The sequence below is a fragment of the Colletotrichum abscissum genome (genome assembly GCF_030869225.1).
Source record: "Colletotrichum abscissum strain IMI 504890 chromosome Unknown Scaffold_69.1, whole genome shotgun sequence".
In the NCBI taxonomy this organism is placed as follows: Eukaryota; Fungi; Ascomycota; class Sordariomycetes; order Glomerellales; family Glomerellaceae; genus Colletotrichum; species Colletotrichum abscissum.
This window is the reverse complement of record NW_026850513.1, coordinates 10810-149194: the sequence shown is the minus strand read 5'-3', so window position 1 is coordinate 149194 and position 138385 is coordinate 10810. Positions and strand designations below refer to the sequence as shown.

At 45.9% G+C, this 138385-nt stretch overlaps 35 protein-coding genes across 35 annotated transcripts in view, besides 1 other annotated feature; 18 read left to right on the top strand and 17 right to left on the bottom strand.

Moving 5' to 3' along the window:
- Window positions 1–694: 694 nt before the first annotated feature.
- Window positions 695–2079, bottom strand: CABS01_15577 (WD domain-containing protein; the record flags this gene model as incomplete). Its single annotated transcript, XM_060548911.1, has 2 exons — window positions 695–1681; window positions 1744–2079. The coding sequence occupies 2 exons, from the start codon at window positions 2077–2079 to the stop codon at window positions 695–697; spliced, it is 1323 nt and encodes a 440-aa protein (XP_060391703.1).
- A 3782-nt stretch (window positions 2080–5861) lies between these two features.
- On the bottom strand, window positions 5862–6101 carry CABS01_15576 (uncharacterized protein; the record flags this gene model as incomplete). Its single annotated transcript, XM_060548910.1, has 1 exon — window positions 5862–6101. One exon carries the CDS (start codon window positions 6099–6101, stop codon window positions 5862–5864), a length of 240 nt encoding a protein of 79 aa, XP_060391702.1.
- An 888-nt stretch (window positions 6102–6989) lies between these two features.
- On the top strand, window positions 6990–9614 carry CABS01_15575 (uncharacterized protein; the record flags this gene model as incomplete). The annotated part of the gene is made up of 1 exon (XM_060548909.1): window positions 6990–9614. One exon carries the CDS (start codon window positions 6990–6992, stop codon window positions 9612–9614), a length of 2625 nt encoding a protein of 874 aa, XP_060391701.1.
- Window positions 9615–10786: 1172 nt separating this feature from the next.
- CABS01_15574 (uncharacterized protein) lies at window positions 10787–11818 on the top strand (the record flags this gene model as incomplete). The annotated part of the gene is made up of 1 exon (XM_060548908.1): window positions 10787–11818. The coding sequence occupies one exon, from the start codon at window positions 10787–10789 to the stop codon at window positions 11816–11818; it is 1032 nt and encodes a 343-aa protein (XP_060391700.1).
- Window positions 11819–12222: 404 nt separating this feature from the next.
- On the bottom strand, window positions 12223–13967 carry CABS01_15573 (uncharacterized protein; the record flags this gene model as incomplete). The annotated part of the gene is made up of 2 exons (XM_060548907.1): window positions 12223–12908; window positions 13106–13967. Coding segments are annotated over 2 exons (1548 nt in total), but the record flags the coding sequence as incomplete, so codon positions are not given.
- Window positions 13968–15613: 1646 nt separating this feature from the next.
- On the bottom strand, window positions 15614–16778 carry CABS01_15572 (uncharacterized protein; the record flags this gene model as incomplete). The annotated part of the gene is made up of 2 exons (XM_060548906.1): window positions 15614–16326; window positions 16418–16778. The coding sequence occupies 2 exons, from the start codon at window positions 16776–16778 to the stop codon at window positions 15614–15616; spliced, it is 1074 nt and encodes a 357-aa protein (XP_060391698.1).
- Window positions 16779–19014: 2236 nt separating this feature from the next.
- On the bottom strand, window positions 19015–20767 carry CABS01_15571 (uncharacterized protein; the record flags this gene model as incomplete). The annotated part of the gene is made up of 3 exons (XM_060548905.1): window positions 19015–19481; window positions 19706–19998; window positions 20688–20767. 3 exons carry the CDS (start codon window positions 20765–20767, stop codon window positions 19015–19017), a joined length of 840 nt encoding a protein of 279 aa, XP_060391697.1.
- A 1177-nt stretch (window positions 20768–21944) lies between these two features.
- Window positions 21945–22028: a sequence feature (Short protein (CABS01_15570, KAK1475864.1) was converted to a misc_feature.).
- An 881-nt stretch (window positions 22029–22909) lies between these two features.
- CABS01_15569 (tat pathway signal sequence) lies at window positions 22910–24169 on the top strand (the record flags this gene model as incomplete). Its single annotated transcript, XM_060548904.1, has 3 exons — window positions 22910–23053; window positions 23112–23797; window positions 23851–24169. 3 exons carry the CDS (start codon window positions 22910–22912, stop codon window positions 24167–24169), a joined length of 1149 nt encoding a protein of 382 aa, XP_060391696.1.
- Window positions 24170–26674: 2505 nt separating this feature from the next.
- CABS01_15568 (uncharacterized protein) lies at window positions 26675–27874 on the top strand (the record flags this gene model as incomplete). Its single annotated transcript, XM_060548903.1, has 1 exon — window positions 26675–27874. The coding sequence occupies one exon, from the start codon at window positions 26675–26677 to the stop codon at window positions 27872–27874; it is 1200 nt and encodes a 399-aa protein (XP_060391695.1).
- Window positions 27875–28113: 239 nt separating this feature from the next.
- On the bottom strand, window positions 28114–29180 carry CABS01_15567 (uncharacterized protein; the record flags this gene model as incomplete). Its single annotated transcript, XM_060548902.1, has 3 exons — window positions 28114–28134; window positions 28215–28770; window positions 28834–29180. The coding sequence occupies 3 exons, from the start codon at window positions 29178–29180 to the stop codon at window positions 28114–28116; spliced, it is 924 nt and encodes a 307-aa protein (XP_060391694.1).
- Window positions 29181–30527: 1347 nt separating this feature from the next.
- On the top strand, window positions 30528–32221 carry CABS01_15566 (glycosyl hydrolase family 47; the record flags this gene model as incomplete). Its single annotated transcript, XM_060548901.1, has 5 exons — window positions 30528–31128; window positions 31179–31390; window positions 31459–31678; window positions 31743–31996; window positions 32072–32221. The coding sequence occupies 5 exons, from the start codon at window positions 30528–30530 to the stop codon at window positions 32219–32221; spliced, it is 1437 nt and encodes a 478-aa protein (XP_060391693.1).
- A 1468-nt stretch (window positions 32222–33689) lies between these two features.
- CABS01_15565 (uncharacterized protein) lies at window positions 33690–33986 on the top strand (the record flags this gene model as incomplete). The annotated part of the gene is made up of 1 exon (XM_060548900.1): window positions 33690–33986. One exon carries the CDS (start codon window positions 33690–33692, stop codon window positions 33984–33986), a length of 297 nt encoding a protein of 98 aa, XP_060391692.1.
- A 213-nt stretch (window positions 33987–34199) lies between these two features.
- On the top strand, window positions 34200–35144 carry CABS01_15564 (D-isomer specific 2-hydroxyacid dehydrogenase; the record flags this gene model as incomplete). Its single annotated transcript, XM_060548899.1, has 1 exon — window positions 34200–35144. The coding sequence occupies one exon, from the start codon at window positions 34200–34202 to the stop codon at window positions 35142–35144; it is 945 nt and encodes a 314-aa protein (XP_060391691.1).
- A 231-nt stretch (window positions 35145–35375) lies between these two features.
- Window positions 35376–36662, bottom strand: CABS01_15563 (uncharacterized protein; the record flags this gene model as incomplete). Its single annotated transcript, XM_060548898.1, has 1 exon — window positions 35376–36662. One exon carries the CDS (start codon window positions 36660–36662, stop codon window positions 35376–35378), a length of 1287 nt encoding a protein of 428 aa, XP_060391690.1.
- A 5475-nt stretch (window positions 36663–42137) lies between these two features.
- CABS01_15562 (uncharacterized protein) lies at window positions 42138–42305 on the top strand (the record flags this gene model as incomplete). Its single annotated transcript, XM_060548897.1, has 1 exon — window positions 42138–42305. A coding segment is annotated over one exon (168 nt), but the record flags the coding sequence as incomplete, so codon positions are not given.
- Window positions 42306–59100: 16795 nt separating this feature from the next.
- CABS01_15561 (uncharacterized protein) lies at window positions 59101–61512 on the bottom strand (the record flags this gene model as incomplete). Its single annotated transcript, XM_060548896.1, has 3 exons — window positions 59101–60256; window positions 60325–61239; window positions 61295–61512. 3 exons carry the CDS (start codon window positions 61510–61512, stop codon window positions 59101–59103), a joined length of 2289 nt encoding a protein of 762 aa, XP_060391688.1.
- A 394-nt stretch (window positions 61513–61906) lies between these two features.
- On the top strand, window positions 61907–62520 carry CABS01_15560 (uncharacterized protein; the record flags this gene model as incomplete). Its single annotated transcript, XM_060548895.1, has 2 exons — window positions 61907–62062; window positions 62230–62520. The coding sequence occupies 2 exons, from the start codon at window positions 61907–61909 to the stop codon at window positions 62518–62520; spliced, it is 447 nt and encodes a 148-aa protein (XP_060391687.1).
- An 8629-nt stretch (window positions 62521–71149) lies between these two features.
- On the top strand, window positions 71150–72049 carry CABS01_15559 (uncharacterized protein; the record flags this gene model as incomplete). The annotated part of the gene is made up of 3 exons (XM_060548894.1): window positions 71150–71268; window positions 71513–71576; window positions 71723–72049. Coding segments are annotated over 3 exons (510 nt in total), but the record flags the coding sequence as incomplete, so codon positions are not given.
- Window positions 72050–77768: 5719 nt separating this feature from the next.
- On the bottom strand, window positions 77769–77921 carry CABS01_15558 (uncharacterized protein; the record flags this gene model as incomplete). Its single annotated transcript, XM_060548893.1, has 1 exon — window positions 77769–77921. A coding segment is annotated over one exon (153 nt), but the record flags the coding sequence as incomplete, so codon positions are not given.
- A 396-nt stretch (window positions 77922–78317) lies between these two features.
- On the bottom strand, window positions 78318–78461 carry CABS01_15557 (uncharacterized protein; the record flags this gene model as incomplete). Its single annotated transcript, XM_060548892.1, has 1 exon — window positions 78318–78461. A coding segment is annotated over one exon (144 nt), but the record flags the coding sequence as incomplete, so codon positions are not given.
- Window positions 78462–79913: 1452 nt separating this feature from the next.
- CABS01_15556 (uncharacterized protein) lies at window positions 79914–80072 on the bottom strand (the record flags this gene model as incomplete). The annotated part of the gene is made up of 1 exon (XM_060548891.1): window positions 79914–80072. A coding segment is annotated over one exon (159 nt), but the record flags the coding sequence as incomplete, so codon positions are not given.
- A 10732-nt stretch (window positions 80073–90804) lies between these two features.
- CABS01_15555 (uncharacterized protein) lies at window positions 90805–93774 on the bottom strand (the record flags this gene model as incomplete). The annotated part of the gene is made up of 2 exons (XM_060548890.1): window positions 90805–90840; window positions 90898–93774. 2 exons carry the CDS (start codon window positions 93772–93774, stop codon window positions 90805–90807), a joined length of 2913 nt encoding a protein of 970 aa, XP_060391682.1.
- Window positions 93775–94116: 342 nt separating this feature from the next.
- CABS01_15554 (pre-mRNA-splicing factor ISY1) lies at window positions 94117–94902 on the top strand (the record flags this gene model as incomplete). Its single annotated transcript, XM_060548889.1, has 2 exons — window positions 94117–94119; window positions 94165–94902. The coding sequence occupies 2 exons, from the start codon at window positions 94117–94119 to the stop codon at window positions 94900–94902; spliced, it is 741 nt and encodes a 246-aa protein (XP_060391681.1).
- A 445-nt stretch (window positions 94903–95347) lies between these two features.
- On the top strand, window positions 95348–97789 carry CABS01_15553 (Arb2 domain-containing protein; the record flags this gene model as incomplete). The annotated part of the gene is made up of 5 exons (XM_060548888.1): window positions 95348–95454; window positions 95538–95709; window positions 96337–96461; window positions 96511–96626; window positions 96681–97789. The coding sequence occupies 5 exons, from the start codon at window positions 95348–95350 to the stop codon at window positions 97787–97789; spliced, it is 1629 nt and encodes a 542-aa protein (XP_060391680.1).
- A 393-nt stretch (window positions 97790–98182) lies between these two features.
- On the bottom strand, window positions 98183–99862 carry CABS01_15552 (uncharacterized protein; the record flags this gene model as incomplete). Its single annotated transcript, XM_060548887.1, has 1 exon — window positions 98183–99862. One exon carries the CDS (start codon window positions 99860–99862, stop codon window positions 98183–98185), a length of 1680 nt encoding a protein of 559 aa, XP_060391679.1.
- Window positions 99863–100383: 521 nt separating this feature from the next.
- On the top strand, window positions 100384–102023 carry CABS01_15551 (ThiF family protein; the record flags this gene model as incomplete). The annotated part of the gene is made up of 3 exons (XM_060548886.1): window positions 100384–100560; window positions 100619–101495; window positions 101554–102023. 3 exons carry the CDS (start codon window positions 100384–100386, stop codon window positions 102021–102023), a joined length of 1524 nt encoding a protein of 507 aa, XP_060391678.1.
- Window positions 102024–103979: 1956 nt separating this feature from the next.
- Window positions 103980–104579, bottom strand: CABS01_15550 (uncharacterized protein; the record flags this gene model as incomplete). The annotated part of the gene is made up of 2 exons (XM_060548885.1): window positions 103980–104403; window positions 104545–104579. The coding sequence occupies 2 exons, from the start codon at window positions 104577–104579 to the stop codon at window positions 103980–103982; spliced, it is 459 nt and encodes a 152-aa protein (XP_060391677.1).
- A 793-nt stretch (window positions 104580–105372) lies between these two features.
- On the top strand, window positions 105373–110570 carry CABS01_15549 (uncharacterized protein; the record flags this gene model as incomplete). Its single annotated transcript, XM_060548884.1, has 12 exons — window positions 105373–105561; window positions 105622–106150; window positions 106229–106455; window positions 106522–106801; window positions 106887–107120; window positions 107188–108014; window positions 108090–108252; window positions 108312–108668; window positions 108743–108857; window positions 108912–108983; window positions 109068–109808; window positions 109862–110570. The coding sequence occupies 12 exons, from the start codon at window positions 105373–105375 to the stop codon at window positions 110568–110570; spliced, it is 4443 nt and encodes a 1480-aa protein (XP_060391676.1).
- Window positions 110571–112843: 2273 nt separating this feature from the next.
- On the bottom strand, window positions 112844–113650 carry CABS01_15548 (uncharacterized protein; the record flags this gene model as incomplete). The annotated part of the gene is made up of 2 exons (XM_060548883.1): window positions 112844–113430; window positions 113593–113650. 2 exons carry the CDS (start codon window positions 113648–113650, stop codon window positions 112844–112846), a joined length of 645 nt encoding a protein of 214 aa, XP_060391675.1.
- A 3674-nt stretch (window positions 113651–117324) lies between these two features.
- Window positions 117325–118954, top strand: CABS01_15547 (GDSL-like Lipase/Acylhydrolase; the record flags this gene model as incomplete). Its single annotated transcript, XM_060548882.1, has 5 exons — window positions 117325–117530; window positions 117672–118114; window positions 118227–118405; window positions 118457–118785; window positions 118909–118954. The coding sequence occupies 5 exons, from the start codon at window positions 117325–117327 to the stop codon at window positions 118952–118954; spliced, it is 1203 nt and encodes a 400-aa protein (XP_060391674.1).
- Window positions 118955–127108: 8154 nt separating this feature from the next.
- On the top strand, window positions 127109–127363 carry CABS01_15546 (uncharacterized protein; the record flags this gene model as incomplete). The annotated part of the gene is made up of 1 exon (XM_060548881.1): window positions 127109–127363. One exon carries the CDS (start codon window positions 127109–127111, stop codon window positions 127361–127363), a length of 255 nt encoding a protein of 84 aa, XP_060391673.1.
- Window positions 127364–128718: 1355 nt separating this feature from the next.
- On the top strand, window positions 128719–129009 carry CABS01_15545 (uncharacterized protein; the record flags this gene model as incomplete). Its single annotated transcript, XM_060548880.1, has 1 exon — window positions 128719–129009. The coding sequence occupies one exon, from the start codon at window positions 128719–128721 to the stop codon at window positions 129007–129009; it is 291 nt and encodes a 96-aa protein (XP_060391672.1).
- Window positions 129010–130034: 1025 nt separating this feature from the next.
- On the bottom strand, window positions 130035–131000 carry CABS01_15544 (uncharacterized protein; the record flags this gene model as incomplete). The annotated part of the gene is made up of 1 exon (XM_060548879.1): window positions 130035–131000. One exon carries the CDS (start codon window positions 130998–131000, stop codon window positions 130035–130037), a length of 966 nt encoding a protein of 321 aa, XP_060391671.1.
- A 2900-nt stretch (window positions 131001–133900) lies between these two features.
- CABS01_15543 (uncharacterized protein) lies at window positions 133901–134254 on the bottom strand (the record flags this gene model as incomplete). Its single annotated transcript, XM_060548878.1, has 1 exon — window positions 133901–134254. One exon carries the CDS (start codon window positions 134252–134254, stop codon window positions 133901–133903), a length of 354 nt encoding a protein of 117 aa, XP_060391670.1.
- Window positions 134255–138292: 4038 nt separating this feature from the next.
- The window catches only part of CABS01_15542 (uncharacterized protein), a gene marked incomplete at both ends in the record, with an annotated part of 7688 nt that continues 7595 nt past the window's right edge, over window positions 138293–138385 (top strand). Inside the window, one exon of the mRNA XM_060548877.1 lies at window positions 138293–138350. Coding sequence (XP_060391669.1) covers window positions 138293–138350 — 58 coding nt within the window. The remainder of the gene's footprint in view (window positions 138351–138385) is intronic.

Genomic DNA, 138385 nt, shown 5'->3' with positions numbered 1-138385 from the left:
TCTCTCACTTCACACAACGAATCGAACCTAAGTCAGAAGAACCGAGCGACAAGGCTGGCTATTTGTTGATATTTTAGTAGCTGTCGTCCAGTCATGACGAACCCCACTGACGCAAGGTAGCAGCTCTAGACCTGACGAATGCGAAACCGGTTTCAATAGGATCCTGTGGGCTGTTTGTCTGGTGGTGACAACCCAAAACGAACACTTGGGTGAACGGCAGCCTGAGCGCATGGGATCCTGTGGCAAAGACGGGAACACCTCTGACAAGTGCAGTTTCTTACCCCCCCGGACCCCGGTTCGAGGAATCTCTTCGCGGCTCGCCAGGCTGGCCTCATATCGGGAAGTTGTATGAAAGATTGATCAACAACAAGCCGATAGCCGAAGGTTAAGCTTTGAGGCGCGAGGTACCCCAAACAATCGTCTCATATAGGTCCGGACCACCCCATCAGGACGGGTTCTAGTCGTTTGCTAAACAAAGATGATTCGTGGCCGATTCGTGCTGGTCATGCGAGACGAATCATCAAGCTTTCACGGATTCTTCTGCTCAAGATGGATTTGGTTCCGATGCAATTCCTCAAATGACTCGAGAGGCGAAGACAAGGAGAATTGGAAGGAGGAAAACAAAAGTTTGGATAAGGTCAATTGAAGGCTCGAGCCGCCGTCTGGTTTTGGGTGAAGGAAAGATGAAACGCTCTCAGGTATGAGATGATTTGGCTTCGTGATACGGCTGCATAGCCAGCTTGTGTAGCGCCCGTTGCTCGTTAATAATATCCCACAACTCTTCAGTCTCTTGCTGAGCCTCTTCATCCGTGGCACATTGTTGTGCATGAGACTCCTGGAACGAAAGAATGGCGGCCTCGAGCGCATCATCAGGCAAGCCAAAGCCATTGAGCATCTTGCCGAATCTCGTCTCTTGTTCGAGACTTGTGTTTAGTTGAGATGTAAAGGTGAATTGCCGCTCGGTCTGAGTGGGCTTGACAACTGCAACAGCTTTTGTGGGTCGAGGTGTTTTCAGCAATGGCGGAAACACCAAGTTCGTCACAGAGGCATTGAGGTCTGTCAACTCTGTGGGGTGACCGTTTTCGGCCAGCTGCCATTGCAAGATTTTGCCTTTTGCATGACCGGATAAGATTGTTGTGCCATCATGGTTTGGTGCCAAGCACAAAGCCGAACCAGCATCTTCATCAGCAACTCCAATCGGTGAATTGACTTGAACGACAGTCGACGATGATTCAGTGCTATTCGGACCAATGAGCGGCTTCTCACCGAAGAGCTCTACGAGGTAGAGAGCCCTGTCCTCAGATGAAACGAAGACGGCACGACCGCAGGGATCCATGGAAACGCACAGCGGAGCCGTGGAGAACAATAGTGTACGTAGAACATCGCCCGTTTGATAATTCCAGATGATGCAAGTCTTGTCTTTGCTGGACGAGACGCAAATGTTGGTTTCCGGGTTGACACTGCCACTGACAGCGAGCGATGTGATGGCAGCCCTGTGGTTGGCGAGCGTACGGTCCGGCTCGCTCTCCACAGAAGCATCTAGCTCTAGCAGACGGGAGATTGTCCAAACATGAATGTTGGAATCTTCGGAGCCTGTAAGGATGTGATAGGGCGTGACGGCCAGACACGAAACGGCTTGGACGTGGCAAGGTGGTGTGACCAGCTGGCGACCAGTGCATGTCTGTTGTTTCGTTAGCCACAACAAGACGTTTGGAATTGCATCCGGGAATAGGAAATGTTTACCTCCCACAGGATCAACCTGCCCTCGGAGGTGCCTAACGCCAAGACATCGTCAATCAACGCCAAGCTCCGAATGCGTTCTGGAAAGGTAACGACTGTTTCTTGGATGCCCCGCGATCTTGAGTAGACGTGAACCTGGGACTTTTCGTGCTGGGCGGCAAAGACATGCGAGTCACTGATAGCTAAGCAGTGGGCCGGGGTAGCACTTCTCTTGAGAGTTGACTTGACGGTGTAGCTGGGGCTAAGAGTATGGGCGTAGATGCCGATATCTTTGGATACGGCCGTGTTTGCCGCGATAGGCGGGCCGCAGATACAGGAGTAGAGTTCTTCCGATAACATGGTGGAGGGGTGAGTGACAGAGAGGCGGTATAGGGAAGAGGTGGTAAAGGCCGAATAGGCCGCGGGCTCGTCGGAATCCGAGACTGTAGAGATTATCCGAGAGCGGCTGTGACTCCGGATGCTCGGCTGAGAGAACGCAAGGGGTGAAAGAGACCAGGCGAATCGACGGCAGGGTTCGAAAATGGAAGCCGACGATGCCTAGAGCCACGAGGTGAACAAGACTTTGTCCTCGTGCTCGGGAAGTGAATCAGTGCCACGAGGTTGCGAGATGGGCGTGGCGTCGATCCGTCGAGGCGAAGTAGGGTATCGAGTCTTGGAAAGCACGTTGAAGGGCTTGATACTAGACTCAGATCTCTCCAGGTTTTCAAAGTGCGAACGCGAGAGGCAGAGCAAGAGCCAGGGCGGGAGCGAAAGTACAGGACCAATGCCTGGCGTTAGTACCAAGCAACGTTTCCTTCTTCGAGTCGTCTATGACACACTGGTGTGCTTGTGGCGTTGAGACTGGAAAAGCCAAATATCAGACTTAAGAAAGTTGATAATGAGAAGTTGAGCTTGAGATGTGATGAGGCTGAAGACCCGGCTGCACGTCGCATTGAGAAGAACGATGAAAAAATTCGAATCCACTTTTCCCGAGGTGCGTTATCGATAGCAATCGAGAAACGGCCCCACCACGGAAGCGGCCCCCTGGGTTCAGGTCGCCAAGGGCCTATTGGCAGTCATGCAGTGCAGTTGATAGTGCGAATAGAGCAGCTAGAAGATACGCTAACAACCGATGGCCACTAGACGTTGTCTCGCGCAGGCGCCACGGAGGGGGTTGACCTGTAGCTTGCCTATAATTCAGCCACTAACTCACCCTTACAGCAGAGAAGGAGCTCTCAGAACGCCAACTGCTCTCCCTAGAGACACTAACAACGGTCTCCACGCGGTCTGGCTTATGGGAGGGAAGGAGCGCACAGGGCAGCAGCTTCAACTTGGCAGGTGCAGCTAAGCTGGAGCTCCCTTACTTCCTGCACGCCGTGAATTTGCAACATCATCGCCAACCATCAAACGACACCACTTCAACTTCATCTGTCCATGCCATGTTTTTTTCACAAGACATGTCTCTCCTTTCGCCCCTCTACTGCGTAGCAGACGCCACGAAGCCTGTCTCAGACTCCACACTCTGTTGTCTTGATTCGCCAATCTCTTCCAGTTCCACCCTTCAACCTTGGTTTCTAGCGGGGAATCTACTACCTATAGACAATCCTTCGCTTTCACAAGCCACCAACGAAGCAAGACTCTGAAGTTTGAGCTTCCTGTTGTCTTACATGCTTGATACCGCCTCAACCGCCTCCTGTTCGTATCACTCACCGCCATGCGCCAGTCCTTTCTTTTTCATCAAAAGATCGCCGGCTATCTAGTCAGCTCTGTGCTTTGGGTCTCGGGCATCCGTCTGACGTGACGCCCCGGCTGCATCTGACATCTGCATCCATGATACAATCACAATTCATCTGCATCTCGCCAACAGGAGGCCTGCAGGTTACTGCCGCTTGATTCTTGACAGTTGGGGATCGAAGCATCCCGCAATCTGCTACGGATACCCAAGCTTTCAGCCGTTGCCTTGCACGTACGAATACCTGTGCTCGGTCCTGATTCACTGATTCAATATGCCGGTAATCTGCAGAGTACCTCACATGCCTCGCTTGATAGGGCAACGACATCAGCAATGGCGCCCCTTCTGGAATTTGAGACGAGACGAGGGCAAGGGAGCCTGCGGACCCATTGCGTCCCTCACGATCCTCTTGTTTGGTAGATGACGATTGTCCAAAGCAGGTCATCAACCCGTCACAAGATTGCCAGCCGCCCTCCGACTCTTCGACTGCTCCATCCAGAAACGCGTACGTAGTCGCGATCTCTCAAGTTGGTTGGCTCTGGGCTGTCAATTTCAAATTTGTCCAGGGACAGCTTGCTGGGCTTACATGCCCTGGTCCATGCAGACTCTGACCCTTGCTCACTGCCCTGAACAGCCGGGGGAGGGTACGAATCGACGTTGCATTTTAATCCAATGATGACCTGCTGGGGCCCTGTCTTCTCAACAGCCGGAGGAGCAGCAAACATAGGATGCGTCGACACATTGCAACATTGTGCAGAGTGCGCGACGCATGCGACCTGCGAAGACGGCAGATGGCATGCGATGCAACCTTTCAATTTCACATCATCAATGACGAGGAAACAAGACATACGTACTTCGTACAGATTGTCAGTCTGTCAGACTGGACGACGGCAGAAGGCGTTCTGCTGATAATCCTTGGAAACAATGAATTGAGCAAAGGTCGACACTACGATGTTCATTTACCCCAACTCTCAGACATCCGAGCGCGCGGCGAGGGAACCAGATCGCCGGTCTACCTGGTTTATACAGCACGATGCCAGGGACTTGACCCTCTCGCTATCCTATCACGGTTGAACTCTCTGCTGGTCTGCTGCGCCGTCCCTCAATCTCCTGTTGATCTCGCCAGGGCCAGTCAATCCGGAAGGGGACAACAAAAAAGGGAGGGCCGAGAGACGACCCTCGCACAAATCGATCCAAGTTGCCACACACACACAACGTACTGTACGGAGTACGGATACACAACCCACATATCGAGCCTGCATACAAAAACATGAGCACGCCAAAGACACACACATGGGACAAACTCAGGCAGGCAGTGCCGAGACAGAAAGCTGCCATCTGCCGCAGAAATCACTTACTGAGACTTGGTGGTCACCGATACTGTCATTAGAGGAAATGACAATAGCAGGAGAAACAGAACTGCAAGCCTTTCAGGCAGATGTCAGGACCCTCTGTGCTACAGTTTGCATTGCAAGCTGCTGTATTTGCAACGATCGTGTGCGTGCCGCCGCACAAGGCCTGCCAACACATGCGGATATGGAGTACTGCGTACGGATACAAGATGCAGGCTGCAGACGCAGCAACACAGACGCCTCGGCCGCCCTGGGCCGATGGCACTAACATGGAATACGCGATGGGGCTTCGTTGAGGCCTGCCAGGGGTCTGATCCGCCGCGTTGGTCGTTGGTCGCGGGTTGTTGGACGGTTTTTTGGAGTCCAGTCTGTTCTTTTGGGGACCCTTCGCTTCGATCCCTCGGAACTCGATTTTGTGATCGATTCTTCTGTGTCATGCTTCACCAACATTTGATTGCGGAAACCCCAGTGCAACGTGGTGGATATTATTCGCGGAGGTGACAACTCGTTCGAGGAGAAAACTCTTTCAACCTCCATCTCGCAGCCGTTTAAGCCTCCATCGTACAGGTCACGGTGGACACGGCCATGTGTCATGAACACGCACTCGGGTCGGGACAATTAATGACAGTTCACAGGCGAAGAGCATGCTTCAGACAGAATCAGACGCCAGCCCACCTTCCAAGCTTCGACGCCAAATAAGACCAATATTGCTTCTGCAACCGTGTGGCAGCGAACTGCCGTATGCAGCGCAGATATGCACAGAGAGCCCACTACCAGCGTAGCATTATTGAAGGCGCAAGAGGTCCTCGCCCACATCCACCTACGTTGCTTTTTCTTCTTTTTCTTCCACTGTTCGACAGACTACAGTCCGACGATACGGGTACGGAGCATATCTAGGCTACGGATACCGGTTACTCTATGTATACATACTTCGTCCGGACACCCAAGCTGTAATTGTTCTTTCGGTGGACCGAAAATCGGGGACGCGATGCTTGCCGTTTGTTACTCGCTTCGCAATAGGCAACGCTAAGAGGCATGCTGCCCCTGACCCGGCCATTCTAGGCGTCTCCATCCCGTGAGCTCCGGAGTCCCGCTGGACTGGTTCCCTCACTGGTTCGCAAATCGCAATGGCCTTGCGGCAAGAGTAAAGTATCATGCGGTATCCGGAACGCAAAGTGGACGGCACGGGTGGTACCTATGCTGTGGTTCGCGCAGACTCTGCACGCCCCGGAAGTGAAAAGAAAAGAACACCAAAGCCAAGGGACGGCCTTGGCTGCCACTCTGTACAAACTACACATGCACAGTAGGGGTGCGGACGACGCAAGGGCGAAAAGCACCATGCCTGGCGAATTTTTGTCTCACTCTCACGACTAACAATGGCCGTCAGCATTCTGGTCGTCCTACGGACCTACGGTCTACAGAATACTTATAGTCTCCCTCCGTGTCGGTTGTCTGAGATGGTGCAGCAAGCCCGACAACGTGTATCGCACTTACATTGATTAATTATTGTTGCTGTGGCCCTCGAGGTGTCACGGCATACGCAGCTTTCCCCTCCGGCAATCTCTGGGAAGCAATCTTTCTCATTCTCGATCCCTTGCCGTCACCCTCGAGGTATTCGGAGACGGAGCTCTCTCCCGCCACACCCCCCTTCTCATCTCATCTCATCTCCCTCGTCACGTCGTGGGCCCTTTCTCAGTCTTCCACTACGGATACTCTCCAACGGTCACAGAGTGCCTGCCCTCTTTGGGAATCCCGGATCCGACCATACAATCGTCCTTTCGGCTTTTGTATATGGAGTAGTGAGATATACTACATCGTACCGTACGGATACCCCCCCCCTTGATTCCCTTCTCGTAGAAGCAGGATAGAAGCAGTGGAAATCGAACAACAAGGTCCTCCCTCGGATCCCTACTAGCGACATTCCCTTCTTCTGCCCTACTGCTCCGTCGTCTCTGCCCATTGCCCACAGACGTGAGCAGTCGGGTGTCCATCGTCGCTGGAGCATTGTGGTACACAGACACGGCTACACGCCCGTCGCCCGTGGCCCATTCCCATCCTCTTCCCTGTCGTCAGCCCTGGCAGCTTAAAGGCTGAGCAGCTCCCAAGCGGCCAGCATCCTCGTGAGCAACGACCACCCCTGGCTCTTGGAGGTTCTCCCCTTTTCTCTCAGAGACTCGCCCAATGGCATGAGCATCAACCCATGTGGCATGCACCCCATGTTCGCGTTAGACGTTCCAGCTCCCTTCCCTGCCCCACACGCGACCGAGGCCCTCCCTGCAAGGAACATCTCTCCAACAACCTTTAAAACATCCCGTCCGCCGGTCCTGGGGCGAAGACGCTCCGTCCGGAGCATGAAAAACCTCTTGCCACTGACCCTGCCCTCCAGCTCCAGCAACAGCTCCAACGCCAGCTCCTCCAACTGCAGTTCAAGTTCCAGATCTAGCTCTAGCTCTAGCTCCATCTTCAGCCCGCAGCCGATCATCTGTCGTCCTGTCTCGTCGCCGCTGCTAACCCAGTTTCAACCACACCACCATCACCACAGTCATCACACGCGTTCGCAGCCGCATACCGACCTCTCCTACGGATACCAACCCGAGAGTTTATGCATCCGAGCCGGCGTCATGGCCGAAGCCGCGGAACCTACCATGGACTGCAACCTGCCGGAGCTGCTGGCCCAGGACCTTGAGTTCTCTGCCCTCATCTTCGCCGCCAAGAACATGACTGCCGGCGCGCCCTCGCCTGCTCTCGCCTCGGACGAAGACGACTGGCACGACACTGCTGAACCTCCTTCCGTCCTCGGCGCACCATGTCATCCCAACGGAGTGGCTCAATTCCAGCCTCTAGGTGCTATCGACGAGAAAAGCTCGGCCAGCGATGCGAGCCACCATGACATTTCAGACGCCGCTTCAAGCTCGAGCGGTGACTCCTTTAGCATGGCCGGGGGTGACCTCGACGGCGAAGACGACGCCGCCGAATCACCGCACATTCGCCAACATTCTGTTCTCACTGCAGACACCACCATTTCCGCCTCAAGCCAACCCGTGATCGCGTCATCTTCGTCGCAAAAACGAGTCGTCTCCTTTGGAGGTGAAGCAGACGGAAGCTTGGAGAGCTGGATGGACTTTGAGCCAGACGCGCCGGCGGATCATCCCGAGCTCGGCAAGAGCCTAGTCCAATCGCCCGTCTTGACACCCATCAAGCCGGTGCGGCCGCTATCCCGACTAGGCGACCGGTCCATCAACGAATCACCGCCCCGGGCCAAGAGCGCCAATGCCGCAGCCACTACGCGCCGGCTGTCCAACCCGTTTGAGGGTTACACCCGGCCCACCAGCCGGGCCCGGAGTCTGCATCTAGACCCTACTGCGGCGGCCGTTGCTGCTGCCGCCAAGGAGCAGAACCGCCATTCAATGCACTCGATTCACTCACTTCACTCCGTCGACATCGCCGTGCCCACGCGTTGCTCATCGCTAAAGCACCGCGTCTCATTCACCGATGACGCCCGTAAGGCTATCTCTACTCGGTCTCGTTCGCGTTCGCATGCGTCTTCGCGGCATAGGCAACCCGATCACATCGTCGCGCCGGGGACGGATCGTAGCTCTATTATCTCCGACCTCAAGGAGGAACTGGAGCCATGGTTCCGCTACCTCGATGCGCATGACACGCCGACTTCAACTCCCCGCCAGGGCCTGGCTCCTCCTCTACTTGTGACACCGCGCCCGACCTCCCGCTCCGGCGCCGCTGGCCCTTCAAGAGCATACACCACACCGACTCCTCGTCCCCGATCTCAGGCTCAAACAAGGTCTCGGCCTACATCGTCTCTTAGCACATCATACACTTGGCTCGAGGACCCGATCGACATTCCGCCTCCTCCCTCGGACGACCAAAGCCGCCGTATTCCTCTTCCTCCCAATGTGATGGAATCTCTCCGCGTCTCCGTGACATGCTTCCCCGAGACAACGCTTCTCTGCTCCAGCCTCTCCATCGAGACGATCCGTAGCTATTCCCGCAAGGTCAGACAACCAGCCGCTCCGGAGGCTCTTCGCCCAGACACACCGCCCGCGTCTCCGAAACGCTGGCGCTGGCTCAGCTCCCGCCGCACTACCAATCTCAACCGTCGCTGCTGCTCCCGCGGCGCATCCTCCTCCAACCTCGATCTCCCCTCCTCTGCCTCCCTATCGCCGTCAACAGCTACCCTCGTTGCTCCACCCCAGTGGTCCCGTATTCGCAGCGTCTTCCCCCAGGGGTCAGATTGGCTCTGCGACGCCCTCTACGCCCACATCGTCGCGTACAACTACCTCGCGCCCATGGTTCAGAACAGTACGACACAGTCGCAGCCGAGACCTCCCACACCTGCTAGCCCCAGCAGCAGCAGCGTCATCACGGATGACTCCATCCCCAAGAAGGCCGCCACATTACTCGGCCTTCAGGGCATGCAAGGGATGCAGGACATGACGACATCGCCACCGCCGCCAAAGTCGTTGCGGAAGCGATCCAGCATGTTTCTCGGCCTCCGGACCTGTTCAGCATCACGACAGAGTCAGATTCCAACGCCGGCTCCTCCTGCTGTGCCAACAATGACGCCGGCAGCACACTCGGCTGCGGTCTCCGATGTCCCCCTTCGGGAGCTGCAGCAGGGGTTGTCGCGGTGTATCGCGCACCTCGTGACGACGTTGCGTGCCGGGGGGTCCGGCAGGTCTATGGCCGGAGGCGACCTGATCAACGAGGTTGATCCGCTCGTCATGCGATCTCTGTGCGAGATTGTCAAGTGCTGCGAGGAATCGCCGAGCACGACAAATGATCGGTCTTTGTAACAATATTTTTACCATCTTCGTTATACCACTAGAGTTTTGTTTTGTTTGTGTCTTTTTTTCTCTATCAGCGGACTTGAGATACACTCGGTCCTCATGAGGCGCTCAGGGATTGGGTGGTCAGGGAAGAGCGCGCGAGTCTTGTTATGGAATTCGGTATATATACCCTGATTTCTTGTCTTTCAAGCGTGGAGTAGAAAAGGGGGTTGGTCAGTCATAAAAGACAAAATAGCCTACTGGGGGGAGTTTAGCATGGGGTTTTTACCGGGTAATAGGCAGAAGGGAATCAAATGGCCACACGCCTCTTTCACACTTGTCTCGATGTGCATTAGTTGATGTTCAAGATGAAGTGACGTCGGTGACGAAGAGTTGGGAAGATGCCACGAGTGAGTTTTTGGTCCACAAGATATTCCGAAGAACTTTATTCGTAGGACACGCTTTAGGATGTCTGTACTGTTTGCATAGTTCTCATACTATCTGATAGTCTGCGATGGACTAAATCATGCTTTCATAATTCAGAGTTGTAACAGAAGGGTTAACTGGGAGCAAAAGAGGTGTTTGCAAAGGTAGGTCTGGTATTGAACAGAAGCTGAATCTTGCCTGCTTCTCGTCAGCGTTCCGTGCATTTCGTTGCAATATCTACATTCCGCAACTACGAGTCTCACAACGACTTTGGCGGATTTTCCCTCATCGAGGACGAATACGAGGGTAACAGTTCGCCCCCTCCAGGAATGACTACTTGCCCGACTATGCGGAGCTACCTTCGAGTACAACCGCTATGAGTCTCACGACGAGCCTCTAGACCAAACCGACGAGAGTGGTGAAGACTTCGAGCAGTCGAGCGCTATTGATCACGAGGATGACTACCTTGTGCCTTCAAGTACTGTTCAAGAGTGTGAATCAGCCAGGACCTCAAGGTACTATACCTACTTTAACTTGCTGGACAAATCAGCCACCAAGCTTACCGTCTCCGAAAGATTTGACATTTTACCCATCTTCGTTGTTTTTCAATACCCATCTCCCAAAAAGGGATATTTATTACAAAGTAAGTCTCGAATAATTCAATACAGCAGTCAACTAATTCTTCCACCACAACCACCGCATTCACATCACAGACTTTCCCTTTACCTTTCTCTCCACTATCTCGCAAGTACGCAAGATAGGATAGAACCGAAATGACGAATACACAAGAGCAGCAACAAACTTGCCAACCTCTCCATCGCCCAACATGGCGATCATCAAACGGACTCGGCCGTCTGCGCAACCGCTTCCAGAACCTGCCAACGGAGGTCCTGCTCGTCATCATAGAGCACGTCCTCCAGCCCGAGGCTCAAAAGCCGAAAATGCAAGCCCTCGCGGAGCATCTCTACCTCGGCCTCCTCAACGACAGATTCCGGGAGTTGATCACACCCATCCTCGAGTCCCACGTGCGCAGCAACTTCTCCCGTAACACAAACGCAAGCATGGGCACGACCTCACAGACAGATCCGGGCGGGTTATACTCGTACATCCTCATCCTCTCCACAATAAGAGGGTTCCCCGAAGGAGTCAACGCAGCCCTGGACCTCGGCGCGGATATCAACGCCAACGACGGCATCGACAAGTCCCTCGCAGCCAACGAGATTCTCCACGGCAAGCCAGAACCTAAGGGGTCATGCTTGACCTCCCTCCACTGGGCGGCCTTTAATCGTGATACTGCGATGCTCCGCCTCTTACTAGACCGAGGCGCCGACGTCCAACGCACGACGCACAGCTCCATCGACCGCAACCTGATCCGGCCGCCGCCCCCGGATTCGCCCCCGAAGCCAAACAATCGCTGCAAAATCAATATGACGACGCGGGTGAATGCTCTGGGTTTCGCGCTGCAGGCGAATTACAGCCTCTTGCCTGGCGGCATGACGGAGCAGCAGCGGCAGGCGTTTGTGGTTGATCGCGATACGCGCGATGAGGAGGCTGTGAGGATACTCATCGAGGCGGGGTGTCCTGCTTCCGTTATGGTGCATCGGGAGCGGGAGTTCAAGGACGCCTGTGAGCTGGGGCGGTGGGGCGTTGCGCGGGATATCTTGGCGAATATGGAATGGAGGAGAAGGTGCGCTGAGAGGGATGAGTATAATTTGCGACCGTCTGCGCCATGGTCTCTTAAGCGTGTTGCTGGGAGAAGGAATTCTAGTCGGCGGGTGGTGAGCTATCATGTGAATGAGTGGTGATGCTGTTAAAGGATGCTTCCGAGGATAATGAGGTAATGGGAGAGAGGGAAGGGGCGAAATGTCTGCTCTTTTGTTGTTGATTTCCCCTGGAGGAGATTCTACTTCTGGGTTCACGATGGCGGCTGGTAGAGTTTGAGGAGTGTCTATCTGGAAGTCGTGATACGCAAATGCATACAGTCTCTGTACTAGCAGTAGCCGAGATTCTGTTCTGGCCTTAAGCGATCCAGCCTTACTTCTCCGATATAGGAGAGATGTTCATATAGTAGAAGTATCTTAATATACACCTTCATAGACATCACCTCAAGTCTGAAGTCCAACTCCATGACACTTTGCAACGTCTGACAGGCATCGTTTACATTTACTCACGGTTCAAATCAACCTCAGCTTCACCACATCCCTCTATACTATGAATACTCAACACTCCCTTCAAAAGGATAGGAATCCCTCACAACCCTACCGACCTGTGAATCCCAATCCGGATCGCCAATCCCATCCCCCTCCTCCTTATCTCCCTTCCACCCGCCGCGTGGCCTGGTCGTCCTCCCCATCTCCCCCCTCCCAGCCCGCCCCCCACTTCCCGCTCCATCACCACGTCCACCGCCAGGCCCGTCACCATCATCACCATGCCACACCCTCGCCACGCGCCCCTTTCCCCTCACCCCCTTCATACACCCGTTACTCAGCCCCAACAAGCCCGCGCTCCCCAGCAAGAGCACAAGCAGCACCAAATTCCCCGCCTGCGAGACGTTGCCGCTGAAGATGGCGACGACGTACACGGCCAGCTTGGCCGTCGCCTCGAGGTAGCCCTGCACGGCCGTCTTTGCGAGGAGCCAGGCGTCTGTCGTCAGGGCGGCGAGGTCGTCTGCTGGGCCGCGCATGCGAATTTTGAGGGAGGGGGTTAGGGGGATGAGGTACTCTGTGAGTTTTGGTGGTAAAGACGATATGGCTATGCCGCCGTTGCCGTTGCCATTGCTAGCGAGGAACGCAGTGGCCGGCGGCGGAGGAGGAGGGGAAGGGGTGCGTTGTTTGATAATGTAGATGTTTAAGAGGCGGGATGTGATGAGTGCTAGGATCGATGCGAGACCCCACCCTTTGTGGGCGTTAGTTCGGCTTGTAAAGGATACTCCACCACCGAGATCTAGTTTGAGGTTGATTGTGGGAGAAGAGATCGCGATCAAGGGGGTTTGGTGGAAATCGAACGATCAAGGTGGGCTACCATGCAGAAGGGGGGAGCCAAAGACCCAGGAGGAAATGGGAGATGTTGGAAAATTTGGAACAAAGACTTACAGTCTGCTAGTAAAATCATGATAGTCAGCGCAGCAAACGTAAGAACCGGACTCGCGAGGTACAGCAAGTGACTCCCCCGCTCAAACTCCCACTCCGAACCGTGCTCAAAAGCTCGACCGCGTCGGTTCCGGCCCCGGCTCCGTTTCCGGCCGGTGGAGAGGGTGCCGACGTCGAGTGTGATGATCTTTTCCCCGCTGCCTCCTCCGCCTCCTACTACTCCGGTCCCGTAAGCCTCGATCCCACCGCCGCCGGCCAGCTTCTTCCTCTTGAGATCCTTCTCCCGCGCCCGTTCCTCCTGGACCCCAAGTCGGGAAAGAAACAACAGCATTCCCGGATTCGTCACCTTAACATCCTTCTTCCGCCCGCCGGGCAGTGCCTGCGTACCGAAGATGCCGGCACCGCCGTTTCCTCCGCCTCCTCCCGCGGCGGCACCCCCGTAGCCGAGTGCAGCGGACGTCTGGGCCGTGACTGCACCGCTGGTCCCCGCGACGCTGTCGGCCGCTTGCTGATAATGCAACCCCGGCGCGAGGACCAGTGCGTCGAACCAGGACGACGTGCCCGTCAGCGCGGTACGGTTGGCGATGGTCTGTAGGTCCGCGAGGGCGACGAGCCCCGCTGCTGAGAGGGACAGGCCCGGGATGGGTTCTTTGGAGAGGACTGGGAAGGGCATGATGTCGGGTGCGGGTTTGCTCGCCCAGCCTTGTTCTCTACAAGGCTCGACGAGGAAAATGCTTTTGAGGGTGGGAGCTGGCGTAGATCTCTTTTCTTGACTGGGTTTGATCGGCTTGAGCCTCACGCTGATGACGTGGTCGAGATCCCCGGCGGCGATTTTGTCACGAGGACGAGGAGGGCATGGTGTTGGCTTTCTCCGTTAGCGACGACGATGACAGAAATTATACACGATGAACCCGGGATGTTGTCTCGATGAGCAGGCCGATATGCAAACAACGAAAGAAGGTTCCGTCCGAATGACCTTGGGTTGCAGGGTTGCATCCTGCTGCGGGCTGACCCTTTCGCCCCTCCATCCCACCCTCCATCTTGGCCCTCCTCTATCCGAACTGCCTGGCATGTCTAGCTCTCCGAATCTCCAAAGCCTCCCAGCCTCTCTCTGCTACCCCGACGCTATTACGTGCATGTGAAGTCGCAGCCAGGCTTGGAGCCGTTGCGAACGATGGCGCTGACGTTGGGTCCCCCACCTACCAACGCTAAGGTGTAGGTAGCTCGCGCCGGCGTTGATTGCTACTCCGCATCTAAAGAGTTCCGATTTCCTACCCGACCTACCATGTCAGACGCCGACCGGCCGACCGGCGCCGGATAGGCCCGTTTTGTCTCAGACAGAGCGAGTTTGCAAATAAGCTCAAGTCGAGAGAAACGACGCATGATTGGGTTGTGGACGTGAGACTTACTTAACGCTACAGCAACCTTTCAAGGGCTCTTCCAAGGGCTGAAGAAGAGCTAGGTTCTGGGAATAGCTCCGAGTCAGATGTGCTTCAAGTTGATCGATCTGCTTCAGTGCTGCGAAGTTGAGAGATTGGTCAGTGTTCAAGGCATCGCCTTCGGCTTTGATTTGAAGCCCGTTGTCCTCGGACGAGACTCTATGATGTGTCTAGTGATCATACCTATAAAATGAGCAGATGGTACAATGAAATAAACCGGAGTGTGCCTCAAGTACTCCATGATGAGTATGAGTTGAGCTGGATGCGCCTCTTTATCCTACCTTATCTGAAAGCGTCCAAAATGCCCTGTCAGATGGCCCTCAGCTTGTGGGATACATTTAGACCTTGCCTTTTGTCGTTATAGTGAATAGAGACTCGAGCTCTGGCATTCAGTGGCTGCCTCGTGAAAGAGCCACCTGATAAGCTGATTTCACTATGCCACTTGTATCTCGCAAGTAGGAAAACCAATTGATTCAGGTGTATAAACCGGTAACTTGGGAAGTAGACTTCATAGACCAAGGAAGTGAGGCCCCTACCTAGATAATCTGTCATCGACAGTAGGTCGTTCATCTTTTAATCGTCGTACCTTTTTCCCAATCAGAGCTCGGTGGTTTTTGAATGGTCAGCCACATCCATGGAAACTCAGCAAGTCAGAACTTGATGAAGGACCCTTGCTCTGTGAAGTATATAGCTAGCGAAGCTTTCGAAGACCCTGATTGAAGCAAGTCCTGACTTTCGTGGCCTTTTGGATGGCCCTAGGCAATACCACTCTCACGGGAACTTCTATGGAGAGACTCCATCCAGCTTATGGACAGAACGATAGCCAAATAATGTCCCATCAAGTTGTGTCGTCCTCGAACACATCCTTTTCAAAAAACTCAAAACCCAGTTGAAGTTCATCCATATCAACACGTTAGGATCCGTTATGGATGCATCAGTAGAAGATAGTTCATCCGCGCCAACGATCCCAGCCGCAACAGCAGAAGCACCACATCAACCTTCCATTAATGCCTAAAAACCAAACCGAAAACACCTCATGATATCCTCCCTCAAAATCATCGCCCACAACCCCTCACAAATACGGCCCCAAGATCTCCATCGTCAAATCCCACACCTTCCCCTGCACATCCCCCCTCAACTCCACCAAAGCACTCTCGCTATACGAAACCTCCCCCTTATGATTCACCAAAAACAACCCGTTCCTCCCCTCCTCCCCCCTCGTGTTCTTACATCCCTTCTCCTTCCCGTCCCCCTCCTCTTCCCCTTTCGGTTTCCCACCAAACCGCCCACACGTCGCCAAATAAACATGCCTCTCCCCCGCCTCCCTCTCCTCAAACCCCATCACCAAAAACAACGGCCTCAGCAAGTTCGTCAGCGGGAACGGACTCCACCACGTCGGCGCGTGATACCGCGCCATGTTCCCCGTGTCCACGGCGCCAGGCCAATTATGGACAAAAGACACCCCCGCGTTGGCCGGGTCGGAGGCGAGCCTGTCCAGGAAGAGGGTGTTCATGATCGACATGTGCGTCTGCGTCTTGAAGCCGAAGAGTCTGCTGCTGCTGGTGTTGCTGGGGGACGAGCGGGTGAGGTTGAGGTCTGTTGCGTCGATGCGGGTGGAGAGCATGCTTCCCGCCAGGACGGTGAGGACGCGCGGGGAGGGGCTTGGGCCGGGGGAGGATAAGGACGCGGAGGCGGAGGCGCGGAGGAGGGGGAGGAGGTGGAGGGTTGCGAGCATGCGGGAGTAGTACTCCAGGGAATGGCAGACATCTATCCCATCCGCAGTATCTAAACCGAAATCAGCATCTTCACTCTACTCATCCATATACCCCCTCTCATCTTGCACAGAAACAAGCGAAACCTCTCATCAAAAACTCACCATTCCGCCCCCCAAAAGGCGCATACCCAGCCGTCAAACACAGAAAATCGAGACTCGTCTCTTTCGCTTTCACAACCTCACACACCCTTCTCGTCTCCGCCAGCAACGAGACCTCGGCCTCGACCCAAACCAGCTCGGCCCGCGGGTTCTTCTGCCGCAGGTCCTCGAGCACGGGTCTCATCGCCGGCTCCGTGGCTTTGCGGCCGGCGATGTAGACCCGTATGGGAAAGCCGAGGGATACCAGCTCGATGAGGGTGAGCTTGCCGAGGCCTGACGTGCCGCCTAGGAAGACGGCCGTTCGGGGCGCGGTTCGGGATGTGAGGGCCGCGTTGGAGTGTTGGACCTGGGCGCGGGTGACCATTTTGTGTATCTTTTTTTGGTTTGTATGTTTCTTGTATGACTGGTTTTCTTACAAAAAAGTTTGATTCAAGAAGAGGAAAGATGTAACAGCTGACTTGTGTCGTAAGAGAGCGCGCGACCAAATCTACTGAAATTCATCGCCTTTCCATCATCTTTATACATCATTCGCAGGAGGTTCGCATAGCTTCGCATTCCTCACCGGGTTAGCACCACCGGGATAGCAGAAAGCGGAGTTTGCTGACGCGCTAGTGGGAAGGAACTAACACCACATGCAAGCCCATCGGAGCATCAATCTGTAGTGTTGCCTAAGGTACCTTACCTTAAGGTGACTTATGGATGGGCGTATTATCATTGCGCATTCCACCAATGACTTGACCAATCATATCAAAGTCTCAACACTTGCGTCGGCGAGACCACTTCTTTCAGAGGGGGAACTCGTGTGTTCCAACTTCCAGCTATGAACGCCGAACATCCGGGCGCGGGCGTGGAAAGTGGAGTTGGAGTTTTGCGCCCCTTCGCATTCCCGATCCGGTAAGCGAAGATACTCCACTTCTCCGCGGCCGTCGGCCGGTGGCTAGTGGGCCTCCCTCCGGTCATGCGAGTTAGTGGAAGCCAGTGTCTCTCTTGCAGTTCTCAAAATCTCTCCTCGACATAAGGTACCTCATCTCAGGGGCGAAGGATGCAATGAATGTCAACTTCCTCTCACCCCTTGTTATCAGAAAAATTCCAACATGATGAATGATTACTTCTAAAAAAGGGTTGTCTTGACGAAAGGGCATGTGACGAAGTCCGGATTAAGGTCTGGTTTGGCCAGCGGTTCGGGGTGTAGTCTATCCCGTCGGAGAAATAAAGAGTTGGGAGATTGTTAGTGCAAAATGTGCTTACACGCTGACCTGGAGCCTGGAGGACACCCAAAGATGACGCAGAATCATTACGGTGAGGGAGCGACGGCCAAGTCATCTGCATAGAACCTCTTTAGACAGTAGCTCGCCATAACATTCTGCGTCATCTTTTCTCCGAATCCGCGTCAATGACTCTTGTACGATCCACGAGACCATGAGTAAGCGGGACAAGAGCAGACCCAACCCTAAACGATCCGTCAGGAGATGATTCGGAAGGTCTTGAAGTTTTCGCAAAGCCTCCTCGCCTCCTGTGTCCACCAATAAGCAAGTTTGGCGAGAATGAACCAATGTTTCGTGATACGCGGCTGGGGTCTCGCGCGCGCTCTCCATCATCAAGGGGGTCTCCACGTTTCGAGTCGTCGATCATGGGCTGAGCATTCGTACACGACATGATCAGAATCTGAAAGGTCCTGAAAGGAAAGGAAAAAAAAAACAATCATTTGGCGGCATATCACTTGCCTTAAATACGATTGCTGGCTATGGAAAGATGCATCGCCACGTTTAGACGCCAGGCTTTCGATACTCTTTCGCTTGTTGTTGTTCACTTATGGTAACCGTCGACACTTCATTGCGATTAGGGCCTGGGCAGTAGAAGCTTATTTTGCTGGTGTCTCTCGGCGGACAATAGAGGCCTGCACTAGCGAGCGGAGAGGCACGGCGGGACAAGCAGCCAAGTGCCAAGTGCTGCAGGGCACAATGGAACGTCGAGACGCCGAGAAGTGCGACTAGGACAGGACCAATCGCCAATTTCCAGCCCTGGAAGAATTAAGGATGTCTCACAACAAGGGGCAGAAGCAAGCTTGCCTAGGTTGCAACATGCGGAGAAGAGTTCTAGTACGACGTCGACTGCTCTCAACGCAACGGTAAGTGCTTGGCGACATCGGTATCCGCAGTGTGAAAGGTGCGTGTTCCGGACCACCTCTACCGGAGCAGAGAGCTGGCATCCGAATTGGGGCGAGTGGTCTGCTTCGGGATGCGAGGGACGCGAGGGATACGCATGTCTAGCTCAACTTCTCCTTTGCGATGAAAAGTATGACTCTAATGCCTAGGGGCACTTCACTGTCCTCGCTACAAGCCAAGCCAACTTACTCCGGAAAGACTCCGTCACGAGTGCCGTCGCCACAGCTTCATCATGCTTATAGAATCATTGTTCTGAAGGAGCGGCGATTGTCCGTTCGCTTACCGCCTTTTGGCGCATTGCTTTCTCTTCAGGCATGTGCTCAGAGCCAAAGAATCGATACACGAGTTCCATGTAGACAGAATCTTAAGTGGCGAGAGAACCAACGCCAGTGTTTCTCGCTGAGACGTCCCAGCCGCGGTGCGGTTCATCCTGGGTCAAGTGACAGCGACAGCGTAGACACTGCAGATCTTGCGGATGTTGGATGAACCGACTGACAGTGACAACTTGACAAGCCGAATGTTACGGGCGGTGCTGACGAAATATGAGGAGAAGTCGTCTTGGCTCACGCTCGCCGATGACCAGACACCAGCTGCGTGGTTTATGCGTCGCAGAAAAACTGGCTGGAAACCCTTGGTGATGATGGAGATGACGACGTCCTTGGCCACCAAGACGGCATTCGGGATTCGCCAAGCCGACTCTGCTGAAGACTGTCGTTGGACCTTATGGGCGACGTCGCATTCAGATTGAGTTCTCTTGATGATGATGGAGACGAAAACGCTGGGCGACTTGGCACGTCGTCGGCAGAGATGGGGTCCCAAACAAATAGCGAAAGCGAAGACCAGCGCCAATGTCGAGTTGAGCGAGTTGCGCGCCGGACACCAAGGACGGACCGTCGAGTGGTCTAGGCAGAGGGAAAGAGGGACAGAGCGTCAGGCCTTCCCAGCTGAAGGGTAACTCTTTCTGCTCTCTGTGGGGATCGAGAACCAGGTCGTTCAGTTAGGACCACAGCCAAAAGGCTGGCCGGCAGGCAGATACTGGGGTGAAGCCGTGAGCGGTGAGCCTGAAAGGACTCGAGGAGATGGGGATAGCTTCTCAAGTTCCCATGTCGTCGCTAAAACATCAGACGCGGTTCCGGTAGACGCTGGGACTTGGCGCCAAAGGAGGGGCCGTCTGACGTTTGGAGCGCGCCAAGAAGCTTCAGATGAAGGCAGGCGGTGCCGACGGGGAGGTCGAGACGGTCGGCGGGAACGCGGAGAGGGATGGCATGGCTGGCAAATGGGGCGCGGCGAGGCGTGGTATTGGTGATGGACAGTTGCGTGGGTGGTAGAAGTCCGAACTTTGAGGACGTACTCCCGTGACTCCGTAGAGCGTAGACGGTAGGCAAGTAACAAGGTGGGTTGAGTCGTAGGCTGGCGTAGCTGGTAGAGAAGGGAAGGGACCGGGGCTGGAGAGCAGACGAATACTACCGCGCAGGCGACCTCGTTGAAGACAATTGGTGAAGTTGAGATGCGGAGGTGGAGGTTTGTCGCAGGCCCCAGCAGTTTGGAAAGGGCGTGAGACGCGCCCAGAAGAAATCAGGAGGTGCAAGACTTGGCGAGAGGCGCGGCCGGCGAACGCAAACGCAGCCCAGTCCTCAAGCGGTCCATTGGTACCTCAGGCGGCCTACTCCCTACCTTACAGCAGGTAGAGGCGCTGTAGTGAGGATTAAGCGAGGGGACTAGCGGACACCGTGGGTAACCTAACCTGGTTCAAGGCAAGTTATCCGTTGCAGGGAAGATGTTTCCAGTGGGTGTACCGCCTGGATGGAACGCTAGGGTGCACAGCGGCCAGGCGCTCTCCCACATCACGACGCTTCCTCATTGGCAGTTTCCCATCGCTTAGCTTAGTCAGTCCTGGACTTTGAGTCGTACTTGAGGTTAACCTCCCCGTCTGCTGTCAAGGACACATGGTGGCGGCTCACATATCGCAAGCCATCACCAAGTTGACCCCTTCCACTTCCGCCCCCAGTTTGACTTGGCAGCCATTTAAGCTCTTGGCCCTGCAAAAATCAGCTGTTTTCTTCCTCCCTACCCCTTCTTCCTGTCATCCCTTCTCACAAGCCTCTCACCTCTCGACAGGATCCAACGTCTTTTCAGTCTTAGCGTGTCTGTCAGACAAGTTGTCGGGCTCTCTTCCGTCGTCATCCATGGACCGTAGCTTGGCTGCAACGCAAGAAAGAAGGAACCTAAGTGACCTGGAGTGCAATATGCGTAAGGCAGGAACGTGCTTCATCTGAGGTGCTTCAGCTTCGCACCGGGTCTTGCCATGCAGTCAACTTAACTTGCTCTTTCCTGCCGCGGTCTGGGACTGGCTGCTGTGTGTCCCGTGCGTCGTCTCACCACGCGGTGACGGTTGGGAAAAGTGGGTCCGAATACCCCTGTGTCGTCCGAACAGACTCAGCGTGACAGAGACAGAGACAGGCAAGAGCAGGAGGTCGTGCATGGCTTAAAGGCTGTTAAGGTTTAGAGCGCTACCAAAGGTGAACAAGGTTTTTCTGACGGCTGCCTCATCCCTGGTTGCTTCCTGCCATTACACAGCACCTTACCTTACTCTTGCCATATCTGCCACGCGTACGAGTAAGAGCAAGACGATGGTTCTTTAGAGCTTGCATCTACCAGGCTACCTTACCTACTTTTTGCCCTCACCTTACTTGGAAGGAAAGAGCAAGCTTGGGCCTACCTCACCTTACCGCAACCTGAAGTTGCTGCCCAGGCCATACCTTACGCAGGCATCGCACCTACCAGCTTTTCTTTACGTCTCTAACGCCCTCACTCAGCCGAGGAAGGAGACACCTTCGGATACCTTCTTGAGTAAGGTAGTAGGCAAGCACGGATAACGCAGCACAGCGTACTCCGTACTCCGTACTTTCCTTCCTTTCCTACCTTACTCAGCCAGCCCGTAACACGTGGTTGAGGGAAAATCCGGGAGATATGTACCCAAAGCCCCCCTTGCCATTGCACCTTTGCACCTTCCATCCATACCTGAAGGTACTGCGTACCTACCCAGGCAGGCCGTGTCTGAGTCTCGTGCTCCAGTGGCAGGTGCTGCTACTCCCCGCCTACCAAGCTCTTGGTATCCTCTTGGATGCCTTGGACAAAGAGCCTCAATTCTTGACTCCCGTCTTCCCCTAGACGTCACTCCCGCATATGATATTCCTCCGGCTTCGACTTGGCCAACACCGCTCTTGTCGTCGATCCTTCCAAATGCTTATTTTTAGCCACCCTCCCGCTTCTTGGGAATCACTTGGGTAAATGCAGTCATTCAGCATCACCTAACATGATGGTGTTGATATCCAGCCCGTCGTCTCAACAAGATCATCGCTAAGATGATCTTTGGGAAGGGGGCTTCGTCTCCGTCCGAACCAGCGCTTCTCTCCCACACCCGTCACTTCAATCAACTCCCACGTTGAGACTCGTGGAACGCGCATCGCAGGGGTCTTCTCTCCAGCTGTTGACTTGGCCAAGCACCAGACTCATAAAGTGGCCATATTCCCCACAACCCCATCCAACCCTCCGGAGCCTGGCAGTTTCACCCTGGCGACGTACTCCCATCCTGTCAACTCGACCAGGGTCGCAAGGCCCCCTGGCTTCCGCTCTCTTGTCCAAACGGCCCTCCTTCTAGCCTCCTCCTCCGTCTCAATAGCCTCGCCCGGCCTTGGCCGCCTGCTCTCAATCATTGATCCTGGTCCATAGTCCAGATGACATGCAGTCGCATTGGATGGAGAAGCTTGAAAGCCCCCCTCCCATTCTGCGCCAGAAACATGCCCGCGATACCATGGGAAACGGAGGCGCTCATCCCCAAACACAGGGAATCCTAAACCTCATTCATCAACCCGTTCTCTTTTTCCTTCTGAGCCTCTCACTGCTCCTCAACACCCTGGATGAAGCACATGCCAAGATCCTCACCATGATTCCGTCCCTCGCTGCTTATCCGCCCCGGCCATCTTCGCATGGGTTCTTGCCTATTGATACTATTCTTGGACCTGTGAGGTAGATCATCAAGATAACCAGCCCTCGACTACAGTCTTACAGATCATAAGTATATAGACATCATGCCATCTTGATGCAAACATACTCCTTCTCTCGGCTCATCTCGTTCTTCATCTCCATCATCTGTCTTTTCTTTCACCTTCAACTTCTCTTCTCGTTCGTTTCGTTTCTTCCCCTAGAGGGCTGGTCATACGTTTTTCTTCAATAATCTACTTTTTTGTAACTCGCTTCTATTCTTCCCTTCCTTCGATCCTTTGTAGGCCCCCCACGCGCTGGTCCCGTATCCTACCTTTAGCTCAATATGTCTTCCCGTCTCATCACCTTCGGCTTCTTCGCCGCCTCTATCTCCCAGGTTCTGGCCTCGTGCGCCTATGGAACTCACTTGGATCCTCGCGCTGAGGAGGGAAAGGTCAAGGTCAACAACTTTGCTTACACCGGCAGCAATGTGAGTGCTCTCTTCTCTCTTTGAAGCCGCACACCTCAATACTAACAATATCGTCAAGGGCCCCTTGAACTGGGTCGCTCTGGATACTACTGCCAACCAGCTGTGCGCCACGGGAACCACCCAGTCCCCCATCGACATGGTGGCCGGCTCCTTCAACGTTCTCCCCGGAAGCTCCATCAACCTCCAGATCCCCGACATGGCCGATGGCACCGAGTTCGAGAACCTAGGAACCACCGTTGAGGTTATCGCCAAGGGCGGATCGATGCAAGTTGGAGGCAGCAACTTCACCCTGCAGCAGTTCCACTTCCACTTGCCCAGTGAGCATCTCGACGCCGGAAAGAGCATGGCTATGGAGATGCACATGGTCTTCGAGGGTGCCAACCAGGAGATTGCCGTCATTGGTACCTACATCGACCTGGAGCAGGGCGCTGCCGCTGCTGCCCCCGCCGCCCCTGTCGCCGAGGCTGCTCCTGTTGCTGAAGCTGCTCCCGCTGGAGGAAACGCAACTGCTGAGCGCCGCACCAAGCTGGCCCGCCGCGCTGCTACTGGAGCCGCGGCCGAAGCCCCGAAGGCTATCCCCGCGATGGGAACCAACCCGATCAAGGCCGAGGCTGCTTCTTCTAGCCTTCTCGAGACCGTCTTCTCTTCCCTCGGTGCCATCAAGGAGCCCGGTACTGTCACCAAGACTGGCGCGCTGAACATGCAGGAGGTCGTCACTCTTCTCTCCGCCGGCAGCTTCCAAAGGTACGATCCACGTCTGACAGTCCTCTGATTTCCAATGTCTAATTCTTTTGCAGCTACATGGGTTCCCTCACTACTCCTCCCTGCTCTGAGGGTGTTCAGTGGCTCGTCTCAACTCAGCGCCTGATGGTCCAGCCCCAAACCTTTACTGCCGTCCGTGATGTCATTGGCTTCAACGCCCGGTTCCCCCAGAACACCCTCGGCCAGGCCAACATCATCCAGGTCGCCCAGCAGAGTCTCACTAGCGCCAACATTGCCAACCCCGTTGCTGCTGCTCCCGCTGTCGCTGCTCCTGTTGCCGCTGCGCCCGCCGCTCCTGCTGCTGAGGCTGCCAAGGAAGCCGCTCCCGCCGCCGCCCCGGCCGCTCACGCCTAAACGATCAATAATGGTCAGCCGGCGAGGACAGCGAAAGAATCAGCGTCGCGAAGTATCATTGCGACTCAGCTGACGCAGTAGGCTGGGACAGGATGTGCAAGGATGCTCGATGCCTGTTTTGAGTTCAAGTGTATCCTGGTCTCATGCCGATGGATGGAGGAAGGCCGACGGAAAAGCAGTCCCCCGGGCGCTGCGTTTACAGCTGGGACAAGATAACCATAACACCAGCCAGCTGCGCGCATTTGTACAGACATGACTAATTGACGGAAACTTACACCTGGGCAGTGATCTTTGGACTTTCACTTGTGTATATGGTACGTGGGTTGATCTGTAATTACCGATGCCTCTCCGATGAAGCCCAGTCCCAACGAGTTCAAGTGCAGAGAACAATACCGAGAAAGCGGACAGGGGGGGGAATACCACGGGGCTCTGGAGTCCCAATGCATAGCAGTTTGCTGAGTCAAGAAGCATAATGGTGAAATAATGATAAGATGGGCATAGATAGTTAGACAGAGACAAAAGTAACACGAGTCAACTGCAGTATATCTTACCTTTCGAAGTGACCACGTACCCCAGCCCCAGCGCGCAAGTCCGGATAGAGGTCGTTGTCGGAAATCCTGGGTGAACGAGAACGAGTTTATCAGAGATCACGGGCAGAGACATAATTCCAAAAGAACGCTCTTGGTGTTTGGCCAAGATCCCAAGACAAGTGAAAATAGAAGCGGCATTTTCTCAAGTTTCTGAACCTGATCAATCTGGAAGAAGATCCAGGACACCTCAAGAGCCGCAGCGACTTTTTAAAGAGAGCGTTTCGTGTATCTTGTTTAAACGCTCATGGTGGCCGGCTTGGCGGCTACCGATTGATTGGGCGGCTCTTTTTTCTTGAGATTCAGTGTATATCTGCCCGTTTTCGGGTTTGCCTCGCAAGGATCTGCTGGGTTTGAGGGGATCTGTGCTTGGTGTTTGAGGGGCGCGACTCGTGGTGGCTGGACACGGGATGTAGGGAAGTAGGGAGTTGCTGGAGCGCTAATGCGCCGGTCCGGGTCGGTCGGTTCGGCAACTTTTGCGTAGGGGGCGAGGGTGAGAGGGAAGAGGGAATGGCCGAGAATAAGGTGCCGGCCGGTGACGATATTTTCCCACGTGGTGTTTTGGGGACGTGCTGCATTTAGAGAGTCGGTATTTTGGGGGCCAAGGGCCAAGGCGTCGGGTGTTTTTGCTTGGGGTGTGTTGTCTTTGTAGCATTTATATTAAATGTTCCTGGACATCTAGAAGCATAGCTTACCGGACTCGTGTAGCTTAGACGGTACTTTTCATGAGGGAAATGCGGGGGTTTATCCTTCTGACATGCTATTCAAGAGGATTTCTCAGCTTTGCTTCCCTCGGATACCCAAGACAGACGAAGCCGCTAAGGGTGAATTGTGAGGGGTCGACTTGAAGTGATCCATGAACGGGCTGACATGATGTTGATGAATGAATATCTGAGGTACTCTAGGGTGTACATCAGGTTGATAGTTTGGGTATGTATCATCGGGCTCCGTCTTTGGAATAGAGGGGAGGTATATACATGTGCTGGACGGTAGCCACGGAGGCCTACGGTTTGTGATTTTGGGCAATGCGCCCTTCCATCTATCGTGAAGGTGGTCCGAGTAGGTCGGACTCGTAGCGCCCGATCAAGCGTCAGAAGCTAGATGACTTCTTCATTGCGCTCGAGAAAGCGCGAGATAGCACAATCAAGCTATTGAATCCGAAACCCCCATCTGTGTCCAAGCGGAAGACCCGTATTCAATCCACACAAAGATCTTCCGGAAGAAGTCATACAGGTTGCCGATAAACAAACCACAATGTCAAGTCCTCCTCTTAACATAGGTACCTTGGATACGTTTATGAGTGTTGCCTCTTGCAGTATATGTTCATGAATCACAGTTTTTCAGGGAAGATAGGTGCCCAAGTAAACTCTACGAAGCCTAACCTACCTTATCTGAGCCGGTGGTGCTGGGGCCAGTGAGAGCAGGCTGGGTTACGACGCGCAGAGCGGTCGTCTTTCTTGCCTTGCTGATACAGTTATGCGGCGATTCGTATAGGAGAACGAAGCGTCACTAGCCCATTTCCCATCTTCCGATTCTTATTTCACTATGAATGAGGTATATGTCGATTACATCTTAAGATCCTGTAGCGAGTTCCCCAAAGCGTTGCCGGTGGGCGGATGATACGCGATGGCTCATCCGGGTTAAGTGGATCTGCTCTTCGGCGCCGGGCCCGATACTGGTTAGGTAGACCGTAGGCGTGTGGGGCCGGGACGGTAGCGCTTACTTTGCATCAACATCGCCTTCCCTTGCGAGTTGGAAGGATCAGTAGATCTACGGATTTCAGCAAAGTCCAAGAACAGCATCGATTAGAAGGAAACATATAAAGACAAGACGCCGAACCCGTGCTTTTCCTTAACCATATCCATTCCGTGTCCACAGTAAAATCACAAGAACCCAGCCCTCCACGAAAAGTCTCAAAATGGCCGGCCCCGCGGCGAACCTCCCACCCCTCCTCACACCAACCGACCTCCTCGCCTTCACAACATCCCTCAACCTCCCACCGCCAACCCACACAGAACCTCTCACAGTAACAGCAGCCTTCCACAGCATCTACCTCCTCCACTTTCCCCCTCCAGATGCCACGCACCTCGCACCGGCACGTCCCAACGCAAACGGCACCATAACGCTCGTCCTCCGCGTCGCAGGCCGCCACTTACCGCGCATCAAAACAGAAAACGAAGTCGCCATGATGCGCTGGGTCCGACAACACACTTCGGTCCCCGTGCCTGCCGTGCTGCGCTGGGATTCTTCTTGTGAGAACGTGCTGGGGTACGAGTTTACGCTGTTGGAGAGGGTTGACGGTGCGAGTGCGGATAAGGTGTTTTGGGAGCTGGGGGAGGTTGCGCGGAAGAGGCTTGCCGAGCAGCTTGTGGGCTTTCTCGCGGAGCTGTGGGAAAGTTCGAAGGGTGGTGCGTGGGAGCATGTTGGCGGGTTGAGGGTCGATGACGAGGGGGAGGTGGTGCCGGGCCCGGTTGTGGATGAGTGGTTCTGGATGGAGCCTGAGATTTCGCGGTGCTGGGAGGGGGAGACTATCGAGACGTTGAATCCTGTTGGGGGCGCGTTCTCCGGGTGGGCGGAGCTTCTGGATAAGAGCGTCGAGAAGTATATCTACGCTATTGGGAGGCACGCTTCGCTCGGGTGGATGAGGGATCTCGTGCCGCGTTTGGAGGAGTATAGAGAGTATGTTAGGGTTCACGCGGACGAGGTGGATGATACGCGGTATGTACTCTCGCACAGGGACCTGCACCTCGCGAACGTCATGGTGGACGGGGAGGGAAACGTGACTGGGATTTTGGACTGGGAGTTTGGTGGGGTGGTGCCTGGGCCGAGGTGGGATCCGCCGAATGCGTTTTTGTATCCTTGGGGTGGAGGAGATGATGAGATGGTGGCCAAGGCGGAGAGGGAGAGGCTGAGGGGGTGGGCGAGGGAGGTTTGTCTAGAGAAGGGGATCGAAGGGGAGGTTGTGGCTGGATGGCCTTACAAGGGCGTTCAGGAGACGGTGCAGAAGGTCGTGAACTTTACGAGGGCGATATGTGAGGTTTGTCCTAGAGGGAAGGGGGAGAAGGCGAAGGCGTGGAGAGTGAGTCTGGAGAGCGAGTTGACGAAGCTGGGGTTATGATCGTTAGCATGTTGGATGTTTAGAAGGAGAAGTCGCATTTCAACTATTACAATAGATTCAAGGTGTTTCTAGCGCCATATAGACATCAGAATAACTCCTAATAGGCAAAATCATCCGCAACGCCGCAGGTATCTCGAAAGAACAGGGCCGTACCCCCCCCCCCCCCCACCCCCCCTCCCCACTAAACTCCTCATGCTCTTGTTCAAGCATCGCATGCTCACCTTGTAGCCCGACCTAAACTATCTGACCTTGATGCCGGCCTACTTCCATCCAGCTCAGCATAGTACTGTGGAACAGGCAGCTCTGTCACTTCTTGCCGATTCCTACCATGCTGGTGTACGTAAAGCTCGTGATATCGCGGCGCGGGAGACGTGATTTTATTCGTCTCAAGAGGCCTCGCATGATATTCTTCGACGACTGGCACAGTTTCTCCTGCCCTTCGCTGCTGCTTGCGCTTCCTACGCCAAAAGAAGAACCCGAGGATGGCCAGCGCGATGACCCCTACCACAGCACCTACGCCGATTCCAATGGCGGTCGTCAACGGGAGGGCTGCGGGCTCGGGCGTCGATATCGCTCCTGAGGGCGAAAGTGTCGTGGTTGATGCAGTCTCTCGAGGCAGAGCGGGGGTATTGACATTGACTGCGTTTGTGGGTGTTGGAGTTGCGTCAGTGACAGTGACTCTTGCTATTGGAGTGGCTGCTGTCTCTTCGATATTCCATCCCAGCACTGCGATGGCACCAACGAAACCTGGTTGGGTGAGGGTTGACGTCACCATTGTCCAGCTTGAAGTATCTGGAGCGGATGTTGATGCATAGGTGATCACTGCTCCGGACAGGAGATCTGAACGGCAGTCTCCTTCAACCGAACCGGCAATACCTCTGATCAGAGTGTAGTCTCTACAACGACTAATCAGCAACAATCCGTATACTGAGAAAGTCTCGATCACCAGCGACACTCACTGCGGGCAGCACATGGCAAGTGTACTGCTCGTATCGTTTTTGACCGACGTCGCAACCGTCACCCAGCGCTCAGGACATACTAGAGGCCCGATACTAACGGCAGTATGGCCCTCGCCGTCGTTGAGGCCGAGGCGTCCTTGCTCCCACCACGTTGTGACTGCTGGCGGCGCGCATCGTACTCTGGTGTCAATGTCGATGCCGTAACCTGGGTCATACGCTGCGAGAGAGAAGCCGTTGAGGCGATAGATGGTCGAACAGCTCGTCGGTGGTGTGAAGGCGGTCGGAAGCGCTATGAAAGACGTGACGGTGCCGTTCTCGTCGGTCACAGCGGGATATGCTGTCGCCATTGTCACCGAAGCCTACAACCTGCGATAGCCATGTAATAAGATAGTGATGGCAAGGAAGAAAAGCCGATCAAGCTGCTGAGGCCTTTGGCTTAGGGAACTCGACAAAGGCGAAGTTGATCTATCTGTTGCCAATGCTGTAGGTCGAATGCCCACAGGTTGCCTTTCAAATGGGTGGAACCGACATGCTAGTATTCTCGCATCGGTCTTACATAATGAGTCCCTGCAATATCGTGCTGTCTTCCTTTGTTGGTTCTGAATTCAATTGCCATGTTTAGACAGCGAGGGCTCTTTTTTGGCCTGTATCGTGGATGTGAGCCATGCGTTGGCCAGGCCTGAGGTGCGATCTGGAGAAATTGTCCAGCGCTTGCGTATCTCGAGAAAACAGGCCCCAACAACATGCCATGTGAAGGCAAGGTAGGCAGGGTAGTCTTACGGCCGCAGTTTCCCAGGCGTAGCGCGCGGCATAAGATGGAAAGAACCCCCCCCCCGAGTAACGAGCTCCAACATCGTGCAGTTTTGTGGAACCTGGGCGAATGGCATCTTGAGATCTTGGGCTGCCAAGATTCAATCAGGCCGTTACCAACTCTTTGGTATCCAATTGAAAGGGAAGACGCTTGTTCGTGCCTTCTCAAATGCGCGAGCGAAAACTTGAGGGAACTACGTCTTTCGTCCTTGGAACATAGTTACATTTACCGCCCGTTGGTTGTTCTTGCCCTTGCATGATGGCTCATCGGGTACCTCTTCCTTAGACTGCAGGCAAGGCCCAAGGGCGCTAAGCGCTGGCGCTTCTAATTGTTGGTTTTGAATGGAGGATCGTACTTATCCATTCCTCTGTTTCTTTTGCATTGAGACTATTTCCTCTTAGTTGCGTCCTAGAAGACACGATCGAATCTAGTTCTGGATCATTCACACTCATTTTCGGCAGCAAGAACACCACGATGGGCACCTCACCGAACCGACGAAGTCGGCACTCACCCACACGACCCAAGGCTGCTGGTTCGGCCGGTCGTGATTCTCGGATTTCTTTGCACTTGTCCAGTGAGAGAAAGAATTCATTGAGACGGAGGATACGTAATGTCCTCATTGGCATATTTGTCTCCGCAGTTCTTGTCGCATGCTTTAGAGGATATTTCTCTGGTGATGCTCTGGGACACGTGCAGTACAGCCCACAAGCCCAATTCGTCGACTGGTATGACAGAAGAGAGGAAGTAAGAGATGCGTTTCTGACGAGCTGGAATGCTTACAAGAAACACGCATGGGGTAAGATGTCCTACATAACAAGTCGTCCCGTTCTTCGAATTCAACTAATACGCCGACTCTTCTCAAGGTAACGATGTCTTTCATCCTATGTCCAAGAGAGGAGAAAACATGTCTCCCAAGGGCCTAGGCTGGATCGTCGTCGACAGCTTGGACACAATGATGCTCATGAATTTGACCCAGCCCCTCGCTGACGCCAGGAGATGGCTGCACCGCAGCCTCACTTGGGACCAAGACCAAGACGTAAACACCTTTGAGACCACGATCCGTATGCTGGGCGGCCTTCTATCGGCACACTATCTCTCAACCCAGCTGTCGCATGTCGCATCCAAAAGAGACTCTGTTTATCTCTCGAAGGCGATCGACCTGGCGGACCGGCTCCTGGTGGCGTTTGACTCTAACTCTGGGATCCCGTATGCGAGCGTCAACATCGGCAAGAGGGAGGGCATCGCCTCGCATGCGGATGGTGGGGCTTCGTCCACGGCTGAGGCTGCGACTGTACAGCTTGAGATGAAGTATCTTTCCCACTTGACTGGAAATGACGTTTACTGGAAAAAAGCAGAGCGCGTCATGAAGGTGCTGGATGACCAGAAGATGGAGGGTGGACTACTTCCCATCTTTGTGCATCCGAGCCACGGACAGTTCACGACGAGGGAGATTCGGCTCGGAAGTCGAGGTGACTCGTACTATGGTGGGATCAAGCCCACTTTGTGAGATAGCTCCGAGACTGACGCCTCATAGAGTATCTTGCGAAGCAGTACCTCCAAACAGGCGAATCCATCTACCGCGACATGTGGGATGACGCCTTGGGCGGCATCGCGAGACACCTCGTCACGACAACGCGGAACGCAGCACTGAAGTTCGTTGCAGAGCTTCCGACCGGCGTGGGAGGACCGCTATCTCCCAAGATGGACCATCTCGTCTGCTTTCTTCCGGGCACAATCGCCATGGCTGTGAGTTTCTCAAGTCTCTCATTCTGTCATTTCCTAAGGATACAACCGGCTGAACCCCACCATAACAGGCAACAGAAGGGCGGCCTCTTGCGGAAGCCCGTCGTGACCCGGGCTGGACAGCTCAGCACGAAGACGACATTGAACTCTCGATCGAGATCATGAACACCTGCTGGGGCATGTATGCCGTCACTGACACTGGTCTCGCCCCCGAGATTACGTGGTTCAACGCCACAGAAGCAGACTTACAGCCCGGACCTGGCGACAGGTGGTTACGTAAAGAAAGCAGTGGTACGTTGACGACTTTCTTCCAACCTTTCCAAGCAAAGGAGCCTTGCGCTAATACAATGGTTAGTACTGTCGAAGTGGAAAAAGGACTTCATCATCAAGCCCCTCGACGCTCACAACCTGCAAAGACCCGAGACGGTAGAGAGTCTGTTCATGATGTACCGCATCACTGGCAATGCCATGTACCGAGAATGGGGCTGGAAGATTTTCCAATCGTTCCAGAAGCATACTTTGGTGCCCGACGGAGAGGGGTATACTAGTATGAATGATGTACGGACGGTGCCCGCTTCGACGAGGGATAATATGGAGAGTTTCTGGCTGGTAAGTTATATATTAAGTGGTCGACAAACAAAGTTACATACAGAGCAGACTTCGAGCTGACGTTGCCGACTGCAGGCTGAGACTCTGAAGTATTTATACTTGCTATTCTCGCCGACGGACTACATGCCAGTAACAGAGGTCGTCTTCAACACAGAGGCTCATCCTTTTCCAAGGTTTACGCCAAGGAGTTCTTTAAAGACTGGCTGGGAAAGGCTGCCGCGATGACAGCCATTCAAACAATCTTTGGAGCTAGGGTTGGTATAATTACGTGTAGGCGTAAAAGCTTGACGGAAAGTGGTTGGGTTTACTCTTCACTTTCATCTTGGCTGGAAAGGATGACCCTTGCCAAAAGAATGCAAGCTCCGCCACCGAGGGGAAAGATAGTAACCAGAAGATCTATAGAACCTACGAGCAAAAAGTCTCGTTTTGAATAATCAGTCTGAACGGATGCTCCACCTTCTTGAACTTGCAACATTCTCACATCTATCATGCTAATTTGCCCAATTACAGACTCATAGGAATAGACATTTGTGCGAGGATTGGGAAGACTTTTACTAGACCAAGAGTATGATTGCCCGTTGTGCTGGTGATAGACGTCTGTGATCACAAGATTACCTGAGCTACTCTAAGAGTTTCGGCGAGTTGCAGAAATCAGGTCATCTAGATTTTGCTGATAACCTCAACGACACGAGGTAGGTTCATTAGGAGAGGAATCGCTGTGACAACCGCCTAGGTCTGGAGTTTCACGCCGTTCCCTTGTATGAGTGGCTACGAGCACCAACTTAAAATGAACCTCAGAGTCTCGGAGACTCTCGCACTCGTTTTCAAAACGAGATTCACAAGGCCGACTTAAAAGTGTTCAATTTTAGGTAATTGCTCGCCCGCGATTGAGTTTCCTGTTCATATGGAGAAGGCGATGGATGGAGGCAATACCCCACCTGATTCCGCGGAGCTAAGGAAGCTAGGGCGACATTAGACCTGACTGAATGTAGTGCATCATTGCGCATGTCGGATTTCGGCAATCAACCCAGGCTATTTAAACCAGGAAACGTGTTCAAGCTTTCGAGGCCGAACCGAAAGCCATTGACAAACCCTCTGTCCAAGTTTGGGGTATTGCAGAAAGTTCTCCGAAACTCGTTGGAGACGTCGAGACGTCACAAAAGAGTGACGGCAATCAGAAATTCGATCAAAAGCCGTAAGGGAATCTAGAGTTGACTTTTCGATAGCCAGAATTAGATTCAGAGCACTCACAAATCACACGACCAAACAATGTCATCCCAAAAAGAAGAAGAACAAAACCGAAAAAAAAAACAGCCAGCTTCCCTGATTACCCCCCAAGAGGCGTTTCGCCAGGCGGATATGGAACGGTAAAGTATCCGGTGAGTTGCCGCAACTATCGGTGTTTATGCCGCTCAATAGCCGCTGAAACCCGGGCGCGTTGGTCCAAAGTGACAAAAAATGGTCACGCTTTCGTCCAATAGTAGCAAATTTCTCCGAACTCAACTCCACGTCTACACGTGTTGCCACGCAGAAAGTTGCGGGTTCATGAGACGAGTCAGTACTGTGTACATGCAATGCGCTACTTTAGTCTGGATCTTGGACCATCTGGGTAAATTTGGGGGGCCTCTGGGGAGTCTTTGCTCTCTAGTAGAGGGGCTATCATTGTGAGCTTGCGGTGCTTGCCATCACGCAAATGGCTGCTGGGATCATGTCAGCAAGCCAAGTTCGGGGTTCTTTCCCCTCCCCCGCCCCCTCCCCCACCTTGACGACGCCAACGACACGCCCGGATGGCTTCGTTTTTGACGTCGTCGAGTGGGCGAGTGGGAACTTGGTGCGGATTTGGCGCTGTTCCCCCACCATCCCACCCATCCACCCCTTCCACAGTCCATGGAATATCCTGTTACCCCCGCTTACACGGAAGCTGTCGCGCGCGTTGTGTTTTATTGGATCGCGGTCTCTCCGTCATCGGTATGCCTTGCCCCGAGGTTAGGTAAAACCAGACGTGACCCCTCGCTCATTTTCTTCCAGATGCTCTCGTTTTTCTGGTGTTTCTTCACGATCTCTTCAGTGTTCGGATTCTCCTCTCATACGTCTCATAATGTAAGAGCCTCCTGTGCTATCCAAGCTTCCAATTGGTGACCAAAATCACTAACACACCAACCTCTAGATCTCATAAACCCTCAACACCACACACGTCACAACCATGAAGCTCCTCTACCCCACCTCCCTCAAGCTCGACGTCGACAGCCTCCAGGGCTTCTCCGTCGACCTCGTCCCCTACGACGTGAAGACCACCATCCCCGAGGAGCACACAGACGCCGAGATCCTCGTCACCTGGACGAACTCAGCCGACAACCTCAAGGACGCCGCCGCCCGCCTCAAGAACATCAAGTGGATCCAGTCCCTCGCCGCCGGCCCCAACGACGTCCTCTCCGCCGGCTTCGACACCTCCAAGGTAACAGTCACCACCGGCTCAGGCCTCCACGACCACACCGTCGCAGAGCACGCCCTCGGCCTCCTCCTCAACGCCGCCCGCCGCTTCTACGAGATGCGCGACTACCAGCTCCAGTCAAAGTGGCCAGGCCACCTCGGCGGCCCGCAGCCCGACCGCCCCGCCAACGCCTTCACCACCCTCCGCGACGCCCGCGTGCTCATCTGGGGCTTCGGCAACATCGCCAAGTCGCTCACCCCGCACCTCCGCGGCCTCGGCGCCCAGGTGAAGGGCGTCGCCCGCAACGCCGGCATCCGCGACGGCGTTGAGGTCTACGGCGAGGACAAGCTCGCCGAGCTCCTCCCCGAGACGGACGCCCTCGTCATGATCCTCCCCGGCTCCGAGTCCACCAAGAACGCGCTCAACGCCGCGCGCCTCAAGCAGCTGCCCAAGCACGCGTGGATCGTCAACGTCGGCCGCGGCACGTCCATTGACGAGGAGGCGCTCGTGGACGCGCTCGAGGCCGGCGAGGTCGGCGGCGCGGCGCTCGATGTGTTTGTCACCGAGCCGTTGCCCGAGTCGAGCCGGTTGTGGAAGGCGCCGAATGTTGTTGTCTCGCCGCATGCTGCTGGTGGAAGGCCGCAGGGCGCGGAGGCGTTGATTGCGTATAACTTGAGGCGGTTCCGTGCTAGCCAGTCGTTGAAGAATGTCATCTGAGGTGCGGCGGCTTTTTTTGGAGTGAAAAAAAATGGATGGAGAGCGTGGTTTGGTGAATAATAGACATGATTGATACAATGCTCAATACAAAACGACCTTCATGATTCCAGAGTTTGACTTATGCGTCGCCCCTTTCTGTCCTTGCCCAGAACTCAACAGAGTGCCATGCCATGAGTAACAAGATGGACATAAGTACCATGATCCCTCTCCGTCATCTGGGTATCATCTCGCTCAAGAGTCAAACGGCTCCGCAATCTTCTTCGCCCAGTAAACCTCCTCAGTCCACGACCACACCGTGACGTCAAGCGTTCCCTTCCAGTTGTTTGTCTTCTCCATCCACGCTTCATGACAAGCCTTCTGGAGGTCCTCTCGAGTCATCCCCTCGAGGTTCTGGTGGAACTTGCCATTCTCAAGCTGGCACCAATCCCGGAGCAATCGGCAGCGATCCTCTGCCGATGTGCGGCAGACCTCCCGGTGCAGCCATTCGCTCACCCGGAACACAGCGTAGTCCGGGATGGAAGTCAACGGCACCACATCAAACTCTTCAGCGCAGAGGGCGAGCTGCTCCCGCGTGAGCTCCATCTCGTCTCCCATGCCTCCCATGATCGCATCCTCTCCATCAGCATCAAGTCCAGGCTCCCGCAGGTCGAAGCCCTTGAAAGCTTCGGTGAGCTTCATGCTTCTGCCGGTGATGATGATCGTCACGGCCCATTTCAAGATGAGGTCGTACGTCTTGGCCAGAATCAATCTGCTCTCCGGGTCGTCAACGACGCCAGGGTTATAACCGAGAACCATGGCCATAACAAAGTGGCCGCGGCGGTGTACTCGCCCAACCGTGGAAATGCCGACTGTATCCGGGATATGATGCGCTCCCCGGGTTACGTCCCACTTCAGATCCGAGAACATCTTGACGGCAGAGGGAACGATGACTTCAAAGGCGATGCCGTGGGGAGGCACTCTTCCGGGGAAGACGTTGTTCCAAGTGTCTTCGCGCAAACGCGCGGCGACTCTGTCGTGGTCACGCACAAGGTAGTTCTCCGGTCTCATCAGGGTGAGACCCTGCTTCTTCCGCTCCAGGGCGGGAAGGTCGTACGTTTGCTTGATGGCGTCCTTCAAGCCGTCGAACCAGGCGGAGGCGTCTTCGGGGGTCTTGGGCTTCACGGCTGGTTCGAAGTCGATCCACGGGAAGGTCTCGTGGTCGCCGTTTTTGGCGACTGGAAGGCAGTTCAAGAACGTCAGCAGAGGGTTTCGGACCTGATGTCTGCGGTAGTACTCACACTTCTCTTGGATGAAGTTCCATACATTGAAATCGATATACCAGGCGAACCATGCGGTTGAAACGGATTCGCGGCCCTCATGGATCAGTGATCTCGCCATTTGATTTGCTCTCGCGGCCTTGACGCGTTCGTAGTCGAATTTGCGAGGGACCCCTAGTTCCCTGAACTTTCCTTCGACGATCTCCGCTCGTCCTTCCGCTGCGAGAGCGATGTTCTCATCTTCCTCGCTCTCGTTCATCATCTCCTTAGATGGATCTGTGCTTGTTGGTTTGCTCTGAGTCTGCGATAATTGTTGCGGTGGCTTTTCGTGGAATGGGGAAATTCTGGGTGGAAGAAGAAGCAATTGTAACGGTATGATGGAGGAAAGAAGCGATGAAGCTAAGGTAGGAAACTCGAGGCAGGTCTTGTGCTTCTGATTTCCCTCGTGGCAGCAAGAAGGGTGTTCTGGCAGCTCTTTTTTCCTGTTACTCTATCAACGGCGGGAGTTTGTCGTCCATCTAAAGTTCACATGCGACGACTAATCGTGCTCCGCCGTGTGATGTGAGGTACCTCAGGCTCTCTGGTCTCTTTTACGGGTAGAAAGAAATGTGAAAGGACGGACTTGTCGAAAGATATCTCTCTCTTTCAATCGTCTTGGAAAGTGGAGATTTTGATGGTGGCAAGATGTTGAGAATGCACTTTGTTGTGAAATAACAACCTTGGAGAAGGTATTGTCAGTGGACTTCAAGAGATTTTGAACGAAAGAAGCTTGACAATAGTTTAGCACAAGTCGGGACCATCCCATTTCAAGTCTCCAGATGGAGCCATTTGCCAAATACGAAGACAGTATGTCACTCTCTGATCTCTAGATGTTACTCAAATTCAGGTACTTGGGATAAATTAGGAGTTAAATCATACGAGAACCGACTTCAAGCTGTTGCTGTTGTAAGTCACCAATAATATCTACTCAAAACACGCCTGTTTTTCATCTACGGCGTCGTAATGATCAAGTTATGTCACCAATGGGTACCACTTAATGGGTACCACTTTTGGGAAGCCTACTCTGCAGGTTAGGTTGAGCAAGCTCAGCAGTATATTAAATGCTATTACAGGTTTACTTCGGCACAGGGAAGTTTCCTAGTTGCAAACCTGGCTTCTAGAAGTCTTTATATCGGATTAGAAGTCTAATTCGACCGTAGCATATAGCCGACTATATAGGGGCTAATTAGGGGCCCTATTTATAATTATTATAGCTAGCCTAACCTATAATTAAAACCTCCTTTTTATACTTACTACGTAAATATTTATATAATTTAATTAATCTTTTTATTAATTTATAGTTCGAATTAATTATTTTATAATAGGGATATTAATACTAATTAGTAATTAAATTTTATTATTATAAATTAGTAAAGTATCTTATTATATAAAAGAGACGACTTCTTAATATTATATAAAATAAGAAATTCGTACTAATTAACCTTATAAAAATAAATAAAAAAGGGGGTAATTTTTAAATACTATACGGAATTAAGTAATTATAACCCTTTATTACTTATAAAAAGTTAACGTTTATTATATTAAACTACGTTAATTAACGGAACTACTTAAGTAACTAAACTTTTACTATTATTTTAAGTAGCTTTTTTATTAAATAACTTTTCTATAGCCGGCTTATAATTAAAAATTAATTAGTTAAATTAGTAAAAAAAAATACTTACGTAGTAACTACTTACTTAATTAATTAGTATAATAAGTAAGTTTAATATTACGACTTAATACGTATAATAAGGCTAGGGCCTCGCCCTATAAGACCTATAGTAGCTACTATACTATATATATAAAAATACGGACTTAAGGTAACTCCTTTCGGAATAGAAGAACTATAAATAAGTTACGTAACTACGATTATATAATAAGATAAGGAATAAATGTTTATAAATAAGTAAGACGGACGATTATAAATAAATAGGACGGACGACTATTTAATAAATAGTTAGATAATAATAAATAGGGATATTATAAAGGATATATTTAAGAACAAGACTTATATATAATATAAACTTAAGCTAAGCTTAAGGATAGACTTTTTATAGCTTTTTTAATAATTAACTTAGTATTAGATTTTATAATTATTTTTAGCTATTTTTACTAAGAACCCCTTTAATAAGACTATAATTAATTACTAAAGCCTTATTTATTTTACGACTTATAAATATAGCTTTAGGGAAGTTATTTATAACTATAATACTATTTATTTAGTACTCATAGCCTTAATTTTTATTAATATACTTATTATAACTAACTAGTTATAATACTTTAATTATTCTTATTTAGTAAGTTAACTTTATAAAACTTACTAAGTAATAAAAACGAACGATAATATTTTTTAAGACCTTAAATACCCCTTTATTTAACTCTAAACGACTTATTAACTTAACTAGCGAGCTAGCTAAGGTTAAAGATAACGAGATACTTAATATTACTTATAATTTTAATAATAATATAGTTTTTAAAAAAGTAAATTATAAAAAAATACGACGTATTATTAAGAAAAGTAATAAGTAAAATAAGGAACTTACGGAGCTTTTTAATAATAACTTTACTTAAATAGCCGTAATTCTAATTAAGAATAATAAAAATATTACTACCCTTTAAAATATAATTAACGAAGCTATAATTAACTTAGGGATTAAAAAAAGAGAAGTAAACGACTTAAAGTAAAAAGTTAGAACCCTCTGAGCCGTTATTAGTATTATTAAGACTTTTATAAATAAATAAGAGAAACTTAAGCTTAATATACTTATTACCTTTAATAAAACTACTAAACGTCTTAAGGGATTCCTAATTTAGATTAGAACTTACTAAACATTCTATATTATTAACTTTTATAATAAAACTAAACGAGTTATTTATATAGTAACCTTCTTTAGAAAACGAGCCTTAGAGTAGTTCGAACCCTTTTAAAAAAAATTCCTTAGTAATAATAGCTATTTACCTTATTATAAAAAGGAAACTACGAATATTTTTAGTAATATAGTAAGATTTTAAAGTACCCCTAAATCCCTATTCTAAGACTTTAATAAAAAACAATAAGCTAAAAAAAAACTAGTTAACTTTTAATAAACTAAGTCCGTTTTATATTACGCTACTAAGTTTAGAAAACTCGTAGTATAACTCGATTTTACTAAGGAAACCCGCATTTTTTCGTTTTATTAAGGACTAAAAAATAAAGTTAAGGACGAACTTAATAAAATAAAAATATTAATAAAATTCTTATAGTATACTAAACTCGCTATTAAGATTAATACTTAATTATATAAATAACGTAAAGAAAAGGGGGAGGTACGATATTTTTAAGCTAATTTTAGTAAAAGATATTAGAACTACGATAAGCTACTAAGTAATTATTAAAATAACTTAAGAAATTAATAATAATAAAGTATATTTTATAAATAATACGGAGGACTTATAGACCTTAGCGTCGCTAAATGCGAAAAACTTTAATAAAAAAAGGATTTTAAATACTATAATTATAATAAGCTAGGATATATAGCTAGAGACTACTAATAACCTAAATATATTTAATACTAACCTATTCTAAAAAAACGAGCTAATATTATAAATAAAGAAGTCCCTTATAAATAACTCTTATAAACGGTTTATTATAATAATAACTATTTAACTTATTAAAATAATAAAAAATAAATAAAATAGTACCTAAAATAACCTAAAAATAGTAGATAATCTACCTTACTTCTTATTAAAACCTTAATAATAGTAATAAAAAAAGAAGAAATACCTACTTATAAACCCTATATTCTCGAAGAGAATAATATTACATATATTACTATACTTTTTTAAATTTATAAAAATATAAAAGAGAAGGTTAAAACGGACCCTATTATAAAGGATATACTTTACTTTTTTAAAAGATAAATTAAATAAAGACTCCTAGTTAATATAAAGGAGTAACTTTTTAAATTTAAAAAAAGAGGACTTAATATAAAAAAAATTATAAATAGCTTTATTTATATAGTATAACGAAACTATATAAACTAAAAATAACTTATTAAGTCTAAGGAAGGACTTAAATTAAATAAGATCCTAACTAAGTCTATTTATATAATATAAAAAGTAAATAGCAATAGGAAATTTATTTATAAAATTAAAGAATAGCTCGAAGACTTCTTATATAAAAATAAGATCGAAGTATTTAAGAGACCGACTCTTAATTTCGGAATTATAAAAAAAAAAAAATTAACTTTAATTTTAAAAAAAAAGAAAATATTAATATAAAAACTAGTTCTTTTTATTTTAATAAAATAGAATTACCTTATAATTCGGACGAACGTTTTAATATTACCTAACGACGTACTTAAATAGAGATCGATTATAAAATACTATTTAGTATTAATAATACTAATTTTAAAGAGGACGATAACGAACTATAATATAAATATATTTATTTATTTAAGGATAATTAAACTATTTAGTTTTATAGAACTAGAGAACGTAAAAAGGTCGTAATAACCCCCTATATAAATAAAAACTACTCTCTACTTAACCCCGAGGACCCCTTTTATAAAGAATTATTTTAAGTAGAATACTTAGATAATAAGTATTTTTAGTACCTCGTATATAAATAAAATAACCGCTTTTATTTATAAAAACGCAATAATAAGCTTATTAAAAATATCTATATAGAGGACTAACTACTTAATTAAATATTACTAAGTCTCGATAGTAATAATAAAATAATATTTAGCCTAGACCTTAGCTTTTTTATAAAATACCTTAATAATAAATATATAAAATAAAAAGACTATAAATATAACTAATATTAAGTTTATTATATTAAAAAAGCTAAGGCCTAAAAAAAATAATAAGAACTATGCAAATAAAATACTCAAAAAAAAAGTATATATTAAAAAACTAAAAAAGCTAATTATAAAAGAACGATAAAAAGTAAAAATAAATAAAAAAGTTCTTATATATAACTAAATAATATAACGACGTATATTTATAAATTAACCTCGATATTTATAAATAAGGATTAAATACTATTATTAATAGCGGCATATAAGAAAGTTATATCTTATTAAGGATAGTAAATAAACTTAACTTATTATAAGTATAAAAAAATAACTTATATTAATTATAAATAATAAAAAGAGAACGAGTTAATTATAATTATAAATATATTAATTAGGAGACTATATACCTCTCGATATATATTAATAACTAGTTAGAATAACTATAGTACGATATTATAAAGATCGGAGATATCGATATTATCTTAAGAATCTCGTAGTTATAAAAATATAATTTATAAATAAATTAAACTACTAACTAGGTCCTTTAAAAAAATTTAGTTATTAAATAATTTAAAAAAAAAAAAGGTTTAAACGGATTTTTAAGAACTTTTAAAAAACGAGAATAAATACGATATATAATTTTTATTAAGATAGTAAAAAGCTTTAAGAAGTTTATAGCTAATATTAATAATTAGGGATTATAACGATTCTAAACTATACCCGAAGAGTACTAGATATATATAAAACTATTTATAAAACCTAAAAAAATAGGGTTATTAAAATATAATAGCTAGGATATAAAAATCGAACTTAAAAAAGGAACATAACTTAAGTTCTTTTTAATATACTTAATAAATTAAAAAAAATAGGAATACCTCGACGAATATATTAATAAGAAACTTAAAAAAGGACTTATTTAACCGTCGAATTCTTTTATAGGATTATTTTTATTTTTTATATTAAAAAAAAGAATAAAGAAACGAAAACTAATTATTAACTATAAAAAACTTAACGAAATTATAAAAAAGAATTACTATCCTTTATTACTTATTGCTAAGCTTAGAAACTTATTTTATAGAGCTAACTAGTTTATTATTATAAATCTTAAGGAAGTATTTAACTAAATTCGAATTAAAAAAAGAGACGAATAAAAAACGATATTTCGAACTCATAAAGGACTTTTTAAGTACCTTATTATACCCTTTAGACTTATTAATATTTTAATAACTTTTTAAATAATAATTAATTACGTACTCTAAGAGTACGTTAATATTTTTATTATTATTTATATTAATAATATTCTTATTTTCTCCCCTAACTTTAAAATATATAAAAAGTATATTTATATAATATTTTAAAAGTTCTAAGACGCTAAGTTATATACTAAACCCTCTAAGTACGAGTTCTATATATAAAAAATAAACTTCTTTAAATATATTATTATACTAAAATAAATCTATATATAAGTATTAAAAATAGAAGTAGTTAAGGATTAGCTTATATTATAAAACGTTAAGGACGTATAAAAATTTTTAAAATTTATTAATTTTTATTAACAATTCTTTAAGGACTATATTAGTATAGTTAAACTTCTTAATAACTTAATATAAAAGGATACCCTATTCGTTTAGGATCCTAAGTATAAAAAAGTATTTATTAAAGTTAAGAATATAATCGTTTTTAAACTAGTTATTATAATTCCGGACCCCTAAAAGCTTTTTAAAATTAAGACTAACGCTTTAAACTTTATTATAAGAGCGGTTTTAAAATAATAAAACGAATAAAAAAAGCTTTATTTATATTATTTCTATTTTAAAATATTTTATAGAGTAGAATTAAATTAATAAATTTATAATAAGGAACTTATAGTTATTATCGAAGTATTTTAAAAATAGAGACTATAGTTATTTAGAACTAAGTACGAAGTTATAGTTTATATAGATTATAAGAACTTTATAAACTTTATAATAAATAAAAACCTAAATAAACGATAAGTTAGGTAGAGCGAGTTCTTATTTAAGTTTAATTTTTAAATTATTTATTAAAAAGATTTAGAAAATAATAGAGTAGACGCTCTTAATAAAAAACCTAACTATAAAGTTACGGTCCCTAAAGAAATATAAGTTATTTTTAAATAAAAAAAGGACGGTAGTTTTATATTAATTATAAAGCTTTTTATAATAATTAAAAAGATTAATACTAGCCCGATTAGAAAAATAATTTCTAAGCTTATTATAGAAATTTATAATATACTAATATACGGTTACTAAAGAATTATTAAAACGTAAAAACGGATTTGCTAGTATTATAATAAATCCGCTATATATACTAAAATTGCGGAAGTAATTAAAAACTACGTAACTTATAAAAAAAGTAAAAATAGCCCGTATAAGCCCTATAGCGAGCTATAACCACTATAACTACTAACAAAAATATAATAATTAATTATATAGGACTTTATTATTAAATTATTAAAATTTAAAAAACTATTTATTAAAATATAGTATAATAGTATCTTAGTTATAGTCGACCGACTTACTAAGTTCGTATATTTTATTCTTTATAAAGAATTAAATATTATAGAAAACTTAATATATATGTTTATTAAAATTATACTCTCGAACTACGGTTTACTAAAAAATATTATTTTAAATAAAAATAAACTATTTATTTTAAAGTTTTAAAAATCCCTAATTTCGTAACTTAGTATAGATTATAAACTATCGATATTATTTTATTCGTAAACCGATAGATAGATAAAAAGAATTAACTAAATCCTCGAAATATACCTTCGTTATTATATAAACTACGACTAAGATAATTAAGTAGCGCTTTTATTAATAGCCTAGTTCGTATATAATAGTATAATTAATAAAAGTATAAGAGAATCCCCGTTTTATTTTAACTATAGATTCTAGTTAATAATATATAAAGAAGTATAATAAGGACTATAAGCTATAAAAGCTATAATAAACGTAAATAAACTTAAAAAGATTTATAAATAAGCCTTATTAAACTTCGAGTTTATATAATAATATATAAAAAAAAACGCGAATAGATTAAGGATTAGAGGACTATTTTTAAAAAAGGGGGATAGTATTTATCTCTTTTATTATAATATTAAAACTAAACGACTAAGTAATAAGTTAAATTATAAAAAGCTTAGACTTTTTAAAATTATTAAAAAAGTCTTATTAATTAATTACGAATTAAGATTACTAAATATAATACGATACTATCCCGTTTTTTATATTTTACTATTTAAACCTATATTAAGAGGTTTATATATAGAAAATTATATTATTATTAAACTAAACTAATTAGAGTACGAAGTTAAACGAATTATTAATTATAAAATTAAGAATAAAATACGAGAATTTTTTATTAAATAGAAAAACTATAAATATAAAAGAAATATATAAGAACTTATTACGAACTTTTAGAACTTTTAATAGTTTTTTAAGGAGTATTAAAATTAAAATTAAATTTAGAACTCCTAGTTATTACGGTATCCTAATTAATAATCTTAAAAGTATTATTAGCTTATACCTTACGGGCCGCTAAGGAAGTATTTCCGGAATCCTTAGGAAACTCTTTTAATATAACTCGACTCTTTTTAAATACTATTCGCTTTTAAAAACGAAAACGTTTTAATTTAAATAACGACTTATTTAACTTAAATAACGACTTATTTAACTTAATTTAAACTTATTAATAAGCCTTAACCTTTTTTTATAACTCCGTAGCTCTTTTTTAAAACCGTAACTTTTTTACTTTTTTTTTATAATTAAGACGATTAAACTTTATTATTAACTAACTAATTATACCTAATTAAACTAAAACTTATAAATAAAAACGTAGTATTTACGAGTATAAATAGTATTAGCGGATATATTATATAAAATACTTAAGTAATAATATATTTTATAGACCTCGGAATTAGGAAGAACTAAATAACGGACCCCTTGCAAACGATAATTTAAATAAAGTATTATTTCTATACTTTTATTAAAAAAACGAATAATACGTAATAGTTTATAACGAGACGTAGTTATTAAAGATTTCGATTTTTTAATTCGACCTAATATTATATTAATATATTTTTAAAAAAAAAAATACTTAATAATTCCCTAACTTAGGAATAGACGACCTATTTATAGGCCTAGAGGACTAGACTTTTAAAAAGAGAAGCTAATATTACGACTTAATATATATAATAAAGCTAGGGCCTTACCCTATAAGACTTATAGCGGCTATTATATTATATATATAAAAATACGGACTTAAGGTAACTCCTCTTAAGATAAAAGAACTATAAATAAGTTATATAACTATAATTATATAATAAAATAAAAAACGGACGCTTATAAATAAATAGAACGAATAATTATAAATAAGTAGGACGGATAACTATTTAATAAATAGTTAAATAATAATAAATAGGGATATTATAAAGGATATATTTAAGAACGAGATTTATATATAGTATAAACTTAAGCTAGGCTTAAGGATAGACTTTTTATAACTTTTTTAATAATTAACTTAATATTAAATCTTATAATCGTTTTTAGTTATTTTTATTAAGAACCCCTCTAATAAGATTATAATTAATTACTAAAGCCTTATTTATTTTATAACTTATAAATATAGCTTTAAAAAAGCTATTTATAACTACGATACTATTTACTTAGTACTCGTAGCCTTAACTTTTATTAATATACTTACTACGACTAGCTAGCCGTAATATTTAATAATACGGTATAAAAAATACTACGTAATTAAAAAAAGGGATTTTTAAACGTAAATATTTTTTAATTAATATAATAAGAAGCGTATAGGAGTTATTAAGCTAAGAGATTTATAATATATAGAAAAGTCTATTATTACGAGGATTTTATAAGTATAATTTTAAACTTATAATCTAAATAACTACTTCGTAGCTCCCTTAATTACCCCTCGGGTATTATTTAAAAATATAATATAAGGGATAATTTAATAAAAAAAGAGGGGATTTAGAGGTCCTAATAATATCGAGTTAAAAGTATTATAAATCTTAGAGATTAACTTAAAAAAAAGGTAGCTATTTTAAAATAATTTTACGACCTCTTAATAAAGTTATTATTAATTTAAAAAAAGGCTAAAAAGATAAAAATTTAAAAAGAAAAAAAAAGAATCCTTTAGAGGGCTACTAAAGGGCTTTTTTTTATATTAGCTCTTAGTACGAGATTATTAATTTTAAAAAATTAACTAAGTAATAAAAAGGATCGCTAGTAAATAATAATTACTTAATTATAATTAAATTACGAAAAAAACTACTTAAAAAATATAAAATAGGGTACTAAGAGGCTATAAAAAACGAGATTTTTAAAATATTTAACCTTATTATATATAAGTAATAAGTAGGTATTTTTAATAAGTTTTTAAAGTTTACGATTTTATAAAAAAGAAGGCTTAACTTCGTTAACCGTATTTAATAGCTTATATAGTTTTTAATAGCTTATATAGCTCCTCTCCGAGCTACTTAGTATCTATTTTTAATTATTTTTATAAAATACTATTCTAAAAGAGGTAGGTTAAAAAAAGAGGCTATTTAAAAATTATAGAAAGTATAAGGCTTAAGAGGTTAAAAATATACGGAATAATAAAAATTAATAATTAGTAAAAGTTTTAAGATTAATTATTATATTGTTTTATAGTAATATAAACGTTTGTTATTATTATTAAAAAAAAGAATTATTAAAACCTTTTTCTTTATACTAAATAAAAAGGAGGATCTTAGTAAGTACAATAGTTAATAATTTAAAAAAGTAGTAATAATTATTAAAAATAGTAAAAACGAGAGTAATAATAAAACGGTAAGAAAAAATGGGAATTTTTTAAACTTTAATAAATTCGTTAAATAGTAAAGGTATAGATTTATTATAACTAGCGTACGGATTAGATATATCCTTATTAAAATTAAATATATTAATAACTATTAATACGAGTATAAGTTAGAGTACGACTTTTAATAAGTTAGGGTAAAAAAAAAGAGGACGAAACCTAATCTCAAATAAAATCTTAATCCTTTATAAATAAATAAATATTAACCTAGATTATTAAAGAACGTAAATATATAGAATTACGGATTAACTTAATAATAAGTAAATTAACGTAATATTAATTTATTTAACTAAGGTTTATAAGAAAAAGGGGCTATAGGGGTAACCCCTATTTTACGAGATTATAAACGACTTTAGTTATTAATTAAATAAGTAGTTTACGAGCGTAAGCTTAGGAATTATAAAAGTAATTAATAGATTTTTTTATAAATAAGAGGTATTATTAACGTAATTATAGTTACGAAAACTGTATAAAATTTTAATAATAATAATTATAAAGGAGGAATTTATATTATAGAACTAAGTATAAATTAATAGGGTATATAATCGTTTTAACGAATTTAGAAAAAGGGTAAACAATACGGATTTCCTTTTTATAATTATTAATAATAATTTATTATTATAAAAGGATATATAAAAATAAAATATAGTATTAAAAATATAATAATTAATAATTCTATTTATTTTAATTTATAACTCGTCGCTATTATTAATACGAAATTCGGTACTAATTAGCTAATAAAAAAAGAAGTAAACGACTTAAAATTATTAATAATATATAGTAACGTAGGGATTATATATAAATACTAAAAATATAATAGTAAATACGAGGTAATTTATAGATTTTAAAAAGATCTTTTTAAAAGAAAAATTATATTCTAGGGGGAAGTATAAGGTTTTACAAGAAACCTTAATAATATTTTACGATTATTATAAAAAAGTCGGGATTAAGGAATACTAGTACTATTTAGTAATTAATATTATACTTATAAATAAAGTTTTTAATTATTATTATAAAGCGGTACGTAATCTTAATTAAAACGACTTTTTTAATATTATTAATATAATCTAAAGCCGCTTTAAAACTTATAATAAAAACTTAGAGCTCCTATTTAAATTACGAGCAATTTCTTTTATATTTATAACTAGGATAATAAAGGGTAAATTATAAATAAAGATCCTTAAAGAGCTTATTAATCAAATTAATAAGTTAATAAAAACCTAGCTAAATAAGAGAATTAACGAGTAAAAAGTCGGATATTTTTATACCGTAATTTAATATATACTAGAGGTAAAAATAACCCTATACTAGGTACTTAAAAACTATAAAACGCTCTATTTAAAGCTAAGATCTAGTTTTAATATTAAAATAAGAATACTATATTAAACTTATTTCTAAATATATAATAGCCCTTATTAATAATATTAAGTCGATTAAACGTATAATAAAAAAGGAAAAGAGGCTAAATATAGTAATTACTAATAAGGATGCCTAAATTTATTAAATAAGCTAAGATTTAACTCGTAAATAAGGTAACGAAAAAAATAATATTATATTTATAAAAAAGATAAATATTAATTAAGTAACTATTCTAAAAAAGAGCGTATTAAATTATATAAATAGTATAAAAAGTTAAGAGTAGTAAATAATAAAATTAACCCTTATTAGTTTAATTAATTCCTTATTATATATAAAAGTAGATCTAGGGGTATAGAACTTAGTAATAATAGTTAAAATAACGGCCTAAAATATCCGCTCCTTATAAAAAATTTAAAAAATAAAAAAGATCTTACCCCCTATATTAATAAATTAAATTATAATAAAACTAATAATATTAACTACTCTTTTTTTACCCTATTAGCCTCTAGAGGATATACGAAGCTAAATAAATAGAGGATAATAAAAGCTCTTAATAAATAGGCTTTTTTTTATAAATAGTAAAAAAAGGTCTTTTAAATAACGAATATAGAGGCGGCTAAAAGGGCGAATTTAATAGGGCTAAAGCCTATTTTCTTAATACTTAAGGAGAAGATGCTATCTTTTTTAATATTTAAAAAAAAAAGAAATATTAAATAAAACTAAGGGTAACTAGAGGGGTCCTTTTAATATTACTTAGGTTATTTAAATACTAAGCTTATATAAGTATTCTATATAAATAAAAAGTACGGTTTAGATAATTTCTATAAGATTATCCTAAATACTAGGGTATTATAATAATTAATAAGAAGAAAAGGGTAATTCTAAATATTATAAAAGATCGCGTTAGTAATATTTAATATATTAATAATAAGAATTATAAAAATTAGTTTTAGTTTAGGTAAGGAAATCGTCGCTCTAAGTATAATAAAAATAAAAACGTACTTCGGGATAATAACTTTTTATATTTTACTTATTAATACCCTATTTTTCTTATACTTAAAAAATATAAATTAACTAAGTATTATATTTAATAATACGAGGAATAGAATTTTTAATAATAAGTATTTTAAAATAGTCGAATAACAATAGGGGTATATATTTATAAGGCTTATTAATAATATAAAGTTAATTAATTACTTAACGGAAAGTAAGCTTAGATAACTATATTAGATATTTGGGTACTTATTAGTTACGAAGTTATATAACTTTTTAAAGTAATTAAGTAATAATAATATTAAAATAGGGGCGCTAAAGTAGTTAACGAAAGTGTATTATTAATACTAAATAAATGCACAGAGCCTACGTAGATTTAAATTTAAATTACGTAATAAGCTTAATTTTAATTAAAAAATTGTTATTAATATTTTTTACTTAAATAGTTAGCTAGTCTTATATATAATCGACGTAGTTATATCTTTTTAAATAAGGTAATTTCTTTAGGATTTATAAATAAAAATAGTATAAATAGCCCTGCGTAAAGAATAGATTAATATATACTAAGGATTATTAAATAGTATTAAAACTAACGCCGGTACTAGCTTTAAATTAATAGAATTTAGAAAAAATACGACGGCTTATAGTATATAGCTAAAAGTCGTACCCGTTAAAGCGTATTATAATATTAAAAAAGTAAAAAAGGTATACTAATAACTAAAAAGGGCGTTTAGAATTATTAAAAAAAAAATCCCGATTTTATTAATAACGAATATTTCTAAATAGTACTTAAATACTATAATAATATTATAGGGCCTAACGGGTTAATACTAATACTATTAGTATTTAGAATATATTTAAAAACGACTTTAGCTTTATTATTATTACTAAACGTAAGTTAACGAGCTTAAGTAGTTAAAAAAATAATATAAGTACTACGTAAAATAAGTATAAAAAAATAAGTTAACGAGGTAATTACTATATATAATAAGCCTAATATAGGGGGTAATTTAAATATATTACTAAATTCGGATATATAAATATAGTACGAAATTACTTAATAATAGGCTAGGCTATATAAGTTAATTTTTATTAACGAGCGCTCTTATATAGTTATAAAAAATCGTAACTAGCTACTTAAAGTATTAATTATAGTAATTAGACCGTACTATATAGATTTTAATAAGGTAATTTCTAATTTTTTTTTAAAAAAAAAGAGCTAGGGGAAATTATATAACCCGTAATAGAGGTATAGGAAATTATTTTTAATAAAATTGTCGTAGTAATATTAATAAATAATAAAAAAGAGGAAATTATTAAAAGGATATTAATACTATTAACGAGACGTCGTAAAAAACTACGATGGTAAGCCTTAATATAATAATTTATTACTAACGACGAGGTAATTAATACTTTTTATATAGTAAAAAAAAAAGCCGATTTTGAGCTAGTAATTAAACTACGTAAAAAAAGCATAATTATAATTATTAAAAAGCTATATAAGGGATTAGATCTTATTAAAATAAATACTTTTTATAATCGAGGGGTTTATTAATTTATCTTTTATAACTTAGAGAAGTATATAAACCTCTATATATTTAAATTATAAATAGTTCGTAAAATTAAAAAAAAAATACCCTAACTATATAAAAAGTCTAAATACGTAATTTAAGAATATAATAACGTTAAAAAAGTAACGTTACTTACGTAATTGCTTATTATATAGTACTATAGTTAACGATTAATAATAATATTAATAATATTATTATAAAAAAAGGGATACGAGATTTAGAGCCGTAATATTACTTAGGCTTATACTTAATTAGCTATAGGGCTTATAAAGAAAATCCTAGCTTATTTATTAAAAAAAATAGTTAATAAGTACTTAAAAAGCACGGTTATTAAAGTACTTAAGTTATTATATAAGCTCGTAGAATCGGGTACTTATTAATAAGCTATTTATTATAATTTTTATATTAATTAACTATTAATAATTACTTTTATATATAACCCGTATTTACTAATCTTAGAATATAAAAGCGATTAATTTAGGATTATTAAAATATAGACCGACGATATATTAAGCCTATTTAATATTAATTTTATAAAAAAGGAGGATAAAGAGTTTTAAAAAACGGGCTTTGTAATAAAACTAAAAAAGGTCTTTATAATAAATATCCCCTTAGTATTTAATAATAGAATTCTTATAATTAAAAAAGAAACCGTCGTTTTTTAATAAAAAGAGTAAAATAAAAAGATTAACCTCATTAATCCGAACGTAATTAATATTAAAAAGTAGTATAAAGCTAAGCTTATATAAGGGGTATATATTATAAGTATTTATTAACTTAAAGTAACTTTTAATTATATTAGGGTAGCGTAAGCTATAGATCTAACTAAATAAAACGTTAAAATACTTAATAAGCGGCTTAAGTAATAATAAATAAATCTCGATCGAGGCCTCGTTTATTACTTAATTAACCTCGCGATTAATAAGCTTTACGTCTTTATTAATAAGTTATTTATAAATAATAACGACCTTATTTCGTAATTAGGGTATATTATTATCTTAGTTACTAAGAATATAAATAAGAGCGAATTTACTATATATAGTAATATAATCTACTATTTATTAATTAAAAATAAGTAAGTAACGAGAAGTATATTAGTATTAGAGGTTTATAATATAATTAATAATATTAACTTCTTTTATATAATTTTAATAATACTAAAGAAAATTACTAATTAACTTAGATTTTTACTTATTTTAATAGTTATTTATACTAATTTATACTTATTATATAAATACCTCGTTAAATTAAGGATAATAAAAAAAAAAGGCTTATAATCGATATTATAGTTTTTAGATAATCGTATAAAAAGTACGAAATACTTAAAATCCGTTAAATTAATAATAAAAATAACTTCGTAAACGCTTTTATAAAAGTAATACTAAATAAGAAGTTAAAGTAATTCGTAAATAGTAAAAAAATTATTATTATATAAATAGAGGGATAAGTTATATAAAAAGAGTAAAGAAAAAGAGAAAAAGGAGATAACTTAATAAACGGGCCCGAGGTTAAATTATATTTCTAACTATAGTAATTAAATTAATAAAAAAAAAAGTTAGTATTAAATTAGAAGTTTAATTTAATTATAATATATAGCTAACTATATAGGGGCTAATTAGGGGCCCTATTTATAATTATTATAACTAGCTTAACTTATAATTAGAACCTCTTTTTTATATTTATTACGTAAATATTTATATAGTTTAATTAATCTCTTTATTAATTTACGGTTCGAACTAACTACCCTATCTAAGGGATACTAATACTTTATAATAGAACGAGCTAGTAGACTTAGGAAGTTAATATTATTTAAGTACGCAGAAGTCTGTGAGCTATTAAATTTCGTAATATTAGTGCTGAACGAGAGACTTATAAAATATAAAAGCTTTTGCCAACGTCTTTATTAGTATTTTGCCTTTTTCTACTAAGGGTATCTTAAATTGTCCTCGATTAAGGTATATAAGCTAGATTAACCGTCTAGTAGAAAAGTCGCCACCTGATAGATCATATTCAAATCGAGTTCCTATGAAAACAACTTTAAGTGGTAATAGGGTAAAATAGCTTATCTATAGTCTGGTTTTCTCATTAGGGGGTCTCGACTACTGTGAAGAAATCTTAAGTTGGGCTCAATTTATTTCTTCCCTTTCGATATCTGGTGTAGTTCTCGATAATATTCTAAGACTAGAGTTGTTCGAAACTAGATATGCTACTATAGTATTGAGCTTGCAACTCTGTATTATATATAGTCGCAGATCGTACATGCGCAAGTTTAGCTAACGCTTGATTGTTTTCTGCACACAGGTAGTGAAGACTTTCTCATAGTCGTCCTTCTTTCTATTTTCATTTAATTATAAGTTTTGAACCTTAAATCACCCGCAAACTGACCTCCCTCCCCCATCTGATCCTAAGTCCTGGGCTGCGGTGTTGGCCGTGTTGACTAATAAACCAATGTCCGGATATACTGAATCCCTTTTCCGAGACATTGTATTACCCTGAGATATTGCGACGCCTGGATTACCTCTAGTTTTTATGCAGCCATGCAAAGTACTTAATTAACAATAATAGTTCCTTAACAAAACTTGTGTTTAAGAATTTGCTCCAGGGCTCACGAGGTTTGAAAATTATATGGAAATCTATCTTCGTATGTAAGTATTCAAACAATATGTAACTATGTGCATCTTTCAAGTAGATCATTGTATCCAGAGACTAATCTAATATTGACATGTTTATAGAATTAAGAATGCGACCTCAGTTCTTTATTATGAAAGTCATTGGACGTTTTCTGTTTTCGCCATGAAGCGTCTTTCCATTATTGTCTCTTCAAAGGTTCCTAATCATTGAACAAAACGCCATAATTAGCTGGTGTAGAACAAATCGGTATTGGATCACAACAGAGCCCGCCAACCTTTCAACAATGTGCCTGCAGCCCTTCAGTCCCTTCCAATCACACCACCATTTCTCTGCAGAATATCTGATGTTTCTTCCATATTCTGTAGTACGAAGTGCAAATTATTATTCCCATCTAAACCCATAATCTAATGAAGGTTGGTCGCCGAAAGTCGGCGGACGGTGCTAGTACCTTAGGCGGCGAGGCGCTCCCAGTGCTAACATTAAGCCGCAGCCTGCTTGCCCACACCATACCAAGAAGGTGTGCATTGGGAATTCCAAAAGCTTCTTCGCTTTAATTCGAAAGCTTCTTGACCGAAACATATACGTGTCACCAATATGCAATATCCCGCACCATAAGCGGCAGCTCTTGGACTTATGAACGCCCGTTTGGTTGCCTGACCGGGGCGTCCTGCCCCTTTTTTCCGATTTGTCTTCCCAAGGAGACAAGAGGGTTGTGAGTCAAAACTACCTAGATCTGGCATGTGTTCGCGATCTTGGTGTCGTGCGTGATCTTGTTGTTTAACGCGAGCATTCCCGTGACGGCTACGTACACTGGTTTAAGTATGCGGCTGCTCTTCAGCCCGGCAGCCCGGTCTTAGCCTGATATCGAATAGGATTCAAGGCACATATGTGCACATGAGATATGCAATTCTTGGGAACGGAAATGGCTATCGCTACCTCAGTCCTCTCTTCCTGGTACAGTAGCTTGGATGCTATCTGTACGACACTGGATGCTAAGAGATCAGCCATGCCGCTTGAAATTGCAGGTTATCTCAGAACCATATTTGCCATTCCCCGGAAAAGGTTGCCCGGCTATCCATTTTTTACTTCTCTAGTGTAGTTGCCTTACACTACTCTTTTCTACGTGTCGTAGAGTGTTCGTTCTGGAATCCGTTCAACATGTCGTCAGGCACTTGACCAAGGCATGATCAATTTAAAGAAGGTGGGGCTAGGCAAGCTGCAACGAGTCAAGAAAACAGAGTGCTAGTTTACAGCCTGAGTCGTCTTCAAAGATCTCGGTGTGGAAATACCTGAGATTCACACCCTCTTGACCATGCGTCTTCGATGAATTTTCACATCGACGTTGAGCTTCACCAAGCCAGTCTAGATGAGCAGTCTGACAACATGTAAATATCCCATCATTGTGATGGCAGCCTTTCAATACTTGCCTCGTATCAAATCTTAATACCCCTGGTGTCTTCAAACTTGAGCAAAAACAAAACGCGATCATGTTTTGATCTGACAATTGGATGACCTCGACATCCCTCAGGCTAGCACCCTCCCATGTGCGTACACAATACGACGCCTCACACAGCCTGCTTCATCCAATGCTTCAAGACCATCTACTCGCCAAACATCATTGGCTACCTAAGAAGTAATGTCTCGAAACTTGCACAACACTAGCGACCTTGATGATCTGATATGCACCTACTTTCCATCATCATGTTTTTGGTGTTCGGTGCAGAAAGCACGCAATACCGAAACTTGGAAGTGTAGGAGTTGATACTTGCTGGTACTTTCTAGGCTACCATGGCAGGCCAATCGCGGCAAGTCGGAATAGCCTTTCGCACCCTTCTCCGTTCAAGGATGATAGCCACTGCTTGCGGGCTACCGTGCCACAGGCTTGCGCATCAGTCGCTTCAACACCTGTGGAACTTATACGATGGATCCCCGCACTTTCAGGCAGATCATGTAAGACCGGTCAGTAGTCGAATCAATGAAAGTTGAACTTCAGGATGATCTCCTGCATCTCTATTTTGTGCATCTCTCGCGACCAGGAATTATCTCGACGCTTACCAGGTGCCAGGCTGCGAATTCCCCGCGAATATGGATCTTCTCCTTTATGGGATTCTAGGCCGAAACACGCCGATTTTGGGCAATGTTACCTATACATCATCACATCTACGTTATCATAGGCCAAGCCCCTGGTCATAAAGGGATGCATGTAGCTGCCTGCGTATCTAGCTGCATGTCACCCGCCATTGTTTGGTTGGCTGTTCCAGCTGCATTGGGGCTGTGCAGCCAAACCCCTCATCTGGAACTTGGATGGAAGCTCTGCTGAGATCACGATCTATTTCCTTGACAAGAGCTCCTGTGCTGATCACCAAACTGGAGTTTCTCCAATGCTTTCGTTCATGATGACAGTAGCGATCTCATGCACATTTCAGCAAGATCCAAGCTTGGAATTATTGAATCACGATGTTGATATCACCTGGACATTGCATACAGACATCAGGATTTCGGTGTGCACAGACGAGCAAGATGATACAATGTCTCACCGAGAAGTTGGAATGGAGGGGGTTGAGAAGTGTCTTGGGTGGTGTCTCAATCCACGGCGAGGATGCATGCCTTGCATGATGCTGCGGGCGTTCAAAAAGTGCAATACCTAGTGGTAATTACCCCTCGAATTCCAAGCTGAATGAGACCCAACTACACGTCTTCCAGAAAACACCAAAAAGACAATAGCCAGAGCATCGAGAGCCCCCAGTCTAGCTCAGCAGATGAACCATTCAGGAACAGCTCAACAGTTGTCGATTAAGCTGGATATAGCCATTGCGTTACGGAATTATGCCGAATGAGAGATTCGGTGAGGTTGGGAGGTTTGCTCACAGCCTGTTCTTGTGCTGTATTAAATTTCCGGAGACGGTTGGCGCGTTTCGCGCTCGTGCTACGCACGAGGACGGCACATGGACAGCAGGGTTTAGCTACGACCTCTGATTCCCCCTGGGCTGTTCGCCTAACTAGTTTAAGGCTATAAGCAGCAACTGAAGCACGATTTACAAGGGAAAGGAGGCAGGCAGACAAGGCGTCTAGAACCCATGTGAGTTAGGTATTAGCACGGTTTGCAGGGGATGGCATATGCTGCAATGAGGTAGTTAACCAAAGTGAACCTCAAACACTCCATAACAGGATTGCACTCAAATGAAAACCCGTAATTAATGACATGCAGCTCGTCAGATGGCAACCGTTCCGCATCCCACGGGTGACCGGGTCTTTCTGTTACTCTGAAGGCACTTGCGCTTCGAGGATCTTGAAAGGCGCATCGAATCCCTCGGACAAGCTGACTGCGAGTTCGGGCGGCTGCTGACAAGTCCTGAGAGGTTAGTGAGCTGACGATCAAATCCCATGACGACCGAAAGACGACGGATAGATATAAGCGCATAAGCCCCCACCACGTCACGAAGGAGCTGACCTTCTAGCACAGCAAATATCGACCAATGCTAAAGTTAGACATAAGCGCTCATAAATCCATTACGGTATCAAGTCCGGCGCATTGCGAAGTTCACCTAAGTTCCGAACTGTGTAAGAGGATCAACGCAGAACGAAAGCTACCTAATTCTCCGGGTCCGAGTTCGCACCAAATTCGTCGCGAGGCAACTCATAGGCTGTGTCCAGGCACGGCGAGGCAACCGTCAACCTAGCGCCGTTGTAACACTTTGAGACGCAATAGTTTCGGACGAGAACGGACCCAAGCGGACAAATACCCCCTGCGCAGTCAGCATCCAGGGTCCGCGGAACCGGGCGCTGGTAAGCTCAATTGAACAGTACCACTGGCTCCCAGTATCCCGGAATGGTTTCCGTGGAGACATCCGGGTCGACGGACGTCTGCCGTTCGGTAACGCCGGACTGGACCTGAATTCGCGGCGGCTTTCGGGGTATCTGAAACTACCCGACACCCCGACCTCGGACGGAGAGGTGTGCTTCAGGAAGAAGGCTTCTTCTGCATATTTGCCTTATGCTGACATTTCCCCGAGGTAATTCGACAAGTGCGGTACCTAATGCTGCAAGATTCGGTCCGTAGTGGTATGAGAAATCGTGCGGTTTCGTACATGTGCATGTCCCGTACCTTCCGGTCGTATTTGCCCCAGATTTACCTTTTGCTCCGCCGCAAAATTACGACACCTTGCACACGCCATTCTCCAAGCCAAACGAGCGTAGGATTGAAGTCGCCTTGTCGGCCGAGAAGGTATGTTGGGGGCAGAATTGCGGGCGTACGTCGACGGTTTCGTCAATACGGTGGCTGGCTTCGGATCACGCGCAGCATCGTCGCCGACGTTTGACTTCAATGGTGGGTCGCCTTGTGGAATTGCATTCCACATTGATGGCACCTTGGTGATGATTATCCAATGGTCGATGCATGTTAGTTCGTGTTTGCGTGCAGGTTTCCAAACAGGTTGCGTGTGTCAAGCTGTCAGGCGGGCTAACTCCAGAGGTGGAATGTCACAAACTTTCCTGCGTGCATGGTAAGGATTAGCTATTGTCTCTACGACAATTTAAGCAATTTCACATCCAGATAGACCCCAATGAACTACTATATAGCGAATAACTCCTCGAGTTGCAAAGTCTCTACGTCGGTTTCCCAATTCGTACAGTCATATGCATAGTAGGATAGAGCAATTTTATTGGCCTGAATGAACCTCTATAGAGAGACTCCGGTGCCGATCCTCAGAGTACCGACGGGATATCTAAACCATTCCGAGTACGTTCATACTGTACGGATCTGAAACATCGCTACCTACTTGCTTGTGTATCGCAATAAGTCTCTATAGCTAGATTCAAAAAAAAACAAAATGACAGAACCACGATCGATCTGATTCACTTGATTGCGACCGGTTGGCATATGCAGCGCCGATCTCCCGCTGGGGCCGGGCCGAACTGCATCCCGCACCCGGGCTTGATTCACGGCCATCTCACCAGAATCAGATAACAGAGACGTTACATTTGTGAAATTATGTTTTGAACTATCTACATACTTTAGGCAGTATACATATACTTGAGAACAAAAATCAGCGCAGACTTTAGGAATGGAATCGAGGTGACCCACCTATTGCATTTCTCCCCACCGTATTTCCAACTCATGAGAAGCAAGCGACTCGTTAGCAATACCTCAATTTGCGCTCGCCGGATCGATTGTCAAGCGAGTGATGGAGATACTGCCTCGTACGTGTGTGCACTCGCAGATCTTTTTCGTCTCTGGTTTTCAGCCCAAGCTTGGGCCAGAGATAACGGATTTGTATCCCAGATGCATGTGACTGGTTAACCTTCGCCGGAAGCGTTGCAGCGGACAGGAACATAACCCAGAAGCAAACCAACCAAACAACCAAAACGGCCTGAGAATCGCCGTCGATCTACCCAACAGAGTCTATTGCAACGCCTTCCGCCAAGGGAAAATACCAGTCCACCACGTTCAATGACGTGCGTCAGGGGCATCTGGAATGATCACATCGGCATCGTCAGATGCTCCCGCAGGTGTGACATCGGTGCTCAGGTCAGGGATTTCTATATCGAATTGCGGCGCAACGCCGAATTGCTTCGCTTCCTCGTCGTAAGTCAACCACTTGCCCGATGTTGCCAGTCGGCAACCCAGCCAAAGACAGCGTTGTGAGCGCTCTTCCATCATGGACGCAACCTCAAAATATTTTTCATCGTCATCCACCTTTGTAGCAGTAAACCAATCGCTAGGATAGTACTTATCAACCCAAAGAAGGCCCCGCTGTGCGAAGTCGTCCGGCAAGGGACGAGGGTCGCCCTTGTCTGGCCGGGGGAAGTTCTCTGACTCAATGATGTTGATGGTTTCAGTAGGCATGTCCGTGGGCATGATAGTGTTGAGGAGCAAAGCAATAAGCTTCCAAGGCATCTTCTCTTCTACCAGTCCTATCGCTGCAGGAAACTGTGACAAGTGGAGGAGAAGCGAGAGAGTGACATGTAGGTAGGGTCGGATATTCTCGTCGCCGAATCGTCGCAACACAACGTTATGAGTGCGAGCTGCAAAATCCAGGGCGTCCAGGAACTTCTGTGTTGGAGCAGCTACAATCTCAGCCTCTTCCATTGGGATGTCTGCATCGTCGGTACGGCCAGATTTGATGGCTCTCATGATGGGATTGCTCTCGCTACCATATTCGAGAAGGGAGCAGCCCAACGCGATGGAAATGTAGTATGCGCTATCCAGCCAGCGACGGGTGTGACGTGCGATGTGATTGTCCAGGCTGTCGATGAACTCGTTGATAGACGATGAGAGTTGATCGGTGTTCTTACCCGAAAAGAGAATTGCATGAGCGCGCACAAAGGCTGCGTCAATCTCCTGCAGCCTGGTCTGTGTGCCATTGAGATGCGGGTCGAACAATGTCATAATTGATTCGCGAGCAGACAGGAAAGGAACTGGTACGCAGAGAGACTTGGTGTAATAGAAAAGCTGCTGTAGAGCATTGGGACGAGCCAGAATTGCGAGGTGGTGGTAAAGGCGACCCGTTTGAGGAGCTTTATCGCTAGCCTTTGAGTACCAGTGTCGAGAGACTGAAGTCCACACTTCTCTATCCTTAAGATCATCATCCTCAATGGCCATGCTGTAATGAAGAGTCAATATGTGCGTAGAAGGAAGATTGGTTACAATGTTTGTCTTGAATTTACTGACCGATAGCGGCCCAAGTCGCCGAGGCACTCAATCCAAGTGTCTTCGAAGGTAGGAACAGTCTCGTACAACAGAGCCATCATAGAGTATGCCAAATAAATGAACGTGAGCATGTGTTCGAGCGAGGCGGGCAGACGATGACGCAAAAGCTCCAAGAATGAATGAATGCCATGGCGCCACATGCGGGCCGGCATCGCGTACTTACTCGCAAGCCGACGTAATGCCGGACTTGCAGATGGATGCTGCGACGCAAGGAAGAAATCATGGTGCTCATGTAGCAGAGTTCGGTGCAAAGCAATCAATGCCTGCCACTGCTCATTATTGAGCTTGGGATTGGTCTCGTTATTTGAACTTTGAGCGTTGTCGACCTCGATACACTTCGATTCGACCATGACGAGCCCAGCGTAAATTCCCTTTACCTCAGCAACGAGTTGTTCTTGGCTGATAGGGCGCGTCTCTGGTTGTTTGATCAACACCTCAGTGTTATCAAAATCGGAGGAACGCGGGTGTTCGAACGACCGATTGGAAGCTGCTCGAGGGAGATCTGAACCATTCTGGTCCTTGGATCGCCCGGCATCGGTCCGTCGAGGCGTCGATGCCCCCTCCTCAGGAGTCCACAATCTACCCGCCTTGTGTGCCGGATCTCTTTGGAAGTCGCTATCTTCAGTATGGCTGGCACCAGACGCCTGCGGTTGCTGACGGGCGCGACTGCGCTTTGGATGCGAAGACCTATGATCACCGTCCTTCCTCTTATTTTTTTCCGAAGATGGGCTAGTTGCACCTTGCCTATCGTGTCCGGCAACGGACGACTGTGTGCTCGGGTCGGCATTGTCTATAGGTGGTTGTTTTGAAGTTATTGGATGAAGAGGGCTAGATGGCAGATTCGCCGTCGGCAGTGTTCGCTGGCGGTCACGGATCCTACGCAAGTATAAGTCAGCATTGGAAAATGCGTTTCCGCGACTGAAACCATTACTGTAACCAGGTCTTTTCTATTAAATCGGTTTGGTTGTTGTCGTGGGTGCTATGGCCGCACTTCTGGAAGTGACGCTCCACGTCGACTTTCTCGGAGCTCCCAGGAAACGTATAATCGGTACAATAGGCGCATTTTCGCAAGCTAGAGTCGTTGGCTCGCCTATAATTCGTGAGTCGCTTCGACAGGTCGAGACCAGCACCGCGAGGTTTCTCCGTCATATTCAGCGTACTCGTGATGTTTATGCATAGAAACCGTGGCAGGCCAGATGGACGGTGCGTCAAAGCTCCGGGCTAAAGTAATTCCTGACGGCTGTTGAGCCACCGAGATTGGAAGAACGAGAATCTATCAACACATGAAATTGGCACGAACTCGATTCATATCGATTAAGATGCGAACTGATCCGCCAGCCGCCAGGTCATTTCGAGAGCTGCTCAATTCCTTTCAGCCATTTAGCACTCCGGCTGGCGAGCCATCTTTAGGAGGCAGCAGTGAGGCGGGGGTGCAGGCTGGCTACCTATCCGCATTGATATTTTCCCACCCACCTTTAGCCACCCACACCTTTCACACCCCCTCCCTTGACTTCCTGCCAAAGTAGACTCCTAGGTACGTACCATGTGCATAGGCCCCACTGCTGGTCGCCTTGTTGGGGCTCAAAATGGGACGCGAACCACCAGTCTCCCGTCGCCTCAAGTCCACTGGGGGTTTTCGTCTGCCCCAGATCTAAGAGAAACCCAGCCTGCTCCAGGTTCCAGCTGGCCCGCCCTGCATGTATAACATTCTCCCTTCCACTCACACATCGTAAGGTAAGCCTCGTCCTCTCCCATCCAGACAGACCATGTCTCTGTAGACGAACACAAGGACACCGGTCGCCTCTCTGCACTTTCATATCAGGCGAGGTCATGGAAACGGGAATTCGTAAATGTTCACGGGTCTAGCCGCTGCTGACCGGTGTTGATGTTGTTGATGTTGTTGTTGTTATCTGCAAGGATGACATGAACAGCTATGTGCGAAAAGAGGTGTCCATCATTGCGTCCAGCGCTCGCTGGGCGGTCATGTGCCGTTATATTAGCGTGGACAACCACACAGGATGGGGGCCAAATCTGACCCGACCAAAGTGTACATGTCCCGTCGAGTCGTTTCCAAAAGATGACTTCCGTCAATCACGTTTCGTAGCATTTGTCCCCACTTGGGCCATGCTGGCCATACCAATAAATGTACGCAGCTAATCTTCATAAATGAGTCTGTGCCAGCCCAGCTGTCGAACTCGGCCGACTACCTTGTACCGGGAATTGTCACCTAGAGTACGGAGTATCGGGCTCTCTGCTGACCAAAATCTCAACCATTACGTAGTGCCACCCAATAGGTAAACGACCGCGCTGTTTCCATTTTTCTACATCTTTCCTTTAACAACTAAGACTTCACGTGTGTGATTCTGCGTGAGGCTCGCAGGCATACGGAGTATGCTTCTGTCCTAAACTCACAGCCAACACTGAGCCTTGGGTGTCGGTGTTTCGTTTCGCACTTAAGCCAAATTTTGTTTTCTGCTCTATCAAGTTTCAGTGCTCACTCACTCCGAAGCGTCTCATTGGCTCTGATCATTGGCTCAGCTCATTGGCTCAGGTGGCACAGTGCTGAACCATGAATCAAGTGCCACGTGAGTATTGTTGCTCCAAGGAAGCATCTTGAACATCTCGACTTCCACGGAGATGCATTTGTTGAGAAGTTCCAACAGTCGAGGATTGCCATGGCAAACTGATTACTTCCGATCACGGAATGCTTCTGTCTTGATCTTGCTCTGACAAATGTTCTCATCACCCAAGGTCATGTGGCGACCAATCTCAGGTAACCAACGCCACCTGGTAGAACACAGCCACACCATCGTATGCCGGCACCTCCGTAAATTGCTGTAAAGCAATGCAACACTTACGAAGCGAAGAGTGAACATCCCCGATGTCGTACTTTCCACCACTTAACGAAACTTCTGCGGTCTCTCAATGGATTTGAGCACAACCCGGTGCCTGTGATGGTCTGCGAGATGGATTGATTTGGCGGAGAGGAAGGTCCTAGTGGCCAATATTATACAGTAGCACGTGGGTGGTTGCGCATGATGTGGAAGCCTTCTTCACAAGAAATACCCTCTCACGAGTCCCAGCTGAAAGCTAATAAACTTACAGAGATCGTATACGTAAGGAGGCGACTCTCAAAAACCGATGGGGCGGATGCGAGGCTGGCTGAGCCGCTGAGCCGCTGACACGATAACCGATACTCGTATGTCGACCCACAACAACGGTGTTGACGCTCCATACCAACGCATATTTTTATTCGGGCCTTCTGAGCGCAACGAAAGCTGGCCATTTTCTCACAGACCCGTGGAACTCCATTGAACCAGGCGTCCGGAGACAAAAGCCATGTGCAACTCTGCGCTGAGGTTGGATATCATCAGAATCATGACTGTCTTAGTTCTAGTTGCCTTCAATTGTTTCGAAGCTTCTAGAGCGAATTGACACCGATCTTTCGGAGTAAAGCGTCATGTGGCTTGTGATTATTGCCATACGCTGCGTCTGCCTATGCTGCCTACAGTCAGCTCTTCTGGAGCTCTCAAGAGCCAGGGGTGAGTAACAGGGCATCTATTCGACGACAGGAAAATTTCCAGGCAACCAACGAGAGAATGAATCATCACAATCCATCCAAATCCTTCACGGATAGGGTGAGATGATGTGGTCAGCTGCATCCATGACTCTTGGAGTTTTGAGCCCGACAGGAATGATTGGCGAGTTGCACGAGGCTAAACTTTAACCCCTGGATCATGAAAGAGGCTGCTCTTCACTGGCTACTTCTTGTTTACATCACTGAATGTAAGTAGGCTCAATAATCAGCATAAGGGGCTGCAGAGTACCTTTTTAATCCCGGTTCTTTGCATACAACGGCCTGAGGCTCTTTTTAATGTTTCTACGACGGATGAAAACCTCAGTATCAGTCGTTATCTGACCAAGGATTTTCTGTCGGTCTTTGCGGACTGATCATTGTTTACACCTCAAAGCTTACAAATATCGTCTACAAACAACGTTCTAACATCTGATATTTCTTATGTTAGCCTTGGACTCATCATCCTCGAGCTATGAATGAGAAACTATACCCTGCTCTTGGACAGCCTTTCCTTAACTCCTGCAACATAGTCATTTTTCAATATTTGGCATGCAAAAAGCCAACCAGAACAAATTACGAGACTAGTGAAATGAGGCTGGTTGTTCACCCTCAAATCTTCGAGCCAGTACATACATGGAGTGAATCCTCGTTCAGGTAATGTGCAATTCGTCGGTTCTTCAAAAGCCGCTCGAGGTAGCCGGTTCTAACCGTTCTGGCCAAAATGCAACGCCGCGAACACGTCAGAAGAAGTTAGAACAGGATTCATCCCGAGTGCGTAACAAATTTTGTGCAGTACCACAACAAGTGCCAAAGTGGATGTCACAAGTTAGCAACCTTCCTGGAACGGCAAACGGTGCCTTGCTATCTATGCACGTCATTCAAACAATGAATATATGAGAAATCAAATATGACGCTAATGCGCTGGCGTACTAGTTCAGTCAGACTTCTGATAATTGTATGATGGCTGTCAACGTCGCAGGCAGTATTGGATTACTGGTATCAAAGGCCCAACCTTCTACATGAAATCGTTGGCAGGACATGGCTGGGCCGGCGCGCTGATGGCTAGAATTGGAACATCTCTAATATCTTGAAAGACGTGGAGTTACCATCAAATGTGTTGGCATTGTTCCTGTCTAGATGAGGCTCATGACTAAGTTTGAACTGTTCTAAAGATCTGGCTAGCTTTATTCTCTACTTCGATACCGTATGATATCGAACTCATTACAATATACCAAACATTTCATGTTTGTCAAAGTCAAGTGTAATTGCGATAGTACTGATAATTTCATTTTGCCAGCTTCATACAAAAAAGATATGGCTGGAAAGCCGACTATTACTGTATTGAAAAGTGCGGAATTCGGCTAAATGGGAGACGACAATTTGGGACCTGCATTGAAGTTCAGAGGACAAAGTAGTCGCAGGGTGTGCATAATACGGATATAGAAGTATGTCAAATAAGGTAAAGTCTGTGCCACATCCCATCACTCTGGGAAGGGCGGCAAGGTCCCACTGTTTATGCAGCCGCCACTGCGAACCACTGTTCAGAGTCCAAGTATGTGACAAAATTGACTTCCACTCGATTCATTGAGAAATAATTCCACCACACTTACTCCTGCACTACCATCCCAATTGATACTCTAAAGAAGTAATACCCAAAAGCCCGAATCCCTCTATGCGTAGGAGAATTATTCTGAGTTCAAAGGGACCATTTCTGTTGTGAGTTTAGTGAAAGGAAAACTTTTGGCAAGAAATCGATGCTGTCAACTGCATGGCGCGGTAAGGCAACCACCATCCATGCCACAGACCTGTTTATAGTGGGGACAACAAAGACGAAATGGCAGGTTTTCCTCTTTGTCATTCGTGAGCCAATGCACTTGCCGTGGTTAACATTGATAATTGGTCAGAGTTACCATCGCAATCTTATTCTATGATCAATATGTCATGCCACCAAGGCTGAAGTTCATTTTTCTTCATCAATCTGGTTTGGCATGTTTCAATGCCGCCATATCCTCTTCAAAGAAATCACCATCTTCATCACCAGTCTCCGTGGCATGATATCAACGCTGACCGCTCTGATCCGTCGATAGGCCCAATCCGATGTTGAATTCCAATTCGACAGAACAAAGCACATGTTTTCATCATGAGCCATCACATCACCTTACCATCGGGAGACTTGACGACGCTTAGCAGCCCCAATCTCTGCACCCAACATCCGTTCCCAGCTGAACAAAGCCAGGAGCTTTACCCTACCAACGTTACGCCATGCCGCAGACCATCGTTCGTCTCCCAAGTTCTCACACCGAGACGTCATAGGAGTCTGCTGATATAGAGCAACAATCGAATCGCATTAATAGGCAAACCATGCGCCTGACCGCATACGTCCCTCATCTCCGACTTGGCTACACCGTTCGCACGGGGTCAAAAGAATGGCCAACATGCCCAAGACGGCATGTGCCCGTCGGTGAGGAGCTCTTAGAAACAGTTCACAGCCAACCGATGCCTCGTCATCTCGGCTAGAGGGCAGAGCCGAAGGCAGCAAGGCAACTTCGCCGGCCCCCGTTCAAACCCACTGGCCCAGCAATCAGCCCTACGTGGTAGCGAAGCCCTGCGGCCGTGGACAACGGCCCTGTGCCGTCGACAAAGACCTTTCTCCAGCCGCGCTGTAGAATCAAAAACGCAACGACCGGGAAGTGGCAGTGGGCAGCAAACCAACGATGCCAGCAAATATTTGTTCGGTCGTTCAATCAAACAACATACCTGCGGTTAGTTGGCGCTAGGTCAGCGTGCGGGTAACACGACGCCTCACAGCCGCGGTGGCCAACTTATGGGCAAGCGCCTTTCACCATCGAGGTCGTTGTTCGCGTCTCAGCACATGGACATGGTTGCGGTTTAGGTATTTTCGTGCTGATCCGGGGGTCGCCTGCTGATGTTCCAAGTTATGATAGACTAGCATCATATGCGATCGACACGCTGGTATTTTACACGAAGCACGTCGCAAGGCTGTGTGGCTGGTAAACTGGCATCTGGTTGCCTCAAACTATATGCCTCGAGCCGCCATCGAAACCTGTCGCCACCTTTCAGGGAGGTCAACATGAGTATGCGTCCCTCCGAGCCTTGTCTTTGAAATGGATGGCCCTGCAAGGCAGACGTCCTCAATTTTGGACCGGAATTCGTAAACGAAAGCGTATTGGGATCGTAGGGTCAACATGGGAAACATTTTCCAAAACACGGTTGATTCAATTAGGTGTCTCACCACACCCCTCTTTTTCTCTCCCTTGGATGCACCACAGTGCCCAGCTATCCCATGAATGGTTTCATTTACTGTCGCTATCAAGTTGATAGGCAATCGAAATTTCCTCCATAGCCTTGGCTTCAATGAGGATGATGGTGCCGGCGCCAGCGCCCGTTTCTTCATCTTGAGCTATCCAGGGCGTGTTTTCAATAGGTGCTTGGTGTTCTCGAAGCAGCGTCAGCGCGTGCTATTGTTGATTCATTGGCCATCAACGTTTTTTCTATTGGTTGCTGCGCCACCCATTCCCCTCCTTGCGACTAACCCAAACACATGAACTACCTTACACCAGTTTCCAACTTGATTTTTCGAATTGCATCATGTATTGAGTTGCCTTGCAAGGTTCATAGATCAATTGTGGATGATTATGAGGTGTGTGTAGTGAGGGGCTGTTTTTCTCAAGGCTTAAGCTACATCTGCCCCTGAATACATTGCTTTTTCATGATGACCTCACACATGGCATCCTCCCGCATCTGCAAAGGGTTTGCAATATTAGCGATCCTTGGTGGGAACTTTACCCGCCCCTGCCGCCACAAGTCACAGGCGGCATCCCACTCGTTGAAGTCTTCGGGGAAGCACTTTCCCTTCCCGTACAAGGGACACCTGCAGACATGGAGGGGCAACGATGGCAGCCTGTAGGATTGCCAATATCCATGTTTTTATTGCACTTTTCAGCTTGATCAAAGCAAGCTTCTCGAGTGAACAAGTTCTTCCACTCTGTAGTATTCTGTACGACTCCACCGACTCTAGACCAACGGCTCCCAAGTCGGGGTTGTGTACGACAATACACTCGCAGACGGCTGCTGGTGGAACAAAACATCTAGGGGCTACGATCCATCGGCAGTGATATACTGACAAGTGGATCTTATTTTCGGACTTGATCGAGGACGGAGTCCCGTATGGGGCTCTTCCGAAGTTCCAAGACCGTTTCTCACGTGCGCCGCTCGCCGCGTCCGGAGCACATCAGCCTTCATTATGTGGCACGCCGCCGCGCCCATTGCTGTTCCAGGTTGTTTGTGAATGGTTCAACGAAAGTGGGAAACAGTACCCGAAATAGGTATATTTCGAGTTTATTCCACGTCGACAGCCAATGTTGATTGGCCCACCAAGGTTTCCCCGTGGAAAGCTCGCAGAGTTCGGTCAGGCTTTGTCATACAAGCAGATCTTAGGCCGAGGTTGCACGACCTCGCAATGACTCCGTCATCCACTACTCCTTGGGAATTCGGGACGTTCACTTCCACGCTGAAAGCCATCCCGCTCCAGGCAGTTCTCGAGCCGTCATAAGACAGTTAGCCCTCAGCCTGCCGTTCTTCGGGGCTTGCCTGGAGCCAAGACGAGAATGATATTCCCGGATCAACAGCGCCACTTGGGATAACGAATCACTCGCAACGATTTGCGTACACCACCAAGAAGCCCCAAAGACGCCTTACAACAATTCCACCGGTCTTTCGGTCGAGACAACCGTGTTTCGCAGTCGTCGCGGAACTCAACACGTCGCCGCGCATGACATGCTTTATTTGCTACTCCACGGGACGCCTGCTTTGACGGAGATATCAAGGTCCTCAATTTGAGGCCATACCTAGAATTCGTGCCTCCGACATTAGTGTTCACGATCGTGGCATTCAGCTATTCGGGAGATGTCAGGTGAACACAGGAGGATGAGCTCATTTCTGCTCGAAAGGAGACCTATACATGAATTTCAGGGCGAAATAAGGCTTACCTACAGCCAGGCTCTACTATTATAGGTCAGCCCTGGTCGGCATTTACAAGTCCACGACTCCAATCTTCTGCCTCGAAGACAGCGGCCGCGCAAGTGGGCCAAGGGCAGGGGGGTACGCTTCTCGATCTCGCATCTGCTTACCACCTTTGTTGAGACCTGAGCATTGCTGGCCTCCTCTTCGCCATTCGATATCAGGGCATGAAAGACATTAGAGACAGTCTGAAGTTGATTCGGCCTGAAAACGGCACACTCGCCCAAAGAACCTAGGCCACATGGTGGCCCTCAGACCAGCACGGCTCAGCCCCATAAGCCACGCGAGTGATGAGTCTGATTAGCGATTTATCTTGGAGTGTTGACGCGTAGCGAAAGCTAGCATGGGTATTGATGCATATCGAACCACAAAGGTCAAAGATGGCAGAATATCGGGTATTAGGCTTCCGGTCATTGGTTGGCAGATGGCCGCAGATGGTCGCAGGTTAAGGCCGTCGGGCGTCTATCAGTCCAGCGCAATCAGGGGAATCGGCTTCAATGCTACGGAGTAATGTTGTGATGAATCCCTACTAATACGCGCGCTGGATACGTCCGAAGCTCCCGGACGGGACAACCCGCATACCCATACCCTACTGCGTAGAGCATTGGCTAAAGTAGGTCATTATCATTCTTCAACGGATCTGCGGTACTCTCGGCGCGCCAGTCCGCCTCATCCGGGGCCCACCGGTCCGGGATGACCCCAGCTCGGTCTCCCAATAGTCTTGCCGCGTGGTAGCCTGGGCACTGGCGTCGGCACTTGGGTAGAGATGATCAAGGGCGTGAAAGGCGATGAGTCATATTGCACTGCCAACTTACAAACAAGTGCTACAGAAGCCATTTGAAACGCAAAATGAAGAAAGGGGAAATTCAGGCGAGATAAGGCAAATATCAAAGGACGAGGGCGTTGGCTTATGTAGTATCTTCACGCCTTTGGGGGAGGTGGCCAGCTTTGCTGTCAATAGGTGTACGACACAGGGAAGAAGCTCACAGAGGCCAACTGCTGTTAGGGTCTAGAAGATGAATTACTGAAATCTGCTCTTCCCTCGAGGTGTACTCTCAGCGTTCTAAATATACCTGAGCTGCTCCTTTGTTGCTTGGTCCTCCTCCCAATGCCCCCTTAAGCTATCCCTCAACCGGCGAGGCCTGACACGAACCTCCGATTCATCTCGAGAACGTTGCGTCTTGATCCGGAGGACTTGGAGGGCTGCCGTCCTCCAAGAGAAGGATGAGGATTTGCAAGGCATCTGGTCTGCCTCTTGTTGTCTCACACATCGATCATGGGCATGTTGATCAAACCATAACGTTTTAGATGACGGAGTTGACTGATGCTTCACCTAGGATGTGGTTGCTTAGTTATTGGTCGCTCAGCAAGAACATCGAATGCACCAGAGTCCCGACAATAGTAAACAGTCCGCAGTATGAGGTGATGCGAACATGAGGGGCATGTGTATTGTAACACAACAGTAAAACATGCAAAATTGCATGCGTCCGCCTAGGCAATGAAATTGGCGCTTTTTTTCGTTCAAGACCACGAATTGCACAACTGCGTGTTACTGCTCAATCTGGTACGCTATTTTACACTATCGGTAACACGACAGTTGGCCTGTTGAACGTTAGATCTTGACCGAAGAACGTCTGATGATGCACAAAAGGGTTCACAAGAACATTTTCTGGCGTGATCTGAGATTGAAGACACTTTCAAAAATAAAAAGTCAAGCTCTGTGAGACCAGTTGCTAGAGCTCCTCACGTTGGAGAGTTAGGACGCTGTAAATTGGTTCGTGAGTCATGAAATTCGGATTTCACATCGAGGTGAAGCATGTGAGACCATTCGTTATTGACGAGAATGCAGCCTGAGCAGGCAACCAGGCGTTCATACATATTCCTTCACTTCGCGTTGCGATCCATGCGTGTTTGAGCACACCAACATTTGGAGTGAGTGATGTAACTTCATATTTTAACATGGCGGTGAGTCATTGGCAACTTTGCCTTATGTAGGTAATGAAACGGATGTCCGACCTCGGAAAGAAAGACGCTAATGGACAATGGTCATAACGATTCAGTCTTAAGATGCGATCGATAAGCGCGCTTGACCATTAATCATGTGTTCTGTCATTCGTTGAACAAAAAAGACCATGACAACTAACACGATAGCTCGAACTTGTTGGCTAGTACCTCTGTCAAATTGCTGCGCTAGAAGCGGTGAGCAATCGTCCAAGGATTCAGGAATCGTGGACACCACGCCAACCACCTCATTTCTGCCTGACACATCCAGTTGTTCGCCAACCAGGGTAAGTACCCTAACTTTACCTTGAGTGGCCCGTGTCGAAGTCTAGCATTCTAAGGTGAATTTCCCGTAAGCCTATTGATTCCATGGCATTCAGATATTCGGGTTCAACACTTGATAAATATGGAGGATATCCACTTGAATGAATAACTCCAAGTCAACCTCGTTGAGGGGAAATCCCACAGGAAAGGTACCTATTGGGAATGTCTATTCCACTTATCTGAAAACCCCACATCCGATGGATTTAGGGCTATGACCGACAAGGTTGTTGCTGCACTGCCAACAAAGGAACCGCCTGCTTGGAAGCAAGAGGTGCGTCAAGCGTAGAACTTACGTCCATATAGCATCGTCGGTCATCTCCACCATACAAGGCAACCAAGCACTAATGTGGCAGTCCACACTAAATGATCAATATCCCCTCAAATCCCCTCCTAAGGCCTTCACCGGTGCGGGTCTAGCTTCACGAGGTTGGCTCTTGGTGCGTTCTATTGGAAAAGGTCACGAGGCCTACGCCCGCTGAACCGAAAATCTTGAGAAATATCCAATTATGTGTCACTGCAGTGACGAAAAGCACAACATGCAGTAGCAACCAACATTTGGAGTACTTGAATGAGTATCGAAGCGCTTTAATCGAGGCACTTGCATTCAGAGATCTAAAGAATTCCAATACAGCCTGCATGATAGCGTGGGTGGCTGGGCTCTCAGCCTCGGCGCTCTTCACATTCACCCCTAATTCCGCCTCACCTGAAAAAGGCGACACCGTTACCCTGGAAAATCTTGAATAAGCGCACATTGCCTCGGGCGTATTGATCTATCTTATGAAAGAAAATAGCGCATTTAGCTGCCTTTGTGGGAGCCAGGCGTGATTGTATCGTGGGATGTTGTCCTTTTTCACTTTCTGAGCAGTGTGGGCAACGCTCTACACTTACAATAGAACCTCGTGTAGAATCTCACCGAAACAGAGGAAGTAATAGGCTGAGATGGTGTTTCTAAAATGCAAAATCTTGCTGGGTTATGAAAGAGATTCAGCGTACATCTGATGTTTATTCTGGAAAGACAGGCTGACCGTTCAGACGAAAAGTCAATGCCGACATCAGATGGACCATAGTCAGACAGCATGACGATGAATTAAGCTTAATTTGGCTACCCACATGGTGTCGGTAGCGAAAGTAGAAAGGAGCCTTCTGCGTTGCATTGCTAGGGCATAAAAGATAATGGCAGACACTTATCTTGTGTCGAGGCAGCAACTCTCACTGAAATTGCGACATTATTGTTCTCACCTTGCCTGATGGTGGTCTGCTTTGCGCTGAAGCGCTCATAAATTGGTTCAGTGTATTATTTTCAACTTTGTATTCGTATTAATTTTGTTGATAGAGTCAAACAGTTTTGTTACAATTCGTTTTTGATTTATGGAGTTTGAGCAATGCTCTTGGAACCTGGCAATAAAGCATGTTTTCTGTCACGAGACAGGAAGATTACTAGCATATTATGACACATTCTACCATGTAGATTCTCTCATAGACCTCATTGTGGAGATTGCTTTTTACCACTTTATTCTAGATCCGTTACTTTGAGCTACTACAAACCTAGTATATGTGCTCATGGATGTGCGCCATGTCTCGACATATTCCGTTCGACGATTTACGACGTTGATAAGTGTCACGGCTTGTGCCACGCACCAATTGGCATAAATAGATTAGAAAGCAGTTGTAATTGAGCAAGATTGAATGACCAAAAGAGTCACGTCTTCCAATGATGAAAAGGACGACTACCTACAAGAATGGCCAGCACGTCGCGGTTCAGTACTCTCTGAACCTACAGGCAGTCATACTTCATGTGAACATTGAAAAATCACTGAATAATATGGTACCAACATCTCGAAATATCCACTTGGAGTGCCTTACCAATCAATCAAGTCAAGAAACTTTCGAGGAGCTTGACATCATTTTTGACACAGCCATAGCCTATTAATCCTCCTCAGCTTCTAAGGTTGAGCCTTAGCACACGAAACTTTACTGAGTTGCGAGACAGCTCGGTGCTCAACGGCGCAGATTCACTGTGGCCTCAAATTTGATCAAGGGTGGTTTCCTAGAAGTTGACTGAACTGATTAGTGGAGTTGTGTCGAGTGCAACGCTGTTTCTAGGTGTTATGACGAAGGGAATCTGGCAGGAATACTGTTCGCGCGCGAACGATGGACCATGGGTCAATACCATACCATGGAGTTTTGAAGCTCAAGCATCTTCTCGTATACCCTAATCTTCTCGCCGATGCCACTGTCAATTCCACTGAAATGTCATCCCGGCAACTACTCCTCACAGAAAGCTTCACTTTTGCAAATAGATCAATCCAGAACATCGGCGCGGCTCGCTCATTCTTATAGTGCTCCCTCGTCGCCAGCGCAGATTAGCCCCAGATCTAGTCCCTAGACTCCCTCCCAAGAAAACTAGTAAGAACCACGAATTAACATAGAAGCTTCAAGCTTTTGGCAATGTCTACCTTACCGGGAGGAGGGGGCAGGTTGCTTCCCCCATAATGCTCGAGTGACTATCGACGGTAGTAGTTATATATACGATAGTTACTACCTAAATTATCGTCGCTATAGAGTTATCGGGAGTTTTAGGAGTTATAAGTAGGTTATATTCCTCTTATATAAATCTAAGTAATAGTAATATTATACAAAAACACATAACTAATAATAGGGATTATATTAATTTAAATACTATAAATACCTTCCCTATATTATTATAATTTATATAATTTTCCTCGGAATTATTATAATATTAGTACTATTAGTATATATAACTATTATAATATTACTAGTGCCCTTTAGGGCTCTCGGGGGTCTCCTCTCGCTATTAGTAATACTATTACTACTTAGGGGACTCTTTACGTTATTAATATTATTATTAGTACTACTACTACTATTATTACTACTCTAGCTACGTACTTATTAAGTCGATATACTCCTCGTTACTAAGCTCGGGCTAAAAAAAAAAGAGATTATTAGTTAGTTATTTTTTATTAGTAAAAAAGAACTAGAAGAAGACGTATATTTATTATAGCCGTAGTAGTAGTATCGTTTTTTATAAACTTTATTTAATTAATAAGTTATAGTAGCTCTAGGCTTAGACTAGACTCCGGTATAGGGCCTCGGCTAGCTTCTTTAGCCTCTAATTATTATATAATAATTACTTAAGCCCTATTAGCCCGCGGGCTAAATCCCCTAACTCTAATACCCTAAAGGGTATAATACTTAACTATAATATTAGTAATAATAACGGAGGGGCTCAGGCTATTACTATTATTAAAGGCTATAATAAGTAGGCGGGTAAATATAGCTCTAGGTAATAAATTAGTATAACTAATATATTATACTTTAATAAGCTTAATAAAAAAGTATTATACTTAGTAAGGAAAAAAAAGATATAATATATAATACTTAACGTAATATATATTTTTAATATAATATATAATATATATTTTCGATATAATATATAATATATATATACCTATAAATATTGCGAGATTAGTAAATACATAAAGACTTATTATAATACCTAATACTTACTTAGCCGCCCGTCTAGAGCACTAAAATTAGCTTTAAGTAAAAGAGCTAGCGGATTTAAGTACTATATAAAGCTTATCTACGGCCGCGTAAGCTATAAAAAGAAAATAGATAGCGAGGATTACTAAGCAGTAGCTAAATAGAAGGAGTTATTAAATAAGTACCTTAATTAGTATATTAATCGATTTACCCGTTACTAAGGTAAGCATTATATAGTTAGTATTTTATAGTTAATATATATATAATTAAGGTTAAATCGGTTACTTACGCTTAATACGTTTTTAAAAAACGGGCTATAAGTAGCGCCGACCTGCCTCTAAATAAGGGACTATATACTACTTAGTAAATAGTATACTACTTATCCTCCTCTATAGTAGTCTACCTCGTAACCCTTAAGCCTAAGCCTAAGTTTATATTTTAATATATTATCCTTCCTTCCCTCCCTATAGCCTCTATATTTTCTTATTATATATCCGTTATATTAATAATAAGCCGTATTAATCTCTTTATACTAAAGCGAGAGGGTCGAACTTAAATAATATAATTAGTACTATATTAATATTAAAAAAAATAAAAATAGCCGAGTACTTAAATAAGTAAATATATAGCGGATTAATTATAGCGAGCGCTACGTTATATAAAAAGAGAGCTAAGTAAAGTACTAGTTATAGTAATAGTATTAGACTTATTAGCTAACTCGTAGGGGGTCTAAGAATCGTAAGTATTATAAGTACTATTTATTTTAAAGTTATAATGGGAATTACTAATATTAGTAGTATTAGTAAAAGGATTATATAGCTCGGTCTATGTAATATTATTAATAAAGTTAAATATAAAAAGACGACTACCTCTAGTACTAATATTTAAAATAAAAGAACTAGGGGTAGGTCTAAGTAAATAAAAACTAAAAATAAGAGCCTAAGTAATATAGTTAATAAGGGGTAATAAGGGAGCCTTATCGTCCTATATATAGTAGCGAGTATAACGCTTAATACCCGAGGTACGACTATTAATAATAAAGTCTCTTTTTTTTTAAATAAAGAGCTCTTTATTAATATTCGTAAAGTATTTTATAATAGCGAGGCCTTTATAAGTATTATAGATCTTAATATAAAAGTTCTTATCCGTAATATACTTCTTATCTTTAAGAAGATCTTTATTAAGCTCTTTTTTATAGTTAATATACTTAAATATTATAAGAACTAAAGTAATAAAAACGATATAAATAAAGTAGTAAAGTAAGGACTACTAGTTAGGGAAAGTAACCTCGTAATTAATAAAAAATTTAGTAAAACGCTAAATAGTAATAAAATAATCTTATTTAGCTAGTTAAGTAATAGGTTACGTATAGTTTAGCGAGCGCTAGTATTATTATTTAGATTATTAAGCTTAGAGTATAGCTCGAAGACCTTAGTATAATTATTAAAAAAGCGATTATACTAATTAAAAAAGTAAGTAAAAAGGAACTTATATTAAAAGTCCTAGTACTAAGTAGCGCATAGCTTTATTATAGCTAGCTAGTTATAATAAGTATATTAATAAAAATTAAAGCTATAAGTACTAAGTAAATAGTATCGTAATCGTAAATAACTTCCCTAAAGCTATATTTATAAATCGTAAAATAAGTAGAACTTCGGTAATTAATTATAAACTTATTAAAAGGGGTTCTTAATAAAAATAGCTAAAAGCGATCGTAAGATTTAATACTAAATTAATTATTAAAAAAGCTATAAAAAGTTTATCCTTAAGCCCGGCTTAAGTCTATATTATATATAAGTCTACTTATAAATATATCCTTTATTAATAATTATTTTTATTTATTAAGTAATCGCTTAGTAAATATTAATAAGTAATTACTTAGAGTAATTATAATAATTACTTTATTACGTAATTACTATTTCTTATTTATATATAACTTATTTATAGTTTTTCCGTTTTATAAAAGTCGCCCTATATTCTTATATTTTTATATATATAGTATATTATAGCTATTATAAGCCTACGGGGCGGGCCCTAGTCTTAGTTATATATATTAAGTTATAATATTAGGTCTCCTTTTTAAAAGTTTTATTTTTATAGACTTATAAATAAGTCGTTATAGCCTAAGTTAGGGCTCGTTAAGCAATTTTTTTAAAATATTAAGATATTCACTAGATTTTTAATATATTATTAATTAAAGCTTATTTTTAAAATTAAGGAGCGAGGATTCGAAATCGTAATACTTTACTTATTTTATTATTCGTTAGGGCGAAAATATAAAATACTAAAGGGTAAATTAAGGTATTATAAATATATACGTTATAGTCGTTCTTATAATATAACTATTAATACTATATACGATCGTAAGTTTCTTTTTTTTTTATTAGTATTTTCTATATTAATTATATTTATAATAAATCGTCTTTTATTTAAAGTTAATAAGCTAGAATATAAAAAAGAAGTAGAAGAGCTTTTTTTTTAAAAACGGGTAGAGGCCTTACGTTATATATAGGCTAAAATAGATTAGTCTCTATTAAAGTTAGATCGTTTTTTTTAAAAAAAAGGATAGTATTTAAAAAAAGAAAGGCAATTCCTAATCCTTTTAATATTATTAATAAAAATAAGTTAGCTACTATATAAGAGGTATAGTTTAGTAATACTTTTAAAATAATTAACTAGGATATTATAATAACTAAGAGTTTTAGTTTTAATTTTAATTTTAATATTTTAAAAGGGATTCCTAAGAGTTCTAAAAGTTCATAACAAGTTCCTATATATTTTTTTTATATCCGTAGTTTTTCTATTTAATTAGAAATTCCCGTATTTTATTCTTAATTTTATAATTAATAACTTATTTAATTTCGTACTCTAATTAGTTTAGTTTAATAATAATATAATTTTTTATATATAAACCTCTTAATATAAGTTTGAGTAATAAGATATAAAAAACGGGATAGTATTATATTATATTTAGTAATCTTAATTTATAATTAACTAATAAAACTTTTTTAATAATTTCGAAAAGTCTAAGTTTTTTATAATTTAATTTATTATTTAGTCGTTTTATTTTAATATTATAATAAAAGAAATAAGTACTATCCTCTTTTTTTAAAAATAGTCTTCTAATCCTTAATCTATTTACGTTCTTTTTTATACGTTATTATATAAACTCAAAGTTTAATAAAGCTTACCTATAGATTTCTTTAAGTTTACTTACGTTTATTATAGTTTTTATAGCTTATAGTCCTTATTATACTTTTTTATATACTATTAGTTAGAATCCGTAGTTAAAATAAAACGGAGATTTTTTTATATTTTTATTAATTATATTATTATATATAAACTAGGCTATTAATAAAAATACTACTTAATTATTTTAATCGTAGTTTATATAATAATAAAAGTATATTTCGAGGATCTAGTTAATCCTTTCTATTTATTTATTAGTTTATAAATAAAATAATATTAATAGTTTATAGTTTATACTAAGTTACGAGATTAGGGATTTCTAAAACTTTAAAATAAATAGCTTATCTCTATTAAAAATAATTTCTTTTAGTAAATTATAGTTTAAAAGTATAACCTTAGTAAATATATATACTAAGTCTTTTATAGTACTTAATTCTTTATAAAGAATAAAATATATAAACTTAGTAAATCGATTAATTATAACTAAATTACTATTATACTATACTTTAATAAATAGTTCTCTAAACTTTAATAGTTTAATAATAAAGTCCTATATAATTAATTATTATACTTTTATTAATAGTTATAATAGTTATAGCTTATTATAAAGCTTATACGGGCTATTCTTATTTTATTTATAAATTACGTAGTCCTTAATTATTTTTATAATTTTAGCGCGTATAGCGGATTTATCGTAATACTAACGAATCCGTTTTTACGTTTTAATAATTCCTTAGTAGCTATATATTAGTATATTATAAATTTTTATAATAAGCTTAGGGATTATCTTTCTAATTAAACTAATATTAATCTTTTTAGCTATTATAAAGAGCTTCGTAATTAATATAAAACTATCGTCTTTCTCTTATTTAAAAATAACTTATATTTTTTTAGGGATTACGACTTTATAATTAGGTCTTTTATTAAGAGCGTTTACTCTACTATTTTCTAAACCTTTTTAATAAATAATTTAGAAGTTATATTTAGATAGGAATTTGCTCTATTTAACTTATTGTTTATTTAAATTCTTATTTATTATAAAGTTTATAAAGTTCTTATAATTTATATAAACTATAACTTCGTACTTAGTTCTAAATAATTATAGTCTCTATTTTTAAAATACTTTAATAATTATTATTAGTTCTTTATTATAAATTTATTAATTTAATTCTACTCCGTAAAATGCTTTAAAATAGAAATAATATAAATAAAGCTTTTTTTATTTATTTTATTATTTTAAAACCGCTCTTATAATAAAATCTAAGGTATTAGTCTTAATTTCGAAAGGTTTTTAAGGGTCTAAGATTATAATAACTAGTTTAAAAACAACTATATTCTTAATTTTAATAAATACTTCTTTATACTTAGGATCTTAAACAAAGGGAGTATCTTTTTATATTAGGTTATTAAGGAGTTTAATTATATTAATATAATCCTTAAAAAATCGTTAATAAAAATTAACGAATCCTAAGAATCCTTATATATCCTTAACGTTTTATAGTATAGGCTAGTCCCTAACTACTTTTATTTTTAATATTTATATATAGATTTATTTTAATATAATAGTATATTTAAAGAAGTTTACTTTTTATATATAAAATTCGTACTTAGAGGGTTCGGTATATAGCTTAGTATTTTAAAGCTTTTAAAATACTATATAAATATATTTTTTATATATTTTAAAGTTAGGGGAGAAGATAAGAATATTATTAATATAAATAATAATAAAGATATTAATATATTCCTAGAGTATATAGTTAATTATTATTTAAAAAGTTATTAAAGTATTAGTAAGTCCGAAGGGTATAACGAGATACTTAAAAAGTCCTCTACGAGTTCGGAATACTATTTTCTACTTATCTTTTTTTTTAATTCGAATCTAATTAAATACTTTTTTAAGATCTATAATAATAAACTAATTAGCTCTATAAAATAAATTTCTAAGCTTAGTAATAAGTAATAAGGGGTAATAATTCTTTTTTATAATTTTATTAAGTCTCTTATAATTAATAATAGGTTTTAATTTTCTACCCTTTTTTAATATAAAGAATAAAAGGAATTTAGCGGGAGAATTTAATAATTAAATATATTCCTTTTCGAGTTTTTTATTAATATATTCGTTAAGGTACTCTTATTCTTCTTAATTTATTAAGTATATTAAATAGAACCCAGGTTATATCCCTTTTTTAAGCTCGATTTTTATATCCTAGCTACTATATTCTAATAATCCTATTTTTTTAAATTCTATAAATAGTTTTATATATATTTAGTACTCTTTAAGTATAGTTTAGAGTCGTTATAATCCTTAATTATTAATACTAATTATAAACTTCTTAGAGCTTTTTACTATTTTAATAAAAGCTATATATCGTATTTATTCTCGTTTTTTAGGAGTTCTTAAAAATCCGTTTAAACCCTTTTTTTTAAGTCGTTTAGTAATTAGATTTTTTTAAAAAACCTAGCTAGTAGTCTAATTTATCCATAAGTTATATTTTTATAACTATAAAATTCCTAGGATAACGTTAATATTTTTTATTTTTATAATATCGTATTATAATTATTCTTATTAGTTATTAATATATATCGAGAGGTATACGGTCTCTTAATTAATATATTTATAGTTATAATTAACTCGTTCTCTTTCTATTATTTATAGTTATAATTAACTCGTTCTCTTTCTACTATTTATAGTTAATATAAGTTATTTTTTTATATTTATAATAAGTTAAGTTTATTTACTATCCTTAATAAAATATAACTTTTTTATACGCTATTATTAATAATAGTATTTAATCCTTATCCGTAAATATCGAGGTTAATTCGTAAGTATACGTTATTATATTATCTAATTATATATAAGAACTTTTTTTCTATTCTTACCTTTCGTCGTTCTTTTATAATTAGCTTTCTTAGTTTTTTAATATACGTTTTTTTTATTAAGTACTTTATTTACGTAGTTCTTATTATTCTTTTTAAGCCTTAACTTTTTTAATATAATAAACTTAATATTAGTCGTACTTATAATCTTCTTATTCTATATATTCGCTATTAAAGTATTTTATAAAAAAGCTAGGGTTTAGGTTAAATATTATTCTATTATTATTATTAAAACTTAGTAACGTCTAACTAAGTAGTTAGTCTTTTATATAAATATCTTTAATAAGCTTATTATTACGTTTTTATAAATAAAAGTAACTATTTTATTTATATATAAGGTACTAAAAATATTTATTATCTAAGCATTCTACCTAAAATAATTCCTTATAAAAAGGGTCTTTAGAGTTAAGTAAAAAGTAATTCTTATTTATATAGGGGGTTATTATAACCTTTTCGCGTTCTTTAGTTCTATAAAACTAAATAGTTTAGTTATTTTTAAATAAATAAATATACTTATACCGTAGTTCGTCGTTGTCCTCTTTAAAATTAATATTATTAACGCTAAGTAATACTTTATAATTAATCTCTATTTAAGTACGTTATTAAGTAACGTTATAAAGTTTATCCGAATTATAGAGTAATTTTACTTTATTAAAATAGAAAAAACTAGTTCTTATTTTAATATCTTTTTTTTTAAAGTTAAAATTAATTTTTCTTTCCTTTATAATTCTAAAGTTAAGAGTTAGTTTTTTAATTATTTTAATCTTATTTTTATACGAGAGGTTTTTAAGTTATTTTTTAACTTTATAAATAAATTTTTTATTACTATCTACTTTTTATATTATATAAATAGACTTAGTTAGGATTTTATTTAGATCGAGTCTTTTTTTAAACTTAATAAATTATTTCTAGTTTATATAGTTTCGTCGTATTATATAAACGAGGCTATTTATAATTTTTTTAGTATTAGGTCTTCTTTTTTTAAATTTAAAGAGCTACTCTTTTATATTAACTAAGCATCTTTACTTAATTCGTCTTTTAAAAAAATAAAGTATATTTTTTATAATAGGGTCTATTTTAGCTTTTTTTTTATATTCTTATAAATCTAAGAGAGCGTAATAATATATTTAATATTATTCTTTTTAAAAGTATAGGGTTAGTAAGCGGATATCTTTTTTTATTATTATTATTACTAAGGTCCGAACGGATAGTATAGTATTAAATTATCCCTTATTTTTAAGTCGCTTTAGGTATTATCCTATTTATTCTTTACTATCTTAGTAAGTAAAATAATTATCGTCGTAATAAGCTATTTATAAGAGTTACTTATAGGGGGTTTTTTTATTTATAATATTAACTCGTTTTTTTAAAATAGGTTAGTATTAAATACGCTTAGGTTATTAATAATCTCTAGCTATATATCCTAGTTTATCGTAGTTATAGTATTTAAAATCTTTTTTTTAGCGAGGTTATTCCTTTTTAGTAATGCTAAGGTTTATTAGTCCGCTATAATACCCTATTATAGTAGTTATTAGTTTATACTTACGTCTACTATTAAATTTAGCTCGGTTATTTTAAGTATTTTATCCTTTTTATTTAAAGTATTGTTCGTAAAATTAATTATTAATCTTAATAATTATATCGATATAATTATAGAGTTTATTAAGTTGGTCCTAATAAAAGAGGTTATTTTTAATTTCTTTTTTTAAGCTACGATAAAAAGCTATTATAAGTACTTTATTATTCTAATTGAGCTTAAAAATAATCTATTTAAATTTAAAAATATACTTATTAGCTAACCCTTTTTATATAAAAATTATAAGCTTTTATTTAGTAATTTGTTTTTTATTAGGGTTACTAAAGGTTTTTTTAAGTCTTTTTTTAAACTCGTTATAATTATTAAAGATCTTTTTAGTATTTTTATTTTAAATATTATATTCGTTCTTAAAATAGTCTCTTATAAAAAGTTCGAACTAAGTAAGGGTATCCTTTTTAAAAAATAAAGTTACGTAATAAACCTTATTTATTTTAATAATAAAAGAGGTCTTATAGTAGCGTAAATAAACCCTAGTTTAGGTAAAGAATTTTTAAAAAGTATCCGGGGACCCGTTATAAAGTTCCGGTTTAGGGTACTTAGCTTTAAATATTAAAAGAAATTAGGGCGCTATAAACTAAGTATAAAGTTATTTATTCTTATTTTTAAGTTTAAATATTATATTATATAATTATTAAATAGTAAGTATAACTACCTTAATAAGCTATATTATATTATTATTATTAATAGTTAATATATTCGTACTATTTAGTTAATCTTTTAAAAAATAAACTTATTAAATAGGAGTAATTAAAATATTATAACTAGCTAGTTATAATAAGTATATTAATAAAAGTTAAGGCTACGAGTACTAAGTAAATAGTATTGTAATTATAAATAGCTTCCCTAAAGCTATATTTATAAATTATAAAATAAGTAAGGCTTTAATAATTAATCGTAAACTTATTAAAAAGGGTTTTTAATAAAAATAATTAAAAGCGATCGTAAGATCTAATACTAAGTTAATTATTAAAAAAGCTATAAAAAGTCTATTTTTAAGCCTAGCTTAAGTCTATATTATATATAAGTCTATTTATAAATATATCTTTTATTAATAATTACTCTTATTTATTAAGTAATTGCTTAGTAAATATTAATAAGCGATTACTTAGAGTAATTATAATAATTACCTTATTACGTAATTACTACTTCTTATCTATACGTAACTTATTTATAGTTCTTCCGTTCCGTAAGAGTCGCCCTATATTCCCGTATTTTTATATATATAATATACTATAGCCGCTATAAGCCTACGGGGCGGGCCCTAGTCTTAGTTATATATATTAGGTTATAATAAGCTTATAGAGCTCGATAACCTCTTTAAATAATAAGGTATAATCCTTAAATACTTTATAAATAGTATTTATAATAAACTTATTATTATAAAAAAGGAGCTAGTTCTAGCGGTACTCTAAATCTAACCTATTACGTAATATAATACGAGTCTCCTTAGGGATATTAATAAGAGCGTATACCGTATTAATAATAATTATAAGGTTATTAACCTTCTTAATAATAGCCTTCTTACTACCCTTTTTAGTTTTTTTAGGGGGGGTATTATTATTAAAAAGGATAAGGGTACTATTGTTATTAATAATAAGGCGCTAGTCCGGAGTATTTTTAAGAGTAATATTATTAACGTAATAAGCTTTAAAGAAGAAGCCGGGGTTACTAATAGCTAAGGCGATAATATACTAATTATAATTAATAACCTTAGTAATTAAGGTATTCTAATAAAATATATTAGTTAGATAATATTAAAATAAATAGGAAGAGTAATTATAATATTTATTTAATAAGTAAAAGGGGTCTCTAGGGGAGGTAGTAGAGTAGGGTTAATTTATATAACCTCGGGCTTAGGCTTAGGCTCTAGCTCTTTATACTTAGGCTCCTTATACTTAGGCTCCTTATTATATAGCTACTATTACTACTACTTAATAAAAAAGGACTCGTTATACTTAGCCTAAGACTAAGCTCTAATAGAGTAATACGTATTCTTTTTACGCTTATTACTTCTACTACCTCTTCTAACTTAATTACGGGGAGGTATAGTAATTAATTATAAGGATATAGTAAGTAGTATATTATAAGTAGGTAGAGTAAGGATACGTAATAAGTAAAGTAAGTTAAGTAATAAAAAAGTAAGTAAGCTATTTATATCGATTTAATAAACTAACTTATAATAAGGTAGTAGGTATAAAATAAAATAAAAAAAAAAGGTTTAGAAGCGCGGGTAAAAGGCTAAATAAATTAATTTTTTTTTCTTACTTAGCGAGCACGTATAAACGCGAGAATTAAGTAGTTAAAAAAATAAAATTAATAAATAGCCTAGGTAGTAGTAAGTAAGTAAATTAATAATAGAAATATAAATATACACCTAATAATAATAGAGGTATACCGGCTCAGTAAGAGCCTAGTTAGCTCGGTAGGAGTTACGTAACCCTACTTTTATAACCTCCTTCCTCTAAATAGTCGACCTCTTTTTTCTAATTAACTTCTTAACCTCTACCTTTCTAATACTTATTATAAATATTTTATAAACCTAACTACGTTAAATCTATTATTAAAAAAATAATATAGATATACGAGATACCTCTACCTACTTACTACGATAATAAGTAAATATAAAAAGCTTTTTATTAATGCGCTTACGGACGATATTACCCTAGGTTATTATTAAAGGGCCCCCTAGCTTAGTACTAACGAGGTATCTTAGTTAGATATTAACTAACTAGTCTCTTAACTTTAAAACGAAAATAGTAATATTAATATAAGAATAGAAGCTAATATTAGTTACTAAGTAAACGTTAAGATAAATAATAATATAGAGGATAATATAGAGGATAAGAGTGACGTATTTAATATAGATTTTATATATACTATAAATAAGCTACGAGCCTTAATAAGGATAATTAGGATATTACTAACTATGCTATACCTAAGCAGTATAATTAATTTTAATAATATTAACCTTAATAAAGTTAATAAAGCTAGGGCTAACGGTAATTTACTAACTAGATTTAATAAAAAAGAAGCTAACGTTATTAGGGCGTATAATAATTATATCCTTAAAAATAATATTAATAACTTAGAGACCCGGCCCTTTAATAAAACTAATAACGAGGATAATACTTTCTTTTTTATAAAGGATTATATTATTATCTATACTAGCCCTCTTTTAAAGGAGCGTATAGTAATATAAGGGTTTTAAGAACTTAATAATAATATTTTAAAATTAATCCCTTATTATTAAAATAAATTTATTTAGCTATTAAACTTTAAGCTCGGGCTTAGCCTTTTTTTTTATACCTTTAGTAATAATTGTATAAAGTATACTACTCTTTACTAACTTTTTTTTATTTTTTTTAATATTAAAGGAGTTACTAAGTAAGTTATTAAAAAGCTCCTTATATAGTTAGTATTTTTAAAAAACCGTATTTTTTAAAAGTTCTTTTTAATATTTATATAAAAAGTAAAAATACCGCTAATACTTAAGAAGTTTTTTATAATACGAGTATTTTATAAGTTAAATAAATAGGAGATTATAAAAAGGGGTATTATATTAGACTTATTTATTATTAACCCTTAAGTAATATTTATTAACTTCTTATTATTTAACGTAGCTAATAATATATATCGAGGATTAGTATATTTCGTTAATATACTTATTAAGCTTTTTAAGTTATATAGCTAGGTATTATTAGTACATATTATATTTAGCGAGTTCGCTTATATTATTAATAACGAGAATAAAGAGACTAATATAGTCTTATTATTAAACTTTATTATATATTAGTACCTCGACCCTTTTTATATTTATTAAAAAGCTAACTAACTAAATAAAGAGAAGCTATATTACGGTTATATCTATATTATTGACTATAATTATTAAGAGGACTTCTATATTACTAAGAAGGGTAATATTATAATTTAGATTTAAGAGATCTTTTTTTATATTAATAATTAATACTTAGAGATAATCCCGAAGTATCCTTTTTATAATAACGAAGGTTATACTTAAAACGACGATAAGATAATTATTATAAACGAGGTTATTTTTATCCCCAAGGAGAATATAGCTAATATAATTAATAATAATATAGTATATAATTACTTCTTTAGTAAGATTATAACTAATCTAAGCCTCGATATAAGATAGAAATAGAAGTTTAAAAAGTTTATTAAGTACCTAGTACTAAACGACTATAAGCTTATTATTTAATAAGTATAGCGCTATATATTTAAAGATCTAATTTCCTTAATATATACGTACTTAATTTGCGCAAAGTTAGAGTTTAAAACGTATAGTTAAGAGATATTTAAAGATTAGGATAAGTTCGATATAAAGGTCTATAGCTATCTAATTATATACTTTATTAATAATTTTAGCATATATCGTAACTTATATCGTACTCTTATAAGTATATATATAATAATTACTAAGCTCTAAGTAAAAGATCGACTCCGTTAAGCTAATATCTTCCCTCTTATACTTAGTTTATATAGTTCGAACTTTAATAATACTATTAAAGTATTCTAATCCCTAGCTAAGCTCGATCGTAGTATTAAGTCGTATATTAATAATAAGTACTATATTATAATCGCGCCGATTTTTTATTATATTAAGGATATATTATAATAGGATAAGAATAGTAAATTTAGAAATACTTAAGTAAATAAGTTTTATTATTTTTATTTTATTAGTAATTTATAAAAGAATAATAATAACCCGGAGTTAGTTCTAAATTTCGATATAGTTACTTATAGGTACTATTATTATTAATATATAATTATATATAAGGATATAAATAATTTTATAATAATAGCCTTTCGTAATTAATATAAAAAAGCGTAGGGTATTATAAAAAAAATACCTATACTAGTATTTATTATTTTTACATTAAACTTAATCTTTTTATATTTTTTAGATCCTATTTATTCTAAATATTAGGGCCTTGTTAAGCTAATATATAATATACTACTTAATAATATCCTTATTACGTAGGGATATAAAGAGTATACTCGCGCACTACGTATCTAGTCCTTTTTACTAAGCTAAGAGTATTTATAATCGCCGCTTTATTATTTTTATAATTACTCCTTAATAATAAATACTTATTAATTAGTTATTACCCCGGGCTTATTTTAGAGCTTTTTAATCCCGTATTATATCTACCCTAAGTTTATAAATATTATATAAAGCTAGTTTCTAAGTAATATAATTAATAATAATATCGTTAATTTTATTATAACGGCCTATATAAGATTAGCTAAGTTAAATAGTATCTTAGTTAGTATTAATATTAATAAAGCTAATTATAAGAATATAATAAGTATCGTTATTAAGGTTCGTAAAATATATTAATAACTCTACTAGATTACTAACTAAGCTATTATTAATAACTCCTAAGTATAAAATACTATTAATAATAGTCGTTAGGGCTCGATAATATTACTACGATAGCCCTTCTATTAATTATAAGTCGGACTAAGATCGGAATATATATAGCTATTTACTAAGCCTATTTTACGTAATATCTTTAAGTACGTAAAATAATAGTTAACCTAACTACCTATTTATATAATAGAAAATAAACCTAAGCCTAAGCAAGGACTAGTATTACTTAATAAGAGAGCTAAAGGGTATATATTAAATACAGTATACCCGAATATCTATATAGGTATTTATTATAAAGCTATTACTAAGGAGTTTAGAATATTTATAAATATAAATATACTATTAAGTAAGAATAAGCATAGGTAAGTAAGGGGTATAATAATATCCCTTAACGTTTATTACTTTATAATATATTTATTATTAATAGTTATATAAATAGTTTAAAATAATAATAACTTAGACAAACTATATTAATATTAAAAAGATCTTATTATTAAAGGTTAATATATAAATAACGTAGCGCTTTTTTTTTATAATACTTTTTATTATAATAATAATAAGCTTATTTATTAAATATACTAGCTCTATAACAAGGCTCTAATATTATTTAATAGGGTACTACTTCGTATTAATAAAAAAGATATATAACTATAAAAAGATCTTATTAATAAAAATAAACTAGCGAGTATTATTAAAAGAAACGGAGAGTATTATAATCTTATTATTATTAGTCGAGTTAATAAAGCATAGTACTTAATTAATAAAAATAAGCTTTTATTTACTAAGGATATAAATATATTATAAACCTTTAAACGAGCCTTATACTTAGTTTACGTACGCTATTACGGCTATAATAAGATTTAAAACTTCGGATATAAGGCTATTTAATAGTTAAACTACTTCGGCTTTATAAATAAGTAAATACTAGTATTTATTATATTTACTTATTTACTATATTTACTTAGTTAAGTCTTATACTTAGTAATTCGAGGTATTTTAAGGGCCGGCGAGGCCCGCGAGATAAGGCTATTAATATTTAGGGCCTAAGGAGGAGTTATTAATATCTACTAAGGGGCCCGAATTAACCTTTTTATTTCTTAATTAATAGATTTAAGTAATTTTATTAATTAGATATTGGATATTATTTCGTAGTATCGCCCTTAACTAAAAAAAAAAACTTTAAGTACTACGTATTTACGTACTATTAAAATATACGAGGTACAAAATTTAAGAAATTTATTACTATAATATAGGCCCTAATTTTAAGTTACTTTTATTATAGTATTAAGGTTTTCTAAGTACTCTCGTTATACCCCCGGGTCTTTTGTAAATTCGTAGGATATTTAGTATTATTATAATATTACCGCCCTATTATTCGTTAATTATATAAGTAGTATTCGCAATAGCTTTATATTACTTATAATAATAAGAGGTATTATTAATATTCTTCTATTTTAATAATTTCTATTAATATATCTTCGCTCGTAATAACTACGTTAAGTATATAAATAGTAACTACTTATAGTTTATAATAGGCCGCGTCGATTATATCTTCGTTTATAAAATATATAATTTACGCCGTATTTTTATTATCGTTACGCTTATAGAAATCTTAAATAAGAAGGACTATATACTTAACTTATATAAGGTGCGCTACTTTAAATAACTTATTATTATTAATATTAATACTATCTAGCCTAAGAAGCTATACTTTATTAAAATCCGTAACTATAGTATCTAGGTTGAGTAATAAGTTAAGTAGCTATAATATACTTAATACTATATAAGTATATCCCTATTACTATTAGTCTGACTATATATTAATATATTTATATCGTAAGCTACTTTATATGTCTAAGTATTAAGTAGGTAAGACTATTTATTTCTAATACTTATAATTATAAGAGGCTAAATAGCTTACCTACTTAATACTAAAGAACTTTATAGGTAGTAGCGGCGCCTTAATATTACGATTTCTAAGTAATAAGGCAAGTTAACTATCGCAAGCGGCTTTACTTTTTCGTATTAATAAATCTAGATTATATATTTATATTATCTTACTTACTAGACTATTTCTTTAAATTCGATAAGGATAGTAATAATATTTAATAAACTTAGAGGTTTAACTTTAAAGATTTTACTTAGAGGTATAAGTAGCCGCGACATCCGCGCATTTATAATAATATTATAATATATATAAGTAATAGTATATTAATATATTTATTTAAATATATTAGTATCTATATACCCCGAGCCCCGGGATTACCCCTTAATACGGTCCCCTAATACCCTATTTATAACTCCTAAAACTCTCGGTTATTTTTAAATAATTATTACTATATATATAATTATTATATATATTACTATTACTATAGAATAAGTAATAGTATCTTATTTAATAGTAGTAATATAGAGTCGCGCGACTATATTAATATTCTTAATTAATATATTCCCTTATACGCCCCCGGTAAGGTAGGATGCAACTGACTGTGTTGAACACTTCCTAAAGTCAATAGTTCATGCGTTCATGATTGTGTAGAAACACGTAGAGGTGAACACTCTTGGCCGGCAGGAAACCAAGTCGCCAGATCGTGGCCAGCTTCATATTGACAGTTGAGGTGCCCCTTTTCAGGACGGTCTAGACTTTTCACTTCACACGTATGCATCGCGCAGAACGGGTTGTGGAAGCTGGTCCATTATCACATCCTACAGTAAAGCATGGGACTACGGCTACATCTAGGCGCAATCCTAGGTAGTCACAAGAGGCCTTTTGGAGTAGTGCACTGTTGATGGCAACTTATTCCCGTTTTCGCGACTTTGGGTCGACAATACCATTCGTAGACAGCAAGTAAAGGTGGTTGTAAGGACACATGCAGGGACATCATTGCACAAACTCAAACGACTCTATTATATCATGATATCATACAATACTTTTATCTACGCCCAACGCAAGTTGGTCTGCTTCTTGCGAACCTATTCCTCTTGTTAGCAAATGATCCGCGAAAATATTTGCGGGAGATATAAACTTACAATGGGTCCCAACACAGTGACACCAACAGTGAGCGCAAGAACAGTCGAAATCAGGCTAATCTTGTTGAAGCCCTTGCCGAGGATATCAAACGCAAAGCTAGGCGCGACACGGCTTCCAAAGACGTCGACGCCGTAGGAGAAGACCAAGCTGGTGCTCTCCACAACGGTGGGCGAGGTAATGATCTTCTGCACGCCAATGACATCGCGCTGGTGGGTAATGACTTGTCTGGGGTCGATCTCAATGGCGGGGTGGTACCTGATCAGGCCCTCGGCCTCCATCTCCGCGGGTGTCGGGTCGCGTCCGACTGGACGTCTCGGCTCAAGGAGCTGGCGGGGAAGACTGACAATGGCGTGAGACTCAGGCAGGTAGCCTAGGACGTGTCGGCTGGTGATGCCCTGGCGGGTCTGCGTGACGGCAAGAGCGGCCAGAGGGGCAGACAAGATCCAAGCTTGGCTGATCACTGAGGGAAGGGGTACGCCGGTCGGGGTATCGACAGGCTCGGTAGAGGAGAAGTTGGCAGCATCACCAAGCGGGCCTCGGTCATCGGCGTACTCGCTCTCGTACAAGTCGGAGACCACGATCTGGTTGCCCTTCAGGGTTTGTCCAGAGAGAGGCTGGCCGGCATCATCCTTCAGAGAATACTGCCCGAAGAACGAGCAGGCGAACCAGTTCTCAGCGAGTGTGCATTCGATATTCTTGTTGCCATCAACTCCCTCATGGGTAGTGGAGTGGAGGACAGCGCCCGAGACCGAGTCAATCAGGTATACGTTGAGAGAAGACTTGGCGTTGCTGTAGGCAGAAACAACAATCGTGTTGGGGTTCAGGTACTTATACTTGACGCGTCTATCGCCAAGAACACGTCCGATGGAAGCAATGGGATCGTGGACGGGGCGGGTTGCGATGTTGACGATGTCGAAGCCCGTTGGCGCAGAGAACTCCCAAGCAACCTGTTCCTTGCCTGTGCCTTCCTCATCGATGTAGGTCAGGCCCTTCAGCTCGCCCTTCAAGCCACGAACGACGACAGTTTGTGTGGGTATCCATGCAGCAGGGACGTCGCCGATGGCACCTCCAACTCCAACGGGGGCGAGCCACGGTCCTGAAGGGCTATCGACAATGACGGCAGCTTGAGTTTGCACCCAGGAGCCTTCAGGCATAGAGTCAACCATCTTTCCAGTGTCTGTCTTGGCTATAACGTAATCGCCAAAGTGGCCTCGAACAGTGACGGTGGACTTGGCATCCTCAACGAAGATGCCCTTGATATCCCAGGTGTTCCAGGGGGCGATATCGACAGCGTGAAGTTTCCAGATGACTTTGCCATGCTTGCCGATATCAATACCGAAAAGCTTGCCGCGTCTGGTCACCAGAACCACGATCTTGTTGAAGCCGAAGGCATCGCGAGAAAGACCCTCTGTCTTTGAGGTAATCTCAGCTCCGGTGATACTGCTAACCAGACGCTGGGGGATGGAGGCGAGATAGTCGGGCAGATAGGCGAGGTCATCGAAGTGGCGTTGGACACGGTGGATGTAAGCAGACAGGACGTTGTCGTGTGCCTCGGCTTCAAGGGTCTTGGCGAGGTCCTCGCTTTCGGGGATCTCTGCGAAGGCCGCGGCCACACCTCCGGTAAGACCTTCGGGGCGAACCCAGGCCTCTTCACCGTTGCGGACCAAAACCCAGTCATCCAGAGTAGTAACAGCTGCGCAGCGGACAGCAAAGTTGTCCGCAGCCTTCTTGATAACCTCGGATACGGCGTGAAGAGCCGCGAATCTCTCGTTTCCTTCCCTAAAGGCCCATTTTCCGAGGATGGCGTGCGAGCTTGACGAGGTAAGGATAACCTCCTCTTCGGTGATGCGCGTGAACCACACGTTGGCGCCTTCGGAGCTAGTCGAGAAAGCGCCCAGTCCAGGAAGCACAGGCAGATCGTGGTGCTTGGTTACGGCATTGTTCTTAATGTTGACGTGGTAGACCTCGCCCTTGTGGCTGTCAGAGGATCTGCTGTGCACCAAGAAATGCGGCTCTGCGTTGAGATGATGCGGGGCATGGATAGCTACATCAAGAGTCCTGGGAAACGGGAGGGCAAACTCCTGCTTCGACTTGGTTCCCAGAACATTGACCTTGAGCTTCGTGTGATCGCTATCGAGCCAGGCGACGATGGGAGACGCGGAGTTGGCGCCAACGAACATGACGTCTCTTTTATCTGTCACGTCGCCTTTGCTGCCGAGGCTGATATCGTCGATGCGCTTTCCAGTGAGGGTGTCATGGACGGAGACTCTCACAGCCCACATACCGTCGTTTCCGTAAAGGCTGACAACAAAGATCTTCTCGATGTTGTTGGATACCTGGAGCGGGATGGTTTTGGACGCATCCTTGTTCTCCCAAACAACAGTTCCGTCAGCTCCGTTGAGTCTTCTCATGACAGTAGAGCCATCCTCCTCTTCGAAAAGCGCCAGCACATCCTTGCGTCCGTTTTCTGTCATCTCCATGACTTCCAAATCCTTGATTGTACCCACGAAGTCGATCCACCAGGCGTTCCTGCCGGACAAGGCGTTCCAGGCATGTACTGAGCTTCCGTACGCAGACACAACCCAATCCTCGTCCTCAGCCGCTCGCAAGTGTCCACCTCCATTCGTGATGTTGCCCGTCAGGAATTGACGCCAGACGACCGCGCCGTTGCTGGGATTGACGGCTCCGAGCACGCCAACATCGCTGAGTGTGTAGAGTAACGAAGCCTTATCGTCGCGCCGGGGCTTGTGGAATAGGGTGGTCTCGACCTGAGGGACGCCGACGAGCTCGTGGTGGTAATCGATGTCGCCAACCTCGTCAACAAACACCGCGCCGACGAGCGACGTAGCTGCGAGAAGCAGCGTCGTAAGGCGCATGGTGATGGGGTGTGGTGCTTTGAGCTTGTCGTGGAGTTGGACAGCTCCAAAAGTGTGTGAAGCTCGCACGTCACTTGGTGGTGGTTTAGTGGTGGTAGGAGCAGTGCTGTACGATTAGTGTACAAAGCACAGCGTACCTCGCCCGCAGTGGAAGGCCCCATATTTCTGTTGGAGGCGTGGCTGATTGGATGTGGGGGAAGGCCCGTGCCAGGCGCGCAACATTGACGACCGAAAGCTTTCAGAAGACGAAGTTGCCCTGCCGTGCGATCCTCTCTTCCAAAGCCAAACCAAATCACATTCGCTCGAAGCTCAGCGCTCTATCCCGTAGCCAAAGCTCTCATAATGGTATGTGAATCTCCCGTGCATGTTCAAGTTGGATAATGCTAATAGGCGCAGGCGCGAAACTCGGAAAAGGCGCAGTCCATGCTGTTTCGCTTTCGCGAAGCGCAAGCAGCGGACCTGGGCATTATCGACATCGGCCGGACAAGACGACCAAGAGTGATCACCGAGGTCGATTCGATACCGTCATGCGAGAAGTGGCGTGGCCAAGTCTTGAAGGAGATCTCGCGCAAGGTCTCCAAGATTCAAGATACCGCCCTCAGTGACTACCAGATTCGCGACCTCAATGACGAAATCAACAAGCTGATGAGGGAAAAGTACATGTGGGAGGTACAAATACGAAATCTTGGTGGACCTAATTACATGCGTGGAGGCGGCAAGATATACGACGAAGAGGGACGAGAGATACCAGGAGGTGGAAAAGGCTATCGATATTTTGGGCGCGCGCGAGATCTGCCCGGAGTGAAGGAACTATTCGATGCAGCCAAGGCAAAGGCTACAAACGAAAAACCGCTGGAGACGAGGGACGACTTGCGGAAACAGGTCGATGCGGCGTACTACGGTTACGCGCCAGATGAGGAGGACCCGGAGTTGCTAGCGTATGAGCTCGCAAAGGAGGAAGAGGCCCTCGCGCACATGGCAAAGACCGGAAAGCAGCAATTGCCGCCTGACTGGGAGGCTTTGCCGGGTGACACAGGCGACGGAAAGGGCTGGGAGCTGCCGACGCTGGAGGAGGTGCAAGAAGAGTTGATCAACAGGCGGCGGCAGAAGCTCTTGGACCAATTATAGCAGCCAACCCGCGCGCTGCCTTTTCGGTTACGATGAGAACTGCTTTGATCTTTTTGGAGGGTCACTGGTGTTTTTCGAGAGGTCGTGTCGCTGCTGTATCATATTGCAAAGTTTGGGGTTCAGTCATAGCCTGAAATGATGGCTGGCGTTCTTGGAGGGTTTACGGCTAATCGAATACCAAAAATGCTATTTGTGTGAGCTCAAATGGAGTCTATATTGAATCAAGTATTTATCGAAAAGCGCTTACCATCGCCTGTTGATGAGGTCTATCTGAGGTAAGGTACCCAGGCAGGCTAACCTTTGGTGGGCTCGGTGAAGCTCGGTGAGAGATAAGATAACACTTCCACGTGACCGATCGCGAACTTCAATCCAAGCTTCGAAAGCTCGACTTTTGCGATTGCACGACCAGTGTCTCCCCGTTCCATACGTCACCACAGCCGCCAAAATGTCGATGTTCCGTGCAAAGAAGCTGGACCTGGGATGTTTCGTCAACATCCGGACGATTCGTGACCACACGAAGCGCCAGGTCTTTATGCAGAACGAGCCCGAGAGGTAAGCAACGCCGAACTCCCTACACCCCCTTCAAAACCGACGAATCCAATCGAATCTGAACTGACACGAAGCTCCTTAAATAGACAAGCTCTGCGATACATTATTCAGAACACGACTCTCCCGGGCCGTGTGCGCGCCGAGGCGCAGCTTCAGTTGGGTCAGATGCACTGCTACACCCGGCCGACGCAGATCAAGAACCGATGCATTTTGGGTGGCAAGGCCAGGGGTGTCTTCCGCGACTTTAAGATGACGAGGGTATGTCGAAAACGTGTCTTATCGAAATTCAGTTTGAACCGCGTATGTTGACTAGAGAGTACAGTTCAACTTCCGTATGCAAGCGTACGAGGGTAACATTCCCGGTGTTAAGAAGGCTAGTTGGTAGACGAAGATGCGGCGGAGGACGATTATCAAAAATAAAAGCAGGAAAATACTGTTGTAAGATACAACGAAAGGGGCTTATGGACCTTTCAGACGGCATGCTACGCTCGCGAGCTTGCTCATAGATGGACGATTTAGGGACTGGCGTTTGGCTGCATGTTGGCACCCTAAGAAGCATATGTACAGATACAAATACTGGCAAACAATGTACAACACATCTCAGTTCACGTGTGGATCAGATCTGTTTGATAGCGGACGATTTTCTTTCAGTTTGCCTCGCATGTATCTACCTAGGCAGGAAGTCTCACGAGTGCAGTTGCCTTCTCATTCAACAAGAGGCCCTGGATCTGGTTTCGATCGTTGGCTTTGGAGTTCCTTCCTGCTCACTGCTGTGTTTCGCTTTCATCTTATCATCTTTTCGGTCCCTCTCCTGCTCTCCCAGCGAGCTTCTCTCAGCCTCAGTCCCCGTCTCTTCAAAACTGATAATACAAAACCCCTTCTCAGCCATCTTTCCTCCTAGACCCCAATACTCCCCTACCTCGTCTCCGTCCAGCCGCCACCATGTTCCGCCGCCGCTGGTCTGGTCTCCCCAAAGACCCTATCTTCTCATCTAACTTGAAGGATCTTGGGTTTGCGGCCTTTTCCGTTTCAAGCCGTGACCAGAGCTAACGTTTCCAGCTATTTCATCAACGACCAAGATGAGATCCGCAACATCAAGGAACCCGATTACTACTTCAAGTACTATCTCACCAAGAACGGCCGCGTCAATGATCGCCAGCGCTTCCATTTCAATGGTAAGTACCTATCATTGTTAGCCTTCATTGCGCCTTCTTCCTAACCTCACACAGAAGCGATCCGCGACATTGTCCATGGCCGTCTCGAAAAGGAAGGCTTGAAGAAGGTCCTTCTACCTCTCGGCGTCGAGCCAGCCTCGCCCAACGTCTCCATCTTCACGAGTGCCAACTTGGCATCTGCCTCGCGCGTAATCGTGATCTTTGGCGAGCCCAGCCAGGATCTCGGCAACTTGGCCCTCCGTGTCGTCAACGGCCCCGGCGGCATCAACAAGGGCAGCATGGTCTCAGTCGTTCAGGAGATCAACCGCCAGAGAGCCTCGCCGTCCGACGATGGTCCCCCCGGAATCATTATCGCCAACACGGGTGAGCTTTGGTGGTGGCCCGAAGGCAAAAAGGCTCTAAGCCCGACTTCCGCCATGGCCGTTCCCAGGAAGAGCATGGTTCACCACGGCCGCGCCAACAACCCAAGATACCATTCAATCCCGAATAACGAGACCCCCGAAGCCCACATTGCGTACGTTCTCAACGAGGTCATCCCATCGCTTCTATCGCTAAACGCTCGCCTCGACATCATCGGCATAGGCCTCGGTGCCGACCACGCGACTAGAGCGTTGGACACACCCGAGACCTGGTCCGCTCTCGACCATCGCATCAACACCTTGTCCTTGCTGGGTAGCACAACCAGCGTCGATGAACTCTCTCATCAACCCTTCAAAGAGTTCCTCCCTCGCCGCACTCGAGCGTACATCACAGATGAAGCGCCTGCACTTACACCCGTGGCACAACCCGGCGGCAATCCAAACACGGCCTCCTTCACACAGCACGGCTGCACGGTCTACAGCTCCGGCGAAGTCTACCTCGTCGAGTGCATGCTCGTCACTAGCCACGTCCTCATGCTGGACTGGGTCCAAGAGGTCGCTCTCGCCGGCCCCGATTACCGCCACCCGGAGGTGGTCGCCGTGGACCCCCATGTGCCGACAGAGGAGGAGTGGGCGGCGGGAGGATTTGACGAGCAGTGGGAGAATATGCCCGAGTTTGCGAAGCCGAGTATCGGATATGCCATGGCGCCTGAGGACCATGAGCACTGCCAGGTCCTGGAGGGTATTCAGAAGCTTGCGGTTGAGGAGAACGAGAAGCAGAGCGATGCTTGGGAGGAATCTTGAGGGATGATGATGGGCCGTCTCATAGACGGATAGGAGATGGTAGCATATGGGACATTATGCTCACTTGGGCACGATGATTACTATCAGGCCTCAAACATTTAATAAGAGAGCTGGCGTGAGGCAGTTAGTCGTGATCACAAAAGTTGGCAACTCACATTTGCTCTACCATTCATGCTGAAAGCGCTGCCGTGGCTTGTGAATGGGTAAAGACAACAAATATGATGTACCTATATCCCGTAATCAGTGATGACTGATAATACTTCGCTGCCAACATCTGACAAACAAGACATCAAATCCGCAAATGGTATCATTGATATAAAGTTGCTGAAACAACATTACTGTACAAGTTTGCTCCTAGTCGCTGCGCCAACCTCGACCAAAACGTGCCCCTTCTTACACCTGAAGCAACGAAGCCAACCCAGCAACAGGCGGCTCAACCTGCACCAACAGCTCCCTGGTCCGCCGTATCCTCTCCTTGACGACCTTCTCCTCCGCCGCCCACCTGCTCTCCTCGGTCTTGGTCTCCGTCCAGAACCCAAACGCGGATTTCGCCGGCGCGGCCTGGTTCTTGGCCTCCTCTTCTCTGGCTAAGCTAGCCACCATGGCAGACCAGTTCTGCAGTCCCGTGCCGAGACACTCGCGGCACGTCTTGCGGGCCTCCTTGTCGCCGCCAATCGGGCCGAGCTTGCGCAGCTGCTCCTCGGCGAGGTCAACTGCGTCGCGCGTCCACGCGAGGCCCTCGTCGCGGTTCGCGGCCTGCTTCTTGGAAGAGGAATCCTTGGCGGCTGCCGCGGCGGCGTAGATGATTTCGCCAATGTAGAGGTTCAGCCCTGCTTCTTCACAGAGTTCCTTCGGGTGGCGCCAGGGGGGGCGGGTGCCGTCGTCCGGTGGCGCGGGGTACCTGGGTGCCTGTGCTAGGTTCCATATCCTCTGCCACAGCGTCGCAGGCGTCTCTGTGGGACGTTCTTGACCCGGGAGAGGAACCTGGGGCAGGGCGCGGCGGGCGCGGAGGACGGAGATGAAGATGGGGAGGGCGGCATTGACGTCGTCGTTGCGCGCCTTGTGGAGGGCGATGGAGGTGAGGACGGTCAGCACGTTCTCGGACGGCAACGTCGTCTTCTTCTCGTTGATGGTGTAGGTGCGGAGATCGACGAGGGGAGGGTCGCTCGGGGCGGTTGCGGTGGCTAGAGTGAGCGCCCACTGGTACATGCGCTCGGCGGCGTCGGGCATCTGCTTGTAGTCGAGGAAAGAGGCGTAGGCGAGGGCAGCGTCCATCTTTTGTCGGTCGGTGAAGCCCTTTGTGGTGAGGATGCGGAGGTAGTGGTTCTCGGCGGGCTCGTAGGCAACTTCGCAGTCCTCTTCGCGGGGCGCGCTCTCCGCGCCAGGAGGAATGGGTTTCGGGTGCGGGTTGGAAGGGCCCAAGACGACGTCGGCGGGGAATATAATGTTTCTCGTCCGGTCCTTGACCCAGCCGTCGAGCTGCTCCGCCGCCTGCGCCATGAGCATCAGCACCTCGTAGTAGCCCCGCCTCCAGTTCTCGCTCTTGGCCGAGACGTCCTTGCCCGCGTTGCCGATGCCGTCGATGGATAGAGGTTCGTCGAGAAGCTCCCGGATCGCCGCGCCGTCGATATCCGGGTTCTCCAGCCGAGCCAGCGCGCCTCTGCATGTCACGATGACCTCGACCCAGTTCACGCTGTGGCCGGGTGTATCTCGGGCAGCATTCTTGGCGCCACGAATGCCCATGCGCGTCAGGTAGGACCACTCGTGCGGCGTGGGGTATTCCTTCTCCAGTCCTTCCTGGTTCAGCAGGAAGACGATGCCGAGGATGCAGAGGGCGCCGCCCCAGATGGAGACATTATAGCGTAAGAAGAGACGGCCCTCGTAGCGCAGGAAGCGCTTCTTTTCTGTGGTGAAGTAGCGGGCCCGCGGCGCCGTAACGACGGGAATCGAGAGGAAGGGAAGCTGTGGCCTGCTGCGGGAGGTGAGGGATGTGTTGCTCGTAAAGGGCCGGGTGGTCTGGAGCCGGAAGAGCCTCTGGAGGAGGATTCGGCGGAGGGCTAGGCGCTGGCGCATCGTGGCTGCGGGCCAAGGAAACTTCAGATCGGGAGTGTTGTCGTGTTCATGCGGTCGTGAGGCTCATTGGTTCCTGGCGGGTGTCCGTCGGTGGTTGTGTCGTAGTTGACTTCTCTGCGGTAGAATTAAACATTCGGGAAGCTCAGAGCTTGAAGTGACCAGGGAGCTTCCAGTCCGAAGTGGTCGATGCATCCAAGATTCGATGCCGAAGTGGGGCCACTCATGGCCGGTGCGGTCGGTGGTGTCGGTGGGCGAATGTTCCGCTGTCAGCTGGAATTCGAGATGCTGATTGGTCACTCACCTACAGCAACCTTTTTTTTTTCTCCTTTGACCGGCGAAAGTGCAATAGAAGCCTGACTTGAAGGTACTGCTTAGACCCATCGCCAGTGACATTGAGAGGGTCCTCCCGAAGCTCGTGTAAGACTGGCTTGACAGAAAGCCACTCAAGGCACTCCCTCTCCCTGTTGACGTGGCACTTCACTAAGCTCATCATCTTGCATGATGAGTGTGCGAGATTGAAAATGTCTTCATTTTTCTCTAAAGCGGCGTCAAGTCCGCATGCGCAACTGGCGGCAACCGCTGTGTTGTCTGGCGCAACGGTAGCATGTCTCATCCTTGGCTACCAAGCATTCGAACGAAAAGAACGAATCCAAGATCTCAAAAAGTCCATCCCTTCCTCTCCTGAGGAAGCTGCCAAGGTTCATACCTTTCCTCTATACCGTTCCAGAAACCCAAGAAACTAACATCATCTCACAGCTCACTCGGTACGGCGCCGCATCTCCCCCAGTAGACAAGGAGGATGCCCGCAACCAGGCCCTCGCCAGGAGAGCACAGGCCGGCGACTTTGACGAGGAACTCATTCTCGAACAACTCGCCCGCAACAGGGTCTTCCTGAAAGACGACGGCTTGCAAAAGCTCCGCAACGCCTTCGTCGTCGTCGTCGGCTGCGGCGGCGTTGGCTCCCACTGCACCGCCGCTCTCGCCCGCTCAGGCGTCTCCAAGATCCGCCTCATCGACTTCGACCAGGTCACCCTCAGCTCCCTCAACCGACACGCCGTCGCCACGTTGGCGGACGTCGGTATCCCCAAAGTCCAGTGCCTCTATCGCCGCCTCATCGCCATCGCCCCCTGGGCCAAGTACGAGCTCAAGAACCAAAAGTTTGAAAAGATTGCCGCCGACGCGCTGCTTGCGCCCTGGGCCGAGGACGGACAGAAGCCGGACTACGTCGTCGACGCGATTGACAACATTGATACAAAGGTCGCTCTGCTCAAGTACTGCCACGATCACGGCATCCCCGTCATCTCCTCCATGGGAGCCGGTGCCAAGGGCGATCCGACGCGCGTTAACGTCGGCGATATCGGAGCCAGCACCGACGACGGGCTTTCCAGAGCTACTCGCAGGAAGCTGAAGCTGCAGGGCGTGACGGGTGGTATTCCTGTCGTGTACTCGACTGAGGTCGCCGGCGAGGGCAAGGCTGCTCTGTTGCCGCTCGACGAAGAAGAGTTCAAGAAGGGCCAGGTTGGCGATCTCAGTGTTTTGCCGACTTTCAGAGTCCGAATTCTGCCCGTGCTTGGAACAATGCCCGCCGTCTTTGGGTACATTGCCGCGAACCACGTCATTCTCAGCATTTCAGGTAAGAAAAACTCATGAAGCGAATACATCTGATCTCATAAGGCTAACAAAGCTTCTAGGATACCCCCTCGATTATGTCCCGGCCAAGAACCGCGACAAGCTCTACACAGACATTGTCGCGTTCGTCCAAGGCTCCGAGACGAGAATCGTCCACCACAGATTCGGCATCGAAGAGTCCAAGGGTCTCCGTATCCCAGTCTCCCTCGGCGACGCCGCCTTCTTGACCGAGGAGCTGTGGAAGGGACGCAGCGCCGTCACCGGTCTCATCAACAGACTCGTGCTGGTACGGTGGAGACGGCCCGAGGGCCAGACCAAGCTGCGCATTGGGGAGGGCGCCGAGGAGCAGAAGTGGTCCAACATTCGCTTCCGCGACTTGGTGTGTATGACTAGAGACGAGGCTCTCCGCCACGAGAAGGAGTACCTTAAGAAGGACGATACCAAGTTGGAGGACCTGTACGATGCGGACGTGATTACCCGGATAGAGGCTAGGCTGAAGGAAGCTATCGAGGTCGAGAAGGATAGACTTTGAGTAGAGAGTACATTTTAGAACCATATCACGAGTGTATGATTGAAAACCATACGTCTAGCTTTTTCCTCGTTTAGATGACCCTCAAGCTTATTCTCAATGTTAGCTCCGGAGAGACCAAGGTGTGGCTGGTGGTGCCATGTAGATGTGGCTGTGCGGAATTAAAGTGGAGGGCGCCCAAAGCTCTCATCGTCGCGCGGCGCGCCTGACTGGACTTCATCAACCGCGACTTGCTTCTTCCACCCTCAACCGAAGAGGTCTCCCGAATGCGACCTCTGCCACCATTGACACAAAAGATGGGCGCGGAATTTCCGAGTGTTTATTCTTAGCACAGTCTGTTGGATCCAGAGTTCCCGCTGCCAAACCCAGTGCCTTGAATAGGTAAGCTACTTTGTGTAGAAAATGAAATTCGGGGCCATTATGGCTGACCCCATCCCAGCAACTACTCTCCAGCCTCAGCTTCAACATGGCGCGGAAATGTTTCTAACATTATCTCCTGACGGATTTCTCTCTGGCTCAAAGCCGCTACTTGCGCAAATTCTCGAGTGAGATTTGGCAAGACTCCCCTCCCAAGAGCGCGGCGGATACTTTTTCCCATGCTGTCTTTTTTTCGACAACGCCAAGTTGGTTTCCATCTTGTTCCCACCATGCTCTACCAGTATTTTTCGCCCATTTTCTCGTCCACCTAATACACCTTCCTTACTCCCTTCCCTCACTCCGCCTGCATTGATGAAAGCTTTCACAAACGGTTACGGGACCATCGGGTTCTGCGGTTCTGCAACGGAACCCTCCACTCGATGGCAAGACCAGCACCAAAGAACAGAGATCTGAGCAGGCACCCATCTGGGTTTCCCCAGCATGGGATGTTTTCGCTGCGTTTGCTACAACGGCCGGCGCCACGTTCTTCGAAGTCTCGTGCCGCGATGACGACGATCTGCAGTTACCTAGAAGCTTTTCCTCGTGCGTCACGGCTTGCCGTTTCTGCTTCGGAGAGTGCTCGTGACAGGACAAAATATAGTTTTCAATCGGAGCTGGCCGGTACGTTAACATGATCCTCCTCAACAGATTCACACTCGGGAAGTGAAGAGCTAACGGCGGCTGCAGATTTCGAGAACTGCCAGCTTAGCGGCCTACGCAGCAAACACGATATAGAATTGCCCGGTGATGACCATAGTCCAAATAAGCCAAAGTTGCAGACAGCACGATGGGTTTACAGCCCTCGGCCGTTGCCCGTGAGAACATGAGAGAGCTAATCTGAGGGCAAATTCTATGTCGTCGAGGTGAGTGGTGTTTCAGCATGTCGGGTATAGATCTCAGGGCATCTCTCTCTGTTACCTGCAGGTTCGGAATGGTATTTTTTTAGGACGGGATGGGCTTGATTGACGCTCAGTCGTGTCATCTCGAGATGGCGGGCTCCCCTTGTATCATCAGCCCAAGGTTAAGCAAATCCCTTGGTCAACTTGTAATATTCATCAATAAACAAATGGCCGACCGCCTCTACCTTGCCCTCGATACCCTGTAAGGACTCAGGAAAGCTCCGAGGTGATCCTCATCGTGCATCCAACTACCTAAAAGGCCAGGTTACTTGAGCACTTGTACTTCCGACAATAACAAAAAACAAAAGAGTTCACCCCCCCCGGTGGCGAATGGGGGCTACATCTCCGGTGCTCATGCTGGGACTCGAACACGGGACCTCTCCAAGCCTTCACCGATTAGGCTGTTCGTGGACTTCAACCACTCCACCATCCAGCCAGTTTTGACCTGACCCCCAAGGGGGCGCCTGCTGGCTGGTGACAGGAACGGACTTGAGGGGGGGTATAAGGGGTTCTCACGGAAGGCACGGGAAGGTACGACCGTGGGATGAACGTTCGGTGCACTCGCCATCCTCGCATCACGTGCACCTCGAAGCTAGCGGCTCGACGTCGAAAACTACAGCCATGTGCTCGCACGCTCGATGAATCAACAGGTCTGCCCGTCGTCCAGAGTAGCATCTGCCTGTACGCCATCTGTGATGAGCTGGAGTGCGCCGGCCCGGCCATGCTGAGTCTGGGGAATATTAGCTAGCAGTCTATCGCCGGCGTCATCGCCACGGGCACACGCAGCAGCAGTCTTTTCCACGGCCTCATGTCCAAAGGACGAGTTCGCGCTGTGCATCACGCTGACAATCGGCCAGGCGGAAGTCTTGTTTGCCTGACGAAAGTCCACCCTGTTTCGTACTGCAATCCCTATTTTTCGGAACTCTGAAGTTGCGCAAGTCATGTTACATGCCATGCCCGTCTTCACTTTGCGGTGGATACCGAACATTGACGCAGAAGCCAAGACGCTACACAGCTGGGACCAAGGCGTTCGAATGGTCGACGAAGGAAGTGAGGGGCAGACCGCACTGGGCCAAGAATGTTGTCGAGAAGAGCGTGCGGTTAGCTTCTAGAAGCGTGGCGTATGAGAAAGAATGAGGTTGACTCGGAGAGATACGTTTGCCAGGCTATTATATCGTGAGATGCTCGATCGAGAGACCGAGACTTACGCTGGAGGAGATCGGTATTGAGAGAACCTCGGCATGGTGCGGCGGGCTGAGGGTCGATGGTACTACTGGGGGTTTGCAATGAAGAGAGCGTGGGGAAACCATCTCACCCTGCTTCACGGTCGCAGGATAGAACTCAGTGATGTACTGATGAACGCAATCTAACCGCTCACAAAACCAGTAAGTGGTGGTGTATTTAAGTCCTAGAACACGACATGTTCTAGATATTGAGAAAATGTTAAATGAATGACCCTAGTCCATTAGTGATGCGACGATGTCATCGAGAGCCACGAGTTGACAAACAAACAAATGCACGATGCATATAATCGGATAAATGAAAGCGCGATATTGCATTGATACAACGGGGAATATGTACATCGCGTCATCTCTGCACCCAAGAGGCACAGGTCGAGATCAACGGTCAACAAACGGTTGGTTACACGAGTGAACTTGGCCCCGATAAGACGCATTTCCCTAATCGGGGCGAATACGGCTCGCGCAAGCACGAAATCCTTCGTATAAGTCTACCTATGGGCTATGATTGGACAATCCATGTTGTTTCGAACCCCCAACGCGCAACACTCCTTTCCCTTGCCCAGACAGTCAGCATTGGCTTCGACCTCAAACAGGAAGCTGGATAAGCAATCTTGTTGCCTTCGAAATGGACTGTTACACAACTCGCTTCATTTATATAAGAATCATTCAGACCTCTCACGAGCTCGCAATGGGATAGCTTGCTAGGCTCGCCGTTGTTCCACCTTGAATGGTGGCCGACAACTCAGTATCGCTCGAAAGGAATCGAATTGTCTTGACGGTCATTACCATCTCGCAATGAGCGGAGGCGACGATTACTTCGGCCCGCAGGTGCGCGGCTACTTTGACTTTACCGTCTTATTCGAGCAGAGCATACTCTCCATCCTACCGTCCGCTCTCTTCATCCTCCTCGTCCCAGTCCGAATCTCTTCACTTTTACGCAATGGAATCCGCGTCCGCTCAGGGAGACTTCTATGGCTGAAGCTGGTACTGATAATTCACCCTTGTTGGCCCAACTCTGAAGCAAGAATACTAACAGGATCCCAGTCAGCCGTAACCACATTTCTCTGCCTTCAAATAGCCCTCATCACACTATGGTCTCTCCCAACCGCCACAAAAACGAAAACCTCAGTAGCAGAAAGCGCAATCGCCCTCATCGAGGCCATCGCAATAGGGGTCCTGTCCTACACAGAACACAAACGCTCTGTCAGGCCGTCCCTGCTTCTCGGCGGGTACCTCGTCCTGACCATCATCCTCGACACCGCGCACGCCAGAACGCTGTGGATCCGGGACGGTCTCACGCCGATCGCATGCGTTTTCACGGCCTCACTCGCTGTCAAGGCCGTCATGCTCGCGTTGGAGGAGACGCCGAAGCGCGCGTACCTGCCGGACAGCGAGAAGAATGTCGCGGTGGAGTGCACCACCGGCGTCGTGAGCAGGAGTCTATTCTGGTGGTTGAACGGCTTGTTCTTTCAGGGTTTCAGACTGCTCATTGGGTTGGAGGATCTGGGGCCGATTGATCCCAAGTTTGACTCGACGGTTTTGCTTGGTAGACTTGACCGGGTGTGGTCCAGGGGTAAGTCTGACACCTGTCTCTCTGCAGTCCAAGGAAGGGGAAAAGGGAAGAAACTCAAGCTGATCACAGAGCACCTAGCGGCGAAAAATAGCAAATGGAGCCTCATCAGAAGCGTGTTTTGGGCATACATAACCACCTTTCTCGCAGCGGTCCTTCCCCGATTACTCTTTGCGGGCTTCATCTTTTCTCAGCCCTTCCTCGTCAACCAGATTGTAAACTTTGTCGGGAGCCCTCGAACGGAAGACTCACGGAACGTTGCTGGGGGTCTTGTCGGCGCAACGGCGTTGATATACTGTGGAATTGCTGTAAGTTCTCCCCGCCCCCGTAAGATACTGCCATCTCGGTACCCAGTTAATAAGACGCTTTGCCAGGTCTCAAGATGCTGGTACCAGCACATGACTTTCCAGCTTGTGACGCTCTTCCGCGGCGGTCTCATCTCCCTCATCTTCAAGAAGACGCTCAGCCTCGATGCTTCCATGATCAAGGACTTGGCGCCCGTGACGCTCATGAGCGTTGACATTGAGGCTATTGCTGCGTCCATGACCTTCATTCATGACGTCTGGGCGGCGGCCATTGAACTCCCGATCGGAGTGTATCTGCTTTACCGACAGGTCGGCCCTCCCTGCTTTCTCCTGCTCATTCCAGGCCTAGGTAAATTTTTGTCGTGTCTTCATTTCTTTGACAAGTTATCCTGTTTCTCTCAGAAATGTCACAGATATACTAATACACATGTTAGTCTGCACTGCTGTCACATCCAAACTCTCCACCCTCATGGCGCCGGCACGTGTGGCATGGAACCAAGGCGTGCAGAAGCGTGTCTCCATCACCTCGTCCATGCTCACGCAGATCAAGGGCATCAAGATGATGGGTCTGACGGACCACTTCTCCGATATCATCCAGAAGCTGCGCGTCTCGGAGCTGAAGCTCTCCACCAAGTTCAGAATCCTCGTCACCGTTCTGAGTATCATCGGTAGATCCTCCCACTGACATCGCTTTCTTACCAAGAGAAAAGACTGACACAAAGCGTCCCTTCCCAGGCGGAGTTGCACAGCAATTCACTCCAATCGTTATCATCGCCGCCGCCGTCTTCTGGACAAGAGCGGAGCAAGGGCTCACCATCGCCGAGGCGTTTACAGCTCTGTCCATCATCGTTCTGGTATCGCAGCCCCTCATGAAGCTCATCTCGTCCATTATGCAGCTCATGGGTGCCATTGGCTGCTTCACGCGCATTCAAGACTTCCTCCTCTTGGATGAGATTGTCGACCAGCGGCAGATCATCACGGGCTCTTCCAAGGTTTCTCAGGACTCTGACCGCGCGCTGCCTAGTAGTATGCGCGGCGGCTCCGATTTGCAGCCTCTAACTCCGCAAGCTATCCAGCTGGCCAATGATAATGAAATTGAGCTTGTGTCTTTGAGGAGGACGGATCGATCCTCCGTCGCCTCGGGCGATACCAACAAGCCCGTGGTCATTATGGAAGATGCGACGCTAGTTCTGAAAGACGGCACCGAGATGATGAAGAATGTGTCTCTCACCCTTCGACAAGCTACCATATCAATGCTCGTCGGACGTGTAGGTTGCGGAAAGTCATCGCTGCTGAAAGCCATACTAGGAGAAACCGGCATCTCGACCGGGAGCATCACGCTTCACACCTTGTCCGTCGCCTTTTGCGACCAGTCCGCCTGGCTGCGCAACGTTTCTATCAAGGACAACGTCATCGGCCAGGCACCTTTCGACCAAGCCTGGTTCTCTGCCGTTGTGCACGCCTGCACGCTAGACGAAGACATTGCGCTGTTCTCCGAGGCCGAGGATACCATTGTCGGCACTGGTGGCGTAGCTCTGAGCGGCGGTCAGAAGCAGAGAGTGGTGAGTTTTGACTACTTACCGACATGAGCGGTATCATTGTAATCGCACCGATTAACTCACGCGAAAATGTAACAGGCTTTGGCTCGCGCCGTCTACTCTCGCAGGAAACTCCTTCTTCTAGACGACGTCTTCAGCGGCCTTGATAATTCAACGTCCAAAGCTGTCTTCCGGCGTCTTCTAGGCCCGGGCGGGCTCCTACGTCAAGCGGGCATGACGGTGTTGCTCGCAACGAACCATGGTAAGTCTGTTTTACCACGTAACAGCCCAGCGCCCAAGGTGTGACTGACAAGCCCGCAGTCAACTTCCTCCGCTCGGCCGACTATATCACCATGATTCAAGATAGTACCATTCTCCATAACCAAGTCTCTTTCGACTCTCTTCCGCGCTCCGCATGGGGCCATCTCGTTGAGGAAGAGACCAAAGGCAAAGACCCCGCAGAAGACGATGAATCAACCGAGGATCCGGTCAAAGGCTCGAAGCCTACTAGAGCAGATCGACCCGTCGCCGTCGCTCCCAGAGGCACAGAGGCCGAGCTGACGAGGCAGACGGGTGACACCGAGTGCTACCGGATGTACCTCAACTCAATCGGATGGCCCATCTTGATTGTGTTTCTCATCCTGAATATCTTGTTTGTTGCTTTCACCAAGATGCCTCGTGAGTGTCCCTGCTTCTTTTAATCAAACTTTGTTCTATACGAAAGGAGCTGCATTGCTAATCCGGGTTGGTAGAAATTTGGTTGCGAATTTGGACTGAGCACGGCACGAACGACCGGCCGGCTATGCATTTTGGTATCTATGTCATGTTTGGTCTCCTCTGCATCGTTCTCAACGGCGCATCACTAGGGTGAGCCTCCCGACTACATCTCATACAACAATTTCATCTTACTGACTATTCAAGTTTCTGGATGCTCCTCGCCATCCCCCGATCCGCGAACCACCTCCATCAAACTCTTCTCCAAGCAGCTCTTGCGTAAGACCATCCCCATCCCACCCCTGAACCCCTGACCGGCCTCATTCGCATCATTTGTCTCGTCAATGACTAACCCACCTCAAGCGCACCACTCTACTTCTTCACAACAACAGACAGCGGCGTAACCCTCAACCGCTTCAGCCAAGACATTGCCCTCATAGACCACCGCCTCCCCGTTTCCGCCTGGACCGCAATGTACAGCTTTCTCACCGTCCTCGCCGAGACCGCCATCATCGCCACGGGAAGCTCCTACATCGCCGCGCTCATCCCCCCGTCCTTCCTGGCGCTCTATCTCTTGCAAAAGTATTACCTTCGCACCTCCCGCCAGCTCCGCCACATCGACCTCGAAGCAAAATCCCCGCTCTTCACCCACTTCTCCGAGGTCCTGGCCGGGTTACCCACCATCCGCGCCTTCGCCTGGTCCCCCGCCATGCTCCGCGAGAACCACGCGCTGCTCGACGCCTCGCAGCGGCCGTATTACCTCTTCTTCTGCGTCCAGCGGTGGCTCAACGTCGTTCTGGACCTGTTTATCGCGGGCATGGCCGTCGTTCTCGTGGCGTTTGCGCTGTACTTTACAAACGCCACGACGATGGGCGCCATCGGCCTCGCCATGGTGAATATCATCAACTTTAACCAGACGCTGAGCGACTTCATCGAGATGTGGACCATGTTGGAGACGAGCCTTGGTGCGATCGCCAGGTTGAAGTATTTTGTGCGGTATACCCCGCGGGAGGACCGTGATGGCGAGACGGATGAGATGCCGCCGGCGTGGCCGGGGGGCGGAAAGATTGAGATTGAGAACGTGACGGCTGCTTATAGGCAAGTGTTGCATCGTGAGGCCTATACGGAAGCTTAAAGCGAGCTAACATCCGATCCAGCGACGAAACTGAACCAGTCGTCAGGAATGTATCCCTGACAATACAACCGGGTCAGAGGGTTGGTATATGCGGTCGCTCCGGCTCCGGTAAATCCTCTCTCCTCCTCACACTCCTCCGCCTGCTCGATCTCAAGTCTGTAGAAGAAGGAGGAGGAGACCTCAAGATCGCCTCCCATTCCCTCCTAACCCTCCCCCGCTCCACCATCCGCACATCCCTCACCACACTCCCACAAGATCCCGTCCTCCTACCAGGCTCCGTCCGCGAGAACCTCGATCCCGGAGGCCACACCCCCGACGCGGATCTGATTTCCGCCCTGCGCAAGATGAAGGTCTGGGAACCCATCGAAGCGCGGGGTGGTCTCGACGCAGAAATGTCCGCGACGGGGCTGAGCGCGGGACAGAAGCAGCTATTCTGCCTCGCGAGGGCGTTGTTGAGGATGCAGACGCGGGGGGAAGGTATTGTGTTGCTTGACGAGGCGACGAGCAACGTTGATCATGCTACTGATGAGGAGGTTAGAAAGGTGCTGGGGGAGGAGTTTGAGGAGGCGGGCGTTACTGTTGTTGAGGTCGCGCATCGGTTGGAGGCTATTGTTGGGTATGATGTCGTCGTTGTGATGCATGAGGGCCGGGTGGTAGAGGTTGGTAAGCCAAAGGAGTTGTTGGGTCGGGCATCGCGGTTTAGGAATCTTTGGGATAGTCGGGGGGCTTGAGAGTAGTGGAAGTATTCATTTCATCAGGTATCTACTCTCATGGGCGAACCTTGGTATAGAAGCGTGGGAGTTCCAGAATGGTCTCAAACAATGTAAAGATGTCGAGATCTGCACTGACAGATCTAAGCCCCTTCTAGTGTTCTTCAAAGGCATGTGAGTTATTAACCTTGTCAACTAGCACAAATCTTGAAATTGAAAAAAAAAAGCAACAACCCTTCAAAGTTGGCACCTCCTCGAGAGCTAAGTACGGAATTGTTGCAAGGTGCTCAAGCAGGTGGGAAGATGTCCAATCTTGCGAGATTCGACATATGCGTTCCCCTCACCCCCTTTCAACTTATGGATTACGACGGTGAAATATGACACAAACTTGAGTTGTTGACTGACAGTAAAATAATCTGCATATGAGGATACAAGGAACTCTATAACATGCACAGAAAGCGCCATACCCGACCGGGGTCCAAAAATCGTCAACAGCTGGCTCAACGCAGACGACCGCTGCTACCCTGGTAAGAAACAATAACACATCTCACCAGAAGAGAAGAAGATCTGCAGCACAGAACGCTCGTCCCTTCATAATCAACTGCTTTTCCAATGTGGTCAGAGCAATGAGAGCAATGGGAAAAGGTATTGGGCAGGTCCATCGGCTTTTCGTTTTCGTTACTTCTGTGGGAGGACTTGCATACTAACTTGCATCGCGGTATGAGCACAACCACGCTTAGGCGTAAAGCTCGGCCATGGATCTCCTCAACATGGAATCTCATATCAATACTTTGACAATCGACTTTCAGATGATTGGTTAGAGGGGGAGGCCATTCTCGTGATGACGATTTCTAATCAAGCCAATCTTCATGTCTCGGATGATAGGAATCGTCGGCGGCCTAGCGTAGAGAGCGCCGAGGAGAATTTTCAACAGAAAACATCTTATTATCAAATACAAACCCACGTGTGCATGGTTGAGTTCAGCGTTTTCCGTCTGAATATGGATCAGGTAGAGTTCCTTTCTTCCAGTCTACCACAGGCAGAGGGCACCGAGGGCGCGGTACCTGATGCTAAACAGCAACACCACGAAAGGTAGAAAAAGTAAAAGAAAATAGCGCACCAACATTGCGTGCTAATTCCCTCTCGCTGTCCTATTTCCTTTCTACTGTCCCTCGCCTGACGTTGTACCTATGCCACGGAGACGGAGATGTCGCCGACAAAAGGGGACAATCAACAAGAGGCAGAGGGGGGGCACCGGGGTACTCCAGTCTCCTGTTACAACGAATGACCTCACGAGCAATATTCAAGGTCGGATCGGCTCCAGCGGGGAAAGAGACAAGAGCAATGGCAGGTGCCAAGGCATCAATGGGTCGTAAGAACGGGCGAATAATGCGCCTCGTTGCCCAACATGTGTGCCCAAAGTAGTTCGCAGTTGCGATCGAGAGTTGCCTCATTTCAAAAGGGGGGCTTTTGAAACCAGAGAGTCTGTGTGCCTGGCCCCTGGCTAAGCGCCCAGCCTGTGCCGTCGAAGGTGCCCTTTAGGCCAAAAGTGTATTATGAACTCATAGCGAAAATTTGCTATACTTTTTTGATACAGTTGAAATTTGGTAAATGACGATATTTGTCCAGTAGGTGGGTAGATATCTGTCGCGCTCAGGACAGGAATTCATAGACTAAGTAAAGAGACGTAACTCATAACCTCGAGAAATAACTCGAATATGCCAACAAGATCCATGTACCTGGATCATGTACAATGCCGCGAGGCTTAGCTTTGGTTTTCCGTACACAGTAGAAGAGATGGGTATTTTGAGCTCGAGAAGATTGCGCAACGCCTCCCGATAGCAGCCAAACAGGCATTCGTGAAGCACCGAGATAGCCCCCGCTGTTTTAATAAGAGAGAAATCGAAGAAATCAAACGCCTTGAAATAAGACCACCGAGCCGTGAGGCTTTTCCATCTTGTTCAGCCGCGAGGCTCTCCGTCTTGGGACCGCCATTGGCCGTTAGTTCGCACGACCGGATAATATAGAGCTGCTCTTCGTCATGGCTCGTAAATTCAATCCCGCGGTGCTGTATGTTCCCGCCGGGGTAAAACGTTATCGAGCCAATCTCTGAGCCTTATGAGATCCTGTGGCGGTCGTGTGACCGATATGTTCTACTCCACCACAATTTTGAGATGCGCTCCTGTTGCCATCCTTCAACATTTTGTTCATATACGCTTGATCTGGTATATTTTTCAGCCAAGCATTGAAGCTCCCGAGGCGCAATTTCCTTCGTTGCGCGTACGCGGAATGATTTAGTGTCGGTGTCGACGAGAACTCTCGTGTCCGTGCCGGTGGCTATGCGAGTGACCATGCCTGTGAGAGTGGTGGCCTTCTCTGTGCCGGGAGGATGAGCCACTCCGTTCCAGTTCACGCTCCATCTCTTCGACTCGTGATCTGTACCCTCGTACAATCTCTTTGATATGCCTTATTCGATCAAAGTCGAGTTCCAACTCGTCAAGTTGCCGGAGAAGCTCGTGATACCGCTGGATCTCGGCGTCAGCACCCTCGATCAGGTTGCCAGCTCGGTCAAATTGGGCCATGGTAAACATTTGGCTTTGTTCGCTAAGGTAAATGATCTGTTGTTCGATCTGGTTCATGACCCGGTCAAAGTACCGTCCTAGAGCTGCCAATGAGGTGCTGTCCAGCAGCAGCAGTCCTTGGCTTGACGCGCGACTTGCCGCTCGCGACGAATTCGAGCCGCCTCCGCCTGTCCCCTGGCCCAATGCCGCTTGTCCTTGACGCAGTAGCTGTATCTCTTCATAGCTCAACCCTAATTGCGTGTCCGGCACTGCATTGGCTTGGGTGGTCGACATGGCTCGGTGCAGCGCACCGTGCGCAGCTGGGTGAGAGCAAGACTTGCGGTTGTGATTGAGATCGTTGCGCGTTGGGATTGTCTATGTTCGATGATGGATGATAGCCGTGCGGCACTACAGCGGCGGCGACGAGATTCGGGGTATTGTCCCTGTCGGAGGTGGGGTTCGAGGGAGAGGAGGGGTTTGACGACAGTCGGGGGCGAAGGCGAGAGGTGCAGCTGCGGATGCGAGCGCGACGAATAGCATGGGCTGTGGCTCGGAGCCGGCAAGTAATGTAGCCTTTGTTTGGGCGATGGTAACGCGCGCAAAGTCATGATATCGTAGAGCCAACGGAGATCATTGCTGGTAGATCGGGCTGCGAGCTCGGCGCGCGGGCGAATTGAGTTCAGACTGGCCCAAAGACTATTATGATAAGTGTGGCTTCGATGATGTCGAATGGGTAGACTGTATCGTCGTAATGTTCGAAAGCATGGGATCGAATCGGATCGAAGGAGTGTCGTCAAAGTGTTCAAATGGGCGGGGGGGAAGGCTGAGGAAGAGGCGTACAGAAGGAAAGGGGAGGTGAAGGAGAAAGAGTGAGAAGCAGTGTTCGAAGTTGGGGATTTTTTTTGGTGATACACAACCGGTGAGTCCGCGCCCTCCACCGCCGTGATGCCTTGCGAGTCGCTGCTACCCGCACAGGTCTTGGTTCAGGTCACCAAGGCTCAGACCTAGACCAGGTCTCGGCCGCTTTGACTTGTTGGGGAGAAAACAGCGCAAAGGCGCCGTCGCAAAGGACAGGCGAACGGGATGGTCCCTGGTGACGGAACACAGCTCCTGGTACAGACAGATTTGATGTATCCAGACGGTGGGAGGTTGTTTCTTTTTCCCCTGCGCAATGGGGGAAAGCTCGGTATCAGCTGACGGTCGATCCCTGAGGCGCTATAGCAGCTAGCAGCAGCGACAATGTAGGAATACTGCTCTGGAGGTAGCGAAAAGCAATCTTGGCGGGAGGTGGCTGCAAGGCTAAGAATACTCGGTAGGCAATCAATGGATGATCCTGGCAAAGCAGTGACGGGAATTGAGCCGGCAAGGAGTCTGTAAGTATAACCGAAGATTGTTGGTTGCCAGCCTTATTGTCAGTCTCTCGTTCCGTTCCAAAGTCCCAGTCGCGAATCGTGAGGTAAGGTAAGGAAGGTAGCGCACGCGGCAGACAGGAGCGGAGAGTAAGTGGTGTGTGGATGGACAGGAACCGTGTGGCATCCCTCGGTCGATATCGTTAATTCAAGACAAGCGCCGTGATTCCGCCGTGGTGGTATTGCAAGATTATTGGCCTTCCTATTTGGACGGAGGCCTGCTGGGCTCGTGATGATGGATTCCGAGAGGGTGTGATGGGGGTTGAAATCGCTATCTACTACCTCGGAGAAGGCCAAGACACCCGCGGCTCGATGAACGTTATTGCTAGGGATGGTTCGAAAGATGGTCGGTAATTGAGGGGTCGAGAGACAGGTGATGGTGTTGGCGATGCGACGAGCGGACGAAGGGAGGGGAAACGATGACGGGTGGCACCAGACTCATGAGCGAGCGAGCGGGAGCAAGACAAAGGCTACCAACTATCGAGGCGAGGTAGACGAGTATGCTGGAGGGTGGCGGATGGGCTTGCTATTTGAGGGTCTCATCAAATGTAGCAAGTTGTTGAAGTTGTTGTTGTTGGATGGTCCCTTACACCGGTAGATGCAGGTGCACGGGGTGGCGAGGTACCTCGACCTCGCGCAAAGTACCGTGAAGAAGGAAGTACCTGTCTCCTGTGGCTCGGTGTGACGATGATGCGCCGGACATCCAGGTAGGTTGTTTCCCAAAGTTTTGACCTTCACAAACGGCAGGTACCTCACGGCGCATTCTTCCTTCCGCGTCTGTTCACCACCTCAAGTTCCACCGCTGCCGCGTGATTGACGTCCTCCCTCGCTCGTACAACCTCTACCATTTTCTTGATTCCATGACACTTCCTTGTTTCTAGATCCCTCCTCATCGCCATAATTGCTTCGCTCCGGGTGCCGTTTTCTGCTGTCCCCGAAATTGAGTTGCCCATCTCACCGCGTTTTCCTTCGCTTTGCCCACGAAACAAACCCCCCGGCCGGCGCAACTAGGCTCTGTCAACAAAGAAACATGGGCCTCATCGGAGCATCCGAATGACTGCAACTCGGCGGTCTGTCGTTTCGAAACCTTGGAACATCGGCCAAGCTACCTATCCATCGGCAGCTCTTGCTTTCCCGTGGGGATACCTGAGCGGTCAGTGCCTACCCTGGAGTCCGTCACACTGGGTTCGCTGCCGCAGGGATGATAGCTTCGAGCGATCCCCCGCCGGCATCCCGGGGAATGCGGCTTGGTACGAGGTACGGAAGTACGCTCAGACGATATCCTGACTGACCCTCGCCCTGACTACCTATGTACGGATACAAGTTTGGCATTGGGGCTGGACGGACAGGTGACATTCCATTCCATCCGCATCCTACCTTGTTCAACCAACCTTCAAAGTTCGATAGGAGAGCCCATGGCTTTTTTCCGTGCTTCCAACTCCTCGGCAGACCAAATAAAACTCATGCTACCTCTACCATGTTACTAGTACCACTATCGTTCGTGCTGGTGTCGGCGTGGTCTTTCTTTTTGCCAAAGACACATGTCATGCTCGACCGGGTCAATTGCTACAAGGAAATACGTCACATCCCCATCGGCACAGCCTGAACGAACCGATGCACCAATACGATCGTGTGCCGAAGACGAGGAACAACTGCTGCAGCTGCCGCGCTGTGGGATGCTGCAGAGATGTATGCACATGGTCGCGCCACGAGATTCAACGCAGCAGCGATATGCACAACACATCACGCCTTGCATGACACTTGCCTCGGGTATTGAACCCCCTTTCCTAGCACTTGACAGATCTAAGCCCAAATCTCAGTTCCCATCAACCAGGCTTGTTCGAGTATCTCCTCAACACCGAATGCATTGCTCTCAGGTGTCTGACAATAGTGTTGATGCAGAATATTGGTTTTCAAACACCGCTTCAAAGCTATCTTTTGACGTTGTTGAGACTGTAGAACCAAGCCAGAGCCGGAGTCAACTTAGTCTTGGCCATCGACGTGACGCAAATTGGGCATTTTCCAATACACAAGTCAACGTTCAACGGTCTGGCGGAATACGCCACTCGGCCTAGAACAAATACCCACGGAATGTGTCACATCCTAGTCCCGGTATTCCGATACCCACAACTGTCCCGACCTGACGGGCCGGAAAAGACTGTATCTTTCTCCGGATGCCGGGCCACAGCGGGCACCCCACACCGATGAATCCACATTTCATCACACCTCACTTTCACCAATCGGGCCCACGGAGCTCTTCCCTCCGTGGAGTACACCTCGAGATACTCAACGTATTTTCCCGTCGCTATCGCATATTCGGACCAACGGGCAGAATATCGAAGGCTTCTTGCCTCTAGACAAATTCGAATCCGAGAAGATGTCACGGGTCAAAGAGTCAGCAGTCTCGCGCCTGTACACGCTGGGCTTTGTTCAGGCTTAGGAGAGCAGTGTCTTACGAGATACGCGAGGCGCAGGCAGGGAGTTGAGGACTTCATTATACAATTGTCGGCATCTGGAATATCGGAGCGGTACACGACCCGAATAGCCGGCACGTTTTCTCCAAGCCAAAAGTGACTCTGGCTAGGGGAGCATTGTGTTTTCCGCTCGTTTCGGTCCATCTCATGCCGCTCCGGATTCTTAGTTCGTATTGTCATGAGGGGTCGGCATGGCTACCCTCAATCACGTCCGCAGGTCACAAATTGACATAAGAAGCTAGTATCTCTGTGCCCATGATGTTGCCAGACTTCTTGTTAGATCGTCTACACCGAACGTCTTTGTCAGGCGAGTGGCTGCTGATACACCATAATGATGATGATGCACTCACTCTCAACGGTACTGGCTTGTGTCTCTGCTGTCACCGCAACTATCTTAGAAAATGGCCGCCCAAGACTAACGAGCTTCACCGATACGAAGGTGGATCCGACTCTTGGCGACTTCAAGACGTACGATGCCGATGCCGATGAGATATCATACAAAGGTCGATGGGATTCTAAGCAGATATCGTGGTGGGCGTAAGTGTACCCTGGCCCCGTGGAAAAGGTTCATAAACTCAGGCTGTGTAGAGCCCCGGGCATCAAATTCGGCTTCACCGGTCAGACAGTTGCAGTCACGTTCGGTAATCAGACTATCAGCAGCACTCTTGTCGCCTACAGAATCGCGGGCCTAGACTGGATGCACACAAATGTCACGGCGGGCGGCACTCACCAGTTCGTGAGCCCCAAAACTCCAGGCATCGACCTAGCTGGTCCTGTCAGTCCAGTCACTTTTGAGATGAGAGTGACAAACTGGGCTTATGGAGTCCAAATCGACAAGGTCCATGTGGATTCTGGAGAACAGCTTGTCAAGATTCCCGACTATCCTCGTCGGGTCGAATTCATCGGTGATAGCCTGTCAGCAGGCATGTATAATACGTACGAGGCGCTTGCGGGATTTGCCTACGGTGTCGGCGCGGGTCTGGGAGACACTGAGTATTCCATCACGGCCTACCCGGGCATTTGCGTTGCTGACCAGGACTGTTGGGGCAATCCTCGAGGGCAATCTCACCAATGGTTCTACACATCGGACACGGGTGGGCGGGCGGCCAACATATGGGGAGGTATGTGGATTCAGTCTCAAGCAGAGAATCAGGCGAAAGCAGCCTCCTCAAACCAATTACAGATCACTGCAGGATATTCTGGAAAATATTTTGTTAACTTCAGCCTGTGCAGATGAGCCAGAACCTTGGGACTTCTCCAAAAGCCCTCCTGCCGACCTAGCTGTCATCAACCTCGGCACAAACGATGCGAATGCTGCAAACAACGTCACCAAAGCCACCTACGTTGAGCATTACAAGAGACTCATTCAGGGTATCCACGGAAAGTGGCCCGAAGCTCAGGTCATAGTCATGGTACGTCCAACCTTCCAGTCAGTATCTAATTCCCACTAAATGCAACCATAGCAAATGTGGCAAGGCTTTTTCCAAGATGGCAATACGTACGGTCAAAATATCGATCTTCGGGACGAAGTAAACAGCGTTTACGAGTACTTCAACTCGGAAGAGTATCTAACCAACCCCACAACTTGGGATGCTGTCACAAACACCACCGAGCAGACGGGTAAGCCGGTGTCACCTTTCGTGCATTTCTTCAACACCACAGGCATCCTCCAGCACAACGACATCGCGCCACAGTGGCATCCGACGGATGTCGGCCAGATCAAGGTCGCGAGCCACCTGATACAGTACATCACGCTGAAGCTCGGCTGGCCCCTGTATGCTACCGGACCCGAGTGAGTCTTCCATGCTTCGATCTCTCCTCTACGGATCGCACCTTCTCACGATATGCTTGCATTGCCTTCGGATCATGACGAGGAGGCAAAGTGAAATCCTGTATGCTGACCCCCCTTCGACAGGGTATACCATGAGACCCTGTACTGGAACGATCAGTCTAGCTATTAAGACGCCCCTGTGAACTGGAGGTTATACAAAAGGGGACTCCAAAGATACAAAGCCATGGCACAGGCAGCCTCGGGCCATACGGCACGCCTGTCAAGAAACGCCATCTGTTGTTATAGTCTATAGTACACCTTGATATACCAGCAACTTTCCGAGTTGAAACGCCGCCACCGCAGCCAGACGAGTCGAAACGCGATGACCCGCACGTCAAAGTGATGACAGTAATTGACATCAAAAGAAGACTGAGAGCCAAGCTTTGAGCCTCAACAGATCTTTCATGCCAACAGGGGCCCTTGCCCCCGGCGACATCTTACTATATCGTCACAGAGGATGCTATTCTTGCGTCCGGACGAGCCAGCCTCCGGCCTCTGTCCCCCGCATCGGAAGAGCCCATTCGGGGGGTTGACAGGTGTCTGGCGCGGATACTGTTTGAGATGCCTCATGGGCCAGGGGCCAGCCTCACAAGGCTACCCTGAAGGTTAGGAGCATATCATGCATCTTGGCCACCACAAACCGCATGGGAAGGCGAAAAAGATGCATCGTCTGACGCCTCAAGCGTGCTTGGCTCATCCCACTTCCCTTGAAGGATCGAGGCGATGCGCATGAGGCCCGGCTGTCAGATCGTGGATAAGCTGAACAACTTGAGACCGTGGAGGACTAAGCGATGCCCAGCAACTCGCCTTTGAAGATGGGATGCCACGCGTTCAACCTGCTTGACAAGCGGTGGCGGTAAGCTTGTGTCAAGTCTGACTTAGGATACAGACGAAACTTGACGGACTGATGGCAGGTAGTTGACAAGCGAACGATGGGTCACAGCAAAGCAATGCATAATACGGCAGCAACTTCGAAGCCACATTTGACGACTCGCTTGCAATTTGACTATGACCCAGCTGCTCATCGCTCGCACTTTGCGAGAAGCCAGCCGCCCCTCCCAAGGACACACGATCCTGTGAAGTGGGTAGACTTTGTTTCTCACCGCCTAAACTCCCTTGACGGCTGTCCCGGCTCGCAGCATGTATGATTTGCCGGACGCATGTCGATGTGAAAGGTCCTATGGTCATCCGGTTTAGGGTTCGGGGGATTTACGCACTCTATCGACGATCTTTCAACCAGGAGATTCTCGAAACACGTTGCCAAACTGCGAATCCCCGGTACTCAGGGTCTTCTTGCTCTCCCGCTTTCCCAATACCCTGGCTGGTTATCTCTCCCTTTACCTCACGGAAGCTTCGTTTCCGTGAAGCTCCCTGCATCATGATTGATGAACCCAAGCGCCTGTGCGGAGCTGTCGTCCCTGGGGAGGAGTCTTCCTGGAGCCTCGATGGACACCCTCCACTACCCTAACCACCCCCTGGTGGAGGATATTCTCATTTTTGGTACCGCAGTATCCGTACCACACTGGGAGAACGGAACGCTCACAAAAGACGGTCTGGCAAGACCCATGCCCATTCGGAGTCAGCCATGAGCGTAATGGGATACCCCAGCTTTGCGCCAAAAGCCCGGGGACTCTCCAAGTTGGGACGAAAGAAGAGAGTCGGAGACAGACAAGGGGAGGGGAAAAGGGCCAAGCCAGACCATGAGACCAGACGGCGGCCATGCGTGCGTCACACTCGAGTCGTGAGACTTCTCAAAAGGGACGAGCCTGGCGCACCGACGCCCGGCCGTGAATGCGAGAATAGGAAAGTCATGACCGATTGGAGGCCCAACGACGAAGCGGTACGGATACGTTACGGCATCTTCCGCCGACCTTGCGGTTCATGTCGTCTCTTCGTCGGCCGTGGTCTGCCCGACTTGCTGTCGTTCGTCCCGGCAAGGGGGGGGGGGGGGGGGGGGGGGGGGGGCGAGGGGGGCGCGGCGGGGGGGGCGGGGGGGGGGTGGGTGGGGGGGGGGGGGGGGGGCGGGGGGGGGGGCGGGTGGGGGGGGTGGGGGGGGGGGGGCGGGGGGGGGGGGGGGGGGGGGGGGGTGGGCGGTGGCACCCGTGGGAGCCTCCGTCATCTTATTGAACCCGTCCTCTTCTTGCTTGCTCTGGCTGTTATCGTTTTTCCCTATTGAATCTACCAGTGCCAAGTGGTGCTGTCTTTCCCTTTTTCTGCCCTCCTCACCCCCACAGACACACACCCGGCAATGTGTTAGCGTCCGGCGATCCACGAGCTAGGAGGGGGAAGACAAGCAGCCCACGCCCCAAAGTTTCGTCGATCGGTTTCGCTCCCTGGGGTGTGTGTGATGTGATGTGATGTGCGCTCTCTAGGTATTGATTGCACTCGAGTCAATATTGAACAATGGAATTGTCCTGTCTCGGGGCTATATTCTCTTTCTGGTTGAGCGAACGCCGGAAAAGAAGAAAGGAAAGCAGGCAGAGATACGGAGGAGGGGGGAAACGAAACGTGAAAAAAGAGTTTACGGGTGGGTTGGGTTGGTTGACAAAGCTGTTAGTAAACCACCGACATGAGAGACACTCGGGCGACGTTGGAAGCTGAAGCGAACACTGGACGACACACGGCACATCTCCACGGGTGCTCCCAGCGCTGCTGCTTGGTGATGATGATTTTACAAGGTGACTTTTGGTCGTGATGGTGGTCATGAAGCTCACAGAGTTCGCACCGGCGTCCGCGATCCCGCTTGTCAAGATTCAGAGTGAAGGCGACGTTGCCGCAAAACCCAGCCCAGCCCAGCTTCTTCTACGCACACCACACACGCCCCCCTAGCCTACCCTATCTTACACTACCCTTCCCCTCTCAGTTCTCCCCCCAACCTCCCCAAGCCACCTGAAACGGGAGGGTTGTCACAGACGTGGACGAGGGTGTCTTTCTCGTCCCTGGGTGGAAGCAATACGTATCTGTAGAGTTCCATCGCATCTGGGCTTTTTTCTACGACCACGGTTTGGATTGGATACCAAGGCCAACTTTGAGACGTTCTTTGCAATTGGCTCTAGTCTGGTCTGGTTATCCGTACATGATGGAGCCTTGTCTGCCTCGTGGTCATTGTAGCCGCAATAGCCGTCTCTTAATGCTATCCTTCGTCAAACCTACATGTATTATCCGTACCTGCCACGTTTTTCTCGAGATCTAGCTCCACGACTTTGACGTATTTTCCTCATTCTGTAACTTGAAAGTCAGAATGCGGAGCAGACGGAGTTACAGCGTAGGGTTTTCTAAGAAACCATGCGGGATGGCTAGACTATGGCTGCCATGCCCAATTTCGGACTTCTCAAGTAACAATACTGGTAGCATTCGGGATGCGTACGTAAGGACGTTGGGCTGTCTGCGACGTTGACGATCACTAGCCCTTTGGAGTCTCGGATTCGGTATGCAGAGTCGGGCCGTGGTGGCTCTGCCGCCTTCTCTATCATTTTTTCTATTCCTATTACTAGTGACTTTCGCGAGGGAATTTCTCCAGGGACTACCAAAGACACCGTGAATCCTTCGGCAGTTGGCTAGCCTGATAGTCGAATCGGCAGCGGGCAGCAATCCGCTGCCGTCTGTCTGTAAATCTGCGAAGAGATGGGGAGGGGAAGGGCCGAGAGGGGGAAAGGAAAAGGGTCCAGGCCGTCGGCAGCTGTTCGGAATAGGTGGTTGATCATGTTGATCAAGATGATCTTTGGGATCGCCCGGGGAGTTCTCCGTAGGGAGAGTAGCACAGAAGGGAAAGGGGAGATGAGGAGCCCGACAAAGCAAACCACGATGGGTTATTCGGGATGATTGCGGATAGTTGGGATGTCTTGGTTGATCTTGTCTTTGGCCCCATTGCAGGGATAGAGATTGGATGCTCGTTCGTCCTCATCCTCCCTTTCCAGGCTCTTTCAGACGTTCTCTGTCCGTCAAGACGGTCCCATCGTTTCGCGGACGGTTGCTTCTGCGATTGTCACTTCTTACTAGCGCAGTGGCGTCGCAGCGGAAAACGTTAGGTGTCATTCCCAGGAAATGCTGCCGTCCGAGCGGCGAGCAGACGAGATGGACGTCGCAGACGGCATCTAGCAATGAGGAAAATTGGAGGAACCCACAAGTCCAAGTTTGTGTCTTCTTTTCCTCTTCGCTTGGCGAGGCTCAAACACTGACGTCTATAGTGTTGCGCTTTTGTATAGTGTAGAAATAAGCGAGGTAACCTGATGCGCAACTACAACAACAGCCCAGCCTGTCCTTCATCTGACTGTTTCAGCAATGTGGCTTGCTGCCGGGAAGATGGTGGACGCTGGGGAAGGGGGGAGGGAGTGTCATCGCAGCATTGAGTTGGAATTCGCAATGGCAGACTGGCTCGTCCGTCTGAACCGGTCGTCATTCCTCTTACCGCTGGGCTCAAACTGACAGGCAGCGGCCTGCCAGCGGCCCGGGACTCCTCTTTCTTCAGATTTTTGGCTCAGGTCTGGGCAGCAAGGCTGTACTTCGGCGTGTTGTGTGTTAGAGTGTAAGGTTGCTCATCGATCAGATGAAAGGCTTTGAAACACAACGTGTGGCCATCATCTTTCCCCCTCTGACCTTTGCACACCGCACACCGGGGGAGTGGGAAAGAGATGAAGAAAGACGTGCGGTGTAGAATGTGGTGTGAGCGCCGCTGAAGACAAAGTTCAACGGGCCAATAGGTTGTCGACTAAGACGAAGGCGCTCACGTCTCGGTTGAGCGGTTGAGCCATCTCCAAAAGAAGGGATCCCCCGTCTAGCAAATTGCGTGAGCATCCAGCGTATACTCTACACTACCTTCGCACACTCTGCGAACACCATGGTACGACTCTACCTTACGCAAGCAGCGCAGTGCTCGTGGTATGGGCGTGGGACATGGACAGAGTTTCCTGCCGTCCGTCGCCGGTACCATTCGGAGGGGACGCGCTAACCTGGTAGTCGACGGACTCCCCGTCGTGACGGGTTCGTTCTGGGAAACTTGGAGGACGAGCCAACCAAATTTCCCACCGCCGCGACACTGGGAACGGCGATGGGCTGGTTTAGCGGCGTAGCGTGCGATTTCCCAGGCATGAGTAGCATCGAACGCACGTTTACAGAAAGATAGGCCCCGGGGGTGAGTATGATGTGGGAAGGGTTGAAGGGTCGAAAGACTGGACTGGGGAGGGGCGGAGGGAACGCACGAGACTCCAATAAAGAAGAAGAGATCCCCGCCAAGAAAGGATATGAATCGTCTGAGGTCTGCAAAGCAAGGAATGCCGGTCCCTGGTCGTGCAAGTCTGCGTGCGAGTGCCGACCAAGGCTCTCCCAGCCCCAGCCCGGTCAAGAAGCATGCCGGATCCTGAGTCGTCGGCTCTGCAGGAACAGGCTCAGCTGGAGCCCGTGATCGGCACGCATCCCCCTGCTCGGAAGCCCTGCAAGGGTTCTGCTTGTTTGACTTCGACTTTATGATATTGAGACGGAGCTGGGACCGGCTAGACGGGGTGGGCATGGTGAGTGGCCGACCCCCCCCCCCCCCTATCCCCATCCCAAGTTCCAGCTAGTCAACTGCCCAGTAGTTGTAATCCTCGCTTTCTCGGGCGGTCAGTCAGCGAGAACCTGCGCTCTTCCCTTCGCCGGTTGAGACGGTGGCAGTGGGAAAGCCTAGAGAGCATGTCAAATGCAACATGAGATGCAACAGCTGGCGAACGCCTCTCTATATCGTCGATTACTACGTTATCCCACATCACGCGCGACACGATCAAAATCCAGTATTGAAGATACGCTGGACGGGGCGATGACCTGTACCGGATCGCCGGTCCCCAGAGCGAGATTTGCTAATAACCCGACATTCATGCCCAAAGGGATCTGTCGCCTCTCACTGTGAGAGCCAGTGCTCAAGGCTCATGACGCCATGGGGCAGATCAGGCCATCGAGAGCTCTTGGCACTATCCGTCCTAGACTTTTCTCGTCTCTAGTGTCTCTTGTCTGTTTAGGCTCGTCCTTCCAGCCAGAAGCTTGAGGTCCTCGTTCGGCGCCGAACAGCCAAGAAGAGGAGGAACCAACGGCTAGCAAGTTGCGACGACCAAGAGAGAGCAATAGGAGCACGGATTCACTAGGGCCATCGCAGGCTTCCCGACGAACGTCAGCAAGGACAGGCCACCGCTGCCACTCTTCCCGGCGCGCCGGGCAGGGTAGGGGGCTCGGGAAGGTGGAGGAAGGGGCCCCAAACTATCGTTAGCCAAGATCGCTCCGCCAAAGGAGTGAAAGGTGTGCCCCCCCTCGTCCTTGGGTTTGACTTTCTGGCGTGCAGCGCTAGAAGGATTTTGGTCTGCGTCTAGCGTGAGGACAGAGTCATTAGTAACTAGCCGTGCTAACCTACCGGGCTCCGTACACTTATAATGCCTTATTAGAGACTAACCTTTCGACTCCAAGATTGCAGTGAAAGCGCAGGGAGGGGCAGAAAGGCAAGCACTGCCCTGTGGCTGACGACAGTGAGATGAACACTGAAAGCAATCACTCCACGAGTCCATGCTCTACGGAATATCCGTAGCGCGCGTATGTAGATTACTTCGTACATTACTCCGTACTGAGTTTCTTCATGGAGAGAACGGTTGCCGGCTCGCTCTACCCACAGTCTACGGAGTCCAGCGAGAGATAGTCATTGTCGTCGGCCCCTCCTCCCTGCGTCGGGCGAGTTCCTTTTGGCTCTGCATGCAAACCGGGCTCCCACGCCGTTTTCCTGTGGATTTTGTGCCTGGCGCTGCAGGCATCGTCCCTCTTCTGCGCTGCGAGATGGAATGGTGATCACCGTTTGCGGGTCGAATCCATCGTCTTCGCAACTGGGAAAGGGCTTGTCGAGGAAGACCGGTGTGGAAAGGGGGCATGAAAAATAACAATAACAACAACAGTATCGTCATCAAAGTAAGGGTCCATTCCCATGCGATGACCAAAACACCAGACAGCTCGCAGGGCACAGGTCGTAAACAACTAGAGTACATTTGGAGAAGGGTGCTACTCCGTACATCCGTGCCAGCGGCGCTTGAAAGCCTCATCTCGGAGCGCCAGTCGATCCACTCCGCGTCCGCCCGACTCCCGAGATTGGGCTTCCCATAACAAGCCGGCTTCCTCGGGGTGTTTTTTGACAAGCTTGTCAAGCCATGTCTTAGACTCGTAAGTCAACAACCCCGCTCGAGGGGGGAAGAGTCCCCATTTTCTCCAACAGGATGCCAGCGAAGGAAAAGCTTGGTATTACATACGCACGTATTGACATGAGTACGATGAATTAAGGGTCCGGAGATCCATCCATCCATCAAAACAATGAGTGCCCATGATGGGCAGAAGATTGACTCGATGGGTAAAACACGGAATAATATAACATAATTGCAATTAAGAGCGCCTTGATCCTTTGCGAATCATATCAATAGAGTTCTACAGACCCTGGCTGATCAAAGGGGCCGCTCCAAATGAATAAAAGAGGGTAAAAACATTAACATTCATTATATTACGGAGTCACGAAGAAACAAAAAAGAAAAGGGGGGCGGAGAAACGACAGATCGATATTGACAAACAAAACACCTGGCCGAAAAGCTTCTTGTCAATATTGCAGCATGGCACATGAGAGACTTTGACGTTGCAGGCCGAGTCAGGACGACACGAGAAGCTTAATGTGCCGCCGACATAACAGAGCACCTCTCAATCCTTTCTGCCCTGCCCGGCAAGAAAGAGACGAATGGCAGCAGAAAAAGTAGTTCGCGCCACCAGGCCAATAAAGCGGAGTCCCCCCAGCCGTTGATGCTACGCCATCGTCTCCCCTTTTTGGCGCCGTTGCACCGTTGGAGCCGCGATGGGAAAGCCGGCCACGTCGTAACAGGTCGTAAATGGACATTTTCCGACCGTGGCCCCGAGAATTTGTCCCCAAACTGCGTACTGTGATCTTCCCATCCCCGTCTCCCCGTGTGCCCTCGATGCTACCGTCGCAGTGTCCAAGAAAGCAAAGCCCCCTCCTGACCAGTTATAGTGGCCGACTTTTCTTGAACCCCGGTTTAGAGTTGTAGGTCTTGTTTCTTCCCCCTGCCGTCTCCCACTCTCTATCGCAGCGCGGATCGGCGTTGGCTGCAGCAATCCTGACAGCCATCCCTTTCCCCGACCCCTACCTTGCTTGCCCTTCCCTTCCCTTCCTCTTTACCCGGGGTTGGCCCGGCGCTGTCATACCAGACTTTGCTCTTCTTTGGTTCACGCGGGTTCGGATAGTGTAGTGTATGTTACTCTGTCACTCTGTGTCCTTCGTATGTGTGTGTGTGCGTGTGTGGCCATCGGCGCTTCTGTGGTGCAAAAGAGTTTCGATCCTCCAACTCCGAGGCCCCCCCTCCCCGCCCACATCAGAGACCCCATAGACTCAGCCAGCGACACTAGTCAGATCAACGAGAATCGGCCTCGATTTGTCTCGTCACTAACACCCTGTGCCTTTTTGGATAACGAAGCTGAACTGCTGAAGCCAAGAACCCACGTACTCCGTAAGGCCAGCGGGTCGGCCATTCACTAACTCGGACTTTGAAGTCTCAGTTGCTCCGGTTCGGTGGCGCTAAACATTTGGGAAAAATAAATTCCCGAGCAGGGCCGCGTACGTTTTGTGAGGTTTAGTGATAGTCCACCAACAGGTGGAGGCTCCTTAATTCGACAAAGCTACAGAGCTACATCTCATGAGTTGAGACATTGTAATCTTAAAACCCTCACTATCATCGTCCTTCAACGAGATCTCCGAATCAGTCACCCGAAAAGAAATCATAGTGGCTCGGGAGGTAATAGGATGTACTTTGTATGTGTGTCTGCCGTGTGGTACATGTATGCACGCACATACCAACACCAGATATTCTTCAATGCCGTGCCGTGCGAAGCGAACACACAGACTGCAGCGTGGAAACAATGAAGTCAAGAAAAAGCCCACTCCGTGACGTGCACGAGACACTGTCGAACCTATTATACATGGCTGACATAGCAGTGCAAGAGCCAACTCTCACCCCCAGTCAGGTGTCACATCACACACTTTCTCAATCTCACACTTCAGCCGCATTGCGGTTGCGGGAAGGGATGGGATCAGGAACGGAAAGGCAAAAAAAAAGAAAGGATGGGATGTCAGCCAAGTCAGTCAGCCAGCCAGTCAGAGTCAGGGCCAACGCTCGGGCTGGGGTCTCCGGTTCGTTTCATCGGTCTGAACAATAAAAAAGATGTCGGGCAAGTCTCGTGTCAAGTAGCGATGAGGCGAAGGAGCGAAAGGCAAAATAGACTCTATAGGGACAAGCAGACAACTTGGAGTTACCTTGCTGAACGTGGAAGGAAAGAGACGTAAGAGAGACAATGGTTGGCCGCATGACTTTCAGCACCCACGGCTATTTTGCCGTGGACAAAATCAATCTGGCCTCTTTGGACTCTGAAGAGAGATTTTGGGTTCCATCGGTCAACCATGTAGACGAGCAACGGCGAAAAGACCGGCCGAAACAAAATATGCAAAGGCAACACTGACCTCACTTCTCTTACACCTTACACAACAGAGTGAGAGAGAAACTGGTAGAGAGAGGCACATACCACCCTAACAAGAAAAATCAGGCGGTGGATTTTTTTAAGCGTAAATCTTCTGACTGTCTCATCCCAAGAGCACCACCAACTCTCTGACACCTTTCTGCAGCGTCGATCATCTGCCTCTTTTTTTTTTTTTTTTTTTCTTTCTCCGGGCTGGTCTTCCTTGGTGTCAATCATTGCCGTCTTCCGCCCTACCGCATCCTCTTTCGCCGCACTTCTCTCCGAGTCCCAATGTTCCCGCTCTGGAACTTGGGCTGTTCTTTTCCTTTTTCAATGAATGGGGACAGAGGAGTCACCTGGATTGCTAGATCCATGGAGGAAATGGGAAGCCTTCCCCCCTCCCCTCCTCTTCCACTCCCACCCTGGTGGAGTTTAACGGGTGTGCCTGTGTCATCAGCAGCTGCCATCTCACAATGTTGCGATCGGCGGCTTTTCCGTCCGGTCCCAAGCCTCGAAGTCAACGTACCTTGTGAGGAATGGCTCATAGCAAACTATACTTTCATGTTTACGAGTGCCTGTGTCGGAGAAGCTATTCCGAATACGTGTGAGTCCGTGAGGAAACACAATAGCGGTAGTCAAAAGATTAGTGATATGTTAGTGATGGGGAGATGAATCGGACTGATCCGAGCTTTCCTACGTGCTCGGTCCAGGCTTGTTGTGTTGCAAGGGGATCAAGTTCGCCTCATTGCAACAGAACCCACAATGTAGAGCCCACACATGTTACGTCTTGGGACGAAAAGATGTGGCCAGAAAAGACTGACGAAACCACCTAGTCACTGTGCAAAGAGTACGGGAAACTCATGATGATGATCTTTCAATCCTCTCCTCTGTTCGATTCTGTGCGGCTTCTCCTTTCTATATACATTACCACATAATCGTACATTTTGATATAATCGTTCAAGAACCGGAATAATAATGGAAAGAGAAGTAGAAAAAACAACCCAAAACACTGCCAAGACAGGGAAATCCTCACAGGAATAACCTTGCCTCTCGACTTGCCTCCGAACCAGGGGACTAGTCACACACAATAAGCGTCGTGCCACCTCCACACACGATCTACCCACCCCCCGTATACAATTCAAAACGCCTGTAAATGCCAAGTTTTCTCATTGCCTGGCTGGACTTCTTGCCCGTGACCAGTTTTGCCCCAGCCATGATTCACGCCTCTTGCTCCGGTAGTAAAAAGCAGACGAAAAGGAAAATAGAAGAAATAAGCCAACTTTAACACATGTCGAGAAGAAATAGATTTCCTCCTCTGCCTTTGATTGACCCCGTCTTCCCCAATCCAGAGGACCGCCAATGGATGATGTTCTCCAATCCGTGGGGAACCCTCTTTTGTAGTTGTTGAACGCCGTTGAAAAGACTTTGATTTGATGGTTTGGGGTTTTTTTTGTTTTGATTGTTTTCGTCATTGCTGATTATGATGTTAAAATTGATGTCGTTTGATGTTGTTGCAGTTGCGGTAGAAGTGATAATGTTCTACCACGTGGTATCTTTCCCGTTGAAACCGGTCCGAACCCCCCTTCCCCTTTGCCGTTCCAGCTCTTTTGCGCGTTTGACGACTCCACCCCAGGATTTTTGTCGTATTGATCATGATAACAGTGAATAGAAATAACCGTTCAGATTATAATTGTCGATCAGTTGCTGCAGGTGCTGCCGCTCTCAAAGTTGTGGCATCCGCGCTCGTGACGCTTCATGTTGCTGCGAACGCTGAAGGCCTTGCCGCAGCCGGCGTGCGGGCACTTGAAGGGCTTCTCGCCGGTGTGAGAGTGGCTGTGGATGCGCAGGGATGAAGGGCGGGAAAAGGCCTTGTTGCAGGTCTGGCAGATGTAGCGGTCTTGACTCTGGGGGAAGGATGCCGCTGAGGAGGGGGAGATGTAGTGGTGATGTTGCCACGGGTTGGTACCGTTGGGTCCCATGCCGACGGGAACGGGGGCCATGGGCGGGAATTGTTGAGGAAGAGGGCGCTGGTAGTAGATGCCAGATATCTGAGCCTGAGGAGGAGGGGTGTGCTGCATGGGAGGGTAGTAGGAAGCCGCAATGGGGTTGTGGGCGGGCATATAGGCAGGCGGGAAAGGCTGGGCCTGGGCGTATGAGCCTTGGACAGGCACTCTTGGGATCATGGGAGCCATGTGGCGGTGGGCTTCGGCTTCCAGAGGGGGCGTGGACTCATAGTAGTAGTTGCTCTGGGGCTGTGAGACGACGGAAAGCTGGCTGACGGATCTCGTCGAGGGAGAATTGTAGCCGTCGAAGGAGGCGTCGGAGCTCATGGGAGGCGTGGGAGGAAGTCCGCCGCGGCCATAGTGAGAAGAGCTTGGTCTCGTCTCGGACTTTTGGGAGGATGCTATGCGGGAGGTCAGTGTTCTGATGCTGTTGTCTGTTGCGCTGTCCATCCTATCCGTACCTTGCTGAGGAATCTGAGGGTGCGTCTCGGATGTGGGCGAGCCTTGGTCTGCGAGGCCAAGGAGATTTGAGATGGAGGGGAGAGAGCACTTTGATGTCTCGTCCATGGGAGGCGATGGGGGAGGTTGAGGCGGTTGGACGTATCCGTAGTGTGCGCTTTGCTGAGCAGCGTACGGGTTCGATATTAAAGCGCTCGCCATTGTTGCTGATTAAGAGTTTCGAAAAACTTTGAAGTGTGCTTGGTGCTGGTTGCGTGGTGTAGTTGATCCTTTTCTCCTTGTAGTTGGCTTCGGTCTTGTCGTCGATGAGTTGATGAAAGATGTGGTTGATGAAAGATGTGGTTGATGTGATGGTGATGGTGGTAGGTCGTTGAATATTAACACAACAGGTATTAGATGTAGAGTAGTGATTAGCCCCAAGTGCCAGCTGGATACTAGAGATTGATTTTGCTTCAGGAGTTATTCGAGGTTCCAAGTCGATGAGGGGGAAGGGGAGGGTGGGTAGTTTAAGTATGAAATGGCCTGGTGAAAGAAGCTTGTTGGTGGGTGGATGGAGTAGAGGTGGCAGATGGGGGAGGCAGGTATATCAGATCTCCCGAAGCAGAGTGGAATGGGTGATCAAGCGTAAATCCACACGATGATCCCTGGACGATGAGATGCCACAATCGCCTGTCACAAATTGTGTGTGGGTCAGAGGCAGAGAGAGTGGGATAAGTCTTGGGACCGTTACGCCAGGCCTGGGACCAGACGAAAGGCGGCGACGACGGGGGTGTGTGATTCTGATGGTAGCGAAGCAAGGGTCAGTCCAAGGTCCTCGTCTTGGGTCATCTATGGGGTACGTACTACTCAGTCGTGCTGCGAGGTTTAACGACAAGGGGAGGAGGACGGGGTCATCGGTACTAGGTAGATGAGACCGGGGGCCGTGAAGAGGGAGGAGGGGAGGGGAGGGGAGGAGAGGAGGAAGAGGAAGACAACAGGTAGGAACTAGCAAGTAGCAGAGACAGGAAAGAGAGTGAGAGAAGCGCGAGCACGATGGCCTGTCTCTCGATGTATCTGTAGCCTGGCTATAGCGCCTCCTGGATATTGGGATGACGGGGCAAGGGTATGTGGACGGTTCTCTTACTTGGGGGTGCATCGGGGGGATCCTGAGCGATGCTGGTTGTGTGCCTGAACCATAATCATAACAACAACGATCTCGAGTCTGGCGTGGGCAGAAAGAAAAGAGTCGTAGTGTATCCGTACTTCTACGCAGTACGGATACATGGGAGCAGTAGGTAATGGGTGTATCCGTGTTGCTGGCTGGCTGGCAGCAGTAGCCGGGATTGCGGGTGAGATCGAGGGCGACTGACCCCGTCTGGGATCAACGTCAATGGATCGCTGAGGTCAAACGGTCACTGGTTTATGCAACGGCAGGGTCTGTTGTCCAAGAGCGTACCCCAGCCGTGTGTCCTGGCTGTTCGTTAGGGCCCTGCTCTGAACGCCTCTTCCTCCTTCTCCCACACGGGAATGTACTGAGGGAGTCCCCTACATATCTTGGCCACACGCCCTCTTACTCTTCTCGTTCTCTCTCTCTGTCTTTCTGAACTCACAAACTCTCAAGCTGCCGGCACACCCTTGGCTACGCCTCCCCGGCTCCCCCCTTCCACGGCCGTGGTGCGTGGGCCGCTAGCCTAGCAAGGGCTAATCCGAATCCAGTGCTGTTATGCATGGCACCACTCGGGCCACCATTTCCTAATCTGGATCTTGCTCCCGTTCCGAGGATGGGGCAGTCTGGGATGCCTCACCCCTGTCCTGTCATGAAGGCTTGTGTGTTTGGGACGGAGGCCCGAGGGGTTGGTGTAGAAGGGAAGAAGGTCAAGAGCCACGACGCGGGAGAGAGAGAGAGAGAGAGAGGGAGAGATGTTCGTTATGGACCGTGGTGTTCGTGGACTGGGGTTGCCAGCCGTGGGCACGCACCACAGACACACACTGCTCCGCACACACGCACGCACTTGAGACGAGCAACGACTCTGTGCCTGACTGACGTCGGGGGGCGTGCGGCGTGTGACGCCCCAAGAGCTTCATCAGACCCTGCCAGCCCTGTGCTGCGACCGGATTGTCGAGGTGATCTTATGCCGTTCGTCGCTTCTGCCTCGAATGTGCAGATGCCAGAACGTCATCCCAAGGCTGCGAGACTTCAGAAAGAGGAGGGAGGGGGACACGGTGCTTCAACGTGCCGTGCTAGGTCCCATGTTCGGATGACTGGTGTCTTTGTTCCAGAATCGTCCTGAAGTGTTGGAATGGCAAGTTGCCCATGATGCAGATTGTCGGATCCAAACTTCGCTCAATCTGCCGACGACGCGAGATGATCCCAATCTTGTCTCAACGGCTCTTCCCAGCATAATGAGTTGTTTCTATGCTACTATGATGTTCGGCCTCGCATCCGTGGGGGGGCATACGAATACCAATACACAGGGGCCCGGAAGAACCCCTTCCCAGATCATGGGACATTAATTGCAACAATATTCCGGATTTACTACAGGGTTGAGAGGCAGGAGTGGCAAGCATTCTGGCCGGATGTTGTTTTGATTGACGCTCATCACGTTGCTCTCAAGACAAGCTTAATGATAAAAAAGGGTTGACGGGCTGGGAAAACGGCCTGCTCTTGGCATCTCATGCGGAGTCATCGGGATGAAAAATAGAGAAACAGCTCCCAAGACGTTGCGTTGCGTTGCGTCAACTCATGTGAAGAGCCGGTTTGTGCAACGGCAACAGCCGGTCAACTCTGGACGATAACTTTTTTTTGACAACTTCAGACAACTCTCAACTTTGTGTCGTGTGCGTTGCAACCTTCAGGCAGTTGCCGCTTGGCGATGCCGACACAACTAGTACTGAGTGCCAGAGTGGCATCCCAGAGTGGCATTTTGACCATTCACAATTTAGCCACGAAAATCAGTGTGGTGAATGATTGACCGTCCGCCAGGCTTTCGGGTCGGGCATCAGTCCGAATTGGAAATGGAGCAGAAACTGTTCAAAGTTGAGTTCAGCCCAGGCAAGTCGGCCCCAGAGATCCCATATGATCGCAATTCAACACAACGCAACGCACCGCTAGATAGAGTTCGTCACTGCAGCCCGACTCGACTCGGGGCGGTTGGCTTTGTGGCACCCATGGAAACGCCGCGAGCGAAGCTCTCCCGCAGTCGCCGCAAAGCTCCTGGTCTGGCGTCTGCCGCTAGGTTCGGCGTCGTCGACATCGCTTGCAGCGGCGGCCGTGCGAAAGGGTTACGCACGTCAAGTTTGAAGGTAGCTGTCAGCGACTCGTTAGCCTCCTCTATTGGGCCCTGCTTTGCTGCTTGTTGCTGTTGGGTTGGTGTGCTCTGACAGTATCTCTCCATCTTGTCTTTTCCCCCCATCTTGGTTGTGGGCTTTTTGCGAGGGGATCGGACGGCGGCGGCGTCAAAGAGACGGCACGGCATCGATAGGGGAATGGGGCATCAGGGGCGCCGGGATACTGTTTCTTGGAGGAGGAGGGGGAAAGACTCCATATTGGCATGGCATGAGGGTGTGAGAAATGTGAGATGTGTGAAGGGGGTGTAAGAGGAGGGGGGGGGGGGGGGGGGGGAGCAGGGGGGGGGGGGTGGGATGTGTGGGGGGGGGGGGGGGGGGGGGAGTAAGGGAGGGGGGGGGGGGGGGGGGGGGGGGGGAGGGGGGGGGGGGGGGGGGGGGGGGGGGGGGGGGGGGGGGGGGGGGGGGGCAGGGAAACAGACAGTCGGAAACAAAGGCTAATTTCAATATGATCTTCAGTTTAGCTCGGGCGCCAGGAAAGCCCCCCTCGCTTGCGCAGGGTGGCTTGAACCTTGCAAGGATAGGGTCACAGGGGAGGAAGAGACCAAGTCTGGTCTTTGGTGTCGGCTCTCTCTCTCCTTCTGCCCTCTCTGCTCGGATTCTCGCTCTCTGAGTTTGAACGGCCCATGGATGTGCGCATGTGTGTTGTGTGGTCATCGTCTTGGCCTGGTGCTTGCTTTCCCTAAACATTTGATCCCACCCCGGCCCCGGCCATGATGTCTCGCACATACCTTGTCCACTGCAAGGTGCCTCTGCCTCTCTCTGGCTCCTACGACCCTGGTTCATGAGGAAGGGGTCCGTGATCGACCTGGAGACGAGGGTCGAGAAAGATGGGAGGAAAAGGGTTTGGGAATGGGATGCAGACGGAACGGCAACGGAGTTCCTGGGAAAGGCCCGGGGTCAAGACTCAAGGGGGGTTGGGGAATCCCTTCCATGTGAGGGCCAAGGCATGAAGAAGGCCTCAAGTTCCGAGAGCTTCTCAGGCACAATTGTGCAACAGAATGGCTTCGGATGAAGCGGTGACTCGTCCGTTATTGCTTGCCAAAGACCAAATGACAGGCTCCGTCACGTCTTGTCCCGCCGATGTCGTCCCAAGTCTTCCGCCGTGACAGCTCCGGTCGCTCTGATGTTTTGCCACTGCTTTAATATGCTTATGGCAGCAAGTTTCCTCCCTCCTCATTCATGTGGGTGCATGGATACCAGTCTTTGGAAGTGAGTGGTTGTTGTTGATCAGAGAGTTTCGGAGTGGGTGTCTGTGTCTGTGTCTGCGTCTGCGACGACACTGATAGCATTTGCATTCCCGTTCGCATTTTGCATGTCTGCAACTCTGCATTTTGCCATGTGCGCTGCCCTGTGACAGAAGAGCCTCCCTGAGACTTGACGACAACTTGGCATGGCACTTGGAGAAACGACGACCACGTAATACCCTCCCCAGACCCCCGAGAGGCTTGAGGCTTGCTTGCCTTGGTACGCTTGCAAGGCTCGGGGAACGGGGAAACGGGCAAACGGGGGAACGTTGAGACAAAGTGCAGACTTCAGACTTCGCTTGAGAAAATGGCTGGCGACGGCGTCGTCTAGTGTCTCCGTGTCAAACTTCGCGAACGACTTTAGCGTCCTAGCACGTGAAGAAGCAGAGACAGAGAGAGAGACATGAACACCTGTGGTGCGTCCAGTATAGCTGGGAGCGAGAGTCTTAGTTGGAGCGTCCCCGCCGCCAGTGAAGACTTTCTCCCTCGGTCCACACTATGTTAGTAGACGTAGACGGGCCGTATGTGACGAGAGGACTTGTGAGGCTTGCGTGGCTTAGAGGAGGAACCGCCCGGCCGTTGCTTGCTTTTTCCCACCACCGGTGTCCATGGCCCATGTTCCCAGACGAAGCCATCACCAGAAACGAAATGGAATGGCTACCGCTATGCCGCGTGCTAACACCGAACAAGTTGTCTGTTCCGTCGCGAAGCACGCTAGACTCACACCAGAACCACCATGGAATCCTTTAGTGGTTGCCAACGCCTTGCTTGCGACTGGCACTTGCACATTGCTGGGCCGCTGGCCGACACAATGCAACGATGAGCCCGTCCACACACTCTGTCGTAGTCCGTCCGCATCTGAGGGTATCAGTGCTATGCTCAGTATGCTGAGCGATGTCTCTCTCTACGAATGAGAGTCTGCTCACTTGAACCCTGTTCTGCCCTGCTGGACCATGCTTGCGGATGAAAGTCCCGCTGCAGCGAGCGCGTTGTTGCTCACCGTTGTGGGATGACCCCCCAATCTCCATCTCCCATCGGTGTAACATCTCGTTCATTCACCAATCGGCAGCAGCTGGTTGTCCCCCCCGCCGTGGGGAGAGAGAGGATCGCGATGTGCGAGAATCCAACATCACGATAGTCTCTTGGCCGTCCGTGGTAATGGTTAACCCCCCGAAGTTACGTGATTCACCTCAATCTCGTGTGGCTGAGCAGCATCTCGGACCCTCGACTTGGGAAATGAACGCCAGACGATAAACTTTGAGAGCGACACGCAAAGATTGAAGCGGTTCGTAGATAGTTCGTGAGCCTTGCAGCGGCTGCAGATCGCCGGGAGGCCGGCCGCCCACGCCTACGTCCCTTGTACTCCGTTGTTCCTTTATTTTCTTGATTAATCTTTTTATACTTTGGCTATGCTTGACGGCCATCTGCCAACGACTCAGCACCCGCCTGAAATCGTAAAACCTTGGAGAGGCCAATTTGTTTCGACGGAATTATTCTGCCCCCGTCACTCTCCAACTCTCACAACCCCAGCGTCAGATCCCGCTTCTCGTGTCCTTCGGTCACGATCCTCACGACGGGCGAGCGACGATCTCTCCTCTGCCCTGCTCCCGTGGTCCCATGTCGTCGGAAAAGCACGAGAAGGACGTTCCCCATTCAAAAGACATGGGCCGCAAGTCCCGTGATCGGGCTTTGAACTGATCCAGGTCCTCGGGCTTTGAAGCTCTGCTAGCGCGAGCCTGGGCATCCTCTCAACCCCAGCATGTCCGTCCACCTCCTCCGCCGTATCCTGTCAAAACGGCAACTTCCTGGGATCAGTCAGATCTGTCTGCCTCTCTGTGCCTCTCTGTGCCTCTCTCTCCCTCCTGCTGCTCGTGTGGACAAGGTGTTCCGCGGGTGAGCGATAGGTCTAGCTACCTAGGCACGGCTAGCAAAAGGTAAGGTAGCAACAAGCTCCCTAGGCTTGCCTGAGCTTAGCTGGTGCCAAACGAAACGGCGTCCATCCAGATCGGGTGCAGCGCGTGGCGTCCGCCAGACCTTTCGTATCGACGTATCCCTTCACTTTGTCGTCGTCCGTCCCCCGCGCGCATGCAAAGCTGCTGCGTGTCGACCCTGCAGTATGGGGTACCCTACGGCGCGAAGCGGTCGTACTTCGGAGCCTCTTTTTTTCTGATTGTACCGGTATCGTCATATGGGAGCACACCCCATATAGCCCTCTTCTCGGATTCCCTAGACTGAGAGCGGCAGGCCGTACGATAGTATACGCAGCCAGCCCAGGTGAAGAGGGTGGGTGACAGATGTACCCGTCCAACCGCTACCGCTGAATGGACGCCTATCCAAACCAAACACCGGGCTTTTTTTGTGTTTGCAATCCGGCTATTCGTATGTACTGATGGAACGTGGTAGGTAGATCGTCCATCCTTTAGGCTTTTCGAGACTTGAAGCCTGAAGACGGGGACTCGGACCACGGTACAGCTCGCCCCGATGTAACTTGTACGAGCGGTCATCATCCACGCCAGCAGATCTGTGAATGAGATCAACTGTGCCCCTCTAGGTAGGTAATTCGCCTTTAGACATTGGCCTTTAACAATGGGCCCGGGCCAATCTTGTCTTCCAGCTCTCACCTGTCACCGACCAATCTCCGGGAAGGGCTGGACCTTGGGCTGGGCTGGTTCCCCCTCGACCATCAACCCACCCCCCTTGTCCAAGACTACCTCTAACCGAAGGGCACTAACGCGGTGCCCGCGCGGCGATCGTCTTCGAGTGCCTCGGGTATTGTCCCAAAAACACTCTCTTGGTAAACCTTGGTCAGCAGCAGCGCAGGTTGAGCACGTTGTCTGCCGCGGCGCCGCTACCTCTGGCTGGGTACCGTCGTGCCGATCTCGAAGAAAAACCCACGCACCCGGACGGGAAGTTGATCCAACCATGACGGCCGATGATGTCGTTGCAGCCGGCACTGCGTCCTCCTGGGCAACCCCCGGTCGTGAGTCTTCAATTGCAACTTGCAAGATCATCCGG